Source organism: Boleophthalmus pectinirostris, unplaced genomic scaffold (assembly GCF_026225935.1).
Source record: "Boleophthalmus pectinirostris isolate CB_2022bp ecotype Guang Dong unplaced genomic scaffold, ASM2622593v1 HiC_scaffold_7, whole genome shotgun sequence".
Classification (NCBI taxonomy): domain Eukaryota; kingdom Metazoa; phylum Chordata; class Actinopteri; order Gobiiformes; family Gobiidae; genus Boleophthalmus; species Boleophthalmus pectinirostris.
Window position 1 is genome coordinate 7238283 of NW_026571473.1, and position 144179 is coordinate 7382461.

The 144179-nt window shown below is 37.7% G+C and overlaps 3 protein-coding genes across 4 annotated transcripts; all 3 read left to right on the forward strand.

Annotated features, from left to right (window-relative positions):
* Positions 1–19690: 19690 nt before the first annotated feature.
* Positions 19691–47518, forward strand: rexo1 (REX1, RNA exonuclease 1 homolog). Of its 2 annotated transcripts, none has more exons than XM_055164701.1 (16): positions 19691–19986; positions 22512–24289; positions 25696–25800; positions 27548–27758; positions 33953–34095; positions 36490–36627; positions 37340–37463; positions 39503–39628; positions 40275–40418; positions 40610–40723; positions 41428–41501; positions 41646–41756; positions 42220–42335; positions 42869–43007; positions 43567–43687; positions 44346–47518. In XM_055164701.1, the coding sequence occupies exons 1-16, from the start codon at positions 19803–19805 to the stop codon at positions 44432–44434; spliced, it is 3717 nt and encodes a 1238-aa protein (XP_055020676.1). In that variant the 5' UTR covers positions 19691–19802; the 3' UTR covers positions 44435–47518. The 2 variants fall into 2 exon arrangements, with proteins under 2 accessions (XP_055020676.1, XP_020789014.2); XM_020933355.2 differs by having other exon boundaries at positions 25699–25800.
* Positions 47519–61458: 13940 nt separating this feature from the next.
* zgc:101100 (uncharacterized protein LOC445169 homolog) lies at positions 61459–65108 on the forward strand. Its single transcript, XM_020933374.2, has 4 exons — positions 61459–61627; positions 62831–63006; positions 64641–64751; positions 64902–65108. The coding sequence occupies exons 1-4, from the start codon at positions 61459–61461 to the stop codon at positions 65106–65108; spliced, it is 663 nt and encodes a 220-aa protein (XP_020789033.2).
* A 955-nt stretch (positions 65109–66063) lies between these two features.
* LOC129412041 (casein kinase I-like) lies at positions 66064–110242 on the forward strand. The gene is made up of 4 exons (XM_055164761.1): positions 66064–66200; positions 70541–71225; positions 108583–108652; positions 110226–110242. Exons 2-4 carry the CDS (start codon positions 70998–71000, stop codon positions 110240–110242), a joined length of 315 nt encoding a protein of 104 aa, XP_055020736.1. The 5' UTR covers positions 66064–66200; positions 70541–70997.
* Positions 110243–144179: the final 33937 nt, after the last annotated feature.

Genomic DNA, 144179 nt, shown 5'->3' on the forward strand with positions numbered 1-144179 from the left:
CGTATATTTGTTACTGGACCAGCATTGATATGTAAATGAGCTGTGAATAGACGTGTGAATGATCCACATTTATGCATATAATTAATAACCGCGGTGGCACGTTTTTACGGCTAAAGGCTAATAGCGATAGTTTACTAGCTAGGAGTTATGGGTCGGTCGCGATCGAAGCGGCTCTTAGATCCGGCTCTTTGAAGCGAACAACAGGAGCCTGCTTCTTATAGGGAGCCGTGTTTTCTCTTTTTCTCACTTTTTCTCTTCATGCCGCATGTAGACCCGTAGTTTGACAGCAGCAGCGGCTGAAAACGAAACTTTCAGAAATCTGCGTGTGCATAGGATAAAAAAATTGGCTGCAGTTCAGCATAAAATGAATAAACCAGGACTAAACTTGGGCTTAAGTGAAGGAGAGAGATAGAAACCAAGTCCCGACACTCAGTCCTGGTTCAGTTCTGGTTTAGTCCTGCTTGCAACAAAACAATCTCAAGAGTCGCTTGGGAGCCAAAAGAGCCAGCTGCTTTAGTGAGCCGAGCCGGTTCTCCAAAAAAACAAAAAAAACAAAAAAACTGGAATACCCATCACTAGCAGTGACAGTAACAGTAGCTAGAATGTGATGCATAAATGCCATTAGGCCAATCTACTGTATGTAAATATGATGTAAAGAGTCAAAATAACAATAAATGTTGCCTAAATAAACCCAATTTAGAATCCATTAGAGCCAAACCTACGTTTTTTAATCAATTCAAGATTTACAGTGAATTTTTACATCACTAAATATATCGGTGATTATATCGGCTATCGGCAGCTCCAACTCCCATTATATCGGTTTCATATCGGTCACAACAAAATCCATATCGGTCGGGCTCTAAAAAGTACTTTTCTTTATTCTTTGAGACCTGCTGAAATGCCTGAGACTGGTAATAACTGGCACATTTAATTCCTCAAAAATATCTTAAAAACTGGTATCACCTCTCCACAAATCTAACCTGTAATTTGGCTTGCAAGTCTCCATAGTGTTTCTTAAGTTTATGGCCATACTGTGGAACATTCTAGACACATCTCCATGGAGACAAGTAGGTGACAGACCCTACACCAGATGCGTAGTATTACACCTTTAAGTAGATTTTGTCATATACTTTTATTTGAGTAACTTTTTTCCCCTGTATCAGTGCTTTTACTTAAAGATGCACTATGTAACTTTTTTGTGTAGTGTCAGTCACCTGCTTGTTTCTATGAAAATGTTATTGCTCTGCCTGGAATGTTCCACAGTATGACATTAAACAGCTCTAATTTACATTTATTCAATTACAGGTGGTTTTATAGCTCAATACCTAGAAAAACAAAACATTCTGACAGTGAGCGGGTCGCCTCCCCACAGATCTGACCTGCAACTTAGTCTGGTTTGGTCTCCATGGAGATAGAAAGGTTTAATACCATACTGTGAAACATTCCAGACAAAAGAGCAACAACATCTCCATGAAGAATGTTTGTCACGGGTTTCGCTTTGCAACACCACAGTGAAATCCACGCTTGGAGAAAGCATGGACTCAACCTGATGCAACCTTCTGCAAGAGGCGGGCTACATCCTGGTCCTTCCCTCTCCCCTCTGCACACGGCACGCTCCCATGAGACGCTAAAGGGCTTCTGCTGAATTAGCCAAATACCAGTTTAGCTATTCACCACTCTGCAAGTCACGAGTCAGCAGTCTGGGTTCAGTAATTGTATACCGGCATAGTACAGTGGAAGGTGGAGTCGAAATCCATGTTAGTCTATGGTATGTCACTAAAAATATGATCATCTGAATGTATAGAGAGATGATAGACACAATTTAATATATATAAAAAGGTATAGAGATGATAAAAGAGTGAACATTTTGAGTGAATGTTGTTTAAAATGCCCATATTACGCTATGTTGTTATGATGTTTTCTGATCAAAAACATTCCTGGAGTTGTGTTTTGTTGCAATCTCATGTTTAACTAACACACACATATGACATCACAAGGTGGAACAGAGCTCAAACATGAAACAAAACACAACTCTGGGTCTGTTTTTGAGGCGATAACAACATTGTAATGTGGCTTAAAGCTCACCAGATAACGTTGAGAATGTTTCTAAGCTTTTCGACCTAAGGGCCCATTCTTTCTGTAAGTAACAATCTCAGATATGAAATGCATGATATTCTACTGACTGTGTCGCCCTCAAGGAGACACTCGCAGCCTCACTTTGGACCCTGGCCCTAAGGTTAAAAATCACTGCTTTAGAAGATATGAAAAATGTCAATATTGAGTAGTTTCCTGCAAAAAACTAATTTAAAATGAAAAAAGGGGGTTTAAAGGGACAGTTTAATGCACTTTAATGCACCTTTCCACCCTTTATGCACCATTACACATCTTTCTGCACCTTTACACCTTTCTGCACCTTTATGTGCCTTTTTGCACCATTCTGCACCTTTCTGCACCATTCTGCACCTTTATGCACTATTTTGCACCTTTCTGCATTTTTCAGCACAATTCTGCACCTTTATGTACTTTTATGCATGTTTATGCACCATTCTGCACCTTTATGCACTTTTATGCAGATGGAGATGCAAGAGAAATCTCGAAGAGGACAGTTCACATAATGTATATTCAACCTTATCATTATCATAAGGTTGATAATGATAACCTTATCCTATCGATTAGTGGCTAGAACCAAGAACTTATTACATTACAACAAAAAATGCAGTTGAACAATATTCATTTTATCTGTGTAATATTATTGGCCTATAGAATGTTGTCACATCATCTGAAACTCAGCAATAGACAAAGTATTGTATGTTAATTTACACAGTGAAAAAAGCACTAGTAAAAGCTTGCATAGTGATATCAAATATTCTATTCTACTATTATTTATGTTGAAAATGACAGTCTGTTTCCTTAGTCTCAGTATGGTCAGTATCGTGTCGATTAATCTTGAGAGAAAAGAGGTACAGTATAGTCTTATTTTTATTATTTGAGATGAATGGCTTTAAAGAGACAGTCCTGAAGTTTAGACATTAGACATGACACAAGACCTCATTTCCTAGTGAGCCAGAGTGTTGGAGACGTGTGGAGACACTTTTTAAAATATTCCATCCAGTCCTTGTATTTGCAGAGGTCGCTGGTGCAAGACTAGTGCATGTCAATGGCCATAGTTATCCTGATAGAATAATGTTTGAAATAAAACTAACCTTGCATCGCATGAATCGTCACATGTTGAGAGACTATTTTCTCAGCAGCAGCTGAATTTTACTTTGCCGGTAAGATTGGTGCTAGGTGATATCAGTCACCTAGTCTAGTCTAACAAAGAGAATGTTTGGTGAATGTTTTTCAAGGGAAAAGACGTTATTGTCCTTCTTCCTATGGGATTTGGTGCTTTACACACATCACGACCAAATAGCAGCGACTGGTTAAATAAAAAAAGTACCTGCCTACCGTTGAGAGAATGCTGTGAGGTCAAACGGTTTGAAGTCTGACCTCGAAGTTTGCAGTTTTAGTTTGAAGTTTGAAGTTTTAGTATTATCATTAAACATACTGACTGAGTGTTTAAATGGCAGTGTTTCTCAAACTATGATACGCAGGCTTCTTCAGGTGGTTCTCGGACAGCTCTTCAGTGTCTTTGACTAATTTAGAGTTCATTTTATCCACTTTTTTGTTCTACTTTGGATCATTTCTTGTTTAGAACTAGTGGAAATGATGTAGTCGCTAGTCCAATATTAGACCTGATTTAGTCCTAGATTAGACCTGGAATAGTCCTGTCATAGTCTTGACTTAGATCTGGTGACGCTGCCGGCTGATGAATCAGGCTAGGAAATGAGGTTTTATGTCCAAAATTCTGGACTGTCCGTTTAAATTGTAGTGCTGTCACCAAAGGTTGTATTTTTCACATTACAGAAAAAGAAAAGAAAAAAAGAAATGGAAAAAAAGAAAAACCCAATATATGTAAACTCGATACAACTTCAGTAGAATCACTTAGATTATTTCAGCCCTGAATAACATGACATCACAAGGTGGAACAAAGCATTTTGAGCTTTGGAGATGTAAACAGACTAATAATAAAGAGTTACTCAAACATGTGTGAATGAAACTAAACACAACTACAACATTATAACATGACTTAAAGCTCACTATCAGTCAATTTCGCCTAATACTGGACTTGTAAACTTCAACTAAAACACTAAAAGACATTTTTGTGCACATTTCTGCTGGATTAACATTATATCGTCAGAATATCATTATCAGGATACTCCAAAAAAATACAGACATTTTTATTTTTGTCATTATCATCCAGTCCTAGTTAAAGATATATTAATATAAAATACTTTGTGGATTAATGTTATGAGTGTAAATCTGAAAGTATAGTCAAAAGCCTTTCAAACTAAATACTCAAAATCCCAACAGCAACATTACAGGAAAATACCTAACATTGAACACAATATTTTGTACCACAGTAATCATAAAAAATAAGTTGTTTTGACTCTTGTTTTCCATCCCTTGAGCACATGGTGTATCTGTGGACAGGCTCCTGTACTGGCCTTGGCAGTGCTGGCTGAAGCGTGCAGTGCCCATGTGAAACAGGGGGTCACAGAGTGCGCTGGCATTCTCTCCCAGTCAAAGGGTGGACTCCGTCTCATCACTTTCTACTATTACTACTGAGCAGAAGTCACTGAGTTTAAATGAGTCAACAAGATTATTTCTTTGATAGGAATTTTAATCAGAACTAAACCAAAGCTGTCGTTTGAAATGGGGAACGCTTAGCAAATCTACTTATACATTTATATAATTATGTGTTATTTGGCACCTGTCGCTTGCTCTTTTTTGCTACTTATTTAGAATTTATTATTACCATTTATATTTTTACTCTTTGTTATTATATTATATTGTGATGTGTGAGCTACTGTGTCCAAATAATTTCCCTTGTGCATCAATAAATTTTATCTAAGTCTAAATTTGAAGTCTGCTACTATTTCATTGTTACTACGGCCAGCGGCTAAGTTTAAACCTCTACAAACATGTTCTGAAGTTCATTCATGTACTCACTGTATTAGTTTAGCAGCTCATATTTCCAAAACTATTCATCTGAATCATGGTTTTAAATTTATATTTATATTTAAAATTATCACCATTATGCTGACTATTGTCAAAATGATTGAAAATAATTTCGCAAGTATCAGTACTAAAAGAATGACAAAAACATGGCAAAGTTTGATTATTTTTGAACAGTTTTAGAATGATCTTGCTTTATCAGAACTAATCTAGTCAGACTACATGATAACATAAAAAGTCTGCTAGTATTCTGTGAGTCTATTGTCTAATCAAGAGCATTTTTAATTATTGTGGTATCTCAAGTTATCCAGGCTGGCACCACCTAGTGCTTCCACTCAATTTCATTTCTTTCCAGTGACTTGGTCAGGAATCAGAATACACTAAATGGTTTGCAAGAACCCTGGAAGTTGTAGACCGCGCACCGGCCAATCAGTGAAGAGCTATGAAGCCATGACGTTAAACTCGTCGCACCTGTCTGGGTCCCTTTTGTGGAACAGCACAACAGTAATCAAAGTGGCTGAGATGGATGTAGATGAAGACAGACATTCTGTGTCGGCAACGATTCCCGAGATCTCGGATTTAAAGCCGGAACAAAGAGAATGTTTGGTGAATTTTATCAAGGGGAAAGACGTTATTGCCCTTCTTCCTACGGGATTTGGGAAAAGCTTAATATACTAGTTAGCCCCATTAGCGGTGCATTACATACGTCATGACCAAATAGCAGTGATTGGTTAAATTTTAAAAAGTACCTGCCTACTGTCGAGCTAACAAATCCAAATGCTGCGAGGTCAGACGGTTTCCACAAAGTAAAACCGGCTGATGAAATCAGGGTAAAAAAAATACTGACTGAGCAGTGTTTCTCAAACTATGGTACGCAAACTCCTTCAGGTGGTTCTTGGACAGCTCTTCAGTGGCTTTGACTAATTTAGAGTTCATTTTATCCACTTTTTTGTTCTACTTTGAATCCTTTCTTATCTAGAACTACAGTGGAAACGATGTAGGCCCTAGTCCAATTTTAGACCTGATTTAGTCCTAGATTAGACTTGGAATAGTCCTGTCATAGACTTGATTTAGATCAGGTGATGCTAGAGAAGTCAAAACTTTTCACTGGTGGTAGTTGGTGTGAAATGTTTGAGTCACTGGTCTGTGGGATTTACAGTACCACTACTACTGCTGCTCCCAGATTCTATTACACTGTCTGTGTTCTAAATATACTGTACTGAGAAAGCCAGACATTTCCACTAACACGGCCACGTGCTTGTGACCGGACAGGACAAACATTCATCCCTCTCAGGTGTTTTTCCTTGCAGTTTCTCAATAACAGTGTAACAGGTGATATTTAACTAGGGATGCACGGATGCTTGCTCAGTTCCGATACAGATATCAATACTTTGATTTTAATTATCTAAAGAAACACGATATTAAACAACACAGACGATGGCGCTTCCTTCATTAGAACACAAGAGATCCAACTGGGTGATGCAAATGTAATGTCTCCTTCAAATCACTAATGAACAGCTCAGACATTATGTCAAGTTCTATTGTGGAACTGATACCTGATCCTAGACTGATTCATCAGACGGTTTCACTTCGTGGAAACCGCATTAGGATTCTTTCGCATTAGGATTCTTTCGCTTGACAGTAGGCAGGTACTTTTTTTATTTAACCAATCGCTGCTATTTGGTCATGACGTATGTAATGCACCAAATCCCGTAGGAAGAAGAGCAATAACATCTTTCCCCTTGATAAAATTCACTAAACATTCTTTAAAGGTTGTATGGAGGATTTTTTTTGTTTCAAATTGTCAATGATAGCATTATAGAGATGCAGTAGCCTTGTAATTATGATGACCAAAAAAAAGAGAATAAAAATTCATCAACTCTGGACGTGGTGGGACTAAACATTTGCCAATAGATAACGACACTGCCTCGTTATCTGTTAGCTGACAGGCTGTCAATCAATCTCCCTACGTTTCTAGCGTAACTGACTTGCCTGCGTACGTGGTTTACGTACGCCTGTCACGCAGTCCACAGACGCAAGCCGCACAGACGCTGTTTACTCCACCAATGCAACAGTTCTTAGCAGCTTTTTTTGACCTATATCTTCCTCGCAGTTCGCACAAAGTTTGTTGCAATGGCAGACAAGAATCCAGGAGCAGTTAGCCGCAAAAGAAAGTCCGTTTTTGAGATTGCTGAAAGAAGAAGACAAGGGGAAAAGCAGCGAAGCCAAACTAAGGTGATTCTTGAAGATTCATTCCAGCGATGGCGCGACTGAAGCAGACACAGGGTCTAAAGACTGACGCACTGGTCGCCAAATTACTCCTGGACAGGTCACTTCTGCTTATTATGAAAACGTACTTTATTTCCAAGAGCTAGTCAAACGTTTTTCAGGACACGAAAGCGATATCCTATGTCTGAAAACGTCATTTTCAATGCAAAGAAAGAGTCCGCTTGCTGCTGCGTGTTGTAGCTAGTTCATTCGCACTGAATCTCCGCGCAACCTTCTCTGCACCCCTTTCCTGCTCCTGTCCCCGCTGCCCGATCCGCTCTTCCCCCTGCTCCTCACTTCTCCGGGCACGGAATCTCCGCGCACCGCCCTCTCCCTCTCCTCTCTCCTCTCCCTGCTCCCTGCTCCGCTCTTCTCCCTGCTCCTCACTTCTCGTCCGCGCACGAAATGTCCGCGCACCCGCTCCCCCCGCTCCTCACTTCTCCGTCTTGCCTAACCAACACTGTAGTTAGTTGTTTACAAGTCATGTGCAGCGCACCGGCTGTAAACAAACCTGTTTCTGGCGTAAGGAGGAGGCGGGAGGAGGCGTTTCTACGTAGGGAGCTGTAGGGGAGGGGGGGGTGGTTTCACGCATGCGCAACATTTGAAAAAGGACAAACAGTCGCTGGATTTCTCGTTCCTTGGAAAATCCTCTATACAACCTTTAAATCCTTGATCTCAGGAATCGTTGTCAACACAGAATGTCTGTCTTCATCTACATCCATCTCGACTGCTTTGTTTACTGTTGTGCTGTTCCACAAAAGGGACCCAGACAGGCGCGACGAGTTTGATGTCATGGTTTCACAGCTCTTCGCTGATTGGCCGGTGCGCGGTCTACAACATCCAGGGTTCTTGCAAACCGTTTAGTGTATACTGATTCCTGACCTAGTCACTGGAGAAAAATGAAATTGAGCAGAGGCACTAGGTGGTGCCAGCCTGGCTAAACTGATCCAGCCATTTTTCAGTATCAGTGTGAATACTGGACACATTGCACCTTGCATTGAGATTGAGAACAGAGTCTTGCACAAAATGTGGAAGGACAATAAAATGAACCACAAAACAGCAGAAACATCACTTTATACCCTGTTCAGAAGGTTATACTAGACATCATTTCTCTACGTTTTATTTTTAATCTGCTGTTTTTACTGTCATGTTATTAGTTTTGATTATAGACAATGTACTCCTATTCATTCTACCTGTATATTTGTGTAGGTTGTCCTGACCAAGAGGAGCTCAAGATGTGACTGCTCCTGACAATTTTCACCCAAGCAACACTGAAGACAGGTCAAACGCAGAAGACAAATTTCCCTACAGGGACAAAAAAAAAAGTGTATCTTAACCTTTACTTTTCCTATAGCAGCTTCCTGAACCAACCTGATATCCGCTCTGGAAGATCAGAGTGGGTTCTGGGTGTGGGTCGTAGCTTTATGACGCACTTGGAGGCTGAGATGCAGAATGCGTTTTGGATATTTATTAACAGAAAAACAGTGCAGCAAAGAGGATGGATGGAACCAGCTGGAAGAAATAAAGAATAGTGGCGATCAACAAAAATGACAGCTACCCAGCCCTGAACTTCACCAAACAACTGTAACTGTAAATGCATATCCATCATTTCATAAACCAAATACATTAACAGCAAACTGAACCTAAACCTAAAGTGAGTAAACAAAGATAATGCACACTAAAGGCAGATTAAACTCCATAATCTATAATCTTAAACGCTTTTACATGAGTCTATTTTCAGACTGCTCCACTTCCTGCAGAGTAAACATCACACAGATGTTAGAAGCCTTCAAAACAACACTCCATAGTATTATTATGATTATTACGAAGCAAGATTTTACCCTCGTATTGATCTCTTGGACTGATCACATTTTTTTCTCATTTAAAACAAATTACATGTAAGATTTTGAGTTTAAATTCCATAAATCTGTGTCCCTAGATATGAAGTAAACATGTTCAAACTAAATGTAGCTTTTATTAACAACAATAGTAGTGCTGTTTTTTTCTTAATTACAAAAACAGTGAATATGACGTCACATTTATTTATTATAATTTGGTGTTTTGGTTCTCAAGACTATTATGACAAAGAGAAAAACTTGTCTGTGTACTTTATGAGCAGGTTAAGGCTCTGGAAACACTTGTAGTAAGAGACCCCATAAAACTATAAAAATGGCTTTCAGTGTGGATTTCCTGAACATAAACAGTAAGGACTTTTAATCAGTGCAATTTAACACATAAACAAGTCAAATGTCTTCCTCCAGACTGCAGACTTTGCTCTAAACCAGATGCTGTTACTGATAAAGGAGGCTGTAGATTTATTGTTCCCTCATAACAGTCACCTACTGTGCACAAACACAATATACACCTGTGATAGAGCTGCACCATTCATCACAATCAGACTGAACTTGGACTTAAAATCTGTCTCAGTTATCAAATCACAAAGGTTTATTTAGGTAACATACACCGTAGTTATCTGCGAAATCTTTTTTTATGGTGAAAACTTAATATTTTTCTATCTTCTGTTGTTAATATTGTTAATTTGTAATGCTCGTGGATGTTTAAAACTCACACCGTGACCTGAATCCTCATTTAATTACATTGCCACTCGAACAGTAATTACAAAACTTTGTGCAAAATAAAATAAAACCTTAATAAAACTAAGACATCTTCACTTGTGAATGACCTGACTGCCTTAAAGGTGCATTATAGAAGTTGGACCAAGTCGTTGTTTTGCAAGTCTCTAGTAAGTCTCAAGTCCGAGTTAAGTCCCAAGTCAAATACAAGTAAGTCCAAGTCGAGTCTTGAATCACTGGCCCATGAGTCCAAGTCAAGTCCAAGTCGTCTACTGTGAGCTTCAAGTCATTTCAAGTTTTTAAACCCCAGTAGATTTTTGCACTGTATATGAATTTTAAACTAAATTGTACTTAAAAAATTATAGTATATTTATATATGTGTATTTATAAAGTATGTAAGAGTTGTAGAAATTAATTTAGTTAATTTTTCTTTTTTAAATGTCATGACAAGGACTTAGTGTGAATCATTATGGTCAGAATAGAAAGAATTCAGATTTAAAAGTGTTTCCCAAGTCCGAGTCAAGTCCCAAGTGCCCACAATGCCCACAAACTACAACTTTTAGCAGTCACAAGAAATTGAGCATAAGAAAGCCTTAGATGAACAGCTTAGAGAACATCTAGATACCTATAAAATATAAACATTTATCCATTTATTAGTGCACAAAGTTCGGCATCAAAATGATACATAAAATAAAATGGTAGTTCATCAAATTTGAGTCATTTAGCACAATATGCACAATTCAGAAATCCTTTGGTGAGCTACTTGGAAGGTTAGAGAAATTGTTTCCCAAATAGTGAGTCAAGAGATTCTTTTGGGGTCTCCTTGTCACAGTCTGCATGTAGGTTTGCAATATACAGTTCTGACACATGAGAGAGCGACTGAGACCCAAGTCACTGAGCTTCAAGTCCAAGTCGAGTCCCAAGTCTTAGTCAGTTTTACAAAGTGTAGTCTCAAGTCCTAAAAATAGTGACTCAAGTCTGACCTGAGTCTCAACTCGCAAGTCTCCACCTCTAGTGCATTGTGCAACTTTCTGGAGGAGGGTCCGTCAAACATTTTATTGCTTTGTCTGGAATGTTTCACCGTATGGCATTAAACTTGACTACTACAGGTCAGATCTGTGGAGAGGCAACCCCGCTCAAAGTCAGAATGTCTGTTTGTTTTTCTTGGGATTTTTGGGCTATAAAACCACCTGTAATTGAATAAATGTAAGGTAGTGGTGTTTAATGTCATACTGTGGAACATTCGAGGCAGAGCAATGACATCTCCATAGAAACAAGCAGGTTACATAGTGCAGCTTTAACAGCACTGACCCACAGATCCACATGAGTTCTGCTGAGTGATGCTTGATGCTTGTTACTGCGCGTTACTTCTTATGTGCCTTATGTAAAATGTGCTGGTGCATTCTTGTGCTCTGGATGTTTGGCTTTGGGAGCAGCAGGTTAGATCACTGCAGAGTACAAGGTGTTCCACGTTGAACTAAAAAAGAGAAACAAGGAAGATGAAAAAAAGGAAACATCTTGCATAACTTCCATTTATAAACGTCACGAGGGCGGAGGAAACGTAATGATGCAACGTCTCAGGCTGTCTGTAAAGACTCATGTACGGTGAGACTTACAGCGGCTGTCTCCCTCTAGTGGACCAAGAGGAGAATTACACTGCAGTGGTCTATTCAGAAGAGTCCACGTGAAAAAAAAATGTATACGTAACAACTGTTTTGGAGATATGCAGAATATGAAAATGTAGAATATAGTCTATAGTATAAAATATATAAATGTGGTGTTAAAACTAAATCAAACTTGAGCAGTGTAAAGTAAATTTTAAACAATTTTGTGGAAAATGTTACAGTCCATTTCTATTATATTTATATTTTGAAGGGGCACAATGTAACTTTATGACTTTCCTGCTCATCTCCATGGAGATATTGTTGCTTTTTTTATTGTGTATTTTATGTTAATGAGATAAATGGTTATTCACTTTTTATGGTGTACTTCTGGTTAGAATTGTTAAAAAAAAATAAATAAAAAAAACAAACAAAAACACCCAGATATGACACAAAAACTAGAGTTGGTACATTTTTTATTTATTTATTAATTATTAACTATTAATTATTTAATTGTTATTATTTTATTATTATTATTATTATTATTATTATATTTTTTTCTGTGCATTTTAAGGTTCATACTTCATATAGGGTGGATATAGCAAGATGAGCAAAGTGCATGGGATAGATACAGAATGTTGTCTTGCACTTTACATTATTACATTCAACCAAGAATTAACAAGGTGTCTGGAAAAAAATAGAAGTTAGAAATTAAACTCATACTTTTACATACTCATACTGTCAGTACTATTAAAAAAAAGGAAATTTCTTGCAGTTTTATGATGGATGGTCTCGATCTACAGGAGTCAAAATTGGTGTCAAATATTAAACCTGTTTCTTAGTGTTGAAATCGATTTTAGATTTGAATATTGTGACTCTATTTGTGTTTAACTTTGCGTTTAAAACCACTGACACTGAACTCACCATAGTGGTTCAATGAAAATGTGTTACATCAGACATTACATAAAGACGGACACGTCATGGGACCAAAACCCAGTCATGAGATTCAGTCAGAGATGAGAGCGCTGCGCTGGAGAAAATCTAAATCTGGAAGTTATTTAAAGGAAAACCACTTAAACTCACCACATTGTTTGTTATATAAGATAGTTAACTACAACGCTACTTTTAGGAATTTTCAATGGGATAATACAGCTGTTGGGCAAGTTACTTCAAAACTGTAATGTGTTATTTATGACTTGTTACTGTTATTTCAAAGTAATTCATTACATTACAATATTACTGTATTTATAATGTAAGACATTACATGACTACTGCAGCACTTTTAAGTTACTCTCACCAAAATAACTGTGCCAAGATGCCCAACTTTTGCACCATATATGGACTTAACCAGGACTAAACCAGAACTCAACCAGAACTCAACCAGGACTGAACCAGGACTGAACCAGGACTGAACCAGGACTGAACCAGGACTAAACCAGGACTGGACCAGGACTGGACCAGGAATGAACCGAGGACTGAGCCAAGAGGACTGAATCAGGACTGAACCAGGGCTGAACCAGGAGGACTGAACCAGGACTGAACCAGGAGGACTAAACCAGAGATGAACCAGGACTAAACCACATCTCAACCAGTACTGAACCGAGGACTGAACCAGAACTGAACCGAGGACTGAACCAGAACTGAACCCAGGACTGAACCAGGACTGAACCGAGGACTAAACCAGAGATGAACCAGGAGGATTGAACAGGACTGAACAAGGATTAAACCAAGGACTGAACCAGTACTAAACTGGAACTAAACCAGAACTGAACCAGGACTGAACCAGAGCTGACCCAGGAGGACTGAACCAGGACTGAACTGAGGAATGAACTAGGAATAAACCAGGACTAGGGAGCACCTATCTCATTAGAAATGTTGAAATGTTAAGACATATTTTTTGGATTATTTTGTTCCAATATTGCTGGAATGTTGAAAAGAAAAAGAATTGGGCTTCATTTAATGTCCAAATAGGCGACTTATGGATCCTTTTATTGCTGGTTCAGTGTTTTTCATTGTTTGAAACTTGAGTGATACTAATTGTTCAGTCATTCAGTCAGCAATAAAATATCCTCAATAATGTTCAATAATGGTCAAATCCACCTTTATTTAGTAATTTACGAATAATATCTATTGACTTGGATCGTGAAGGTTTGTGACTTTTAAAATATAGGTCATCAGAAAAAAAGTTTGGGAAACACTGGTTTAGAGAACCATGCTCCAAACTCTTAGGGAGTGAGAATATCAGATTATATTGTGATTTATTACATTTTTGGAGAACAAAACCTCTGAAATAAAAGTAAGTAAGTACACTTATTTATATAGCAAATAAAGAAGCATCAGAATAGTAAGCCTTTGTATCCATTGTAATAAAGAGAAGTCAGCTGCACGTAGGCCTGTCACAATAACAAATGTTCAAGCACAGACACACACATACTGCAATAAGTGATAATACTGAAATGACTTTATGCCACTGACGTAAAGCAGGATAATCCAAGTAAACACATATTTCAATATACAGTATCGTTAGAAGGCCTGAGCTACAATGAATAAATACCAGAATGAACCAAAGATTAGCTACAAAAGTGATTTATACAGCCCTCTACAGCTCAAATCTTTATCATTATTACATAAAAATGTCTAAAATCTCCACACTACTGCAAAGAAATTGTACATGTGATAAACACTGCACCCCAAAATATACTGTTCCAGCTTTCATATATGGAACGATAAGGCTTCCCTCAAACAGAAAACACTCTGTTCCAACTTGTGATGTCATGTGCTAATACAGGAAATGCTCCAGTGCTAACTTGAAAAATACCACTTCGTGACATCACAAGGTGAAACAGAGCATTCTGAGTTTTGGAGATGTAGGCAGACTAATAATAAAAGATTAATGACATGTGTGAATGAAACTGAACACAACTCTGGGTCTGTTTTTGATGGTGTAACAGATAATACTCCCTACAACTGTACAACAACTCACATGCTGCACCAGACTATAGAAGGACAGATAATACTCCCTACAACTGTACAACAACTCACACGCTGCACCAGACTATAGAGGGACAGATAATACTCCCTACAACTGTGCAACAACTCACCCGCTGCACCAGACTATAGAGGGGCAGATAATACTCCCTACAACTGTACAACAACTCACCCGCTGCACCAGACTATAGAGGGACAGATAATACTCCCTACAACTGTGCAACAACTCACCCGCTGCACCAGACCTCAGAGCTCATTCTCCAGCAGGCTCCTACAGCTAAACTCAAACAGTGAGAGATACAGGACAACATTCATACTATAATACTCTCTACAACTAGAATCTCTCTGCAGCCTGTGCATTCGTCTGGAGCCTGTAGGCACTGTGTGGCACGTCACCACATACGCCCCCAGCCTCTCCCATAGGTGCACAGTGACACCTAGTGGCGCATGATGGAACACATAAACAAAGAAGTTTCTCCAGTGTTTGCAGCCTTTTCATTGCGTAGATATTTAAGTCTAGGCCTGATTACCTGACAGTCTACGTGGATGCACCTCCAGGCCCGTTCTGTCCTGGTGTAGTCCTGTTTCAGTCCTGTTTCAGTCCTGTTTCAGTCCTGGTTCAGTCCTGGTTCAGTCCTGGTTCAGTCCTGGTTCAGTCCTGGTTCAGTCCGTATGCGGGGCAAAAGTCCAGCATCACAGTTTAAGTCACAGAAATGGGAAAAGGCCATTATCCGTTTTTTTCCATTATTCATTGAAACACAAAAGGGGGCGGGGCTAGAACAGTGAAAGTGTCTTTAAAGAGTGGATATTTCACTTCTATGGGCTATTACGTGTCAACACGTAACATATTTAGGTCACCACCACCACCAACAACAACGTAATGATAGCTTTTATAAGTTTCTCCCCTCCTTTTCCTCTCCATGCTGAATTACTCTTCCCTGAGAGCACTATCAAAATACAATCAGCGTGCATCCCGCTAATGAAACTACTCCACAACTGGAAAAGCGGTAACAGTGTCGTTCCTCTGCCCCTCTGCCACTTTAAATGGGTGTGTTTTTTCTCTGGAAAGGGGCGGTGCTTATTGGTTAAAAACCCTCGCTCTCTCGCACACCCCGCCCGTCTCTCTGTCCAGACAAGATCCCTTGTCCACCCCAGCCCAACCAAACGCCCAGACCTCTGCCCAAGTCCTTACAACCTTTTTAACCAATACCCTCATGACTGGACAAGTCGATTCCCCGTTTATACAGAAACGGCTTTTGGAGTATTGTAAATAAAGCATTTCAAACTAAACTAAACTGCTGTCTGTATCATGTGTTTTTATATTTAAAGAGGATTGTCATGTGGGAGCGTAGGTGACGTTGGCTTGGGGTGGAGCCTTGTACAGAATGTTACAGCTCATCATAAGGAGGGTTCAAATACGCTCCAGGAGAGATCACTAAATTACATTCTTGGACGGCATCTAAACCTCTTCAGGTGTGTATTTTATAAGGGAACAATAACATGATTGAAAGCCATTTGATTTTCATAATCTTTCACGTGGATGGGTGTGTAGAAGTTTTACATTTATAAGTCAAATTACACAGCACATAACCTGCAGCGATAGTTTGCTGGTGGAAGGTCTAAAAATGTACTGCTTCTGGGAGGAATCAGATCAGACTTAACTAGCATTTGTCTGAAGTTTGGAGGATGTTTGTACACTAGGCTACTTGAGGAGGCTCCTTGAACACATTTTGTAGTGATGGATCTATGTTCATGATGTGCCAGTGCTTTCTTAAGATGTTTTCAGAGCAGAAAATTTTTTATAGTATCTGGGTACACTTTTAGTCCATTTGTCTTTTTAGTTTTGCCTGTGGCTCCTTTTATCCACTCCTCCTTGTGTGCAACCTGAAGCCATTCTCTAGGTCATCCACTTGTTTGACATAGACTTTTTGTTTAGTACAAATTCTTCTGCCCTGATTAAATTGGCTGATTAGCAAACTTTTTTTTTCAGATGAGGAGGATGGTAGGAGTCTGCATGTGGAAAGAACCATTTATCAGTTTCTTTTCGATAGAGATCTGTCATTAATTAGGCCCGAGCCCTGACAGGGTGTAAAGCCTATTCCGTTCACACAGACAAGCACATGGGCAATGATGAGCGCATGGGTGAATGCGAGAGGACGTGGTGCAGCTTCATCCTCTCGGTCGTCCCCGACATGAACAGCAGTATCCCAGGAACTCACGCCCAAGGCCTGGGCCATATTTATCACTGCTAAAATGAATGGAAGTCAATGGGAGGTCAACAGGCAACCCCGACGCGATGGTACAGACGCGCAGGTCATTCACCAATGACCCCACGGTGATGTGGGGAAAGTTGAGAGCTTTCAAAAAACGTATAATATGCTGTTCCCATGTTAACAGATAAATTGTTTTGCTCAAATTTGTTCAAAAACAAAGAGCCCTCTGAGCTCCCACTGACTTCCATTCACTTCAATAAAAAGTGAAAAAGGTTTGTGTATTTGCTAAATGAATTACATATTTTCAAAATAGCAAAGGAGAAATTAAATTTGTCAACTGGACAAACATTTATTTTGACCGAACTTTGGTCGACTTTGACTAAAATAAACGTTTGGCCAGTTGACAAATTGAATTTCTCGTTTGCCATGGATTCTACCTAGACGACTGAGAGGTTTTACACATATTTTCAAAATAGACCCCCCTAGTGGACATAAAGAATTATTTGGCCCACTTAAACTTTTGTTATTTTTAAAAGGAGTCAACCAAGAACCAAATTCCTTCATGGAAAACTCCCAAAGCACATCCCTCCTGACTCATTTTTCATTCTCAAGAATTTGACAGAGGCACTTCATAACTCGCTCTGCTTTCTCCAGCCTTAATGAAAGACTGTAGACCTAAGCTATACTGTATAAGGCTAAACACTACATTATCACTTTATTTTAGTTATAAAGAAAAAGCAGGTTTAAGACCTTACATCTCTACCTTTACAGATAATAAGAGACAATATCAGCTAGGTCAGTGTTTTACTTTTTTTTTCAAAATAACTAAGTGGATCTTGTTGCCAAAACCAAATGATAAAAATTAATGGGTTTTCATGTTTACCAGTGTTTACAGGCCCTAGTCATAATCAAGACAAGGCCACAGAACACAATAAGCACAGGAAGTACAACGAGTTTTGGAGCTTTTGTTCTGATATACAGTATAATGTACTGTGTGTAATGATCGGCCGTCACATGTAACCCTATTAACTTCAACCCTGTCTGGTTTTAGTCATGGGTTAGTCCTGGTTTAGTCATAGTTTAGTCCTGATTTAGACCTAGGTTTAGTCTTGGTTTCGTCCTGGTTTAACGATGAGTCCAAGGTGGAAGTCACCATGTGGCAGTGCTCTCACACAGACCACCCCCCCGCTGAGGCTTGATGTGAGTGAACGCCACAAGCTTGACCCCAGTCCCCTGAACTGTTCCCTGCTGTACTGCACTGGAACCTAATGTCAGTCCTGGTTTAGTCCTGGTTTAGTCCTGGTTTAGTCCGGTGTTAGTCCTGGTTTAGTCCGGTGTTAGTCCGGTGTTAGTCCGGTGTTAGTCCGGTGTTAGTCCGGTGTTAGTCCGGTGTTAGTCCGGTGTTAGTCCGGTGTTAGTCCGGTGTTAGTCCGGTGTTAGTCCGGTGTTAGTCCGGTGTTAGTCCAGGTAGCTCTGTCTTGACCCCAGTCCCTGTGAACTGCTCCCTGCTGTGCTGCACTGGAGCTTAATCTTGATGTGGACTGGTTTAGTCCTGGGGCAGTCTTGGTGTAGTTCTGGGTTATTCCAGGTTTACTCTCTGTCTCTCTCTCTCCCTCTCTGCATTTGAACATTTGAGCCTATAGAGAGAGAGAGAGAGAGAGAGAGAGGGAGAGAGAGATGGAGAGAGAGATCGCAGCACACTTTGCCTCACCAGCCATCCTACCTGTCCACCGCCTCACGTCAACTCGCTGCTCCTCGCCTTTTCACACTGTCTGTCCTCACCGCACACTGGCTCCCTCCTCAGTGCGTGCTGATTAGAAGAGCAAGACTACATAGCAGACCTACAGCACAGAGCAAACTTACAGCACAGAGCAAACTTACAGCACAGAGCAGATCTACAGCACAAAGCAGAGCTACAGCACAAAGCAGAGCTACAGCACAGAGCAGAGCTACAGCACAGAACAGGCCTAACGCAGCATGTGGTTGAAGTTTGCCTAACAAAATGCCAAATAAATCTGTGTTTGTCACGAAGTGCATTTGGTAAATGTGCAGAGGCCGGTAACTACCACCAGTAACCAGTAAGACTAGTAAGAGAATGTAACTCCAGTTAGGAACTTGAAAAAACAGGTTTAAAAATCCTATTCACTTAATTCACTTTTTTTCAGTTTTGTGTAAAGCGCCGGTGGAAGTTCTCTTAAAGAAGGGGTTCTCAAACTGTGGGTGAGGGTCCAAAAAAGATGTGCATAGTGTTTCAGTGCAGTACAGTTTGCTTGGCTTATTTTAGGCCTAAATTAACATTAATCAGATAAAATGGAGATAGATTTATAAAAAACATTGATATATATGTGCCAAAATAACTGTAAAATACAAATAAATGTAGAAAATGACAAAGATGGTCTCAATGAACTATGCTCTTGGTCTTGTTTGGGTTTAAACCCTCAGAAGTCCTGGTCTTGTCTCGGTCTCGGGACAATGTGGTCTCAGTCTGGTCTTGGTGTCGATTACTGTGGTCGCGCCCTTCTCACCTTTTTTACCCCTGAGAAGTGTATCTTACCTGAGATCCATTCGGGTTCATTTCCATCATACATTTGTTCGTTGTTGCATTGATTTTGCAATAGATTTATTTATTTATTTTTTTGTAGATTTGTAGTAGATTGACGACAACTTGCATTTTGTCCGTGTTTCTTTTCCATGTTATAATATAAACCGTGTACCAATTGTGTTTTTATAAATTTAAAAAGGTGCACGTCCACTTAAATGATTGCACTGTATTATATAAGCTAAGGCTAGCACAATGTCGCAAAATGTGAACGCCATAAAAGGTTGATAGAGTTAACTACAGCAATAAAGCACAAATCATTTCCTGTGCTTGATATTTATCTGTAAACTTTCATCTAAGTGTGTGACTGTGAACTACACGCACACGCGGCACGCAACGCCACGCACGTTTTGACCGTTCTCGCGAGGTTTCACTTCCCGAGCGATCCAACATGGCGCCGTAGGGACGTTGTTATTGTTTCGTCGCCCACAAGATTTTGCAGTCAAGACAAAAAACTTCAACTTCAGAACGTCAACGGGAATGAGAGGAACGTTTCTAAAGGATGTTACGGTCCACTGGCTTCTTCCGAGGGATTGACTGCCCGTTTTACACCGACTGCAGTGAGGGGAAAGGCGGCAAGAATGGGTGTAACAGACCGTACTGTCACTTCAGGCACAGCCAACACCGTCTCCTGTCCTACGGAGCCACAGAAAGCAAAAAGAAAGACCTCCCCGCTGCTCAAAAAGGTGCAACTTTACCGCTATCAAACTGATGCAATTTGCATTTAACCCTAAGAGTTTGCACATGCACCGCTAACAAGAATAGGATTTTGAAGTACGCCGGTATAATCGTAGATATAAAAGGTTTTGTATAGAGTGAGCTGACATCCCTATTTACCCGGGACAGTCCCAGTTTTGAGCCTTGTGTCCCCTGTCCCATCAGATTTATCCAAAACCAGTGATCTGTCCCAGTTTTTTACAAGAAATCTCCCAGGTGTCCCTATTTTTGACCAGTTTGATCTAAACCAAGATTAAATTAAGATTAAACCAGGACTACATCAGGTCTAAAACCAGGACTGTCACAATGTTTGACTAATCAGATCCCTGCCAACATTAAAGAGGAGCATAAATTGTCATTTATTTTGCCAGAATACAGAAATTTGACCCTAAAGCAAAAAAAAAAAAAAAAAAAAAAAATGCAGCATCAGAACACCCTCAGATTATGACTGACACAAGAATGCACAATGTTACACACTCTTTTCACTATTTTATTTATACTACCTGTCCTAGTTTAGTGTTCCAGTTTTGAATTTAGAAAATTTGGTCACCCTAGGTTTCGAATTGGTTTCTGCAAATAAACAAACAACACATGAGCCCATATAATGCATGCTTTTAGTTACAGAGTTACACATGTTATACTTCTAGTAATAGTAGTAATTCTCCACGTTAAAGGGTCAATGTCAAGCTATTTTCTGAACTATGTTATGCTGTTTCCTCATCACAAACAGATCTGGAGTTGTGTTTTGTTTCATTCACATGTTTAACACACAAACCCTGCATGCGTTATTAAGTGCTTAACTGTATTTTTAAACTCCACACACCTTAACTAGAATCAGTTGGATGATTTCAGCTCTTTACTGCCAATCACTACTGAACAAAAAGTAAAAGGTAGTTCACTTGAGAACTACCGCTTCATGATATCACAAGGTGGAACAGAGCATTTTGAGCTTTGGAGATGTAGACAGACTAATAATAAAGTGTTTCTCAAACGTGTGAATGAAACAAAACACAACTCCAGATATGTTTTTGAGGAGGTAACAATATTATAACATAGCTTAAAGCTCACAGTAGTCCATTTTGTGCAGTATAAGACCTTTAAAGAAAGTGTGTTTATTAAATGCATACAGCAATTGTGCTTTTGCTATTTTTCAGATAGGCATTTTCATAATATGCTATGCCTTGTAGAAGTTCTCATTGCTCAGGTGTACTGAGTTTGTGTAAACAGATTTTTCTTCCTGCTTTGCCTTTAGTTGGGATTACTGAGGCCTCACTCTCAAACAGGTCTTTCCTTGTTCAGATGTTGTGTAAATACTGAGGCTGCAGGTAAATGGGCTGTATGTTTTTTTCCAAGTGTATCTTTGAATGATAAACCTTTATAACAGCAGTGTCCAAACTATGGCCCTCAAACCCCAGCAAGACTAGTAGGCAGTTAATTGGCAGATGATGTGGAGCCTAATAAAAACAATGACACGTCTTTTGTTTGGCCAGGTAATCAGAGGAAGTACTTTTCTCCATATTTACTTATCTATTAATAATCTACAACTATAATCTCGATAACACCAATTTAGATTGTGATACAAGCAAGGTGGCTCTGTCAGACTTACATAAAACTCATCTGCCTGAATGACTCACTGTACTGATCAGCGGCTGTTGTCCTCCACTACGAATATATGTTTTAACTGAATTGTATTTTCATTTATTTGATTTGAAGAGGGACAATGCACATCAATATATATTTCAGTAAATGTGCCAGTTTTAGATATACAGCTAGTTTGCTGTAGTCTGTGTAAGTATGACAGTCTCCACACAAGCTGCAGAATGTCAGCAATATAATATGTGTGGCTCTTGGTGAAAATAGTTTGGACATCTCTGATTTATGAAAACTCATAGTTTTTAGTTCTATTTTTTTCAGTTATATTTAGGTCTGTCATGATAATAACTGTATCAACTTATTCATTACATGACAGATGGAACAATAATTTTTGGGTTCAATATTTATTGTGTGTACATTTTCTTTGCACTACTGGGATATTGGTGGTTATTTTTTGACTATATGACAAGATTTAAGATGTAAAATATTGAATTAATAACTTCTGTGACTTATTACAGATGCAAAATGAGTACTTCAGTTTCATTCTGCTGTTTATTTATTGCAGCTCATGATTTTTTTTTAACAATATTGCACATTTAGAATAATTTTTGTGGTTTGAATCTGCTCTTTATTGTGTCAGTGGTATAAATTTGTTTTGGTAGTATCATTTATCATCTATATTTTCTTAGACTTAAACAAACTTTATTGATCTACAAGGGAAATTACTAGGACGCAATAGCTCACACGTCACAATATATTATAATAACAAAGACAAAAAATATAATGGTAATAATAAATTAGTAGATAAATAAAATAAGTAGCAAAAATAGCAAGGGCTTGTTATATCTTTATTAAAATTATATTGAGCGCAGACACTAATTATTTGTGTTTCTCTCCACAGATCAGGGCTACGACCCCTTTAACCCGGAGGTGGTGCATCCGTCAGAGCCTCAGAATGAACAGGCAGCTTCAGGCGACATCAGCGGAGCTCTGGCTTTGGTCAACCGGGCGATCGAGGAGGTGCGCTGCCAGATGGAGAAAGAGAAGAGGAAGCTGTCTCGAATCGGAGATGAACCCTACGACCCCAGCGACAACGCCTCACTGGAAAGCACCAAACCAAAGGCCACACACATGACCTATGACCCCGGGAGTTACCAAATGACATCAGGGGAGTATAATCCCAGTCCAGGCTGCAGCAAGTACACACTGGATACAAACACACAAGAAAACAGTGCAAATTCTATGGAGTATGTACCAACTTTAATGAAAAAATCTACAGCTCGGACTCAGAATCTCCAGTCATCTCCTCCCAGTCCAAAGTATTCCAACAGCACATCATCCACAAAATCGAAATACACTCTGGACAATACCAAACCATCTACAGACATGGAGTATGACCCTTTATCGAACTTTTCAGCAAGTATTGCGGGGAAAAGTAAGAAAGAAGAGACTGGTAAAAATGATGGGAACAAATCATCTAGAGTACCAACTGAGGAGTATGTGGTCTGTGTTAAAAAGCCGCCACCACCAGCTTCTGTAGATGTTAAAAAGTACACGATTTCAGACTCGGATGGGGAAAGTTCTGGGACAGAGTATAAACCAACTTCACTAAGTAATCTACAGCTGAAAAAGGACAGCAATAATACAGACGTAGATGTGGTTTGGAGCGAGAAAAAAATAAGGACTGATTGTGTTCAAAATGCACTGACGCAAAGGAATAAACAAGAGGTGATTGACTCAACGAAATTGGATCATGTCAAACACAAGAGTAGCCCAGATAAAAAGAAATCAGACAGTAGCAAAGTGGAGAAAAAAACAGATAAAGACTTGAAAAAATCCAGCACAACATCTAGTAGTAAAAGTAGCAGTAGCACTGATAAAACTAAGGTGTTAAAAACTTCAAATCATGACACTTCTAAGAAAGAAAACAAAAGTTCCTCGAAGAAAGAGGGGGAGAGGAATCGAGATAAGATAAGAACGAGTAAGGATGGAGGGAAGGAGGAGAGACGGAGTGATTTGAAGGTGAAATCAACAGACAAAATAAAAACAGACTCGAGCAATAAGCGTCACAGAGATACTGAAAGTGGTGGGAGTGACAGCAAAAAAGCCAAAATATGTGATAAAGACAAGAGCAGACATCACAAAAATGGTCAGCTTGAAAGTGGTAAGAGTTTCAAAGATTCAGACAGCAAAACTAGCTCTGGCAGTCGAAGCAGTAGTAGTAGTAACAGTAAAGGGACAAGTAGTAAAGATAAAATGGTTAAAAACAGCAGTAGCCCTAGAAGTTTGAAAAAATCTCAACAAAAAGAGAGAAGTTTAAGCTTGAGTCACGCCGATCTGTTTGGCGACGAGAGCCCAGAAGAGGCGGAGCCAATTGAGGTTGATAATGACGATGACGACGAAGAAGAGGAGATGCTGGTGCGAAAATGCGCAGAGGCGGTAAAGAGACGATTAAACAAAAGGAAAGCGTCTGAGTTGACCCCTTCCGGTTCAGAAGACGAGGCGGACAGTGCGGTCAGCAGGAAGGCAGCTAAACAGGACGTGGAGAGTCTGGGCATAGATCTGTCCAGTCTACAGGACGATCTGGACTTCGAATCTGACCCCCTCGAAGAGTGTTTGAGAATATTCAATGAGTCCAATGATGTGAAGAAGGAGGACAAAGGAAGGCAGGCTAAACAGGTAATGTATTTCAGTGTGTTTTATTTTTATTTGGATTCTAAAAATGGATAATATCGGGAAAACAGTTCGAAGCTATGCAAAAATATATCCAGTATATAGTTTAACTAAAATACTACAAAAACAATTAAAAAACAACCAAAAATGTACATGCTGGAAATGAAAATGGCAAAAAAAAAGTAGTGTAGTATACAGTAGTAGTGTACAACATAAGTATTCACTGAGTTTAATGATGTGAAAAAGGACTACAAGGGAAAACAGGTAATGTATGTCAATGTGTTTTATTTGATTTGGATTTTAATAATCAATAATGTCGTGCATGTTGTTTTGAAGATATGCAAAAATGTTTCCACTATATAATCTGGTTTAAAAAGCTGCTAAAAAAGAAAGAAAAAGAAGAAGAAAAAAAAATTATCACATGCAGAAGATGAAAATTGCAAAAACGTGTGTTATAAATGTTGAAATAGGGATAGTGGTATACAACATAAGTATTTAATGAGCCTAGTGACCTGAAGGAGGAGAAAGCAAGGCAAACTAAACAGGTAATATATAGTATTATAGGTATAAGTCGATGTGTTTCATTTGATTTGGGTCATAAAAATTATAATATCAGGAATGCTGTTTTGAAGATGGAAAATTTGAATATTGAGTAGGCCAGTTACGATAACACATTTTTGCTTACAATATACAGGTCATCATAATAATGCATTTTATTTAATGGTGCCTTTCAGGACTCTCAAAGTTACCTTGCTAAAAATCATTAAAATCACAAAGACACAAGGAAAAAAACAATAAAAGACGCAGAGGACACAGGACAAACTATCATGCAGGCTACTCTGAAGAGATGGGTTTTTAATTGGGTTCTGAAAGAAGAGATGGAGTCAATGTCATAGATGCATGATGGGAAGGAGGTCCAGTGTTGGGGGGCACGGCCACTGACGGCTCTGGTCCTCATACAAGACAGGCAGTGAAGAAAAAATAGACAATAATCTATAGTATTGTAATAAATAAAACAAAACAACAAATCTAAATGTGCAATATCTTTAAAAAACCTGACATGCAATAATTAAGTAGGTGAATGAGACACTTCAAGAGTTAATTTGCATCAGTATAGTGACTAATAGAACTTAATTATTCAACTCTCTATACTTCACATCTTATTGTATGCACATAGAACTTTTGGCCCAGAGCTGGGAGAGGTCCTTCTCAAAGTCTGTAAAGTGCATTTTTTATTAGACAACATGTAGTGTGGACCCACCAAGATGGTTTGTAACCAGGGCCCAGAATTTGGAGCTACACCCTGCCTACAGGAACTGAGCTGACAGGGACATTACTATTACTGTACAATTATTCATGTCACTTTTGCTGTATATTTTTGCTGTCATTAAAGTGTTTTTGTCTCACTGTAGCAGGCTTCAAGAGATTCAGACGAGGAGAAGGAAACTGATGGCACTTTAACCACTCTCTTTCCCGGGCAGAAGAAGAGAGTCTCCCATTTTGTTGCCAAAGGAAATGTGAGTGCTTCATTTTAACTATGACTGTAATGAGTTGAGAACACAACCAGATTTTACTCCTGGAAATTCCCATGGCTCAATCACAAGGAAGTAAAAGGCAACTTGTTAGAAATATTCACTGGGCGGGGAAGGGTTTTCAGTAACATGCTATACCAATGACAGTTTTTAATCACACACAAAGAATAAGTTACAGCTGATATCATCAACGTCCTCTGGGAGTGTGCTAACTGTAAGCACTGCTCTGTATGAAGTGCTGTTTCTCCAGTTAGACTTTAATCCGAACTTTGTTTTAACACACCCTGACCTGAAAAAACTGACTTGGTTGGAACTACAGCAGGTGAGCTGAGTTGTGCTGTTAAACAAGTCTCTTACATGTTAGATTATAGTCATAAGTTAGCATTAGGCAACAGTTTCAGTTAGTTGCACTGATGCTTTTTGTTGAAAATAAAACACTAAATGGGCCCATGAACACACAGTTGGATCAAATGGTCATAAAAATGTGTTTTAAAACCTACATGGTAAAATAAACAAACAAAAAAAATAGCATTCTCTTTCCCAAATGACATTATGTTATACAAATAATTAGGGATGTAACTAGGGGTGTGCAAAAATATCGATATATTGTATCGTTTAATGTGATGATACAGTATCGATATCATGGGCTGCTGTATCAATATATCACCAAGAATATATTTTTGGTATATTTTATTAAATTATTTTGTTAAAGTGCTACAGTTTTGTTGCTTGTTTAGTGGAAGGAAACTCATTTTATTTAACACATTTGACAATTTCACAGTTTGGATGATTAAAATGTTTGTGTTTCATATGAACATTGCACAAAAAGCAGAATAACAAAAAAGTTGAAAATGTGTAACATAAACAACAAAAACGTTTAGTGTCACAGCCTTTATTTTTTATTGAACTGTATCAAATCAATTTGAAATATATCATATCGAACCGAAAGTGCACTGCATCGAGGTATGTATCGTATCGACAACTTCATAATGATACCCAACCCTAGATATAACAATATCCAATGCCACGGTATGATATTTATTGCGATATTTTGTGGAGACTAACAAAACTTTGAATATGCTATTTTTTTCTCTTAAAATCCCTGACAATACTTAATCCAAAGACCAAAACATCTTAGAACAGTTATTTCATGTAGTCTGCACTGAAATGGAGCAAAGGATCATGGTCTATGTAGTTCCCTCTCTTATTTTAGCTACTGCTGCACCATAACTCTTAATTTAAGCAAAGAGACTTGTATTTCTATATATTGTGATGGTCCGCCATATTATTGGAAGACTTTTGACGATATGATTTCACAATATTTCGATTACTGTTACATCCCTACAATTATTTTTTATTTAAATATCGAGATGTGTCCATGGGTTTCAGAATGATGAAAAAATAAGATTGTTTCTTTCAAAATTATATAGATAGATCAATGGAAATGTTATTAATTCTGAAGGAAATTTCATAACGCTCAGCTGTTTTCATACATATACTAGAGAAATAATAAACAATAAACTATAAATGAGCAGTTAAAACTGAAAAAAATATATATGAATTATGAAAAATAGTAAAAATGTCTATAATGTAATTAATAAATTGTCCAATTGATAGAGCTTTTTCCTTAATATCAAAATTGAGTTTGAAATGTTATTATTATGACAGCTCTAGTGCAGGATTTGTGCTGCCCTTCCCAAAATAATAAATCTTTAATTGTGTTCATTTCCAGGTGGAGGCGCCCCCCAAGGCCGTGGTGCGTCCCTACAAGCGGCCCACAGCTCAGGAGGTGTGTTACAGGAGGATGCAGTTGGCTCAGCAGCAGGCGGCTCAGCTCTCTGCAGCAGTGAAGGCCTCCGCTCAGAGCCACAGCGCGGGGGGCTCAGGAGAGAAGAAGAGGATCGCTCACCGCCCCAACCCACACATCACACCCAGTAAAACAGGTACACACTTTAATACAGCATCATTGACCTGAAAACTGAAAAAAACATTAATATTGTACAATGGTTCTTAAAGGTGCATTGTGTAACTTTTCTGGTGAAGGGTCCATCGCTTGTTTCTTCAGATATGTCATTGCTCTGCCTGGAATGTTCCACAGTATGACATTAGGCAAGGCAAGGCAAGTCAAGTTTATTTGTATAGCACAATTCGTACACAAAGTAATTCAAAGTGCTTTACAGAATAAGAAATACATTAAAATCATAATAAAAACAAATCAAAACATAAATAATCATGAAGATTAAAATTTTAAAAAAGAGAGACATAAATTGGAGAGAAGAGTGCGGAATGAAAACCTTTCAGTTATATGCACAGTTAAACAGAAATGTTTTGAGTCTGGATTTAAACAGCGTCACAGAAGAGTCTGTCTCACATGTTCAGGAAGACTGTTCCAGGTTTTAGCTGCATGAACCTGAAACGCTGACTCCCCTTGTTTAGTCCTGACTCTGGGCACCAGCAGGAGGCCGGTCCCTGAGCTCCTCAGAGTGCGAGATGGTTCATATGACACTAACATGTCACAGATGTACTTTGGTGCTCGGCCATGAAGAGACTTGTACACAAGCAGAGCTGCTTTAAAGTCTATTCTCTGAGGCACAGGAAGCCAGTGCAGAGACCTGAGCACAGGACTTATGTGCTCGTACTTCCTAGTTCGAGTAAGGACCCGAGCTGCAGCGTTCTGGATGTTCTGCAGTTGTCTCACAGCTCGTTTGGAGAGACCAGTGAGCAGACCATTACAGTATCTAACCTACTGGAGACAAACGCATGGATAAGTTTCTCCAAGTCTGCTTTAGACAGTAAACCTTTGATTTTCGCTATGTTTTTTAGATGGTAAAATGCTGCAGATGTTATTGACTTGATGTGGCTGTTAAAGTTCAAGTCTGAGTCCATTATTACCCCTAGATTTCTTGCCTGATTTGAAGGTTTTAGAGAGAGAGACTGGAGGTGACTGCTGACACTGTCCCTTTGTTTCTGTGGACCAAACACTATGACTTCAGTCTTGTCAGAGTTTAGCTGGAGAAAGTTGTTTTGCATCCACACACTGATCTGTTGGATGCAGTGACAAAGTGAGTCCACTGGTCCATAGTCTCCTGCTGCCAGAGAGACGTAGATCTGAGTGTCGTCTGCATAATTGTGGTAGGACACGTTATTGCTGCTTATTAACTGGCCTAATGGCAGCATGTAGAGATTGAACAACAGGGGGCCCAGGATTGACCCCTGAGGCACCCCACAGGTCAGGGCCATGTGATCTGAGACACAGTTTCTAATTTCAACAAAATACTTCCTGTCTTCTAGATAGGACTTGAACCAGTTTAGTACAGTACCAGAAATGCCCACCCAGTCCTCTAGTCTCTGTAAGAGGATCCCATGATCGACAGTGTCAAAAGCAGCACTCAGATCTAACAGGATCAAGACTGAGACTTTGCCTGCATCAGCTCTAAAACCTGACTGGAAAACATCAAAGGAGTTGTTCATTTGGAGAAAGTTCGTAAGCTTCGTAAGCTTTTTCAAGGACTTTGCCAAAAAACGGCAGATTTGAGATGGGTCCGAAATTGTTCAGTACTGTGGCATCAAGACTGCTCTTCTTTAGGAGAGGCTTAATGACTGCAGTTTTCAACGCGTTTGGGAATGTTCCAGATTGAAGTGACATGTTAACTATGTGAGTGAGTGGTGAAAGTAAACTGTTGAGGACGGACTTTAGAAATCTAGTGGGTAACATGTCCAGGCAGCAAGTAGATGAACTCAGACTGGTAACGATCTCTAAAACAGTTTTGTCAGTTACAGGTGCAAAGTGATTCAGCTCTAAGTGTCTCTGTGGCTGCATGCTTGTTATTTGTGTTGTGGAATTGATGGCATTTTTGATGCCCTGAACTTTGTCATTAAAGAAAACTGCAAACTCATTACATTTAGATGTGGAAATCAGTTCTAGTGGCAGTGGAGCTGGAGGGTTTGTTAATCTGTTCACTGTTGCAAACAGGACACGAGAGTTGTTACTGCAATTACCAATAATGTCCGAAAAATACTTCTCTCTTGTTTTACTCAAAGTGTAGTTGTACATATGCATTGTTCCTCTGTAAATCTCATAATGAACCTGGAGGTTTGACTTGCGCCATTTCCGCTCAGCCTTCCGGCACTCCCTTTTCTGTGCTCTGACTGAGTCATCATTCCTCCACGGAGCTTTTTGCCTATCTTTAACCATTTTAACCTTTATCGGGGCGATGGCATCCAGAACATTCAAAACACTCAAAGTCACAGAGTTCAACACATCATCAACATTAGAACATGAGGCAATTTCAAAATTGATCATTTCCATGAACAGTGCACCTGTGTTATCATTTATGTGTCTTCTTCGAACAACTGTAGGAGCAGCCGGTGGTTTGGGAATAACAGACAGGTCAAAGAAGACACAGAAATGATCAGACAGAGCAACATCAACCACATTGACATTTGAAATATTTACACCCTTTGTAATGAGCAGGTCCAGAGTGTGCCCTCTGATGTGAGTGGGCTCACTGACATGCTGAGTCAGACCAAAAGTTTCAAGGACAACACTAAGCTCTTTGGCACTTTTGTCACACACATTATCCACATGTACATTAAAATCACCTGTAACGACTAAACCATCAAAGTCTGTGCAAACAACTGAAAGCATCTCAGTAAAATCATCAATAAAACTTTGACAGTGCTGAGGAGGTTTGTATATATGACTATGTAGAGTATGGACGGTGATTGTTTTAGCTCCATTTTGAAGGAAACATACTCAAATGATGAAAACACCCCAAATGACAACCTGTGTGTAACCAAATGATCTCTAAAAAATGCACACACTCCTCCACCCTTTTTATTTGCTCGTGTTTCAGATTCAAATTTGAAGTTGGGAGAGGTTGATTCCACTAGCACTGCATGACCTGTGTTTTTGTCAAGCCATGTTTCAGTTAAAAACATAAAGTCAAGATTAAAAGAAGAAATAAAATCATGAATTAGAAATGATTTGTTACATAAAGATCTGACATTGAGCACAGCAAGTTTCTGATTAGTTTCAGTAGGACTGGATGTTATCTTCTTACAGGGAATGTGAACTAAATTTCTCTGATTAGACAGTCTAACTGTCCTTCTTTTAATCCGTCTATGTGTTGTAACTGGAGATATAGCTCCATCGCAGGGCCCCAGCCTGATATTACCTTTATCATGACTGTATGTCCTGGGACAGCAGAGGCCCTGTGCGTCCTAGCTCTTGGTGATAACAGCTCTGGGGAAAGGCGGGGGAGGGCGAGCAGGGGAGAGTTTGGGTGAGTGACCAGGTGAGGGACCAGGTGAGGGCCGAGGAGGTGGCCGAGGAGGTGGAATACGGGGAGGTTTGGGTGAGGGACCTGGTAAGGACCGAGGAGGTGGAGTAGGGGGAGGTTTGGGTGAGGGGAGAGCTGAGAGAGTCTCTGGTGGTGAAACAGGCACAGTTTTGTATGGGGGAGAGTTCAACATAGTTGATGTCAGAACCCTTGACCGTGCTATATTAGGTGTGAGAGGAACCATCTTGATTCCCGATCTGATGAGGCTTTCTAGATGGTTGGGCAGTGCCATGGGTGAAGGTGGGGAGGAGAAGGAGAGTGAAGAGTCCGTTGATGGAGTAGATGTAGCAAAGGGGACTCCAGGCTGGTCTGTGGGCAGCGGAGGTGATGGGTGTGCTGGTGGCGCTGGGGGAGGTGGTGGTGGTGTTGACTCATTCTCTGGGGGAGGTGGTTCTGCTGACTTGTTCTCTGGGGGAGGGGGGGGTGGTTCTGCTGACTTGTTCTCTGGGGGAGGTGGTTCTGCTGACTTGTTCTCTGGGGGAGCGGGAGGTGGTGATGCTGCTGAGTTGTTGTCTGGGGGAGGGGGAAGTGGTTGTGGTTGTGGCAGTGGTGGTGCTGTCAATGGTGCTGACTTTTTGGCTGGTTCTCTGTTTGGTGCAGTAGGGATGCTTCTCCCATTTCTCTTTTCTCTCACTGGATGCACAGGACCCTGTCCAGGCCGGTGCCTCAGAGCGTGGAGGAGGTTTTCCGTCAACACTCTCACTCCACCTCTGCTTAGGTGTGGGCCATTTCCCTCAAACAGGTCCTTCCGTTTCCAAAATAGATCAAAGTTCTCAATGTAGTGCAATCCTCTGGCCGCACACACGTTCAGCAGCCACGTGTTCAGCTGAAACAGTCGGGTAAATTTGTTCCTGTTCCTTAGGTCTATGTTGGGAAGAGGTCCACTGATAAATGTCTTAACCTCCACTTTATTAAGCTCCTCGAATAATTTAGTGAAATCCCTTTTCAAGACTTCACTCTGTTCCATTCTGATGTCCACTGCACCCACGTGCACAATCAGCTGTTTAACCCCTTGGTGTGTTGACAAAACTTTTGGCAGGAGTTTTGTTATCTCAGAAACAGTGTAGGTCGGGTAGCAGCATGTTAGGATTCTTCTGTGACTCACACCACTGATAGACCCGTCTCCTAGCAGCAACGTATCTCTGACCTTGACGTTTGGCACAGATTCCCAGTATGCCTGCACTCTTTTGCCAACTTTATTGTTCTTGTTTGTGATGACAGTACATTATCCGTTTGTACGTTAACATGAGTCTGTGACAGTGGTGAAAATCTGTTTGTTAGCTTTACTGTGGGTGATATAATGATATTAGCATTGTCTTTTATCACTCGCTGCGCTGGCTTAGCATTTTGGTCTGTACCAAGTTTTGGAAAAGACACAGTATCACTCAGGTTTAAGTTGAAAGAATTTTCACCCTCTTCTCTAGAAGTAACTGTAGGTTGCTCACCACTGGAAGTCACTGGTAGCGTCTGATGAAGTCCTTTTTCAGTTTCTAAAGCAAATATCCGTGCTTGTAGCTCATAAATTTCTTGTTGATAGTTCCGACAGCGCTCACAGATAGAATTCCCTTGGTTTCTTCTCCCCGACATGTTGCTGGCTCATCAGATGATTTGTTAAAAAATTTAAAAATGTTTAAAAGTATTAATTTACTTAAAAGGAAATCAAAAATAGACACATTATCCGTTGTTGGAGGAGGTAAACTGATTAAAAAGCAAAAACAGCAGGAGCAAGCAAGGATAGCGTCCACACTCTTCAGAAGCAGGAAGTAAACAGCTCCATCTTACATTTGTTCAATTACAGGTGGTTTTATAGCTCAAAATTACCTAGAAAAACAGACATTCTAATTATGAGCACAGATCTGACCTGTAACTTGGTCTGGTTTGAAGATAGAAAGTAAAGTAATACCAGATGAAGCAATAACATCCCCACGAAGAACAGCATTTGACAGACACTCCACCAGAAAGGTTACACAATGTACAATGTACCACTGAGTGTGGAGTGACTGAATAATGAACTGTAAAGCGCTTTGGGTATCTTGAAAGGCGCTATATAAATGCTATCAATCAATCAATCAATCAATCTTTTAAAAGTCATGTATTACACTATTTTCTGATCTATGTTATAAAGTTGTTTTCTCATCAAAAACATACCTGAGTTGTGGTTTGTTTCATTCACACGTGTAACACACAAACCCTCCACTGTATAAACAAATGAACTAAGGGAGTGTGATATCAGCATAGCATTTGCCTCCAGTCAAATGAAGCTCACTGAGGCTGGCCGTTATAGGTGTGAGTTCAGAGTTGAGTTCAATATTAGGAATAGAAATGTATTTATCGACAAAAGTGCGAAATAAAAACACCAGGATCATGTAGAGCGAATTAATCCGAACATTTTAAGATCAAAATGATGAGGCTCAGTGCAGCAGTTACAGAGAGAGGGGGGACAATTTTTCAATGTAAAGTCAATTGGAGTTGAAGTTGATTGAGCCAGAAGCGTCCCCATATTCACTTCCTATTTGGAATGTGGCAACTAGTGGGTTAGCTATGTTTTTTGTTTTTTTTTGCTTCCTGGTTTAACATGGGCAGCATATGTGATGTATAGAAGGTACAGCACAGCCTGTCTTATGAATTTCCATCATGTATCACTGAACTAACTGCTGTAATTAACCTCCATTAGCTATCAACTATTCTTCCTGGAAACCTATATTGCATGTTTTTAATTAATTAATTTGTTTGTTTTAATGTCCATTTATGTATACAGTCTGTGGTAGCAATCTGTGTATTTCTGTTTTGAAAAGGTGCAGCAAAAGTTAAGCCAGACCCGAGCAGAGTGTTGTCTCAAACACAGCCGTCTGTCCGGACTCAGACCACAGCGGGGATCCTGCCCAAGACCTCCTCCACGGTGCAGCAGAAGAGGGTGGCACACACACCAACTCTCAAGGTTAGAGCAAAAACAGATCAAGGACGTGTTGACACAATGCACACATTAGCAAACGCTGTCAGAAAAAGTTATAAGACTGAGTCTGAAAACTCAAGGAAAAGCACAAAATGGATTTAAACTACACAGACTTGTTTACCACTTGTTTAAAACTCTGATTAAATACTAGTAAAGCCTCAGACAGAACAGAGCCTACAGTTAGCATCACCTAGTTTAATAGTAGTTTAAATGAAACTTAAGTCTGAATCCCATGGTGGAATTTGTTGTTTAACTAAGAGAGTGCAGATTTGCTGACCTGGTTTATAGTTCATATCTCTAATTACTGGGCCTATCCTCATGATATAAAAACTGGCACATAGTTTCTTCTCTTCTTTCTCTCAGTATGAATAAACAAATGTGATGGTGAAATTGGTGCTATTATTATACTCTATTATTCTATTATTATTAAAATAATAACACCAATTTCTGAAGTCACTTGACAGTTGAAAGGAATTTAAGCCATGCAATTAATTTTGCAGGTTTGTGTAACCAATCCCTAATAAATAATGATAGTGTTCAACAGTGACATTCTCTCATAAGGAAGGAGCGGTACAAAATGTTCAGGGAAGGGGGTGGGGCCAGTAACAACAGCCCAAAATCAGTTTATAGACTTAGACTTAAACAAAATTTATTGATCCACAAGGAAAATTATTTGGACACAGTAGCTCACACATCACAATATAATATAATAACAAAGAGTAAAACTATAAATGGTAATAATCAATTCTAAATACGATGCAAAAATAGTTCAAAACTGGTGTCAGAAAAGGCATAATTATATAAATGTAAATGTACAAGTCAAAATAAAATATAAAAACATACTTATACAAATATATCTCAGCTCAGATGATATGATGAATGACAGGACATAGGGTTATCTGTTACATAAGGGTGAGTTGTTGTACAGTTGTAGGGAGTATTATCTGTTGCATATGGTTGAGTTGTTGTACAGTTGTAGGGAGTATTATCTATTACATATGGGTGAGTTGTTGTATGGTTTTAGGGAGTATTATAGTAAGAATGTTGGAGCCTGTTGGAGAATGAGCTCCTCTGTCCCTCTACAGTCTGGTGCAGTGGGTGAGTTGTTGTACAGATGTAGGGAGTATTATCTGTCCCTCTGGTGCAGTAGGCGAGCAGGAGTTTCCATGATGAAGAGCAGTTTGTCCAGTGTCCTCTTGTCTCTCACTGTGACAAATATCTCCAGTTCACAGCTGATTACACTGTATTTTCATAGTAAATACAGGGAAATAGTGGTAGATGATAAAAACGCATTGGAAACGGTGTGTAATATTTTCCTCTGAGGCTTGGTACTGAAGGTCCTGGTGGTTGAGGACCTCTGGTGTACAACATTAGTGGATCATAAGTTTGCATATGTCCTACAAAACCAGTGAATCTCCCATAGTTGTAATATTTTGTCATTCATCTGAGATACGTTGAAAAATGTTATGAACACAACCTATTAACTGTTCTCTGTTTAAAGAAACTGTATGTAGCCTCTGCCTCTTACAGTTTATAAAAGGGAACTTCAACTGAACTGAACATCAACTCACACCTGGGTTGCCAGTGCCTTAAAGGTGCACTAACTTTTTGGATGGGGGTCTGTCACGTGCTTGTTTCTATGAATATGTCATTGCTCTGCCAGGAATTTTCCACAATATGACATTAAACAGATCTACCTTACATTTATTAAATTACAGGTACTTTTATAGCTCAAAAATACCTAGAAAAACATACATTCTAACTGTGAGTGGTGTTGCCTTTCCACAGATCTGACCTGTACCTTGATCTGGTCTGGTCTCCATGATGATAGGAAGGTTTAATACCATACTGTGAAACATTCCAGACAAAGCATTAACATTTCCACAGAGAAAAGCATTTGATGGTGCCTCCACCAGAAAGATTATACAATGCACCTTTAACCTGTAGATAGAGGACAAGTTTTTCTCATTCTTAGTATATGGACAGCGTATACTGCAGCAGCAAAGGCAGTGAGGGTTCAGGTCAGAGAGAGTCCATTTAGGTTCTGGTTTTTAGTACTGAAACTGGCAACCCAAGTGAGAGACTTGTCTGAGGCGCATTCTTCTTCCTGACTGGATAACAATCTTGAGAAACAAAATACCAAATTTTAATATAAACAACTTAGCCATCATATACAATGTTATTTTGTAACTTAGAATTAATCAGCATTACAATTGTTATCAGTAAAGTTATATTTGTTTCGAACATGTTTGCCTCATATCCTTTTGAGCGCCTCAGCTATTTACTGAAATCACAATGCATTTACTGCAGTTTAGGGCAATTGATGTTCAAATAACTAAATAAATAAACCTTTTTTAATTTGCATTTGTTGTTTTCCAGAGCACTTCTATGAAGCGCCCGGTCATTCCCACTGAGTTTGGAGCCAAAGTTCCCACCAACATCCGACAGCGATATCTTAACACCTTCATCGACGAGTGTGTCAAGTTCTGTGCGTCAGAGCATTCTGCTTTTCAGATGGTACAAAATACAAACAGTACTTTTCAGATGGCACAAAACTACTGTCGACGTTTATATAATTTCAAAAGAGAGATTTAACTCAAAGCTAGGGTACCAAACCTTTTTTTTTAATCCTTCTGTGGTGAGAAAATCATGAATAATAGTTAAATATCCTTGCATCTCTCCTTCAGTTATAATAAATAAATGTAGCAAGACTTTGTTTGGGAAGTCTTAAAGAGGCACTATGTATTTTTTCTGATGGAGAGAATGATACGTACTTGTCTCAATGAACATGTTATTGCTTAGCATGTCATGTTCCACCATAGGGCATTAAATTTAACTACCCTGCCTTCAATTACAAGATACATTTGTAGATAGACATATCTAGATTATCATGCATCAGATGCTGCAAAACCATCACAATTTTACATAGTTTTATCATTATATCTTTCATGCACTCTTAAACAAATGTACTGTAGTATTTTTGTTTGGTAAGTCAGTCCTAAAGTTGCACTATATAACTTTTCTGATTGAGGGTAAACATTACACCTTATTGGCAAAAAGGAGAAATTAAATTTGTCTTGATGGCACCGGCTTGTCTCCATGGAGATAAGTTCAGTGCCATACTGTGTTACATAGCAGTCAAAGTAGTAACATCTCCAAGGGAACAAACAGGTGACTAGAAAAGTTACACAGTGCATCTTTAATCTTGTATAAACCTCATGTGTTCCAGGCTCTTGATGAGGAGAAGGTGGTGTACGAGCGCAGCAGCAGTAAAAACATTTATCTGAACGTCGCCGTGAACACTCTGAAAAAACTCAGAAGCAAAAGTACCCCATCACCATCTCCTGTCAGCAGTACGTCAACACTACTACTACTACAGCAACTTTTTCTATGACTAAAACTAATCCCATTACTTTTTCTTTTACTATGACCTTTACAGCAACTGTTACAGCTACTACTACTTTTATTAATACTACCACCACTAATATTACTACTATGATTATTATTAATATAATTTCTACAACAATTGCTACCACTACTACTTCTACTACTACAACTTTTACAGCAACTACTTTTTTGTCCTGACAGAATTGAATTTTCTTTTGCTATGGAACCTACCTGGATGATTGAGGGACTACAGGGGATTACAGGGATTAGACATATTTTAATAATTGTTAATAATTATCTGGATTCAAAGACCTTTCAGCCAGCAGTATTATCAAAATGCCAACATTTTCATTTTAAGAAGAACTTTAAGAAGCTATCAGTCGCCATATTTTTACCTGTACTTGGTTAAAATGTATTTTTAAAACTCTTTGTACAATAGAAATAATCATTTTACTAGTCAACTAATAAAAAAATCAACACACTACGTACTAAACTATTACTATTACTCATATTTTTGCTGCTACAACTACTACTACTGCCACTGTTGGGCAAGTTACTTTCAAACTGTAATGCGTTATTTATTACCTATTACTGTCATTTCAAAGTAATTCGTTACATTACAATATTACTGCATTTAAAATGTAAGGCATTACATTACTATTGCATTACTTTAAGTTACTCTCACCAAAATAACTTTTGCGCTGTATATGGACTGAACCAGGACTGAACCAGGTCTAAACCAGGACTAAACCAGAGCTGAACCAGGACTAAACCAGAAGTGAACTAGGACTAAACTAGAACTGAACTAGGACTAAAACAGGACTCACTGTAGGGAAGGGCTCGAAGGTGACCGCAGGAGAAAGGAGCGGCTCTGCTCCGCACCTCACGGAGGTAAGAGCGGCTGTCACCCTGCTGCTCGGGCTCGCGGCCCTGATTTCAGCAACTATTTGCAGGTACCCGAGCCGGTGCAAGAGTCTGTTACAGCGCGCGTAACTTCTACCTTCCTTCAGCGTGTCCAGAAGTCCAACTTTTTGTGTGATGGTTTGCATCTTCCTCTGCCTTTTGGGTGCGAGCGCAGGAGCCTTTGTCGGTGCAGAACATTTTGTCGACGTTGTGGGTTTCGTCGGGGAGAAAACTTGCAACCGTACAGCACTTCAGAATCACACTGCTAGAGATTGAACATGTATTTAAATTTGGCAGCTGAACACATTCTGTACTGTACTGTACAGGAGACAGGAGTCCCTTGGCCAGTCAGGACGCAGCGGGAGGAACGCAATACACATTCATACAATGTAAAAAAAACAGGGCATGCAAAATTGCACACAAAAAAATAAAAAAATAAAAAATCTGCGAGACAGCGAAAAGTGAACTGCGATAGAGGGAGGGACGAGTGTAAACCAGGTCTAAACCAGGTCTAAACCAGAACTGACCCAGGTCTAAACTAGGTCTAAACCAGGTCTAAACCAAAACTGACCCAGGTCTAAACCAGGTCTAAACAGCGTGGAGTTCTTTGTCAGTCCTTTCGCCCGCGGTTACCTGAAGGTCTATGAGGGCGCATCTCCGGTGTTTCACCACTGCTGATATCGAGGTGATTTTAGCGAATTTGTATGAAGAAAAACCCACCACTTCAATCCAGGTTAAAAAACACTGTAACGCGCGTTACTCACATTTGTACCGAGTAAAATATTACTATTTTTTCCCCTGTAATGCCTTACATTACTGCGTTACAGCAAAAAGTAATGCATTACTGTAATTCGTTACTTTTATAACGCGTTACTCCCAACACTGACTACTGCTACTGCTACTGCTGGTACTACTACTACTACTACTACTACTACTACTACTACTACTACTACTACTACTACTATACTACTACTACTACTACTACTACTACTACTACTACTACTATACTATTATTACTCCCCTCCTGCTACCACTGCTGCTACTGCTACTGACAGCGTATTGTGTATTGTATATATTTTCCTTATAATCTTGTTTTCTCCAGAACCAGCTGCCTTGGTGTCCAACAGAAGGGCCCAGTCCCATGAGGAGGTTCTGGGGGGTCGTCTGGCAGCGACCACCAGCTTCACTGTGAACAGGACGGGCAAACAAAGCCAGGAGAAACCATCGGGTGAGATTTCCTCATTTAGATTATGGGTCACATGGTCCTACTTTAAACTTTGATTGAAGAAAATATTTTTATTCTTATTTTATTTTTATCTTTCTATTTTGTTGCATAGTTAAATCATAATTCAATTTAATTCAATTCAAAAAGTTTATTGTCAAATTTCACATATCATGAACAGATGAAAAATTATGTTCTTCTATCTTCTGAATTAAATCATATAAAAGGAAAAGTCCAAAGTTCTTGTGCTGTACCTCCTCCCGGAGGGCGTGAGGCTGAACAGATTGTGTGCGGAGGGACTTGCATCATTCACAATTGAGGCGGGTGGTGTACATGTCTTGCAGGAAGGGGAGTTGTGCACCTTAATTTTCCTTTCTGGGGATCAATAAAGTATTTATCTAAAGTATTTATCTATCTATGATCTTCCTGGCTGTGTTCACTGTGCACTGCAGGGCTCTCCTGTCGTAACAGATTTCTTATGCAATATTTTCTATATTGATTGCAGTAGTGACAAAAAGAAAAAAATATTACGATAATTAAGATAATTTTGCTGACTGATAATCTTGTGGATTTTTTTCTGTAAAGTAGCAAAAATAAATGCATTTTTTCTACAGGTAACTGGTTTGTCCTTATTAATCTAATTTTTTTCCAGGAGCGACTCTGTACCATAAGCTGAAGACATATTTGATGACAGAGGAGCAGCTGCAGGAGCATGGATATCCAAGAAAAGACCCAGAGGCCTCAGGCAAAGCTCTTCTGTACAACCTCCCAGAGAAGAAGGCTGCCCCTATAGACCGTAAATACCTCTCCACAAATCATCCTTACGTTTCACTAGTTATGTTCACATGCACACCTAAAATCAAATTATTATCTGCTGTAAAAATCAGATCTAATCATTGGGTTATCTGATCATTCTTGTTATCTGATTTTTACTGGCCAGGTTAATGTACCTACTGTTGTGAATTTCAATGTTTTTATTGTTTTCAGCGTTTACAAAGGTCTGCTGTCGGTGTGGAGCGGAGTATAAAGTCAGTGCAAATGGAAGCTGTGTCCGGAAAGAGGAGTGCACTTTTCACTGGGGACGGTTACGAAGACACAAAGGTTCATCATATTTAACATTTATATTTCATTCATACATTTTAATTATAATTTAGCCATATTTTTAAAGGTGCACATTCAAACTTTTCTAGTGGAGGGTCCTCCAACTGTTTAGGGACTCCTTAAACGTTCAGCATATCCTAACCCTAACCTTAACCTGATAGTGAAATAATATATGGGTCAAAAATAAACAATTCCTAAAAATAAATAAAAATGAAAAATAAGCTCCACTGTGGAATGAAATAAACATTTATATGCTCCCCAACTGTTTGACTCCGTAGAGATGTTATTGCTTTTCCTGAAAATGTTCACAATATGTTAGGTAAAGTTATCCATCTCTATGGAGACAAACGAGACTCCAGTAGGGCCAAATTTCAGCTTCACGATATATGAGACTTGACCCTGCCTACAGTTAGAATACATGTTTTAAGCTTTTAGAAATGCCTATAATTGAAAAAAGCAAGATATCAGTTTAATGTCATACTGTGGAACATTCCTGGCAAAGAAACACCTATAATTGGGGAAAAAAAATAAGGTATCAGTCTAATGTCATACTGTGAAACGTTCCTGGCAAAGCAACACGAGACAAGCATGTGGTGGACCCTACACCAGAAAAGTTACATTGTACACCTTTAAAAGCAAAACACCTTGCATCTAAAGTTTTTTACAGTTTGTTAATTAATTGTCATTTTGTGGTTTTGTGTCAGTGTCTGGAGGCTGGGAGACGAGTTACAGCTGCTGCTCCGGGGCTGTTGGGTCACTGGGCTGCCAGGTTTCCAAGGTAACACATTTTTTATTACATTTTCCTGTCTGAAGTTGCAATGCTCAGCTAAATGTGTTTGTTTATCCTATATTTTAATGTGTGATTATCCCTAAAGCTCTAATGATCTGTTTGGATTGTTATTTGAATTGTTATATTTCACAGCAACATGTTCAGGACGGGCGGAAAGAGTCCTTAGATGGATTCGTCAGCACCTTCAGTAAACCTCTGCCTGCAGACGGCAATGCAGGAGTGTACGCCTTGGACTGTGAAATGGTTAGTAAACTTAAAGGTGCATTGTGTAACTTTTCTGGTGGCGGGTCTGTCAAATCCTTTTTCTGTCGAAATGTTCTTGCTTTGTCTGGAATGTTTCACAGTATGGTGTTAAACTTTTCTATCTTTATGGAGACCAAACCAGACCAATTTACAGGTCAGATCTGTGGAGAGGTGACCCCACTCACAGTCAGAATGCCTGTTTTTCTAGGTATTTCTGAGCTATAAAACCATCTGTAATTGAATAAGTGTAGGGTAGAGCAGTTAAATGTCATACTGTGGAACATTCCAGGCAGAGCAATGACATATTCATAGAAATAAGCAAGTGACAGACTCCCAAACAAAAAGTTACACAATGCACCTTTAAACCTGCCGAATAGCTGCTGGTAATTTCATAACAGAGGATTGGACCACAAATATACATTGTCTTTCTTGTCTATACTCTTAATCAAATCTCTCTTTTCAGTGTTACACGAAGCAGGGCCTTGAGCTCACTCGTGTGACGGTGATCGACTCCGAGCTGAAAGTCATCTACGATACATTTGTCAAACCGGCCAGCAAAGTCGTGGACTACAACACAAGGTGATTCCCCTGGTTTTAAATAAAGTCCTCTATGTTTTATGTCTGTCACTTGTGTATTGTTGCAGGAAATATTAATTCCTTTGACTCAATAGCCTGGCATAAAGCTTCATAATCTCATTAAACCCTTTGTGAAACCAATCACAATCACAGTGTTTACTGCAGCTTAATAATAATAATAATAATAATAATGTACTTGATTAATATAAACTTTAGGCTCATAGATGCTTTACGTTTGCATTATTCATTCACTTCACACCTGTGGTTAATGTAGCCACAGCTGCCCTGGGGTAGACTGAACAAAACAAGCAAATGCCTCCTTCACAAATACAAACGAAAAACTATTTATTCAAAGATCAGTTGATAAATACATTTTTGTGACAGGTCTGATGGCAACAGGCTTTGTCCTCTTGGTTATGCTCATTAGAAAATAACTGAAAATAAGTTATCATTAATGGTTTTTGTTTGACATGCATGTTCACTTGTATAATTTTCACTGTAAATGTCTTGATGAAGTTAACAGTTTTTTTTGTCAGGTTTTCTGGTGTGACGGAGGAGGACCTGGAGAGTGTGAGCATCACTCTGCGAGACGTCCAGGCCGTGCTCCTCAGTCTGTTCAGTGCAGAGTCCATCCTCCTCGGACACAGTCTGGAGAGTGACCTTCTCGCTCTCAAGGTACCATCCAATTTGATACCAAGACACTGATTTACGCTAATACTACACTTATAATGTGGAGATGGGTAGACTGAAGGCCATTTTATAGAACAGTTAATCTATCTTATGTTCATTTATGATGGGATACACAATTTTCGAACCTTGAAAAGAGAAAATGGTGTGTATCTGTCCAGCTACTTTCTTGCTCTCATAAGCTCTTTGGGCTAATGGCGATTCAAATAAAATGTAAAAAAAACTTGTACATTGTTAGTGTTCTCAAGCTTGATTTTGCCTCGTAAGTGCTGCTTTTAGAATAAATAATAAAAACATACAATAATGAAAGAAATTATTTATTAGAATAAAGTCAGGCACCCCAGTATCAACCAGAAGTATCATTTTTTCATACTGTGGTATCAAAATTGGTACTGGGTAAACTAGTCCATTGAAGTTTTTTGTTCTATTTCTCATGTAATCATAATGTGTAACCCAGATAGTGTAATGGTCATGACTGTTCGTGTAATAAAAGGCATTATTGTTTGAGTCTCTGTTTGAGTCTGAATGAGCCTCTTTGTGTTTACAGCTCATCCACAGTTTGGTGGTGGACACAGCCTTAGTTTTCCCTCATCGCCTCGGCCTGCCGTACAAAAGAGCCCTGAGGAACCTGATGGCCGACCACCTCAAACGCATCATACAGGACAGTGGTGAGAATAATGCACACAACACACATGCACAATATAAATGTATTTTTAATCAACAACTTGTCCTGAAAATTACAAACTTGTGGAAGTGCTACCTACCTCACCTCATTAAACTTTTGTAATGCTTTTTTTGGTGAATATAGCATTTTCAAGCCAACCAAAAAATAGCCAGTTTATCTAAATAAAATATGTAATTAATTTCATGTTGTTGCAATAATTTCAGCACTTTGTAAAGTTTTTATTTTGGCTCTTTTATAATAATTATTGAATAGTCATTGCTTGCACTGCCGATCTCTCGCCAGCAGAGGTCACTCTTTAAAATAAAGGTGGACTATGTAATGCGTGTATTTTCAAGGATTTTTTTGCAGTAAACATCTGATTATATTAATATAAGATTGATAAATTTAATGCCATTCTGTAAAACATTCCAGGCAAAGCACTTCCCATTACCTATTGTCTTGTCCACCAGACAGATTACAAAGTGCACCTTTAAATGAATAGTCAGAATTCCTGAAATATAGATGTGGTCCGATAAATGCTCTAACCATTTTGCCCTTTTCCCCAACACGTTGCTAGGTGACTCATCAGACATATGACTCAATATTTAATACCCAATGCCATTCATTATTCAAGGTTATTTAAATAATTTCTTGTTTTCCAGTTGGGGGCCACGACTCGAGCGAAGATGCGTCTGCGTGTATGGAGCTGATGATGTGGAAAATCAAAGAGGACGCCAAAGTGAAAAGATGACAATAATCCAACATGGGCGCCGTTTGTTTCTATAGTGACGGCTCAGACCAGAGCCTCGTGGAGCTGTGGTCTTTAACTGAGAGGACAGCCTTGTCAAAGCAATAGGAAACCATTAGCAGTGTTTCATTTGGGTATTTCTGTTCTGAATTATGTTAATTTAATGTGTTTTAGACCTGGGGAGTCCTCTCGAACTTCTATAGAGACGGCTTTGGTAGATTTTAAAGGTGGATTAAGTTATTTCTGGTACAATAGCGTTTTTTTTTGTTTTTTGTTTTAATTAACCACAGCTTTTGGAAATGGACAAGCCTGAGAACTGCCAGTGTTAAATTATGTATAGATTTGTGAAAAAGTTATCAAATTTAAATGTTTTGGAGGAATGTATGAAAATCAATGGAATTATTATTTTTGTTTTAAATGTGTTTAATTTATGTCCAATTTTGATCAAATGAACTGGTAGCTCCATTATAAAATAGAATGGTACATTACAACCTGATGTAACTTTTCTGGTGACGGTGCTTCATTGCTTGGAATGTTCCACAGTATGGTATTAAACTTTTCTAAGAGCGTGACGCCACCGTGCCAAGGTACAGGACAGATCTGTGGAGAGGCGAGTCTGCAAGATTGTAAATTTTTTTGTTAGGATTACCTGTAATTGAAGTTGAAGTAAAAGATTGAAGTTCATAGCCATAACCAAAGCAATAACATCTCCATGGAGACAAGCAGGTGGCAGGAAAATGACACAGTAAACAATTTATTGACAGTTTTCACCTTCATTTTTACAGATATTTTGGATTTTATTTTCATGTATTATTGGAGCTGTTAGTGCTTTGCCTGGAATGCTCAACAGTACGGCATTAAACTTATCTGTCTCCATGGAGATAAGCAGGTGGCACCAATATACCAACTTACTTATCAGATCTATGGAGAGGTGACCCCGCCAACAGTAAGTTTGTCAGTGTATTTGCGTTGTATAATGTATAATTTCTTGTCAATGAATATTCCAGGCAAAGCAATAACATCCACAATGCACCCTCCATCAGAAAAGTGACATAATGTACCTTTAACTATAGAAATGACTTACTCCAGACCCCCATAGGAAAAGCTACACAGTGAGCCTTTAATTCAGTTTAGTACTTCTTATTTTCCTCTTTTTTTGATAGACATTTTGTATTTTTCTTGTATTTATTTTTTAATGTGCCCATGACTATTGAAATGCCTTACTCCACCTTTATAACGGGCATTGTGGGTTGAACAGTTGTACTTGATTTGAGCAGTTTGCACTAAAGAGATGCTCTTGTTGTTTAGGGCCCAACTCTGAGTTACCTCATGTGTGTTCTTACACTGTTACTTATCTGTGTCTCCACCTGTGCTTCAGCGAATTCTGTCATTATGTAAAAGGCACTTGTGGTTGTACTGACGTCTCTTACATTATCAAATATATTGTTTTTTGCCTTTCAAATCCTGAATCTTGAATACTTGATTGACGTTCTAGCTGAAATAGCCTACTTAGTTTGTCTGAATTTTATACCTTTTATGGAGCTCAACAGTGACGGCCCGTTCTGCTTTCAAAAAAAAAGCAAAGACACCACAGGGGCTAATCAGCTACACTAATAACATGGCCAAAAAACAGCACATTTAAAACACAAGACTTTATTAACTTAACGGTTTATATAGTTTTTAAATAAAATGATAGGTCTTGTGGCCTTGTAGTTGCCACATAACTAAAGACCTTTCAAATGTTATTTTTTATTTGTTTTTTCTGAATGTCTATGAGTAAAATTGATGGAATATTTAGTTTTGGAACCAGGGGGTTGGCGGTCCCTGTTTAGCTCCAAAGTTGAATTATATCTTTGTATTTCTAGTCAACAAATCCACCATGTGTTATGCATGAAACTCACTCACCGCACTAAAAAAAAAACTTTATAACTCAATAATAATGATGCTTTTTGATATAAATTAGTCTACTGGGGATAACCTGACCTGTGCTGTTTCATGTTCAACATTCATCAGTCAATAGTTAAATTAAAGTTGTTGTTTTTTACAGCTGTGATGGAAAAAATACTTTGATTTAGAGTAATAACTACTTTATCTCATTTGCATATTGTAAAAACATGCCCTGGAGATTCTGTTCACTGGTATTCTGCTCGCTCAGTTGGGCCAAAAAATAAATTAAATAACATTTCTATATTTTTTTTTATTATTTGTTTTACTTTATTACCTATTGTGTCTAAATTTACACGTGTTTTAATACAATTGTCCATAAAATAATTATTAGTTGGAGTGAGAGATTCTACTTAAAAATTGCGGCTCTGTTGTACACTCAAAAAACGAAAACAAAAATGTAATGTTGACCCTATTTAAATCTGTTATGCAAAATTTTATGTTGATCCATTGCAAATAATTTCATACTATTTAATTAACTTCAAACCAGAACTAGGCCAATTTAAATGAGTTATATGAGTTCTCTTAACATACAATTCTGGCCTCAGAAATGTCAGCAAAAACATTCAAATGATTTACACGTTCATCATAAAACAACTTCCAGCAATATTAATGTATTCTTCTTTAAAATGTCCGCTTTTATTTGAATTCAGCTGTCAATATCTTTTCCATCACAGTTGCAAAAACGTATATCAGAAACTAGTAAGAAATGATGCTGTTCTGTTTTCTATCTGTTCAACTTTTTATAATAAACTGTATTGGCCAAAGATTTGTGTGTAATTACTTAGGTCTGTCAGGATAATTAATATATCCACTTATTCTGTAAATAATAGAATAATCAATTTTTGGGGTCAAAATTTATCATGGGTACTTTTTGTTATTTTTCTATTCTACAATAAGATTTGACTCTATATACTGTAAGTGTTTCATTCTGCCATATTTTTGCAGCCTACCTTCTTGTCCTTCTTGACCTTGGAATGTTCCTAAGTATGGCTTTTAACATGTCTGTTTCAATGGAGACAAGCAGGTAACACCATCAGGCTGAGTTCCAGATCAGATCTGTGAAGATGCAGCCCCACTCCATGTAAGAATGTAACTTTTTCAAGGTTATTGTGATCAATAAAAACATTTACCATTGGTTAACTGCAAGGTCACATAGATACGTTCTTTTATACAGTAGGATAGTTTCATTATAATTAATCATCTATATTTTATTCAGCAGAAAATCACACTTCAAAAAGTATTATCGTGACTGTCCAATCATTGTTGCCTGACATCCAGAATACACACCTCTTACTTACTTACAATACTTTACAAAGATGTGAGTCTGGTCACTGCGGAATCTCCCCCAGTTCAGATGGGCATGACTGACAGAAGGATTAGCCAATCAGGGAGAGGCATGGTCTGTCCTTATCAAAACAAATATATCTGCTTACGAGGAATAAAGAGAGTAAAAAACACCGCAAGTCACTGAAAAACACAGATTTCTGCAGGACCAGTGAGTGAAGCACTAAACTCTGTTCACCAGAGGAGCTCACTCTCCAACAGGCTCCTACAGCTCCACTCAAACACTGAGAGATACAGGACTACATTCATACTATAATACTCCCTACAACCGTACAACTAAGCCTTATGTAACAGATAATACTCCCTACAACTGTACAACAATTCACCCTTATGTAACAGATAATACTCCCTACAACTGTACCTCAACTCACATAATACAGATAACAGATAATACTCCCTACAACTGTACAACAATTCAACCTTATGTAACAGATAATACTCCCTACAACTGTACCTCAACTCACATAATACAGATAACAGATAATACTCCCTACAACTGTACAACAATTCAACCTTATGTAACAGATAATACTCCGTACAACTGGACAACAACTCACCCTTATGTGACAGATAATACTCCCTACAACTGTACAACAACTCAGATAATACAGATAACAGATAATACTCCCTACAACTGTGCAACAACTCACCCTTATGTAACAGATAATACTCCCTACAACTGTACAACACTGTCCTGTCAATCACCATATCATTTTTGCACTTACTTCCAATGACTTCTTGTATATGCTTGAGATTTTATATTTTATTACTTATTTTCTATTTATTTTGAATTATACTTAATGATGTCTTATTTCACAACTGTCTCGTGCTCTTTTTTGCAACTTATTTAGAATTTATTACTACAGTTTATATTGTTTACTCTTTGTTATTATTTTATATTGTGATGTGTGAGCCACTGTGTCCAAATTATTTCCCTTGTAGATTAATAAAGTCTGTCTAAGTTTTAATTTCATCTGAGGTGAGAGAAATGTCATTTTATTCTAAATAATAGGTGACCAATGAGGTTCTTTGTTTCACATGTGCCACTGAAATAAACAAATCTGATTGGATGATTGTGTTTGGTTCTGGCTCAAGACACAATGTGAGATGTGTGGACCAGACTGAAATAAAAATTCAGACATACAAAACTGTGGATTTCACCGGCAAACTGGCTCTTTCTTTCCAACAGTCCATCTTTGCCTAAATAGTTAGTGACAGTGCGTACAGTCGAGGTCCATCTTTCCTCCATGGCAGGTGCTGTTATTATTTCTTAAACAGATGTGTAAAAGAGGCCCATCTTTCCCTTTGAGTCCGATTAAGGTCTTAAGGTATTAAAATGCGCAGTTAGCCGGATCAATAGCTGACACAATGTTGCGCTGACAGGCTAAAGGGGGGTCCCGGCAGCTTATAGGGTCGTCTTCATTATCAAATTCGATCAGTTTGTGCCTGTCCCTGTCCCCCTCCGTCACCTTTGAGAAGAGGGGGTCACCAAGGGGGGAGGGGCAGGCACACGGCCGAGGACCCTCTGGAACTGACCACATGCTGGGCGTGGAGAGTGATCCTTATCTCTCTGTAAAGGAACAATTAACTCATTCACACAAAAGACACATTCTGGGACATTTCTTAGAAGAACATACATAACATGAGTGAATCTGCAGCTACAATAAACCAGGGTGTTTCAACTTAAAGCTCACAGCTGGTGCGACTTACTACAGTGAAATTTAAATGTCCACTATGTCACTTTTCTGAAAGAGGATCTGCCACCAGCTTGTCTCCAGAAGTCTCCAGAAGTCTCCAACCTGTAGCTCGGGAGCCACCAGTAGCTTTCCACTCCGGTCCAAGTAGCGCACCAAGGGATTTCTGAATTATACGTATTGTGTTGAAGTAAAATCTGATAAATTAAATGCCTTTTACTATTGTACATGTATCATTTTGAAGCCCGGTTTTGTGCACTAATACGTTATATTTTATAGGTATCTAACTTAGGGTGATCAGATTTTCAAAATAAAAAACTGGGACACCCTTGGTTTGTGGTGGTTGGTAATAATAAAACTGTGAATCGAGTGCGGAATTAAGGAAAACTTTTCTGCACACAGCCATTCATGAATCATTATATTCACATTGTCTTTTTGTTTTCGCCATTTTGCAGCAGTTTTTCTGTATTTCACTTAAACAAATGACAATTAATGCCTCTCTTTACTGTTGGCAGGGATCAAATTGGTTAAAAATAGAGACACCTGTGACATTTCTTGTATAAAACTGGGACAAATCACTGGTTTTGGATATATCTGCCGGGACAGGGGACACAGGGTTCGATACTGGAGCTGTCCCAAGTAAATAGGGACATCTGGTCACCCTAATATAACTGTACCTCATCTAAGGCTTGCTGTAGCTCTGTTTTATACTAAATTTCTTGCGACTGCCTAAAACTAGTCGCTCTCTGGCATTTTTGTTTTGTAAAGGAAGCTCACTGGAGGAAAAAGGTTGGAGACCCCTGTTCTACACTATACAGATTTAAACTTGTCTATCCCCATGTAAACAAGCAGATGATGCAACCGCCATGCCAAGTTACAGGTCAGATCTGTGGAGAGGTGAAACCATGCACAGTAAGTATGTATGTTTTTAAGGTATTTCTAACAATAAAAAAGAACTGTAATTGAATAAATGCAAAAAAGACGTGTAGAAGTGTAAATCCATACTGACTACCAGAAAATGTAAATTATCCACCTTTCTCTTACTTAAATCCAGATATTTTGTTATTGGCTTATTAGTTATTCTCAATTAAAGTTCAGTGTCCAAGTTGGCCTGTGTTGGTTTGTAACTCTGTGTTTGCGATATTTACATGAACTAAACCCCTGGAAACAGAAGTGAGTTAAACAGTAAATATTTCCTCCCATCTCTGATCCCGGTCTTTGGGCTGATCAGCTCCTGTGATGTGAGCTTCTCTTGGGACCGGCTCTGAGCTCAACACTGGTCAATAATAACACAAGTCTGGATCTGTCTTAATTGGTCCAAAGCTTCAGATTAAAGACGGATCAGAGAAAGAGAGAGACAGAGAGATATAAAGGGAGAGGCAGAGAGAGATAAAGGGAGGGAGAGGACAAGGGGGAGTGTCAGCTGTGTATAGGGTCAAGGGCACTCACACCACTGAGACCGGACAATGACTTTGGAGCAACGTCATATGGGCAACTTGAAAGATATTATTTAGATTCAATTAGGTCCAAAATGATAATGATAAGAAACATTGTTACAGGAGAGCCCACATATGTCACTTCAAATGAATAAGTGTGTTTTAGTGCTATATTATTACTTACTGCCCTTAATGTTTCACAGTATGGCATTACCTTAGATATCTCCATGGAGACAACTGGGATGGCACCATATATTTTCACCTACGCCTGTAATTGAAAAATTGCAATTTAGGAAACTGAATGTCCTGCTGTGGAACATTCAGACAAAGCAATAACATCTCCATGGTAGTAAACAAACACCAGAAAAATTACATAGTACACCTATTAATATAAAATTATGATACTAAATAAACTTCAGTTGAGAACTACTATTTTACTAATCATTATTACAATACAGCACTGTGTAGGTGTATTGGTTCCTGATTAAAGTGAGCAGACATCCCTATTTACCCAAGACAGTTCCAGTTTTGAGTCCCGTGTCCCCTGTCCCTAGCCTGATTCATCAGCCGGTTTCACTTCATGGAAACCGTCTGACCTCGCAGCATTTGGATTCGTTTGCTCGATGGTAGGCAGGTACTTTTTTTAATTTAACCAATCACTGCTATTTGGTAATGTAATGTGCCAAATCCCGTAGGAAGAAGGGCAATAACGTCTTTCTCCTTGATAAAATTCGTCAATCATTCTCTTTGTTCTGGCTTTAAATCCTCGATCTCGGGAATCGTCACCAACACAGAATGTCTGTCTTCGTCTACATCCATCTCGACCGCTTTGTTTACTGTTGTCCTGTTCCACAAAAGGGACACACACAGGAGCTTGAGTTTGACGTCATGGCTTCACAGCTCTTCACTCTTTACTGCCAGTGCATGGTCAACAACTTCGGGAGTTTATGCAAACCCTCTAGTGTATTCTGATTCCTGACCTAGTCACTGGAGAGAAATGAAATTGAGCGGAGGCACTAGGTGACGCCAGCCTGACTACCCTGTCCCAGCTGATTTATACAAAACCAATGATTTCTCCCAGTTTTATACAAGAAATCCCACGTGTTCCTACTTTTGACCAATTTGATCACTGCTAACAGTAAAGAGAGGCATACATTTTCATACAGAAAATATATACAGAAATACAGAAAAGCTGCTTAAAAATGACCAAAAGAAAATGTGACTATACTGACTCACATGTTAGTCATGAATGGACCGAGTGCAGAACAATTCTCCTTAATTACACACTCATTTCACAGTTTTATTATTACTAACCACCACAAATCGAGGATGTTCCAGTGTTTGAGTTTGAAAATGTGGTCACCCTATTTGTGATACTTATTTTTCTAATGCTGAAGGAAAGGTACAGTATAGTGTACATTTAAAATAATGCAACTAAATAAACTTCATTTGAGTACTATTTTACTAATCATTATTTCAACAGCCCTTTGTAGTTGTATTGTCCTGATACATATTTCTCTAATGTTGAAGGAGAGGCTCTGTGTTTTTAGGGTCATTACCACGGAGAATTCCCCTGTGGATGAAGCGCTGCCTTCATTTAGTTCCGATTACAGCAGGTTTGTGTTAGCAGCTGCTGTGAGGGGGACAGCCTCTGGTGTTAAGCGTTTCTTAATAACTTATCAATAGTGGAAATGTGTATTGACACGAGGCTGTCAGGACCACAGCTTTGTAGTTGTCACTTATCTTTAGCCGGAGCGCTCTCGGGACCCCCCCTGGACTCCGCCGGACCCCTCCTGGATCGATGGGACACGGAGCGCAGATTAGGCGGCTTTGAGCTGGAGGTGTTAGCTTAGCGTGGAGCGGAGGGGGCTAATCGATGAGGCCGGCTGAACTTTGACCCCGGCAGAGACACGGAGCGCGCTCAGTGGGTCAGCGGCTCGTCTTTAAGCCCCTCTCTGTCCCAGGACCACGCTGAGAGGCTGACACTGGCTTTGACCCGAGCTGCTGACAAGACACACAACTATCCATGTGCTGCAGAATGAGGAAAAATTTGAACTGTTGCCATAGTGATTAACAACTTAAAGCAAACTTGTATATAATTTGAATGGGAAAAAGTCCTTAAATATAAATACCCCTGAATATTACACTTGGAGTCCTCAGAGCAAATACGACTAAGACTAAGCTGACTTTGAATCGGAGCTAAACCGTCTGGGACCAACCCCAGACCTAAACCTGAACTAGACCAGGACTACACCAAGTCTAGATCACAAACCCTTTTATGAAGACAAACTATTACTATTGTGAACTGTTGATGCACAATTACAAAATGCTGTAACCTTTTGCATCTATAAAAAGAAAAAGTTAGTTACTTATGTTGAAAGGCAAGACAGAACTTCATCAACTTTATTTAATTTCTGTTTTATGTAAACTGACTGTACTTCTTTATACAGCAGGTATATTAACATAAACCAGGTCAAATATCTGCATTCTGAAAGTTAGTTTTGCATTCATTCTATGTCTATATGACTGAAAGGTTTTCATTTTTCATTCCGCACTCTTCTCTCATCTAATGTCTCTCTCTCTTTTTAATTTGATGATGATTATTTATGTTTTGATTTGTTTGCATTGTGATTTTAATGTATTTCTTATTCCGTAAAGCACTTTGAATTACCTTGTGTATGAACTGTGCGCTACAAATAAACTACGAATAAACTACAAATAAACTTTGACCTTGTTTTAGTCCTGATGTCGACTTGGTTCAGTCCTTTTCTGTGGTTTATTTCTTGTCAAGTTCAGGTTTAGTTCAAGGTTTAGCACCACTTTTGATGTTCTCTAAGTGTAAAAGCAAGGGCATGTTTTTACTGGTGAATTCAGAGCATGTGGACGAAATCTGTCTCAAACTCATCACAGAAATCAGGGGTTTCAGCTTCCTGTTTTAAGCAACATTTTGAAGACCTTTTCCCATTCAAACGATATAATATTTTGTCACTTAAATTGTTAATTTCCATGGCAACAGTCACAATTTTTCACCATTCTGAAACCCATGGATCCATCTCCCACCTTAATGCATTGAGGATTTTTTTCTAACATTTGCAGTTTACTGTTGACATAAACACGTGTTAGGATGAAGGGACACCACCAGAACATTTCAAGATATAATACTTTATGGTAAATAGTTAATAACCATGGCAACGGTCCTATAACTTGTCTTAGGAGGGAGGGACACGCCAAGATATTTCAACAGGTCCATTCACCTTCTTTCTGTGTTTGGTGAGAGCAGTTCATGAGCGCTTCCCTCGGCTCTGTGGCTCTGTGGCTCTGTGGCTCTGTGGTCCCGTGTGAGAGGCTGGAGATCTGAGCTGCTGGCCTTTGTCTTGCTCTGACTTAATCCATGCATGTGTAAGTGGATCCTCAGACCAGATCATTCCAGTAAAGAGCTTTAAAGCCCAGCAGGGGGCTTATAGAGTCCAACAAAACCCACTCCAGACCTGAAACAAATAAGAAAAGTATACCAATATAACTAATATAACTAACGGTTTGTTTTGTCATTGTAAAATGTCTAGAAACTCAATCAACAATATAATTATCAAAATATGTTACAGTTACTGCTAGTAGTACTACAATGACCAATACTGCTACCTCGTATTCCAACAAATTTTACAAGTTAATAGTGGATAAAATGCAAAGAAAATCCTACAATACAGGAAACTTCAATTGCATTATCTCTTCAGTCCAAAGTAATGTGCTGCTAAAAACTGCAAAATAAAATAAAAACTTGAAAGTAAAAAGTAAATCCTACCATGTTTTTAGGAAGTACAGTCATATTTAACATACACAGACTGAAAAGGTGTAGGCTGAAGCTTGAGCTCATTATGCCCACCCTTTATTCCTTTGTCACAGCATCATTTTGAAACCAGTTCATATTCATAAATCCAGTACGAGGAAACAAACAAATCAGTAACAGTACAGCAAAGTACTACAGCACAAACTGAGTATCGTAATTCATGTATCTGCCCAGAGTGAAACATTTATACTTCTTTTTAAAATGGAAGAGAGTGCTGCACAATTTTAGCTCTACTGTACAACTGTTCCAAAGCTCCACCTCTTTAACAGATATACTAAATTTCATAATAATTGTTCTGATTTTCTTTTTGATAAACGTGGCCGTACCTCTGAGCTCATATTGGCTATTTCAGATTTTGAACATATTCTTTTTGATTTGATTTTGACACGAGATTGTTGTTTACTTTGAACATGATTTTCAAAGTGTAAAGGTCGATTAAGTCATAAAATTTCAGAGTTTGAAGGTTTATAAATAATGCATTAGTTGGTTAATTATAAGCTGATTGCTCTTATTGCCTTTTTGTTTTTCAAGGTAAAGATTGGATTTGTATTAGTATTATATGTATTGCCCCAAATCTCAATACAGTGGGTTATGTAGGGCATTATCAGCAAGTTGTATATAATAAAAAGACTGTTTTTATTTAGGATATATCTATACTTATATATACTTTGAATTACATTGGATAATTTTATTTATGTGTGATTTCCAGGCACTGTTATGATTCCAGTCCAAAATCACAAAAGGTGTCACCTCTCAGGGCTTCTGAAAATACTTCATTCTGCTAGAAAAAAAACTTTACATCTGGATCTTAAGTGAATATGATGCTTTTTCTACTACCAAGAAAAAAACTATATTCAGGATGTTTAAACCTGTCACAATAACACATATTGAAGTGCAATATATCTAACTAATTATGCCACTGACGCGTTAACTCTGAAGCAGGATTATCTCCATACTCAGCAAAAACTGGAGGGTTAAAATTTCAGGGTAAAATATCTCCAAGTTGTTTTTAATACAAAAAAGTGTTATTTTAACTATTTGAAATTTAAATAAGGGTTTGAATTGGGGTTATTTGCCAGAGTTGATATGGTTGAAGTTAATTCAACTTCCACTAGTGTTCATTCAACTTCCTCTAGTGTTAATTCAACTTCCTCTAGTGTTCATTCAACTTCCTCTAGTGTTAATTCAACTTCCTCTAGTGTTCATTCAACTTCCCTAGTGTTCATTCAAATTCCTCTAGTGTTAATTCAACTTCCTCTAGTGTTAATTCAACTTCCACTAGTGTTAATTCAAATTCCTCTAGTGTTAATTCAACTTCCCCTAGTGTTAATTCAAATTCCTCTAGTGTTAATTCAACTTCCCCTAGTGTTAATTCAAATTCCTCTAGTGTTAATTCAAATTCCTCTAGTGTTAATTCAACTTCCCCTAGTGTTAATTCAAATTCCTCTAGTGTTAATTCAAATTCCTCTAGTGTTAATTCAACTTCCCCTAGTGTTAATTCAAATTCCTCTAGTGTTAATTCAACTTCCTCTAGTGTTAATTCAACTTCCACTAGTGTTCATTCAACTTCCACTAGTGTTCATTCAAATTCCTCTAGTGTTAATTCAACTTCCACTAGTGTTAATTCAACTTCCACTAGTGTTCATTCAACTTCCCCTAGTGTTCATTCAACTTCCACTAGTGTTCATTCAAATTCCTCTAGTGTTAATTCAACTTCCCCTAGTGTTAATTCAAATTCCTCTAGTGTTAATTCAACTTCCACTAGTGTTAATTCAACTTCCTCTAGTGTTCATTCAACTTCCACTAGTGTTCATTCAATTTCCCTTAGTGTTAATTTGGCACCTCCCAACCACCCCTTCAACCTCCCGTGAAAGAAGACCAGTTTGAACCAGTTTTGTACATAATTTAATCTTAAATGAACTAAAATAAAGTGTAAAAATAAAACACCTCTGTGTCTTGTTTAGCTAAATCAGAATAACCCTAAAAAGTGTTATCTGTTTACTCTCAAAATATGAATATAACTCTTGATTTCAGGGTTAAACAGGAACTTTGATCCAGTGTTACTTAATTATAACATTTCCAAAAATGTAAAATTAACTCTAGAACAGACTGGACTCATATAAACCCCGAGAAAATGTAAAAATATATTCTGTGAGAGTCAATTATAAAACTCCACTTGTTGCTGTTTAAACATACTTAAAGTTCCCCACTACGACAACGAACAAGTACCCATGATAAATACTGACCCATAAAATGATTGAACATTAACTGAACAATAAGTGGATATAGTAATTATAGTGACAAGAATAGTGATGTTCAAAAAACTCCTAACTATCTCTGCCACTCTCGCTAAACAGAGGTCCATTACAGCTTTACCCTGGGCGTACTGATGGGCGAGAGGTGCCCGCTTTGCCCTGTCCCGCGGTGAGCTAAACGATCCAGAGCGGGGGGCATAGGGGCGCCTTCGAGCTGGGGAGGGTCACATACAACTGCACTCTTTGTATTCCTATAATCCCCCCAGCCAACACAGCTTTGCCCAGGTCTCATCATGAAAGTGCCATGAAATAAGTACTTTTCTCTCTCCTTGCAGTAAATCTCCTCTAATCCAACAGACCGCGGAGACAAAGGCCTAAGGGAGCAAATCCTGGAGCAGTGGGTAGGCTGAGAGGGTGCCGACCGAGCGCTTTTAAATGACTTATTTCTATGGGAGGCTAATAAAGTTTGACAGGCCGGGGCTGAAAAAGGAGGAGGGTAAAGACAGAGCAAACATTTTCACACAAGCTCAAAGTTTAGAGAAAATGAGCAGTGAGGAAGTACCACAAGTTCAAGGTTAAGTTAGGGACATGTGAGGTACTACTACTACTACAACAATAACAACAACAACTACTACTGCTACTACCACTACTGTTACTACTAGAACTACTACTACTGAAACTACTACTACTACTGCTACTATGACTCTACTGTTAATGCTACTACTACAACTACTATTATTACTACAACAACTACTATTACTACTACTAGTGCTACTATCACTACTGTTACTACTACAACTTCTATTACTACTACTACTACTGAAACTACTATTACTGCTACTACTGAAATTACTATTACTACTGCTATTGAAAGTACTATTACTACTGCTATTATGACTCTACTATTAATGATACTGCTACAATTACTATTATTACTACAAAAACAACAACTACTACTAATGGTGCTACTACCACTACTGTTACTACTACTACAACAACTACTACTACTACTACTGAAACTACTATTACTACTGCTACTATGATTCTACTCTTAATGGTACTGCTACAACTACTATTATTACTACAATGACTGCTACTACTGAAATTACTATTACTATTGCTATGATTCTTCTATTAATGCTACTTCTACAACTACTATTATTACTACAATAACAACTACTACGACTACTACTACTGCTGCTACTACTACCACTACTGTTACGACTACAGCTTCTACTACTACTACTACTGAAACCACTATTACTACTGTTACTATGACTCTACTATTAATGTTACTACTACAACTACTATTATTACTATAACAACTACTACTACTACTGAAACTACTATTACTGTTACTACTACAGCTACTACTACTACTACTACTACTACTACTACTACTACTACTACTACTGCTACTACTGAAACTACTATTACTGTACTACTGCTACTATGATTCTACTATTAATGCTACTGCTACAACTACTATTATTACTACAAAACAACTACTACCACTGGTGCTACCACCACTACTGTTGCTACTAAAACTAATATTACAACTGAAACTACTATTACTACAGGTACTATGATTCTGCTATTGATGGTGTTGCTACTACTACCACTATCATTACAACCACAACAACAACTACTACCATTACTATTACTATGACTATTACTACTATTACTATAAACTACTACTACTATTGCAACTACTACTATTACTACTGCTACCGTTATTCTTTTACCATTAATAATATTGCTACAACTACTGCTGATACTGCTGCTAATGCTGGCACTTCCACGGCTACTATTACTGCTACTACTACTACTACTACTACTACTGCTACTACTACTAACTATAGTAAGTATACTGCTGCTATAACTACTGCTACTACTGTTGGTACTTCTATTGCTGCTACTACTTGCTTACTGGTATCTACAACTACAACCCAAATACTACCCAGAGGTTGAGGTGATGAGACGAGCTGAACATAGACTTATTTTTATGGGATCCTGATAAAGTTTGTTTGTTGGAATCCACCTGTAGCAGTTAACGCAATACTACTACTACTACTACTACTACTACTACTACTACTACTACTACTACTACTACTACTACTACTACTACTACTGCTCTCCTAGCACTAATAATACTACTACTCCTACAATTACTATAGCTACTATTGTTGGTACTACTACTACTACTTACGTGGCTGGAGTTATACTCAATTACAAGTACATGTTTTGAAATCTATTTAAAAAAATCCAATTGCCTGGAGAATGTACTCCTAAATCTGCTTCTGTCTTCTAGAATTACTTTCCACCTCCTCTCCACCATTTCGCTGTCATCGAATTTTCTAATAGTGTATATTCCAGAGCGTTTGCCTTGTGGTGTCTATTATTAATGTCACTATAACATAGAAATGTCCACTAAACACTGTAATCTGAAAATAAAGCCACTTGTCTCCTCTCTGAAAACTCCACATTAAAAACCCATGAATACATAGATTAACTTCATATAATGGCAGTGCATGGGTAAAATATGTCCACTGTTATCAAATACAGGCCCTCAGTGAAGTCCCCTTGGGTTGTATGGGAGACAGGAGCACAATCGCTCAGTGCTATTTGAATCCGTCCTGCCTGGGAGATTAGGCACCACATTGTCCTAATTGTTTTAACAGGGACGAATGAAACGGCGCCTTGTAGGGGGATCTGTGGCATAAATCTCTCAAGTTCAATAGTTTGAAAAAAACTTGAGCTGCTCGCATCCCCCCTCTCTCCCCTCATCCCATAATCCCAGCTAATACCTTTCTTTCTATTGGCTAATGGGACAGGGAGTCTGGGCAAACGCTACTTAAAGAGTTGGGTGAGAATATGCAGCAGAGAATTAGATCCACCACAAAGAGCTCGGGTTGCTGGGATAAGGCTTAAGGACAAGCAGGAAATTACTGGAGGTTACTACTACTGCAACTACAACTACTAGTGCTACTGCCACTACTACTGCGACTACTACTACAGCTACTGTGTCTACTACTGCATCTACTTCAGCTACCAACACTGCAGGTAAACATGTACTTAAACATGTATTGTGTATGCATGGTTATAAAGAGCCCAAAAAAATGACAAACTTAAACAAGAACATTAGTCAATACTATTACATACAGCAACAACTACAAGTACTGCTACTTCTAGTACTACTACTACTATTTCTGGTACTACCAACTCTACAAGTAAACAGGTGCTTAAGCATGTATTGTGTACGGTTACAAAGAGTCAAACACTTTTAATAGAAACATTAGTCAGTACTATTAATACTGATATTGCAATAACTGCTTGTACTGCTACTTCTACTAACACTACTACTGCTGCAACTATTTCTGCTACTACCAAGATTACAGGTAAACAGGTACTTAAGCATGTATTGTGTATGGTTACAAAGAGTCAAAAACTTTTAATAGAAACATTAGTCAGTACTATAAGATACTAATACTAATACTGCATCTATACTGCCACTACTACTACTGCATCTACTTTTATGTAAACAGGTACTTTAAACATGTATTGGTGTCATGTATGGTTGCAAAATGTCAAAACCCTTTTAAAGTAACATTAGTCAACATATTAGATACTAATACTGCAACAACTACAACTAGTCCTGCTACTTTTACTACTACAAATGTCTCTGCTTCTGCTACTACCAAAGTACTGCAGTATGTTTGGTTACAACAAGTCAAAAAACAATTCTGGAAGCTTAAAGAAGCATTAGTCAATGTTATTAGATACTGTACGCTGCTAATGTTGAAACTGTACAACTTTACATGTACTCAAAAATACACAGTTTTAATACCAGGCCTGTGTTTACTAGCTAATGCTTTGTTGGAAATGAAGAGAGGGCATTAAATGGACAACAATTAGCCTTCCTTTAATCTTGTTGTTGCTGAAACTTCTGCTCACCAAGTTAAAGGGGCAGAGTAGAATGGACTCACCAAGGCCATATGTTACTGCAGAATTTAGAGAGGCTTTGGAGTCAAGGCACTGAACTTATAAAAAAGACACCGAGTAACTCCAAAGCAGCATTCATCCTGCATTTTCTTTGTAAAGGATGAACGCATAACTCACTTTACTATCTGATGGACCATGGAAGGAATTGCGATCTTTAAACTTGGTCTTCAAAAGGATGTGGTTCTTTTAAATTAGCACCAACTCAGCCCCTGATCTTTTTTCAGCAAGGGCTTAAAACAGACAGATCTTTAAAATCTCATACAATTATACAGGTCTAACGTGATTATTAAGCTATTATTAACAGCCAATTGATTGTCTGTATGCTGTTGCTGCAAATGTGTCATGACAGTGGTGCAGTAGCTCTACTTGATGCACGTGAGGCCTGGAGGATATATATTAAAAGTGACCTTAGCTGGCTGGTCTATTACCCTTGGCACTTTTTTAGCATCATAAATAATGTAATGCAGCGAACAGACTCACATTAAAACTTTCCCCTCAGGTCACCATGAACGCGCTGGGTTTCTGCAGTGACTCCAGCGCCGCAGCCCTCCCCCTCCACGCGGTCAACGCCATGTTGTTTGACCTTCACCAGCAGGTGGCGCAGCAGCACCATGTTTACCCCGCAGCGCAGAGGCCCGGCGCGCACACGCTGTCTGTGGCGGAGAGGCTGGCTGGTAGGTCACGACTCACACGGAGCAAATTACGCACTGAATGGGACAGAAATAGGTTTATTTTGAGCATATCTTTGTTTGGCCTACAATAACACAGACAGAGCAGACCGTCTTCACCGAAATTCACTAAGGAAGGGACTCTTGGGTCAAAATGTTTGGGTTGTTTTGCCAGTACAAGAAGCAGCCCAAATGTAATTGATATGTCTATTGTTTAGGATGACCAAAAGACTGGGACATCACCGGTTTGTGGTGGTTGTTGGTAAAAATAAAATTGTGAAACGAGGGCATAAATAAGGAAAATTGTTCCCATCAATTTATGACGAACACGTGAGTGAGTGCAGCGACATCTTCTCTGTGTTCTGCTGATTTTAAGCAGCTTTTCTGTAGTTTACCTCAACAAATGTGTTGCCAGGCATCAAATTTGTGCAAAATAGGAACACCTGGGACATTTCTTGAATAAAACTGGGACAAATCAGTGATTTTGTATAAATCTGCAGGGACAGGGGACACAGGGCTCAAAACTGGAACTGTCCCGGGTAAATAGGGACATGTGGACACCTTGCTATTGTTAATCCCTACAGTAGCCACAATATTTCACTTTTTGGGTGGGATCTGCTACTGGAGCCTCCACCAAAAAGGTTACAAAGTGCATCTTTAATTCTAAATTTCCAGAAGGATTAATTGAGATGAGACAGTTATTAGAATGCAGACTATGTTGTGCAGTTGGATTATAGTGCTTAACTGGTTTTCGCAGCCTCTCAAAGCCCTGGAGTCTGTATTCATTTACTCTCTCTGTGGTGGTGCCTTGGGGCAGACTGACAGAAGTGAGGCTGCCAATCCGCGCCACCAGCCCTTCTGACCAGCGACACTACACACCTTTGAGTTGAGCCCTGCTGTAAGCACTGCCACTCCATCATACTTCAGGTTTATTACAGTCAGTGGTGGATGAAGTACTCAGTTTTGTTATTTAAGTAAAAGTACAGGGGGAAAAGACATTTAACACCACCTATTTAATGTCATACTGTGGAACATTCCAGGCAGAGCAATGACATATCCATAGAAACAAACAGGTGACCAAAAAAATTATAAAGTGCACCTTTAAGTAAAGTATAGAGGCCTACATTTTTTACTTTTGTACTTCATGACTTTCCACCACTGATTATAATGTGTTTTATAATCCCAATTTCTCTCTTTGTATTTGCTCAGAGCTGCTCCTGGAGGCGAGGTACGGCAGCCCACAGAAGCAGAGGCGCAGTCGTACCGCCTTCTCTGTATCGCAGCTTCAGGCTCTGGAAACGGCCTTCACTCAGACTCAGTATCCGGACGTGAGCATGAGAGAGAAGCTGGCCCTCTGCACCAACCTGCCTGAGGCCCGCATCCAGGTATATACTACAATATATGCATTTAAAAACATCAACAGTGGGTACATTTATATACTGTGTTTATATTACTATATTTTTATTTTTACTTGTATATACACATTTATATAATTATGCCTTATTTGACATCAGTCTCTTGCCATTTTTGCAACTTATTTAGAATTTGTTATTACCATTTTTATTTTTACTCTTTGTTATTATATTATATTGTGAGGTGTGAGTTACTGTGTCCAGATAATTTCCCTTATGGATCAATAAAGTTTATCTAAGTCTAACATTGACCAGTAAAAATAATCTGATAATAATAACAGCCCAAAGACTATATCTGATTTTTGGTGTATATATATATATATATATATATATATATATATATATATATATATATATATATATATATATATATATATAAAACCTAAGAGTGTTTTCAGCTTGAGAGAAAAACTACCTGTTTTTGATATGTGTGTGTGTGTGTGTGTGTGTGTGTGTATATATATATATATATATATATATATATATATATATATATATATATATATATATATATATATATATATATATATATATATATATATATATAGCTTTTAGGTTAGGTTAGGTTGCTTTATGCGTACCTGAAGGTAAATTTGTTTTGCAGATTTGACAGGCAGGTCCCACATTGCACATTTCTTTCATCCACATTATGTACAATAAATGTGTATAAAAAAACACAATTACAAAATAAAGTGTTACAGTGCTCCAGTGCAGAATGGTTTGTTCCATAAACAATTAGTTAAATTCATCTTGTGATGTCTGTTCCAACTTGTGATGTCGTGTGGTAATACATGTAGTACATGTATACTCTACAGAACTAAAGGTAATAGGCAGCTTTTAACTTGAAAACTACCACTACATGACATCACAAGGTGGAATGGTGGTCAAATGTGTGAATAAAACAAAACACAACTCCAGGTCTGTGTTTGATGAGGTCACATTCAACATTCTAACATGTCTTAAAACTCACCAGGCTCAGTTTTGTGTATTATAGGACTTTTAATTTTTGTCTTTGTCATGCTTGTTTTCCCTTTTCCTTATCAAAACTTGTACGGGTGTGAGCAACCAGAAAGAAATCAGGTTACATGTTTACATTTCAGTAATCTGATATCCTTGGAAATCAGATAATGATCAACTTGCATACATATATAAATATAGCACTGTCTTTAACTTAGAAGCACATTTCTTGTTTCTGTTTAGTCACAATGTCACAGAGAGCAGGATTCAGTTAACCTCAATAATGTATAATGTATTTTAAATAGAATTGGCCAAAAAGATAACTTAAACACATATGACTGATAAGCCTATACAAACTGAACTATTGTTATTTGCTATACTTACACAGATAACTCTGAGACTCATGTGCACTGTTTGTAAAGGGCTTTATAGACTTAACATTATAGATTATTTTTCATCCTAAAAATTCTAAAAGTTTTTCTATTTTTGCTGCACATTGTGGTTCCCTAATCATACTATTTTTGTCCTATTACAAATCATTCCTATTACTACTTTTTTTTTCTAGTTAACTTATAATTTACTAATACTTTGATGCATAATATTTTCACATGTCAGCAGCTTTTTATCTAATTTTAAACTTATATTTTTAGGTTTGGTTCAAAAACAGAAGAGCCAAGTTCCGTAAGGGCCAGAAGTCCTCTCCTCTCTCCAATGATCTCAGTTTGGATGAAGCACCTTCCCAACCCAGCAAAATGGCTCCTGTAGAAGAACAAGAAACTACCACTACTTCTCCCTCAAATATGCACAGACCCCTTTCTCCTCCTCGCTCCTCAAATATAAACAATATACACAAAGTTCTGCCTTCTTTGGACTCTGAAAATCATTATCTTGGACTGCATTTCTCTCCACAGTTTGCTGGTTTCAGACACTCACCTCCCCAGCAGTTGTCTGTTGGAGGAATGCTGAGAGCAGAGCTGCCCCTGCCCCCGATGTTGTGGCCCTTTGTGCATCCCCAGAGGTCCGCCTTGGGGCCTTCACTGTCATCCATCACTAAAAACTGTAGCTTTTCCATTCACACTCCCTCAGCTAACAAGGCCTACCCTCACCTGGGGCTGTAACCTCAAACATCTGTCAAATAAGGGCTGTGCTGTGGCTTCAATAATGGACTCCAATTATGAGCGCAGAGGAACTAACTTCTAGGCTAATTATGCATCAAAGTACATGAATGTGTCAAATACATTGTAAAGTTTTTGCTTAGAAACACTGTGAGACACTTTGTTATTGATTGATTGTTTTTTCTATTGTAAAAATCTTGTTTGTACTGATTCTTATTATTGCCAGCTTTGTTTTGCCAGTTCCTGTAGGCTGAATTTTGAAATAAATATTAAAGGTTATAGGGCAATAGTTCATGACTGATCATTTTGTGATGACTCACTTTTATGAAATGACTATTTTCAGCATATAATTCATTGAAACAGTGGTTGTTCTGATGATTCATTTCACATTTCACTACTAGTGAGCTTCAGTACATTTTGTCAAAGCCTCTATGACGCCTGTTTTGATTTGCCTCTAAATGTTGTATTATGTTGTAATGTTGTATATGGTATAGGCACATCAATACACATACATACTGCATAACATAAAATAAAGCACAGAAATTAACTTATTAGAATTTTACAACCGTGCTTTCCGCAACATGTAGGCACATGTCTTTCATCAGTTTGTTTGTTATTGATTCTGGGGAAAAATATGTGGTATAAAAAATTAAAACAAACATAATATAAAATTACATTTCAATTATTATTATAATTCGTCTGTATAATATTGTTATTCATTTAGGGCCTATTTTAAGAATTTATGTTGCCTAATTTGTCATGCTTAAGTAGCCATGCAGTTTCTTATCAAGTGCTCAATGGCTTTTATAATTAAGTTAATCCAACGGTTCTTTATTATCTGGAATTATAAAAACATTATAATAAAGCCTTTTCAGCGGTACGTTTAGTGATATTCTCTAAATACTAGTTACGTGAGTTGTGCTGCGTAAAGTGCGTAGTGACGCTCAGTGACGCTGTACCTGGCCACCATCGGCAGCGGAGCGGCTTAAAGAGACAACAGCAAAATCAGAGCTACTGGAGGATTACAGAGATGAAAAATATTCACGCGATCAAGGATTTATGACACGACCATCTTCGGATGACCTACAGTTAAAGGTAATACGCCTTTTATTTGTGACAGAAGACTTTTGGAACCGTATTCATGCTCACTCATTGGCTTCGTTTGTTTCTATCGTTTCGTGTGCTAGCTTCTGCCGCTAAAATGATACTACCCGATCTGCGTCAGGAATGAAATAACGCTACTGGACTAACATATCTACCAGAAATTCCCAGGAACTTGGTTGATGTTATTCTGCCCACATAAAAGAGACGCTTTTACAGATGGCTGCTAAAACCACCCTTGTTTCGCTATAATGTTACTGAAAATCTATTAAAATGTCAATCATCTATTAGTGTTGGTTGGCTTATCGTTTGCCTTTGGGTGTTAACATTAAAAGTAGATGTTCATACTTCTATTTAAACCAAATGGCAGTACATGAAACGGTGATATAATGTTGTTTGTCCAGGTACGATTGCCGTATCAAGATAGCAGAACGAGTCGCGCATGCGTAGATTACTTGTGGCACAGATCGGGTAGTGTCGGTGGCTAAACTGAAGCTAAGCGCTAAAGGAGCCCAGGCTGTGCAGTGGGTTGTTTAGGATTAAGGAGTTGCCCGGCAGTGGCCACCTTATTGAGGATAATGGCTAACGATATAGCTGCAATCTGAGGTCTAAGCGGCGCATTCAGGTGAAATAATAACTTTTTATATACGATACTATCAATCCTTTTGATGACATATGTTACAACTCCGGAGATGTGTGTTATTTAGCAGTTATTAAGCATTTGGGTTCATGTAGCTTGGACGCTGTCGATCAATGAATATTTTATGCTCCGTCCCGTTTTGCCTCGGTCAGTTTGCATCGGTTTGATAAAGGCTAAGCTGTCTAAAAGCTGTAATTGAGATGTTATCTAATAGTGTATCTTATTTTTGTAAACCTTTTTGTTGATTTCGTCAGGCCTCGGAGATTCGGTGTTTTTGATAAGTGAATGCTAGCTGAGTGAGTTAGCTCCGTTTACTGACACTGCTTTTCGGTTTGCTAAATCGCGTTAAACAGAATGAATGCCAATGGTAGAATCAAATATAACGCGTGTAATGCCATGTTATAACAATGAGAAAGACGTTCATAAAATGTTAAAGAGATCTGGCCTTGTCTGTGAGACCAGCTCGTGTCAATCCTCCGCTTTTATGCAGACACGTATCACCACCATTTGCTCAGGCAGAATGGAAATGTTTTGCTGTTTACATAAAATACACATATCCAGACGAGGCATTTAACAGGCATATTTACTTAAAACCTTGTACTTGATATCTGAAATGATAAACTCTATTACTGAGTAGCTTTTACTGTGTTCAATCATAAGCTCGCATTGAGTCAGCGCCACTTATCAATTATTTTGTACTGCCATCCACCAAAAGGAAATAACAAGTCGACTAGGTGCATGTAAGAGTATGATGTCTGTTTATTAGATAAAGAAAATCATAAATCAGAGTTTTGTTATTTTACACTTAAGTTATAGTGGGTTACATTTCAGCATTCTTGGACTGATTTTATAAACCAGCTTGTTTGATTGATGAATGAACCATTGAGTTTATCTTGAAATAATCGTAGTGAAATTCAGTTTAGAGCACTTAGAGGCTATTTAGCGTGTGTGTTGTGTATCACTAACAGCTGATCTTAACAGAAACTACTTCCTGTAACATGACAGCGCTGATATTTGTCAGTGTGCAGTTACCTGAGACAGCCGGGTCTGTTTTGGAGAACATCTGCCAACTAATTACAACACACAAACTATACTGAACAATGTGTATGTAAACTACCGGTAATTTCTGTCTGTTGACCTTTGACAAACGCGCGCTACATATATTTATTATTAGACTAACATGGCTGGTGTATATAATGGAAATCTCTCATAAGTGGTTCTCAAACCTTTCACACCAAGTACCACCAGATCTAAACCAAGTCTTAAACAGGACTATAATAGGTCTAAAATGGGGAAAAAACATGTCTAAAAAACGACTACACCATTGTTATACTAGTGACTAAGGACTAACTTAAAAAGAGGACAAGATATATGCCTATTACCGGTAGATGCTTGCGTAGAGATAAACAGTTTTGGAAAATATATTGCAGTCTCTCTTACACCATTGTGATTTATGTTTGACATTTGGGTTCTGTTCAAAATTCACATGTTAAATACACCCTAGAGCTTTAATATTTGATAAAAGACTGAAATCTGAACGCCAAAACTAATACAAGAATCCCATGCATTTCCTAACATGTTTATAGACTTCTAAAATGCAGAGTTAACATTTTTTTGCATAATAAGATAGAAATGACAGGGGAAATTATGTTGCAACTATTCAAATTGTGATTTATTTTTATCTTTCAGTCCTAAACTCACGCATCAAAGTGTGAGAACCACTGTAGAATCCATATAATGATTAAAGTAGTGCTTTCAAGCTGACAGCAAAAGTTTACATCTTTGCATAACCAAGTCGATAAGAAAATATTGGTTAATCATTTTTCCATTTATGGACTATGTCAACAAACGCATATGGGAAGTTACTAGTGAAGGAAATGACGTAGACGAGTTTTGAAATGCTATTGACGCGACATGTTACAACTCAACTGGCTGTTCACTTGATGCTCCAAAGTCCTCCTATAATAGTACTCCAATGGGGTGGTACGATATGATGGGATGAGGCATTACAGTGGGCATTGATCCGTGTAAGTGTCTTTCCATAGAGACTGTCCATCACTGAGACTGGACTGTACTCCTATCTGCTCCAGACCACCAGAGAGACCAGAGAGACGGGTTACACTGGCTCATGTGGGGGAAAGAAAGCACAGATTATTGGCAGTGTAAAACAGGGCTGCACAATAATGCCTAGAATTAGATGCAATGTTGGCTAACACAGTAATCATTATTGCAAGACTTATATTGCTCCAAGTTCTCCATCTTACACTGAGGTTATTATTTTGACTTATCACTCATCAGCCTTAATGTAAAATTGTATGACTTTTTATTGACAAACTTCAAAATGTTTCAGAGATTAGGGCTGGGTGTCATTAAAAAGTTGCCGATATGATTCATTCCTCGATACATAAGCCATGATATGATACATATCTCAACACAGTGCACTTTTAACTCGATACGATATATTTCAAATCAATTCGATACAGTTCAGGAAAAAATAATGGTTAATCATGGCTGTGATACTAAAAGTCTTTGTTAAACCACTTCTTGTGCAAAGTGAATATGAAACATACTCATCAAAACAGTGAAATGTCAAATGTGTTACATAAACGAGTTTGCTTCCACTAAACAAGCAACAAAACTGTAGCTCTGTAACAAAAGAATTTAGTAAAATATACCAAAAATTACTCTTGGCAAAATACTCTTGACAGCCGCCCACGATTTCGATATTGCATCATCACATTAAACAATATGATATATCGATATTCCGATATTTTTGCACACCCCAATTAGAGATAGACCGATATATTGGTTGGCCGATATATCGTGCTGATATTTGGCCTTTTATCATCCTTAAATCTCTAGTACAGGCTGTGTTATTGTTGCTGTTTTTTTCCTTCCTGAAAAATACTTAATAATAAATAAATAATAAAAATGCATTTAAATTTATTTTAAACACTTACATACAAACGATATATTGGTTGGCCGATATATCGTGCTGATATTTGGCCTTTTATCATCCTTAAATCTCTAGTACAGGCTGTGTTGTTGTTGCTGTTTTTTTCCTTCCTGAAAAATACTTAATAATAAATAAATAATAAAAATGCATTTAAATTTATTTTAAACACTTACATACAAAGAGACAACTGCACAAAACCTGACTACACAGCTCTCTTACAGGTTTGCGGTTAAAAAGGGCTGCCTGTGAGTTTGTAGTAAATTTAAATACATAATTACACAATTTGAGGAAAATAATTAAAATTGGCCTTATATATTGGCAGATCTTATCGGCCCTCAGTTGCTGTGGATTCTAAACAATGAGAATCGGCATCAGCCATGAAAAAAAATCTTTACTCCCTAGTGACGGTGAAAGGAAGTGCTGTTAAAATTCATGGCATCGTGAATGGTAATACGCTGCAGTAAGAGCTGATTATTTGTTAGCCTCCAAATAAAAGTATATGGCTGTATTTCCACTGTTTTGTAGGTAATTGGGCTAATTTGATTTTTAAACCTCAACTAAATCCATTCATAAACATCTTTTATCAGATTTCAGTTTTGACATAATATTTGAATATTGTCAGCAGGATTATCAATTTTATCAATATCGCTTACCTTTCAATCTGATCATTTCAATTTTAATTTTACCTGTTTTTTCTATATAACCTAATACACTTTTCTTTTTTTCTGCACTTCACAGATCCAGAAACCCACACCAGCCTTCTACCTTTACCCTGCTGCAGTCGTCCAGGATCACCTCATCACTGGAGGTCCTAAACATGGCGCCCGTTCCGTCCCTCACTGAAGGCTGACCAGAGGGACACCGCACTCCGGGAGATGTTTCCGAGTGGCCTTGTGGACGCAGTAGCTGGCTCGCGGAGTGCACTTCAACAGCTAATAATACATCTGTGCTAACATCCCTGCACTGGCTACCCACCTCCCTGCTCCCAACATGGAAATCTAGCACCTAGGATTTGGAAATTTGTAATAGTCTTCAAGGAAATTAGTGGGAAGACACTTAACTCGTACAGGTGTCTTTTAATTGAAAATACTTTGACTTTCTCTAGCCCCTTTTACTACTTTTCTGGTGTAATTGGAGTTTTTATTGTTTGCATGGCTGGAAAATAATCGTGGAGAGGCCAGGGTATCACAAGCTTATGGATTTTGATAAAAAAGGGGGCAAAGGAGATACCGAGGAAAGCAAAAAGATGTCAAAGACGGCAGGCAGCAGGACTGGACATGGGGGGCGCAGTTCAGGGACCAACTCCGGAGTGCTCATGGTCGGACCAAACTTCCGCGTTGGAAAGAAAATCGGATGTGGGAATTTTGGGGAGCTCCGCCTCGGGAAAAATCTGTACACTAACGAATATGTGGCCATCAAGCTGGTGAGTGTCCCGTCTGCACACACAAATGACAATCTCTCAAGTTATATTAAAACACATAAATAGGAGAAAAGGATTGAGCTTGGTGAACCTTATAGGGTCTATATTTCACTATTTTTTGATCTATGTTTTGATGTTTCCTCACCACAAACAGACCTGGAGCTGTGTTTTGTTTCAATCACACATGTTTAACACACAAACCCTGCATAATTAGGTTGAATTCTTCCCTCAAAGACTACGACTACCTGACATCATAAGTTGGAACAGAGGAGATGTAGGCAAACTAATAATATAGGATTATTCAAACATGTGTGAATGAAACAAAACACAACTCCAGTAGTAACACTCTAACATGGCTTAAAGCTCACAAGAGTCAATTTCCCGTTATATAGGACCCTTAAAGCTGTACTATGCTAGCCAGGCCAGCGCCACCAAGTGCCTCCGCTCAGTTTCATTTCTCTCAAGCGACTAGGTCAGGAATTGGAATACAGTAGAATACACTAGACTAGGTTTGCAAGAACCCAGGAAGTTGTAGACCGCACACTAGCCAATCAGCTGTGAGCTGTGAAGCCATGACGTCAAACTCGTCGCACCTGTCTGGCCCTTTTGTGCTAGAGCACAACAATAAACAAAGCGGTCGAGATGGATGTGGACGATACAGACTTTGCATTTTTTATTGCACCTTTAATTTGCAAGTTCACCTCACAGAAACAACAATGATTGTTGACAGACATGTTCACTCTCTGCTTTGTTTGCTTTTGTGCCTGCAAGCATTCCAGTGCTTTACATACATCATGACCAAATAACAGCAACTGGTTAAATAAAAAAGTACTCGCCTATCGTTTCACTTCGTGGAAACCGGCTGATGAATCAGGCTATTACTATGCAACATTTCCAGTGGAATTTCTGTGATCTGCTGGTCTCCATAGAGATGTTATTGCCTTGTCCACAATGTCCCACAGTAGGGCGTTAAAGATATCTATCTACATGGACACAACCCACATTATAGGTCAGACACATTTGAAGAAATCTGAAGGTTTTCAATTTCAACCACTGATATAACAAATGTTTTTTTCTCTATTAATGATGTTTATTACTTACATTAAAAATTACTACGGTAGTTTATTTCACATTTCCCTCACTTTTACTCTACAGTGTTGTAAAAGTATCAGTTATGGAAAATGAGACAACATGTTATCACCTCTCCATTTGAAAAAAGAACCATAAGGAGCCTGTAAACTTAGACTTAGACTAACTTTATTGATCCACAAGAGAAGTTTTTTTTGAACACAGCTCACATATCACAATGTATTATAACAACAAAGATTTAAAAAAATATAAATGGTAATACTAAATTCTAAATAAGAAGCCAAAAATATAGCAAAGGACAGGTGACAAAAAAGGAATAATCATATAATTGTGTATGTACAAGGCAAAATAAAATAGAAAAATAAGTAGTAATAAAAAATGTACTTATAATATACCTTACCAGTGCTGAACCATAATACAGAAACATTAGAGACATGGTGGCCAGAGCTCGAAGTTAAAACATGTTGCCTTTTAAATATTTTCCAATTTGAAGTAGTTATTTCGGGGTGTCCTCTTGTGGTTTGTTTTGGTTTGGCCAAATCTCGATATGAAAATATGCCACGTCCCGCACTGATTTTGCTGGCTACAGATGTGAGGTAAATGGGATTAATTCTGTGCAATGACTTCCACTTCTGATATGAATCTGCAGACTTTGGCTCGGTGTAAACCAGTAAACCAGAAGAGCTTCTATTTAAAGTGACAGGTTGGACTACATATTTTTCGAAAACATAGTTCACATGATTTTTAATTGCGATTTGACTAAAACTCTTGCCTAGTCTTTCCTAGTTTATCATTTGACTTCTTGGTTGGACACAGCAGATATGACATACTAAAAAGGGCCAAAACTTGTCTAAATTATACAACAGTTATAATTTGAGAAATAAAAATAAATGACAACACCTTTATTTTGTTAAATCAACTTGTAAACTGTCAGAGAAATGTCTTCCTTGTGCGGAAATTGGACTTAGATTTTGGATGGCATTGATTATATTTGATGACACTGGTAGAGGGATTCCGTTTTTAGAACTAACTGCTCCCTCCTAGTTTTTGTTTTCTACTTTTTTCACAAATTGACACTTAACTGACGTAAAAGTGACTGACGTAATCGCACCAGTAAGCAGTAATTAGAAAAATGTATTAATCTGTCAAAAGCAATTTAAAATCTAAATATGTCTCCACTTTCTGATCTGATTACCATTTCAAACAGTATTTTGTTAAAATAATGTTTAAAGTATCAGAAAAAATTGTTTCTTATTCGTAAATGATGAAAAAATAGAAAATGACTACTTGCAATTTTCAGCATTTGTTAAAATTTTCTTTGTAAACTGCTTCTTGATGTAAAACTTTTAATTTATATATATTACTAGGGATGTAACGATATCCAGATTTCTCGGTACGATATTTTCACAATATGCATCTCACAGTACGATATTTATTGCGATCTTTTGTGAAGGCTAACAAAACTGTGAATATGCTGCTTTTTCTTTTTAAATACCTTCACAAGACTTTGGTTCTGTCATCATCCAAAGAACTGTTATTAGCAGTTATTTCTTCATTTAGTCTTCACTTAAACAGAGCAAAGCATTATGGTCTATGTAGTCGCCTCTGTGTTTTTTTGCTGCACCAAAACTATGAAGTTAAGCAAAGAGATTTGTAATTCGATATATTGTGAAGGTCCACGATATTATTGTGAGACTTTTGATGATACAATATCACGATATTTTGGTTATTGTTACATCCCTATATATTACAAAATGTATTATCCCATCAACTTAAGTAGAAATTACCAAATCGTCAAAGTCTGTCAAACGCACGTATCATAAAAAGCGTGTGATAGGGTACACATTTTACAAACACTGGTATAATCCATAGTGTCTCCTTTTTAGAGTCTAGAGATAAGCTGTTAATAAGTGAACCAAACTTATCTGTATCAAAGAAGGAAGGAAGACCAGCTGATAACACAAGAAACCCTATACTCACTTGAGCATTCGCATGAAGAAAAAAACATGGCAGAGGTTAACAGCACTGTACCTGATATTTACTGTCTTTAAAAATGTCAAAAACAGAACTAGTTCATTTTAAACAGTTTGCAGTGGTTATAAGTTATAAGTTTATAAGCACTTTTCACAACTTTCAGAGTCAATTTTTGCTGTTAATGGTAAAGCTAGCTTCCTAACATGCACTTCCTGATTCTCAGACAATAAAAGACTAGAATTAGATGCAAACAGTACACACCAGACTTATTTTGATGTCAAGAGTTGCTTATACAATATATTTGTACTGGGGAAATCCTTTAGTGTTGATTCTAAATACTAAAATTTCAAACTTCCATACCAAGGAATAGGCTCAATACTCAATACCGATTTTGATACCACAATGATAATAAAAATCACTAGTTTTATAGACAATAGAATCTGATTTCCAACATAAAATCATAGTACTCTATTTTTCTGGACTTTAAGTCACTCTGGAGTATGAGTCACACCAGCCAAAAAATACATAATGAAGAAGAAAAAAAACATAAGTCGCACTTTTTGGAGGAAATTTATTTTTATAAAATCAGAGACCAGAAACTGACATTTCATGTTGAAAGTCAAGTTCTAGTAATAACAATAGAACAGAGAACAACTGTTAATGTCACATATGAACAGTTCTTCAGATAACTATAACATAAACAACAAAACAGAACAAGTTTATCAAACTCTCCATCTCACTCCAAATCCATCGAATTCTTCGTCCTCTGTGTCACTTCTGAGCAACTCTGCGACCTCAAGAGGTAAACCATGAATCTATTAAAATAATTAAATAATATGGAGGTAAATGGAGCGCCGCTTCCTCTTCTGTGTCGCCGTTGTCAGACTCAGCATCAGTTCCAGTTAGAATCATTCAGGCCTTTCTGAATCCCGACAGGATGGTTTCGGTCATCCCTGAAGTGACTTAAATTTAAAATTTTTAGTGGTGCAGAAGTAATGGTGTGATCGACTGACATGATACAGACAGGACAGAGGCTCTTTCTGCAGGAGACATGCACAGTAGAGTGAAGTGACAGTGGTACAGGAGTAATAGGAGTAGCAGATACTGACACATAAGCCTAGAGCGCCCTCCTGCGGCTGTCAGTGTGAACATTTTAATATATAAGTTGAAGGACCACCCAAACCATGAAAAAAAGTCTAACTTATAGTCTGAAAAATACGGTACTTTCTTTTCTATTCCCATGTGGTCTTACATGTGTGTAATCCCTCAGTGTTCCAGGTAGGTTCCATAATGGTCCATGGGCATATATTAGTCTAGCTCTTATACTTGCTATCTTTAACTATCTTTAACTTTGTCTGTGGAAAAAAATTTAATTATACACAAGTTTATCGAAACATTGTGAGTGCGTTTTGGTTCCTTCAAGGGACACATTTTCGAAACCCATCTCTTTGATTTGAAGTTTAGTACCTCGTGTCTTCTGAACCAAAAACATAACTTCATTATCTCACTGCAAAGTTGAGACACTTCACCCATTTTATTACCTCATAAAACTGCGCTAGCTTTTATGCTTTTTATGAAATAGGCTCATTTTTAAAACTTCGCAGACAGTTTATGTGCTTAACGCCCTTATACTGTAACGACATTAAATCACTGTGAAGCGCTTCTCTCTATTGTGCGAACACCAGGTCCGACCGCCATCAATGATTTACTCTTTATATTCTGTGTCAGCATGAAAAAGGCAGCTGCTGTGGCCAAACAACAATCCTAAAAGTCACGGCCTCTGCGTCCTCTAACTCTTAACAGCCCATATCATCAACATTTCCTGGAGGTGTGACGCTAACTAGAGGCACTGCTTTGTTTGAGACTTTAAAGAAAGACTTGGATCTGTCTTTGCTGGAACTGGAAGACTCCCACGCAATGGTAACTTCAGAACATTCCACCATAGTTGTACATGTAGAACACCCCCAGCACGATGTCACTGCAAAGTATCAATAACTCTATAACAACTGATGATGGAACGATTCTGTATAAATGTGTCGGAGCGGAATTATACTACAATCTGACAAATGATATCGACTGAAATAAATTACGATCTGATCCTGTGATAATTCGATATCTTGGTGAAATTGTCGCAGTCCAGTGCATTTCAGTTTAATCCAGCTGTCTCCACTCTAAAAACTCTAAAAATTGCCTTGAGTGATGATACATTACATATCATGTTATGCATGTCACGATTCAATATGTCACGATATATCACGATATATCTCGACACTAAAACGATCCCATCCAATCCAACTTTATTTGTATATAGCACATTTTACCAACACCTCCAAAATGCTGCACAGAGTAGGCACATTATAAGTTAACACATTAAATAAAATAACACATAAAATAAAAAAAATAAGCGAGTCAATTAAAAACATTTTAAAAAATCTAAAATTAGCAAATACAAAAATAGCAAATAAAATCAATAAAAGACATGTTAAAGTCGGTGAGTAAAAGTGTGTTTTTAAACAAGACTTAAAAGAATTGACTGAAGGGGCACTGGAGGATGAGGGATGATATATTGTGATTTATCAATAATTATTACTTCTGGTAATATAGTCAACTACACCTTCACGAGAACAAAATTGCATGAAATATAACTCATTACATTTTTAAAATCATGAGAACAGTGAATTGAACGAAGGAATTTTTGTGAAAAATATTATATTCCAAAATCATTTCAGATGTATTTTGAATGGATTTGAGAATTATGCAATAAAGTAACACAATATCACTGAATCGATTATTTTTCTTACACCCCTAATACTGCCCAATAGGCCTGTCATGATATTATAACATATGAAAGCCAGAACACTATATTTAAGAGCTCATTATATATGTATATATGTACAATTTCTTTGCAAAATTTAAGAGTTTTTTTTTTTTTTTTTTTTTTTTTGCCATTTTCTTTTCTGACATAAGATTTGTGGTGTAGAAGGTTGAATAAATACATTCTGTGGCTAATTATTGGTTCATTGAGCTCAGGCCTTTTAATAAAACTGTATTTAAAATAGGTTTACTGGAATTCTCCTGGTTTGTGTCAGTGACTAAAAGAGTTTCAGTATTATTATTTGTAGCAATATTTCTATGTAAAAATATCTAATGCTTCAATGTGTTTTCGTGACAGGGCTACCATCCAAAACTACTGCTGGAAAAATCTTGTCATTTACTATCAGTAATAAATGAATAAACAAGCATTTAGACATTAGACTCTAGTCCCAGGAAATGGCTCATAGCTCAATTTCCTTTACTGTGTCAATTCTACATATATTATGGGTCTGTTTTCTGCATAATAATAAAGTTGTTTGGTTAACAAGGAGACAGACTGACCCACAATGTTTTTACGATTTACCAGAGCTATGAACACCCCTCCAAGTAGCTCTGTCACATTTTCAAGAGCCATATATTGCTGATTAAAATATAGCCAATAAACGATAATAACTGAAACCAAACCATGAAGTAAAATTATTCCCCCAAGAACTATTCTAAGTCTGCAATATTGTTAAAAAACTCAAATTGCTATACAACACTTATAAATTATTATATAATTAGTGTGTCTATATTACAACCTTCTACAGCTCAAATCTCATTATAGTACAGAAAAGTAACCAAAGTTTTCCACTCGTACAAGGAAAATGTATCCATGATAAATATTGACCCCCCCAACAATATCTTGTTCCATCTGTTATGTATTGAGCGATGGGTTGATATATAGTCATTATCATGACCTCTGACTTTATTGGCAGTGGAGTTGTGGCAATAGCAATGAGCTGAAATTATTGCAAGAGGAAGATAACTCTTTGAGAACTCATAATCTTCTCAAATGTATTTTTCAGCCGTCTTTATCAGTGTCACAGTTTGAGTAAACATAGGCGTCCCCTCCGGCTCTGCCCTGTGTGTGATTATCCCTCCTTACATCAGGATATGGCAGGGAGGTGGTTATCTCCGAGAGGGCATCCAGTTCTGTTAACCACACAGAGCAGAGCGTAGACTGTATAAAGAAATGGACATAGCTAACCCTGCTAGCCCTATTTCCAAATAGGAAGTGAGCATGGGCGCTCTTCTGGCTCCATCGACTCATTTCGATCTTAAAATGTTTGTATTAATCTGCTCCACATGATCCTGTTTAATTCCTATTTCTAATATGGAGCTCCAAATTCACTCCTATAATTGCTACCCTTGGTGAGTTTCATTTGACTGGAACTGAACAGTATGGGTGGCGTCACACTCCCGTAGTCCACTTCTTTATATAGTCTATAGAACAGAGATAAGCACGCTGCTATCAGTGTAATAAAGTGTGATATCTTTACTATCCCTCCCTATCAATTTTTTTTCTTTCATTTTTTTCTTGATTTTAAAACTTTTTTTTTTGACAGTACTTGCCATCGTGTGCATTGTGTCTCCATGCTAACATTCCAACAATCCGCCACACATACACGTAGAACACCCCCAGCATGACTAGGGCTGTGCAAAAATATTGAAATATCGATATCATATAATTTAATGTGATGATACAGTATTAGGGGTGTAACGATATCCAAGTCTCACGATACGATATCGTCACGGCATGAACCTCACGGTACGATATTTATTGCGATATCCTAGGAAAGCTAAGGATAGATAAGATAAGGTGGGAAGGCTCAAAATTAGGGGTGTAACAATATCCAGATCTCTCTGTACGATATTTTCACGATATACATCTCACGGTACGATATATATTGCGATATTTTGTGGAGGCAAACAAAACTGTGAATATGCCACTTTTTCCTGTTAAAATGCCTTGACAAGACTTAATCCAAAAAACTAAGACTTAAAAGTGCTTAGAAATGTTATTTCTTCATGTAGCCAACAATGAAATGGAGCAAAGGATCATGGTCTATGTAGTTCTCTCTGTCTTTTTTAGCTATTGCTGCATCGTAACTCTCAATTTAAGCAAAGAGACTTGTGATTTGATCATTTGTGATGGTCCTCGATATTATTGTGAGAACTTTAACAATACATTATCACGCACAGTATCGATATCCTGGGCTGCTGTATCGTTATATTACCAAGAGTATTTTTTTTTTGGTTTATTTTACTAAATGATTTTGTTACAACGCTACAGTTTTGTTGATTGTTTGGAGGAGGGAAACTCGCTTATCAACACATTTGACATTTTCACTGTTTTGAGGATTAAAATGTCTGTGTTTCATATTCAGTTTGTGCAGGAAGAGGTTTAACTAAGACTTTTAGCATCATAGCCATTATTTTTTATTGAACTGTATTGAATCGATTTGACATGTATCATATTGAACTGAAAGTGCACTGTATCCTGGCCTATGTATTGAGGTATGTATCATATCGGCAACTTTGTAATGATACCCAGCCCTAAGCGTGACGTCACCACAAAGCATCCGTATTTTCACCTGAATAATCCCGAATACGCAGTAACTGAATCCTCTTGACGTCCCACTGGCCTCTGTGAACACTCCCCTCTGGTATTTTTACCCCTGTCGCTGTCTAAATGCTAAATGTGGATATGGCAGCATGGAGCTCCGTCCCCTGCTCGCTCTCATGGCTCCTCTGGTCCCAGCACAGAGAAAATGAAACCTCCAGGAAGAAGAACATTAAAGGTGTTAACAAGCTCCAAATCCTGTTAATGACACGGACGCCTTTGACTTCCTCCCATCTGACATTTGTGAGAACTGTCTGCAATAAAATATAAGCAATATGTCATGAGGTGTACACTGAATCAAAAGAGAAGGAGAAACAATTTGTACAGAAGTTAAAGGGATCCTAAAATACTAACTAAATACAGTGTTTCACAAAGGCTGTTACTGAAAATATGGTGGCTATCTGTAGGCGTGTCAGGATAACAAATTTTGAAACATGATCTATTGCTACAAGGATATTTTGCCATAAATGAGTCTTATTAAAAAGCTTGAACTGCAACATGAACGGCAGAATTAACGGACAATTAGCCACAGAAGTTGTTTATTCTACTCTCTCCAGCTCAAGTCTTACATTATTACTTCAGAATGGCAAAAAAAGTACTCAAGGTAAATACTAAGCCCCAAAATATACTGTTCTATTTGCAGAAATGTTGAAATATCGATATATATTATTTTATTTAATGTGGTGAAACAGTATAGATATTGTGGGCTGCTGTATTGATATAGCACGAGTATTTTTACCTCCGCCAAGGAGGTTATGTTTTTGCCGGCGTTTGTCTGTTTGTTTGTTTGTCTGTTAGCAACATAACTCAAAAAGTTATGGACCGATTTTGATGAAATTTTCAGGATTTGTTGGAAAGGAAGAACTGATTTCATTTTGGGGGTGATCCGGAAGAAATCCTGGCTTCTGGATCACTTTGAAATTTTAGTTAACATTGTGGTAAATGGGGCCAAAAATTTTGTTTCTCAATATCTTGGTTAATTATTGACCAAACCCCATGAAATTTGACTCAGGGATGGACAATGGGATCCTCTTTCATATTCCAAAGGCTGATCCGGATCTGATCCAGAAGACTGATTTTATCGCAATTTATATAAAAAATGGGGGTAGTCCTTGGCGGAGGTCTGCGCTCTCTGAGTGCTTTTCTAGTTTAGGTATATTTTACAAATTATTTAGTATAGCTCTATAGTTTTGTTTTTTGTTTAGACTAACAAAACTTCTTTATGCAATACAGTTGACATATTCACTGTTTTGATGAGTAAAATATGTACAGAAGTGGTTTAACAAAGACTTTTAGTGTCAAAGCCATGATTTAACCGTTATTTTATTAAACTGTATCGAATCAATTTGAAATATATTGTATCACATTGAAAGTGCACTGTATCAAGATCACTACTGGTCAAAAGTTTTACTGTTTACTGTTGACCAAAACGTATTCTAAACTTTTGAGTCATGAAAGTGTCCAACTTTGGCAGATATAACAGCTGAACACACTCGTGGCTCATTCTTTTTACAATAGGAATCAAATATTCTTCAGAAAGTTCTTCCCAAGTCTGTTGCAGAAGTTTCCATAAATGTGTGGCACTTGTAGGTTGCTTCATTCTTCTGTACAGTTCATCCCAAACCAGCTCGATGGGTTTAAGTCTGGAGACTGTGCTGGACACAAGTTTACCAAGTTTGTTCTTTTTTCCTGAAGTAGTTTTGGCAGAGCTTGGACTTGTTTTGTATCTTTTTTTTTTTTTTTTAAACCTCTGTCTGTTCAGTTCTTTCCTTTGTACTATTTCAAGCTCTTTCGTGTCGGCAACTTCTTAATGATATGATATATTGAACCATAAGTCAGTATAGCTTCTTCTATATGACAGTACTACAAACATATTGTGTAATTTTGTATCACTAGTTTTTGTTCAGCTGCATTTTAGACTATAGGGGGAAAAATGTAAATGATGGGAGACCACCATAGTCTCCTCCATTAATGGGAAACACTGAATTGTATGTTATGTTTACGTGTTTATGTATTATTGTCTTAAAGGTACACCGTCTAACTTTTCGGTTCCTTGTTTCTATGGATATGGCACTGCTCTGTTTAGAATGTTCCACAGTATAACATTAAACTGATCTGCCTTACATTTTTTCAAATCCAGGTGGTTTTATAGCTCAAAAATCTCTAGAAAAACAAGCATTCTGACTGTGAGCGGGGTCGCCTCTCCACAGATCTGACCTGTAACTTGGTCTGGTTTGGTCTCCATGAAGATAGAAAGGCAAAAGACAAAGCAATAACATGTCTATGGAGAAAATCATTTGACGGACCCTCCACTATAAAATTTACTCAATGAATCTTTTAATATTATTTACTATTAGCTAAATTATATTATTTACAATTTGATTTCATTGAGTGTTCCTTTGGAGTAATTTGTGGTCTTGCATACAAGCTGGGACAGTTTACCTTATTGTCCATGGTTGGCTCTGAAATTGTATTGTAATTCAGGATGTGTTGAACAAAAAGGACATTAAAGTCGTGCTTTGCTGTTACCGCGAACACTTTATAAAAACAAGCTTCAAAAAACAGAACTCCCTGTAATGCAGTGAATAGTGTTGTGAAATGCAGTTTGATATTTGTCCACTCTTGCCATTATTGCTTTGAACAGAAAACAAAGTTAGATTACTTCAGTTTAATTTCAATTTATTTCCGTAAAGGCCAAAACCCCAACAGCAGGCGCCTCACAGGGCTGAGCACGACTGTTGATTTAACCAAGAGTGATTTAGAAACTCAAACAGTGAGACAAAGAACACTGACATGGCCAAAAGTGACGCCTTTGCCTTGTGTTGTTTTAGAATTTAGCTCAGATATATTAAAGGTGCACTGTGTGACTCTTCTGGTGGAGGCTCCGTCAAAAGCTTTTCTGCATGGACATGTTATTGCTTTGTATGGAATGTTTCACAGTATGGCATTAAACCTTTCTATCTTCATGGAGACCAAACCAGACCAAGTTACAGGTCAGATCTGTGGAGAGGCAACCCCACTCACAGTCAGAATGTCTGTTTTTGTAGGTATTTTTGAGCTATAAATTATAATGCATCTGTAATTGAATAAATGTAAGATAGAGCTGTTTAATGTCATACTGTGGAACATTCCAGACATATCCATAGAACCAATAAGATGACAGACCCTCCACCAGAAAAGCTACACAATGCACCTTTAACTCTTTAATGGGTGGTATAGAATTACCCATGGACACTTAAGACGCTCGTACACTGTGTGATTTTTGAACCATTTTGAGCCGATTTTTCACTCGTGCGTTTTTGGGATCGGGCCAAGTTTTGGCTTCATTGTGTGTCGTTCTTCGTGTAGTAAAAATGGGGTAACGAGAACTGATTAATACCTCACGACCAGCTCCCGATTGGCAATCATAGGTCGCAAGAATATCAAACCTGCTTGAAATCCAGTCACCTCTTGTGAGTGTTTCGCTCTGCTGAAGTAGTTCCATGAGTTGTGAACTTTTAAACCCTGCGATCTGGTCGTACACTTTGAGCTGGGGCTGAGTGAAACGATCGACAATATCACGCAGTGTACGCCCGGCATTAGTCAAACTTCCTCTGACCTGCAGTTGTCTCTCCACATGAGTCTGTCCGTCCTGGAGCAACCTGGGATGGGGTGGGGTTGCCTCTTCCTCTTGTGTTCTGCTATGGCCCTTTTCTCTTCCTCTCTTCTTCACATTGAACGAAATAGCAGGCCCACCGAACAGCACCACCTGCTAAAACACGTTTGACCTCTGACCCTTGACCTCATTGTTGTTTTGTTATAAATTTTCCCTTTTGGCAGGAAACTGGAATTGACCCGGGGTAGGTATTAGTCACTTGTTTGGTTAGTTTTTGTTTATTACAGTTTGGGTTTGGAATGCGGATAACTGAATCACATCCGAATCAGGATACCAGCGACATTATACACGTTATTATTTTGCTGATAGCATTAATTCCTTTATTTAGTTTTGATCACTTGTTTCAAAATCCCAAATAATTTCCACAATTTCCACCAAAGACTACAGCTTGCTTTCCTATACTGTTTTGTAATTAAAATATACCAATGATATTTTAACTTTAGGGCTACGCAAATGAATCAGATTTTAATTAAGATAGAGACTCTGTCAATAGTTGCGTTTCAGGTTTACCAGAAGACCGTTTAGTTCCCAACACTGAGCATGTGTTAAAACTGTGGATTCAGCAGCAGTGTCTTCACAACCTGCCAACGCTTGCCATGGCGGACGTGACTCTAACCATGTCTTCGATGTCACTCACAGGCAGCTGGTTGGAACTGTTGATCTGCCAAACACAATGGAACGCTATAATGACATCATTTTTAATTAAGTTAGACAAATTATTATACACAAATTCATATACAAGGAAAAAAGAAAGAATACAGTGACATCTAGATGAAGAAAACCAGGCCATTTTCTCAGTTTTCCCAGATTTTGGTCAGTTACTATCGCCAACAGAGCCCAAAGGAAGTTGTCGTCCGCATGTTTCCAAACATCTTCTGGTTTTGTGACGTAAGCGTGAATAAATCCCATGATAAGCTTCTAATCATTGCAATATAATTTTAAAAGCCATTTGAATTTGTTTTAAATAAATCAATCCATATAATTAATTTAAAAAAATGCGCGATGTGTAATATCATGTAATCATGTCTAGTTAATTTTAAAACATCTTCATTTATCAGTGCAAATCCTATTACACAAAATAAAACTGTAATTATCATCACAGTTTTTCAGAAATATTTCTTAAAGTCCTCATTTGCCCCATACCCACAAACATTCAGGTCAAAGCATATCTCAGGCCAGGACTCCCCAATAAAAACGTGATTTACAATTTCAGCTGAAGATTCCTCGTTAAACCCTCCGTAAACTGCTTGACCCCTCCTCATATAAAAGTGCAGTGTGGTGGAGTTAAATATTAGCCCGTGCCTGCTCAGTACAAGTGACAGGCTGCTATCTCTCCACTGAACACAAGTGCACTCTTTGTCCTCTGGTGTCATGTAATTATTAGCAAACGTGTTCAGAAGGGCAGCACATTTACGCTACTCTAGATACTACAATTTCAAACTCTGATTCTGCGGAATAGACGTGATGCTCAATACCAATTTTGATACCATAATAAAACACTTTTTCATGTGATTTTCAACATTAAATCATGGCAGTTTCTTTTATATTACAATCTGGTTTTATATCTGTGTAATCCCTCAGTTGTGCTGCTAGATTTCATAGCGGTCCATGGACTAGTCACGATTATTCTAAAGCTCTTCAGGAAAGGCTCATTTCTGTTTCAGTACTTTGACAATGACCTGATTTGGACTTTCGTGAAGTTGTGGTCTTACCCTGTTCATCTATTGTTGTCTAGGGCTGCAAACTAATGCTTAATGCGTAGTTTAGTCCATTATTACTTTTTCAATTAGTCTCATTTGTTCTATTTTAGATTATTTATTTTGTATACAGATAGTGGTGGAAATATCCTGACTGAAGGCTTCTACTTACATCATTTAGTAATTTTAATAACTGGCGATATTCAAATTTTTTTGGTCCTTGTTGCTTTGTTATGAAATGTCTTTTATGTGTTTTTAAGAGTCTATACATTAGGGCTGGGTATCATTAAGAAGTTGACGATACGATACATACCTCGATACACAGGCCACGATACGATACATATCTCGATACAGTGCACTTTCAATTTGATATGATATATTTCAAATCAATTCGATACGGTTCAATAAAAAATAAAGTCTAAATCATGGTTGTGTAAAGTCTTTGTTAAACCACTTCTTGTGCAAAGTTCATATGAAACACAAACATTTTAATCATCAAAACAGTGAAAATGTCAAATGTGTCGCATAAATGAGTTTTCCCTCCTCTAAACAAGCAACAAAACCGTAACAAAATAATTTAGTAAAACACACGTAAAAATACTCTTGCTGATATATCGATACAGTAGCCCACGATATCAATACTGTGTCATCACATTAAATGATACGATATATCGATATTCTGATATTTTTGCACACCCCTACTATACATTGTCTCTATTATTGTCCTAATAGTAACATTGCAAACTCTTAATTCAGTATGAAGAAAAAGTCTTTACACTTGATACAGATTTTGATTCAACAGTGCAATTTCTTAGCACAAAATAGCTGTATAATTGTTTAATATTTTCTTTCTGGTCTAATACTACTGATGTCAATCAAGAGGACCATTGTAAAAGTAAACCAGACGGAAGCAGCTTTTTATTTATTTACTGAATTTAATTTTCTGTATTGATACTTCAAATGAGCATGTGTTTTCCATAGTTGTAGTATTGATTAGTAAAAGGGTATCACTTTTGTCTGACAGGCCTCAGTGTTATAGAAGCTCAAGCCCAGGACAACAGAAGGGGTCAAAGTGTGATCTGAAAGGTGGTCTTTGTCTGGTGGTCTCGTTGACACAGAGGTCCTGTGTGTGTGTGTGTGTGTGTGTGTGTGTGTGTGTGTGTGTGTGTGTGTGTGTGTGTGTGTGTGTATCTGAGGGGGTGGGGGGCAGGAGATGACAAACGCCTGTGTCCTGCAGACTGGAGGGTGTCAGGGCACTACTGTAACTGCTGCGTGGGCTCCCATTGGACGGCACTAAGCCTTAATATGCATTACAATTTCTTTTCCCATCTCAATTTCAGATTCAGTTTTAGTTTTCATTGCAAAAACAAAAATGTCTTTCACTATTGATTTCGTGATTTTGCATTTAATCAGCGCTAATTAACACACAAAAATAGTCAAATCTCTACCTTTTTAAGTCTGAACTCTGCCCCAGCTTTGGCTATGGGCTTTTTAATTGAGAGCTACACATAAAATCAATGCTCTTGCAGTAAAAGTATGTGGTTTGGAGCAGAGTTAAGACTTTGGGGAGAAGAAATCTAACTTTTTAAGTAAAGTAAATTCCTATTTCTAATATTGAACGCAGCTCCACATTCGCCCATATAACTGCTGGCCTGTGTGAGCTTCATTTGACTAGATCCATTAGTCCACTTCTGTATACACACTATTATGGCAAGTCTGTATTCTTTCTGACTGATCAATATGTGAAAAATAGGCATACTGTTCAGCTCTGTGCAGCTAAAACAATTATTTATAGTGGAATTAACATTGCTCACGGCACATTTTAACTTGTTAAGAAACTCTTTTGCTTTTCAGCGAGTTATTTTAAAAGGCACAAAGTTATATGGAGAGAGAGTATCCATTTTATTAGCTTCTGTCAATACAGAGGCCCACTGTCCTTTGTAGTCACATACAGAGCTCTAATGGCTTTGTCAATTCACATCTCCAGTCGTGTCTCGATATTGCATTTTTCACAGTTATCAGTGGGGCTTGTTTATTTTGTATTATCTATGTTTGCTAGGTTTGGTCATACTCAAAACTATGACACTTGCTGTATTTATGATCTTATTAAGTATGAAAAATCAAAAATTCTTGAATAGCTTTAGAATGATCTTGAGTTGAGAACAAGTATAAGAGCACATAGACTAGTATACACCCATGGACCACTATGGAACCTACCTGGACCACTGAGGGATTACACACATATTACTTCATGTGGTGATATAAAAGAAAATACTATTATTTAAAATAGAAAATCATACTCTATTGTCTTAAGAGAGGGTGTGTTGTTATTACTGTGGTATCAGAATCTGTATCAGTATCGAGTCCTTCCTTAGTATCGAAATCAAGTTGAAAGTTTTAGTATCATGACAATATTAATTCAACCTATCATAAGGTTATGTTCTATTTCTTAACTTTTACAAAAACATTATTTTAAAGATTGAAGGCCTGTTTACAAGAGAACGCTTGCGGGTTAAAACAACAAAATATTTTATCGGAAGTGCCTTTCGTTTAGACGGTGACGGCAGTTTTGGGGCTTAAAAATCTGAAACCACTCTCCAGAATGGAAAATTTGAATATGCTCCACCGTAGTGTTTCCGTCTACACTGCCCAAGATGCAAAACTCTGGTCAGATCTGCTCACATCGCGTACACGTTTACGTCACATACATCACCACGTAGCATCACCACCTAGCCGCCTGGCATGCATACCCAATTGAATTCCACATACTTTTGCGTCACCATATTCATGCAGATTTCCTCCTGAAAACGCTTGTCTAAACAAAGAATAAAAAGTGAAGACATGACGCCACTTTTGCATCTTCCGTTCAGACCGTCATCATATAAACGTAGCCTGAATGTTTGGATAGTTGTTGCAAAGGGCTCAGCAAAATGGCTAAAAATAAATGACTAAAACTTGTTTTTCATACAGTATATCAAGCCAGATTTCTTCTCTTTTTTAACAGCAAATGAATATCCTAATTTTCACGTTTCATGACCATGTTATTTTCGAGTTAGTGTCTCTTTAAGACCCTGTGTGGAACATGTCATGAACACTGGAGGATGCGTGACCAGTGATCGTGATTCAGTCGACACAGAAGACAAGTGCCTCCCCCTCCACTCAAGCACCACACACAGCAGCGGTTCTGTCTGTACGGCAATGTTTGTCCAAGACCATGAACACGTACATTATAGAACAACAGAAATATAATGGCTTATATTCATGTCTTTTTGCTACAGTCGAGTGAACCTTTTAAACTTGTGACTTGTGCATTCTACGCCGTATGGGGAAAATGGCTGTGGGTGCAGTAAATTTAAATTATGGAGTTTGGACCTAAAAATATAGGCAGATCGTATTCCCCATTGGTTTCTTTGGACTCTGAACAATCTGCATGGGCCATGAAAAAGCCTATCTCTAATCTGAGCTGCTGGGTTAGCACTTTTCATACAGAATAAGACCGGGTATTTTGTTGTTTGTGGAGGAAATCATGGCACTTAAAAGATAGAGTCCATTCAAATTGAGTTTAGAATTTGTCCTCTGCAGTTGACCCATTCTTCAATGTTGCTCTGGGTAGGGCTGGGTATCATTAAGAAGTCGCCGATACGATACATACCTCGATACATAGGCCACGATACGATACATATCTCAATACATAGGCCATGATACATATCTCGATACAGTTAATTTCCAATTCAATACAGTATATTTGAAATCTGTTCTATGCGGTTCAGTAAAAAAGAAAGGCTAAATCATGGCTGACTCTAAAAGTCTTTGTTAAACCACTTTTTGAGCAAAGTTAATATGAAACGTACCCATTTTAACCTTCAAAACTGTGAAAATGTCAAATGTGCCGCATAAACGAGTTTCTTTCCTCTGAACAAGCAACAAAACTGTAGCTCTGTAACAAAATAATTTAGTAAAATATACCAAAATTACTCTTGGTGATATACCAATTAAGGATGGGCATTCGATTAAATTTTCTTAATCAATCATCGGGAGAAATAACGATTGATTTTCGATTAATCAGTAACGTTTTTATATTAAAATTACTATCATTATTATTACTATTACTAATCTGCATAAATAAACTCAACTGTTACGACATATAAACCGTAACCACTCCAGAGCCACACATTATAATGTGTTTAATGCAGCTTTGCGCAAGTCTCACAGAAACGAAACTTAAAACCGCATGGCTAATTTGCATAAACTAAGCAAAGAAAAAAACAGCTCTTTTGCTCTGATGTGGTTCAGCTTCTGTTGGACTAAAGGACAGGACTCAGTGGAATATGAGTGTTCTTTCTGTGACAGAGGGATGTTGATGATGATGATGGTGAGTCTGTTCTGTGTGTGTGTCACGTTGGAGATGGTTCATGTTTTCAGAGATCATATGTGTGCATAGTTACTTACATATATATATATATATATATATATATATATATATATATATATATATATATATATATATATATATATATATATATATATATATATATATATATATATATACATATATATATACATATATATACATACACATACACGTATACATGCACCATGACAAAACCAGTATACTGGTACCACTGAGTGGTACAGTGATCTCCAAGGAGGTGCCAGAGCCAAAATGTGGGACTGTGAGGCCGCAACTCCAGTGTTTGCACTGTCAGACGCAGCCTCGTTGCTACACACAGCAACCTACATTTGGTCTGTTGATGAAAAGCGAATGTAATCGACAAAATTCTTAATGATCAATTATCAATTAGTCGACTAATCATGCCCATCCCTAATACCGATACAGCAGCCCACGATATCGATATTGTATCATCACATTAAACTATACGATATGTCGATATTTCAATATTTTTCACACCCCTACCTCTGCAACCCATGTCTGTGATTTTGTTGTTAGTCTTAGTCAGGACTACCTTAGTTGAAGAATCTTGCCTATTGTGCATTGATGGAGGGAAACTGTAGTGAGAGAACATACAAATTCCACACAGAAAGGCCTGGCCGACCTGGGGATCGAACCCAGGAGCTTCTCGCTGTGAACTGTGAATGCTAGCCACTCAGGCACCAAAGTTGTCATACTTAAACCCAGCGTTGTAGTGGTTTGACAGTGGTTTGAGCCTCACATGTAGCAGCAGTCCTCAGAGGGAGCAGTGTCCAGGCTCCTCTCACTCTGTGTCTGATCTCAGTGGAGCATGAGGAGCAGATCCTGTTGCACTCAACCGCTTTCACACTTCACTGTCCTCCTCTGGATTATTCATAGATCTGTGACAGGTCAGGAATATCTAACATTTTGTATTCTTTTATCACAGTTGTATCTAAAGCAAACATTTTCACTTTCCTCTCCATAAATAATGACATACATTTGATTGATAGTTCACATTAGAGTTGATGTCACAACCTTAGACAAACAAACCTCGACATGGCATTCCACATTTAAAGGTGCATTGTGTAACTTTTCTATGGAGGGTCCGTCAAATGCTTTCCTCCATGGCTTTGTCTAGAATAGGGCTGGGTATCATTCAGAAGTTGACAATATGATATTTACCTTAATACAGTGAGCTTTTGATTCAATATGATTCAGTACGATATATTTCAAATTGATTTGATTTGGTTCAATAAAAAATAAAGGCTAAGCCATGGCTGTGATACTGAAAGACTACTTCCTGTGTAAAGTGAATATGAAACACAAACATTGTAATCATCAAAACAGTGAAAATGTCAAATGTTTTGCATAAATGTCTTTCCTTCCTCTAAACAAGCAACAAAACTGTAGCGCTGTAACAAAATAATTTAGTAAAATACACCAAAAAATACTCTTGGTCATATATTGATACAGCAGCCCAGGATATCGATATCTGTATCATCACATTAAACAATACGATATATCAATATTTCAATATTTTTGCACACCTTTGTCTGGAATGTTTCACAGTATGGTATTAAACCTTTCTGTCTTCACAGACACCAAACCAGACCCGAGTTCCAGGTAAGGTCTGTGGAGAGGCAACCCCGCTCACTGTTTCTCTAGGTTTTTTTGAGCTTTAAAACCACCTGTAATTGAATAAATGCAATGTAGAGCTGTTTAATATCATACTGTGGAACATTCCAGACCGGTCAATGACATATCCATAGGAACAAGCAGGTGAAGGACCCCCAACCAAAAAGTTACACAGTGCATTTTAATGTTACCAAATGTTAGAATTGGAAATAAGGAGGTTGTTTTAATGGAGGAAGACATAATTTGTTTACAGTTTTTTTGATTTTCACACCTATACCTTTGGAAAGATAGTTGTTTTGGTTTGGAATCCCTTTGAGAGGTTGCATAACTTTGTCACACTCGGTATTTTTTGCCACCTTTTTGGTCAATACGGCTTATGTCCCTGAGCTCCTCCACCAGCGAGTGCATTATTTCTACTGTCTGCACTGTAAAACAAATGGTGAAGCTGAGCACAATACAGCACATTGTAACAGCCACGCCTCGTTCCTCTGTTCAACAACAAAGAGAACCTGCCTCTTGGGTTTTGCGTGATTGGAACTTCCCATGACTGTGCACAAGTCATGGAAGAGCTTATGCTAGTGTTATGTAGCACCTGGCAAGTGGCAAGTTCAAAATTTTCCAAGAATAAAAAATACATTACAAAAATATAGAATTTTTATTTTTATTTTTTCCTATTTCAGGTGATATGAAAAAAGACAACTGAGATATAACAAGCGTTGTGTGCCTTTGTTGCATATACAATACAATGCATCAAAGGCACAGAATAAAAGGATAAACAAAGTCTGGTCTTACAGTATTATTTGAATCTAATACTAAAAGTACTTCCATCCATCTTAAAAATACAATAAACAATATCAAAGCATTCATCCAATATTGGTATTTGTGGATTGAGCCAAGTTCACTAATGCTAGACATTGTTTGCCTTTAAGCATTTGTCTTTCTTCCCTTGACAGTTGTGGATAAATTGTTCATGGATGAATGTTTATCCTTTGTGGACCTTGCTGGTTGAAGATTTGGTGATTGGACAGATTTAAGAAGCTGGTGGAGAATGCGCGAGACATTTTCACAGACATTTTGCCATAGAAGAACATTAATTGGAAGTTCTACAAACCTACAGGCTGTTGAGAAAAAGGTCTATTTCCCAGTTATAGCTTTTTCCTAGCAGCTGTGGAACATTTATCAATATTGTTTTGGTTTGTTTAATAGTATGTCATGGTCCTACAATGACATTTTCATTACCAACATTTTCATACCACACTGATCATAACACTCCCTTTTTAGACAATAGCAGTGCTTACATCTGATTGACTGCAGCCACTGCTAATGCTCACTTAGCCGTAGAGGAATTTGTAGATTTTGCCCAATATTTTCAGCTGATTTGTCTTAGACCCATTACTAGAGGTGTAACAATATCCAAGTCTCACGATACAATATCATCACATTATAAACCTCAAGGTGCGATATTTATTGCGATATTATGGAAAAGCTGACGATATGGTGGGGAGGTTCATGATTAGGGATATAACGATATCCAAATCTCTCAGTATGATATTTTCACGATATACATCTCACGGTACGATATTTATTGCGATATTTTGTGGAGGCGAACAAAACTGTGAATATGCTACTTTTTTCTCTTAAAATGCCTTGACAAGACTTAATCCAAAGAACTAAGATTTAAAAGTGTTTAGAACTGTTATTTCTTCTTGTAGTCTACACTGAAATGGAGCAAAGGATCATGGTCTATGTAGTTCCCTCTGTCTTTTTTTAGCTATTGCTGCACCATTACTCTTAATTTAAGAAAGAGACTTAATAATTTGTGATGGTCCACGATATTATTGTGAGAACTTTGACGATACGATATCAGGATATTTTGGTTATTGTTACATCCCTAGACATTACACTTAACAACCCTATAATGTAATTTTTAACTCAGACATATGTTTTATTGTATTGGTTGGCGGTTTGAATCCCACTCTTGACATTAAATATTACTGGACCCACATGTTGGAGTTTTGATTCCAGCTTCCACAATTAAATGCTGTTGTTGTGTCCTTGGGCAAGACACTTAACCCAACTCGCCCAAAGTGTATGAGTGTGTGTATGAATGGGCGAATGATGGTGGTATGAGTGCCTTGAATAGAGCTGAATATCATTAATACAATACAATGCATACCTCGATACATAGGCCACGATACGATACATATCTGGATACAGTGATCTTTCAATTCGATACGATATATTTTAAATCGATTCAACACGGTTCAATACAAAATAAAGGTTAAATCATGGCTGTGATACTAAAAGTCTTTGTGAAACCACTTCTTGGGCAAAGTTCACATGAAACACAAACATTTTAATCATCAAAACAGTGAAAATGTCAAATGTGTCGCATGAACGAGTTTCCTTCTACTAAGCAAGCAACAAAACTGTATCCCTGTAACAGAATAATTTAGTGAAACATACCAAAAAATACTCTTGGCGATAAATCAATACGGCAGCCCACGATATTGATATTATACTGTATTATCTCATTAAACGATATAATATATATTAATATTTGATATTTTTGCACACCCCTATCCTTGAAGATAGAAAAGCACAGTATAAAAATTTGAGGATTTACCATTATGTGGAGTTGGAATTACAAAGACCATTCTGCAAATATAATAATCGAAAGGTTATATATATTTTTAATGAATACTTCAAATTAGTATCTAGTTTTGATACTAGTTTTAGTATTGATTTGATTTTAGTATCTGTGTATGTGTGCAAATTTTGAACCACTCTATATATATATATATATATTGCAAATATGATGATAAACGATAGTATTGAAACTACTTTATGCCGCTAACACAGTAAATAAATAAAGCAGAATAATTCCAGTAAACCTTTTATTTAAATACAGTATCATTAAAACGAATGAGCTAAAGCAAATAATTAGTTGAAATAACCAATAATTACTCCTGAATGTTATTTTTTCATCCATCTACAGCTCAAATCTTACTGTATTACATCATAATATATTGTCACAGGCTTCATATATTGAACAATAAGTCAATATAATAATTTTTATGACAGGCCTACTGTGTTTTGATAGTTTTTATAACCTGACTGCCTACGCAACTTCTCAACATAGACCATTGTTGTACGTGGATGTGACGAATTATGATTAATTTGATGTGGCACCAATTGTAAAATTATAAAATCCACTAACAATTCTTGTGATCCAGTTTTGCTTTGTCATTTCTTCCATTCAAATGAATTAACACTCTGAATCATCACAGTTGAGAGGGCATGCGTCACGTTCTTTAATTACCTCTCCTCTCGTTTACAAAAAAAAAAAAAACTTAAAATATTCCCCTTTGAGCTGACGGTACGGTTTTAAGCACTGAGTCGTCAATTATAGCAGTTTGAGAGGCCGCTGAAGGCTCCGTTGCATTTGTTAAATCTGAGCTGTAACAGGATAGGGCTTGGACATAGGCCAGCTGTTCCGCTTACCAGCTCTGACTGCTCCTCCTCCACTGTCCCCAGCACACACTTAACCTGCCATTATAAAGGAGCCACACTGTAAACGTCTCTTTGTTTGGTATTACTGGTGTATTCAGGAGTTTGAGTTGCCTGTTTATTGGTGACATTTTTAGGACTGCTTTGTTTTAAATTGTTAAAAGCCGTAGCAATAGTTAAATTTAGCATCTTGGATTTTCCAGTAATTCCCAGTTTGTAATAATTTTTAATAGTAGTCAGTGTTACTCTGCACAGATAAAGATAAATACACTCAAATAGAGTCAAATTTGATGTGTTAAATGTGTGTGCGTGTCTAACAATTGAAAATTTACTATTTAATATTGACAGAAATGATGTGTTGATATTTTTGGGTTTATGTTTAATGAGAAAATTCAGAAAGGTGGTGTAAAGGTCTTGGTTTAGTGCAATATCATGCAAAAGGTCAACTAACCTTTTAGTTTTGACAACCTGACTGTCTACTCAACTTCTCTGCATTATTATTGTTATTAGACTGTAGTTTTCTGCTGAGAAGGCATAAGAATATTATTGTACGTGGATGTGATGAATTATGATTCATTTGCTGTAGCACCCACAAAATGCCAGCTGACCTTTTAGTGAAATGGACTACCTGTTAAATGTATGGAGAAATATTACTGTATACACCTCTTTGACACCGTACTTTGTTTTTCTTCACATGCTAACACAGTAAAATACAAGCGCTATTTTCCTGGCAACAGTAAAGCTACAATATGTAACTTTCTGGATGTGGCACGTCACCTGCATGATCACATGGAAATAGGAAGATAAAATCCAAATTTAGTTCAGAACATTCTCCATGGACATAAGTTTAATGCCATAATGTGGAAGATTATAGTCACAGAAACAATATTTCTATGGAAACAAGCAGGCAAAGCAAGAGTCAGGTTTGTGGAGATGCAAGCCTGTCACAGTAAGGACACTTTTTCTGTTTTTCAGTGCAGTAAAGGCAACCAAAATGGGGGAAATAAAACTAAGAAGTTACATACTGTGGTTTAAAGTATTTAAATTGGCTATGCACACTGCAAAAACTAAAAGTTAAAATGACATGAATTAAGAAAATGTTATCTTGATTTGAGTAAATTTCACATGACAAGTAAAACTATCTATCAATGTAACAAGATTTATTGTACTTAAAATAGGAAACTGCATCTTGTTATACAAAATAACTACAACAGTTGCACTTAAAATACATAAAAACTTCTTAATTTGCTTGAATCGAGAAAAAAAAACACTTACTCCATTGGTAGATATTTTTTTTTGTCAAGTCAAATCTACTGAAATCAAGTTAAATGTTCTTAAATTGAGTCATTTGAGTTTACCTAGATATTACTTCTTGCAGTGCATAGTTAAATCCGTCTAGATGTCCCATGTCATTTTCAAGTGTCTGCAGCCTCTGGTCTCACTACCTGATTTGCTTCGCTCAGCAGAACGCGTGGGTCCAGTGGTACAGACAGGACACTGTTGGATCCTGGGGCATGACTCACACTGCCACATGTATATTGTGAAATGTTTTACTCCGAGTCAGGCAAAGGTCACAGTCTATTTCAGGCCTGATGCATAAGCTTAGTCTGTGTCCGGACGTCCCACACACATCGTGTAGTAAACTTAGCTTATCAGTGGATTAAGTGTCATCCATGAACTAAATTTAATCATTGAAATCCTTTGTTGCTTTTTTTTTTTTTTTTTTTTTTTTTTACAAAGAACACAAAACAACACCCACACAAATCTGGTTAAATGAAACAAAAGTAATGTTTTAGTGCAACATAAACACACCGCTAGGCCCCCTTCCATTGATATATTTTGGATTTTTTTTTTTTTCTCCCATTTTTAAATAAAGATGTTTAGTCCCTATATTTAAACTAATATTATTTTCACCATCATCATTGCCTTTCATCATCTTTTACTAGTAAAAGTTGTTCCTAATTTTTGCAAAAACTGAACATTTTCATTAGCTTACGGAGCTGCGCCTGAGTGTTACTAGCTTAAAAAATATAAACAACAGTACTAGCTCATGAGCGTGTGCAAAAATATAGAAATATCAATATATCTTATAGTTTAATGTGATGATACAGTATCCATATCGTGGGCTGCTGTATCAACATATTGTCAAGAGTATTTTTTGGTATTTGGTTGTTTAGTGGAAGGAAACTGTTAAACCACTTCTTGTGTTGCATAAACGAAAGACTTTTAGCATCACAGCCATTGTTTAGCTTTTATTTTTTATTGAACCATATTGAATCGATTTGAAATATATCATATCAAATCGAAAGTGCACTGTATCAAGATATGTATCGTATCTGCAACTTCTTAATGATACCCAGCCCTTGCTCATTTTGAACAGTTTCTAGCAATCCCTCACTTTCTGAACATCTTTTATTTAGTACAAGTTTTTAAGCACTTTTCACAACTTTCACAATCTCTTTAATGCTGCTAATGACAACTAGCATGCTAACAGTACACCAGCCTGGTTTGTGGATGATTAAACACTTTGTAATTAGATTCAGACAACATACAGCTGTTAATTTTGACCAAAAGAGCCGCTTTTACAATACATCTGTACTGGGCTAAAACACTTTTTACATGGGGAAAAATGGTATTGGGTTCAGTTCTTTTAACTATTTTGTCCTTCTTGATACATTCTATGGTTTCAACTCAGTGTGTGATGTCAGCGTAGCATTCGTCTCCAGTCAAATGAAGCTCACCGATGCTTGCAGTTAAAGGGGTGAATTTAGAGCCAAGCTTCATATTAGGAATAGGAATTTAATTACAGACAAAATCGCGAAAAATAAAAACACCAGGATCATGTAAAGCGTGTTAATATGAACATTTTTAGACCAAAATGACGAGGCTCACGAGGCAGTTACAAAAAGAACAGCGATAATTTTTCAATGTAAAGTATCTATTGGCAAGTTCACAAGAGGGTTGATCTTGTTTTGGCTGCACAAGAGATTTAGTATTTCTAATTCAGAGCAAGATGGGAAATTCCAGAGACACATCACCAGTATTTGACTCTTATGGAGTAAAACGAAATCTCGCTTCTAAATCGAGCCGTTCGTTCATTAATATAAAGTCATCATCTGTCACAGGGACGGGTGATTATTTCATAAGCACTGCTCTTGAACAAAGTGGGCCATTCCTAAATATAGTGTCGGGAATAAGACTTTGCTGCAGCTTGGTCATCTTGTACTTCCTAAATTATTACCACCAGACCATTATGTAATGCGATCGGCCTGGGCTTAAAAAGGAACAGTTTGCGCCACTTTGCTTAGTCATAACTGATAACAGCGCGTCTAAACTTTTGGATTTTCACAACATGTTTTATAATACACGACTAAAGGTGCTTTGTGTAACTTTTCTGGTGGAGGGGCCGTCGAATTTTCTTCAGAAATGTTACTGCTTTGTCTGGAATGTGTCACAGTATGACGTTAAACCATTCTATCTTCATTTAGACTAAACTAGACCAAGTTACCGGTGAGATCTGTGGAGAGGCGACCCCTCTCACAGTCAGAATCCCTGTTTTTTGAGGTATTTTTGAGCTATAAAACCACCTGTAATTGAATAAATGTAAAGTAGAGCTGTTTAATTTCACACTGTGGGACAAAACAATAACATCTCCACGGAGCCAATGCACCTTTAACATAGAAGGGTTGTTAAAAACGCTGTCCTGATTCTATTTGATACCTAAGCTAGTATTGAAACTTGATACTCATTTGAAGAGCTATTGATACTGAAAAAATGACATGAATAGAAATAGAGTGAATAGAAAGTTTGACCTTTGCCGAATAGTTATGCAATGGTCTTGATCATTATCCGAGCTTGTATAAAGTAACACGATATTATATAAATGGCTTTTTGTTTTGTTTTTTGAGAACTCTGTAATGTTGATTAAAATGCAAGTGAATTGAAAAATGTAAAAATTAGGGCTGGATATCATTAAGAAATTGCCGATACGATACATACCTCGATACATAGGCCACGATACGATACATATCTCGATGCAGTGCACTTTCAATTCAATATGATATATTCAAAACGATCGATAAAAAATAATGGCTAAGTCATGGCTGTGATACTAAAAGTCTTTGTTAAATCATTTCTTGTGAATCTGAAACAATCATTTTAATCCTCAAAACTGTGAAAATGTCAAATGTGTCACATAAATGAGTTTCCTTCCGCTAAACAAACAAAAAATTGTAGTGCTGTGGCAAAATAATTTAGTAAAATATACCAAAAAATACTCTTGGTGATATATCAATACAGCAGCCCACTTTATCGATACTGTATCATTAAACAATACAATATATTGATATATTTTGATATTTTTGCACAGCCTTAGTAAAATGTCTTTCAGTATACATTTTAAGAACTTTAACTACTAGACATTGTAGACTGACTCTCTACGGGAAAAACAACCATGCACACCATTAGCCTTGTCACGATAACACATTTTGAAGTGTGATATATTGCTGTCGTAAATATGATAAAAGATAATACTGAAGCCATAAAGTAGAATTATCCATAAAAAGTTCTTTTAAAGGGTAAGTATTACGCATATGTTTTTGATGAGGAAACACACGCAAACTTTTGTTTTATTCTCACATGTTTATCACTCAAATCCTGTGTATTTAGACTGAGTTCTTCTCTCAAACACTCTGTTCCACCTCGTGAAGCCATGTGGTAATACAGGAAGTGCTCCACTGTGGTTTTAAACTCCATACAACTTCACCAGAATCATTTGGATAATTTCAGCCCTGGAGTTGCCAATCTCTACCAAACAAAAGGTGGCTAAAAGGTAGCTTTTAACTTGAAAACTACCACATTGTGACATATTGACCCCCAAAAAGTATTGTTCCATCTAGTATGTATTGAACAATAAGTCAGGCAGGCCTACACCCTTGACCATTGGATATTATGAAATCTTGGTTGCAATTAGAATTTGATTAATTACACAGCCTGAAGTAACAGCCTTAGACTTCGACTCAGATAAACTTTATTGATCCACAAGGAAAATTACTTGGCTCCCTCATTACAATATAATATAATAACAAAGGGCAAAAAACATATAAATGATAACAATAAATTCAGAATAAGTAAGTGTCATATAAGCCTTCACCTTCATATCAAATCAATTTCAGTAACTTGCCAACACAACATCATATACAGTTCTATGTATTACTGCTGTGTGGAGTCAGATTGGAGTCCGCATGACATCATATGCACAGTTGGTTAATCCCGGTAGAGGACTTTTGATGGCATGCACTCAACACACTGAGACCTTATGGCTGGAGCGTGGTAAAACAGACCCAGGCTTAATCCTCGGTGACATAATCATATTTTTGTTGCATCTTTCACACACAGATCCTTCAAATGGTACACAGCTCTGAAATGGCTCTCCCAGGCCACTGCTCTGACAGGATTTTGGCCCCTGCAGAACAGTTAATGACAAAAAAATCTCCGCTCAGACAGGCGTGATATAAGTTAGTTATGAAAGTGATAATGATATTAAAGCAGATCTGTTATGCAAAATCAGAGCTTTTAACCATGTTAATTTGTTTTCTCTTCACATTTACCCTCTCGAAGTTGTATTTGGAGTATTTTGCGTATGTTTGAGCAAACTTTAATCTCTTGTTTTTAAGACGCCATACACGTAGGACTTGGCAGGGTTGTGTAGTCATTTTGGTACAAATGGAAAAAAAAAATCTGCTACTCGCTAGTGTGATCTACAGCTATTTACTGGAGGTGCCGACTCTTTGTTGTGATAACTCTTTTGGCGATGTCAGCTCCCCCTGGGCACCACACTTTTCAGATGTGGAAGACTATTGCGATTTAAAATGTGCAAATTATAACACAATGATTCACGGGTGTCATAGATTATATCTATATAGCAGTCTCACGCATATGTCGTCTTTTAAAGGTTCACTATGTACCTTTTCTCTATAGGAATGTTATTGCTTTGTCTGAAAGGTTCCACAGTATGTCATTAAACCAAATTCTATATTCATTTGAATGTATTCCACTACAGGTGTTTTATTACCTGAAAACATCTGCATGTTTTCTCTACTTTCGAGATATGCAATGTTAAACTTTTTCTTATTAAAATAAATGTTTATTAATTGTTTTGCTTAAACACTGAATCCAGAACAAGTGTAATACAAAATAATAACTCAATTTTAAATAAATAATGTCTCTATAGTCTATCTGTAGCCGGTGAGCCAGTTCGAATACATGTTTAATATGATCTCGCGGGCCATATTTGGTCCCTGGGCCTGAGTTTGACATGTCTGACTTAGAACATGTCTTCTTACTGTGAGTGGGGTCACCTTGCTATGGTCTGACTTGAAACTTGGAATTTGCTTGTCTCCAAGGAGATAGATAAGTTTAATGCCATACTGTGGAACATGCCAGGCAAAACAATAGCATCTCTATGAAGACAAACAGGTGTCTGATCCTCCATCCAAGAAGTTACGTAACATTCTGAATCTGAACTTAAGTATTTTATCGCGATATATTTCAAACTCAATTCCAGTACTAGGGCTGAGTATCATTGAGAAGTTGCCGATACGATACATACCTCGATACATAGGCTATGATACGATACATATCTAGATAAAGTGCACTTTCGTTTCAATACGATATGTTTCAAATCGATGTGATACAATTCAAAAAAATCAATATAAAAATAAAAAATTCATGACTGTGATAATAAAATTCTTTGTTAAACCACTTCTTGTGCAAAGTGAATATGAAACACAACAAAACAGTGAAAATGTCAAATGTGTTGCATAAACAAGTTTTCTTCCTCTTCCAATATAATTGAGTAAAATAAACCAAAAAATACTCTTGGCGATATATCGATACAGCAGCCCCCAATATCAATACTGTATCATCACATTAAACGATAGATATTTTTGCACACCTTTATCCAGTACTAAGAAAAAGGCACATTTGGTACAATTTTGTCCTTTTTATGTGTTTTTGATACTTGGTTTTGGCTCTAGTTTTTAGTACTCATCAGTGTACATCAGTACTTTTTTACCCAACAAAGTAACACCTGCTCTTGGACTGCATTTCAAATAAAAAGTGTATTAAAAGACATTCCATCAATAAATACATTTAAATGTCAGAGTATTATACTTTTAAATGTCAGTATTTTACATTTTGGCTCCTGTTTCACCAGAGTCATCATGCTTCAGGTTTCTTAACATTTAGAAGTCATTCTTTTTTTAGTCCGTTATCCACTAATTATGTGACGTCACTTCTCTAACCAGCAGCTAAAGAATGAATCCTTTAATTTGTTGCTAGCTTTTGGTTTGGCTTTGCTTGATGTGGTGTCCCCCCCTGAGTGTCTTGCAGTTTCCTGTTACCATGGTTACAAGTAATATTATTTAGTTGTACTAGCCTAGAAGGAAAAGATCAGCATGCTGTTTTATTTTCTATTTTGGTCACAAGATCTAAGCTACAAATGTTGGTTTTATAAATACAACTTTTATCTAACCCATTAATTCTTGAAACTTGAATGTTCAGTTTAACGCCCAGAATGTAGTTGTAGTAATGAATGAATTCTTGAATATTCCTGGATTTCACTTTCTTCTTGGCAAAATTATGATATTTAGTTAGGGCTGTTGCCATAGTAATCAATTAATAATAATAAATAATAATTTAACTACGAAGTTTTCATCATTCTGAAACCCATGGATACCTGCAGACCAAAATATACTTGTTTTGTTTGTCAAGATGATTTAATTTCTTCTGTTTAAATTACACAGGCCATGTTTTGTGTTGATATTTTGCAGCGGATGTCATCACCATTCCCTGGGGTTGTGATGCTAACTGTAGGCTCTGCTCCCTCTGAGGCTTTATCAGGCTTAAATCTGACCTTGATTTTAATACAATCTGACCAGAAAGAACTCATTTAGAACAACAGACAAGCTGATTTTTACTCTTCCCTCTCTCAAATAATGTCAGTTAAACTTTTTTGGCTGTGTGTGTGTGCATTGTGCTGCCATGGTAACTGATAAATTAATTCTCCCATACACATTAGGATTGTACAAAAATATCAAAATATCGATATAACATATTGTTTAATGTGCTGACACAGTATCAGTTTTGTGCGCTGCTTTATCGATATATTATATTTTTGGTATATTTTACTAAATGATTTTGTTACAGCGCTATAGTTTGTTGCTCGTTTAGTGGAAGGAAATTCATTAATGGGACACATTTGACATTTTTACTGTTTTGATGAGTAAAATGAGAGTGTTACATATTCATTTTGCACAAGAAGTGGTTTAACGAAGACTTTTAGTATCACAGCCATGATTTAGCCTTTATTTTGTACAGGACCGTATTGAAATGATTTGAAAATATCCTATCGAATCAAAAGTGCATTGTATCAAGATATGTATTGTATTGTGGCCCATGTATCGGGGTATGTATCGTATCGGCAACTTCTTAATGATAACCAGCCCTAGCACCGATATTGAAAATTTAGCTGGAAATCGTCATCTTTTTTATTGAATCGTGTCAAATCAAAAGCGCACTGTATCGAGAAATGCATCGTGTATCATGGTCCATGCATCAAGGTATGCATCGTATCGGCAACTTCTTCATGATACCCAGCGTTAATACACATACATGTAAGAACACCCCCAGCGTCATGTCACTGCAAAGTATCAATACTAGTGCAGATAATAATGATTTGAATACTACATTGGTTGACGATCAGTTGCATTTAATACCATACATTGTTTCGCCTTGTTCTGTGGTGTGTTTAAGATGTGTGGTACAGGAGTGGACTTTTCACCAGTGGCAGGTGCAGACAGGATGTTATGACTTTATTGATCGTCTGCTCCGGACTCTGCCTCCAGCTCACACTGGAAACTCTGTCTCTGTTTTTTTTTTTTTTTTTTTTCAGAGTGCACCAGTGTTAATGCTGGCTGTTCCCCTGAGCCTGTGGAGAGACATGAGTGCAGATATGTACACGGCTGTAGTCGGTACAGGCGTAGTAACAGCCGAGGGGGAGTGGAGAGGTGAAAGGAGAGAAGAAAGGAGAGAGGAGGAGAGGAGGGGAGGAGGGGAGACTAGAAGGGAAAGCTTAAGATATAAACACTTAAATTTATCAGAAAATGACATAAAAGTAGTCAAATAATTATCTTGCTGCATGGACAGATCATTTTACTCGACAAGTTATCTTAAAATAAACGACCTCCAGACTAGAATGAAGCAGTCTCAGAACTAGTAAGTAGATAATAAATCTGAAAACAAGATGAGAAACCTGATATAACTTGTAAAATCTTGGCCAGATCAGAGAAATTTGCAGAGAGGAAAGGAGAAGAGAAGGTGAGGAAGAAAGAGGAGAGCAGCAGGTCAGACAGGAGAGGGCCCTTCTGTGGTTGTGGTCTGTGTCTGGGGCAGCTGACCACTCGGAACACTTTAATCCTGTAGCTCATGTTTAATATAAAGTTGTAGTATAGGGCTGAACGATTTGAGGAAAATATCTTATCTGACCAGTATTGCGACAAAATGTATGTTTTAATAATAGGATTCTGTTCTAAGTTCACATTTTCAGTACATCTAGAAGAACTGACAGAGACTGAAATATGAACTGACAAACTAACACAAGAATCCCATTTCAGAACATTTTTGTACAGTTCTAAACTACAGGGTTAGGGGCTTTTATGCAGAATAAGACTGGAGGTTTTGTTGTTTTGTGGAGAAAATGATGATACTTCATAAATTGCTAATCGTGTTCATTCAACTTGCAATTTCAATTTGATTACAATTAAAGACTTAGCGTGTGTTGTTGTTGTAACCTGTGCTGTCTTTCATCATTGTTGTCTTCTAAGTTAGTCCCAGGAATTCTGCAGCTCCTATGGGGTCTGTCCATAGAGATCCCACATGGAGACCTGCTGGTGCTGGTTTTGCAGGGCAGGTGAAGAGGTGTTGTGTTGTATGAGATGTCTCGCCACACCCTGGACAGGCGTCAGTGATGTTAGGGAGGATACAGTTGGCTCTTGAACTCATACTTCACTCGGATTGACACTGTTATTGTCCCAAGGGCAGCATTTTGTTTAGTCTGGAGGTGCCCCCAGTTAGTGTGGGACAAGTTTGGAGTCCAGACTGGTGCTGCGTAATTGAGTACTGGCCTACCGATGGCTTTGTAGGTTGCGAGGAGCACCTCCCTTCATCATCCCCATGTGGTACAAGCAAGCTTTTTTAGGATTCTGTTTCGCTCACAGCTCATTTAGTCGCAGTGTTATTACAGTATTTTGAAAATAAAAATGAGAAGATTGGTCAAAAGTCACACTTAAAACTTTGACTTTCTGAGGTGTGGGTATGTCTTTATTGGCTCTAGTCACCGGTAGTCTGCTCATAAATTCTGCTTTCCAGGTCAAAAAGAGAGTAGCAAAGGATTTTTCCTCGGATGGACTTGTGTGTGTGATGAACTTGAGCCGTACTTAAAGCTGTACTATGTAACATTTCAACTGGAGCATCCACTTTGTGTGAAATGTTTGACTGTATGCTGCTTTAAGTTTGCCTTGCAACCAGAGGCTAACTAGTTCAAAGCTTGACCAGTTAATGCTTATTTTTTGTGTGTTCTTGAGCAAGACAGACTTATACCCCACTTTAAGCAGGAAGGGCATCTGGACTTTTTACCAATATAACTGGGTCACATATTTTGATTGGTAGCCTCAAATCATAACCTTTCTTTTGCTTGTATACAAAAAATATAACAAAATGTCTGATTACAGGCCTGTAGAAATACTGTATGCCATAGTAAATAAATATACGGTATCGTTTTACATAGGCCTGCTCCTACCAAGCATACAATTGTAACTCTCAACTAATGCTTATTGCAGACCACACGTCACATTTGGTCCCCTGCCATAAACTCTCACATAAACAAACATACAGTACATTACAGTACACATTTCCCTGTAGCGGTTTTGCTAGTGCGACGTTAGCAGCTAAGTGCGAAGGAGCTGAGAAAAGCCCAGTGTTTGGTGCAGAGTGGTTACATCAGACACACAGCTCCGGCCTGGTCACTTCCACAGCCCATCTGCCCGAGTGGAGATGACTCTTAAGTACGCAAAGCTGCCATAAGCCTCTGTTTCCCATTCTAAGCTCTTTTAAAGGGTCCAGCGCCCGGGTGCCATCTGGTTTGACTGTTTTTATTATTTATTTTACATGTACTTTTCCTGTTCCTCCTCTGTTTGCCCCATCGGGACTCAGTGGAGATGGTCCAATATGGATTTTTTGATCCGGTACAGATATTCGATATCTTGTTGCCGATACGATACATACCTCTGTACATAGGCCACGGTACAATACATATCTCGATACAAGTGCATTTTTGATTCGATACCATATATTTCAAATCTATTCAATATTGTTCAGTAAAAATAAAGGCTAACCTGTGGCTTTGATACTAAACATGTTTTGTTTAACCACTTCTTTTGCAAACTTCATATGAAACACAAAGATTTTAATCATTGAAACAGTGAATATGTCAAATGTGTTGCGTAAACGAGTTTCCTTCCTCTAAACAAGCAACAAAACTGTAGGGATGTAACAAAATATATTGATATATCGAGTCGACACAGTAGCCCACAAAATTGATACTGTATCATCACATTAACGATTCAATATATTGATATTTCAGTGTTTTTCCACACCCCTAATTATTAAGCTTTTATAATCAATAGCAAGTACCACAATTAATTATGTTTAAGCCACAGCATAACTTTTTAGCCAATTTTTATTTATTTATTGTTTTCTTTACACACTGGGGCACACACTGGGACACACACATAGAGACTCGCACACAGAGACTCCAGGTAGGATCCATAGCAATGGAAAAATCAACGATTTCACCAGAACTGAAGAAGCAGCATGGATGAGCTGTGAAACATCCTTCCATCAAAAACTTGCACAGACAGAATTGAATTTCTCCTTGGCTGTGTACCTTTTATTATAGTAAAGTTCACAAATGAGCTTCCTTTTTTTTTAATCTTGGTTATAAATGAATTTCTTGCATGAGAGACTGGGGCCGTGCAGGGAAAAATATCAGTACAAATATCTGCAAACTTTTCCTCTAAAATCATCGATAAGCCATAGTGCCCCGTCTAGTCTCTTTACATCTCTGTCTTGTAGTGGGCTTGAGTGACTCCGCCTCCTGGACTGGTCACAAGCCATCGGCCCCCTCTCTGCTGGCTCTTGTTAAACTGTTTCTCTCTTTCATCACAGGATTCTTCCCACATCGCACACTCACATCTTTGGAGCTTTGTAGTCACTGTCGCAATAATTTGGGTGCAGTTTGTTATTGAAAAACACGTTGCATATGACATAACAAAACCATAAAGTGGAAGTTTCTGCTGAAGCCTAGGTTGTAGTTTTAGAAGTCCCAGTTGCTTTGTTTTTAGAGTGAGTTATATGTGTCTAATTTCTTATTATACATGACATAACAAAACACGAAAAATTATGTTGAAGATGTGAAAGTTTCTGTTCATATCATTGGTATTATATTAGCAATTGTATTTTTTTTTGTTACACTTTTACCATTTATATGTTAGTAAAAGATGAAATATAATGATTTTAGCATCTGTTAGAGCATCCGGCTTAAAACTTCTGCCAACTCGGAACTAAAAGAATAGTGCAAAGCCATGGAAGATATACTCTGGGTCATGACACCATTGGCTTAGTAATATCTGTTTTATACAATTATGAAAAAAACAGCAGCTTTTCTCTTACAGTTGAGTTCTGGCATAGTTTACTCGTGAACTAAAAAAGCGACTGGCCGTTTGAAAACATTTGTGTCCTGGTGCAGATAGTGAGATTAGCCTTAAGTAGCTGTTTGTTTAGCCCTCCTCAAGTTTGTTTTCAAGTGGAGTGGCTTAATCAGATTACACATGTGAGGTTTGCAAAGCTGGGCCACAGATACAATGAATAACTGTACAAGTGGAGTTAACCTTATCCCCCATCCACAAGCCTTTTTTGTTCGGGGTTCGTCATCTGCTCATTTCTATGGATGTCATTGCTCTGCCTCGAATGTTCCACAGTACGACATTAAACAGCTCTACTTTATATTTATTCACATACACATGGATTTACAGCTCAAAAATACCTAACAAAACCGGTATTCTGACTGTGCAGGGTCGCCTCTCCACAGATCTGACCTGTAACTCTTGTGTGATTCGGTCTCCATGAAGATAGAAAGTAGGGATGGGACGAGACACAATTTCCGCAAGACGAGATACGAGAACCACGAGGGCCATGAGAATGCGACAAGACGAGATTTTAACATAATTCCTAATATATAAATTTCATGGTTCAATTTCCAATTTTTAACTTTTGTCTGCTATGATACAAAACTGTTATAAAGAAGGAAGAAAATGTATAGCTCAGGCTCATAACTCACTCTCTCAAAGTTCACTAAAATGTTTCATAAATCTTAGTAGTCCCCTTTTTTAGATTTCTTTATCTAGTTGTACATAATATTGACTTAAATAGCTTAGATGTTTGCTTCTCAAAGTGTGGGTTAAATTATAGTAAAAGTTAGTTAAGATTCAACTATACACTTCTCAAATAAATAGAAATGATTGGCCTGATTAGAAATGTTTTGCAAATGGAATTATTACAGATATCTATGTCATTTGGCAGTGGGAGGCCCGGCCTGGTTGCATGGTTATTTTGAGGTTCCTGGCCTGGAAAGTTTGGGAACCTTTGGCTTATAGATGATAAAGTTAATATTTAGTTTTCTCGTAGCAGTAGTATTAGTAGTATTAGTAGTCATTAACTAAACATGGATCTTGCATCAAATGACTGTAATAGAAGTATATTTTTCTAATGTTAATCTTGTTTTTCTCTTTCAGGAACCTATAAAGTCGAGGGCACCGCAGCTCCATTTGGAATATAGATTTTACAAACAGCTGGGAAACTCGGGTAAGACACTACTTATCGCTAGGCCCTATATTTACTCTTACAGTTTATTGTAGGGATTATCTGAATGGAATATTTGAGTCAACACCATCAATCTTCTTCCTCTTTTCCGGGGCGGAGTCATGATTTGACCTGCTGCTTTGGCTGTTAACCAATATTTGCATTGACTTTTAGCCTTTAAAATCGATTGCAAGACTCACTATATTTTTAAGTTGAAGTAGAAGTTGAAGAAGCTGAAGTGGAAGTTGAGGTTGAAGTTCACAAATTAACTTTTCAAAACAAAAATGTATTTATCTGGAATATAAAATAATTTGTTAGCTTTTTATTGTAAATATATACAGCCATGTTTTTAGGGTAATTGCTCTTCTTTTTCTGTTTTTACTCTTTAAAATGACAAATCTGATGCACTGAGGAGAATCTGAAAATGTGAGAACACAAATATTACAATCGTCCTTCACTACATCGCGGTTCACCTTTCGCGGTCTCACTGTTTTGTTGATTTTTTTGGGGGGCAATTTTGCATGCTTTTTTTTTTACAGTGTATGAAAGCGCATTGTGTCCCTCCCCTTGCGTCCTGATTACGGGCAAGTATGCGGGCGGGTAGTAATTACACACGGGCGGGTCAGGAATAAACCAGGTCTAAACCAGATCTAAACCAGGTCTAATCTTGGACTTAAGAGAGAGAACCCCGACCAGGGTGTCCGCAAAGTGCAATCAGGCGACGTGAGGTGCGGAGCTGATCTGGTCCTTTCTCCTGCGGTCACCTCCGAGCCGGTCCCGACAGTGAGTTCTGGTTTAGTCCTGGTTTATTCCTGTTTTAGTCCTAGTTCAGTCCTGGTTTATTCCTGTTTTAATCCTAGTTTAGTCCTGGTTTATTCTTGTTTTAGTCCTAGTTCAGTCCTGGTTTAGTCCTCCTCTTCAGTCCTGGAATCAGTCTTAGGTTAGTCCTGGGGTAGTCCTGGTTTAGTCTTGGTTCAGTCTGTGGCATAGGCAGCTCAAAAGTTTGATATAATCTCAGGTTAACGGGCGGGTACTGTACTGCGCGGGTGCGAGTCTCCAAAAACTGACCTGTGCATGACTCTGCGCTGTAGGGCTCCATTACGAAATAAATGAATTGGTTCGTTACATAGAGAAGGAGGAAAATAACACAAGGATGACAGCAACAATAAGTTTTAAGAAGGGTGCAATAAAGGGTTAACTGTCCTGTCTGAGAAAAGAGTTTAACGTGTGTTGTGAGGGGTTTTACAGCCTTAAAACAGATATAATAATTGTAAAATATAAAGATGACTATTTCGCGGGTTATTTTTAGAACGTAACCCCAGAGATAAACGAGGGACCATTGTAATGCCAAATATGATCACTTTTTTGTTACTGACTTATAGCTATTTTAATTTGAATATATTTTGTCATTTCTAGTGTTTAGTGTTTTCAGTTATTCTTTTAAGCCCGTTCACACAAAAACAGTCTGACCCAGAAATTTACCTGCATTTTGCCAGAACAGTATCACGTTTGAACAAAGCCAGAGCTGATTTCCCTGTATATTTTGATTGAATATTCTGGCATATGTATTTGACAGGGTTTCGAGTCTCTTAGTCAAACTCCCGTGTTGTGTGTTGAGTTCTTATTTAGCTCCACGTGCGTCCCCTTGGCTCCCTTTGCACAGAAATGTCCCTGTGCTGTGATAAGGCGGTGGGCCAATAGGGCAGTCCTCCACTATTTTTAGCCGCCTCTCCACATGCACAAGGCCATTATGGAGACTGCTGTAAACTCCTCCCTTTAACCACAGCACTACTCTATGGCTGTCAGTGAACACAGCCAAGAATCCCGGCCTGACCCTCTGCTCATTGTCTGCTCACAGCTCAGGCGCCTCAGGTCAGGATTTAGAGGAATTACACTGGGAACACCTCTGCTTTTGTCGAGGGTCTGTGAAGCAGCTCATTTTTCCTCCTGCTGAAATCACTATCTTGTTTTTGGAGCTTGTTGTTCAGTGTTCAGGCTCTGGAGAATTTATTTGGTGCCATTAGAAAATCCTGTTGTTTCTTGTAATAATAAATAACCAAGTGAACTTTCAATTCAAGGTTTCTTTAGTAAAAAAAATAAGAAAAGAAAAGAAAATTGCTCTCCTTAAGGGATGTACCAATACAACTTTTTCAGTTCAGATACCTACTTTTATTACCACTACTATACTATATCTTTAAGTATCTGCCAATTGCTGGGTTTCAGATGACATCACAACAATCATTAATACAGATGGGGGGCAGACAAAATAAAAATGGTTAAAAAGGCCTGAGTATCATTAAGAAGTTGCCGATACGGTACATACCTGGATACATAGGACAGTATACGATACATTTTTCGATACAGTGCACTTTTGATTCAATACGATTCGACACGATATATTTCAGATCAATTCGATACGGTTCAGTGAAAAACAAAGGCTCAATCATGGCAAGTCCACTAAGTTTGTGCATAGTTAATATGGAAAAACACCCATTTTACTCTTCAAAATGGTGAAAATGTCAACACAACTGTACCTCTTACACAAAATTATTCAGTAAAATATCCATAAAAATACTCTTGACGATATATCAATACAGCAGCCCACAATATCGATACTGTATCATCAAATTAAACGATACGATATATCAATATTTCAGTATTTTTGTACACCCTTACTTAATATGCAAAATTATGTTCCAGTGAGTTCTAGAGTTTAGTCACTAATTCAAAATAACAAGTTCAACATTTGTGAGTTTACCTTTTAGATATTTTATAACAACGTACAAGTACAAGTACAGTGTAATCAAAAGGAAAAAATGGCCCTTGCCCCCCATCTGCCAGTATGACATCACAACATTTTAGAATCTGAAAACTACCAATACCCGATATCAACCAATACTAGAGCAGAAACTAACAATAATATTTATAGGTAATTTCCCAAAATAAAATAAAACAGAACTGATCCAAAAGTGTTATGTAGCTTTTTTGTATCTCTCAAATAACTACAGAACAACTTTGTATAAATATTTATGAGAATTTCAGAGTTGAATACAACCAGTAAATAGTCTTATTACTTCAATTTATGGGAACAACCAGGATATCGACGGAATCATTATTTGGAAGACGATTTCCGGTTTCCAGCTAATTTTTCAATATCGGTGTTAGGGCTGGGTATCATTTAGAAGTTGCCGATATGATGCATACCTCAATACAGTGCACTTTTGATTCAGTGCAGTGTATTGCAAATCGATTAGATATGGTTCAATAAAAAATAAAGGCTAAGTCATGGCTGTGATACTAAAAGTCTTTATTAAACCACTTCTTGTGCAAAGTGAATATGAAACACAAACATTTTAATCCTCAAAACAGTGAAAATGTCAAATGTGTCGCATAAACAAGTTTCCTTCCTCTGAACAAGCAACAAAACTGTAGCACTGTAACAAAATAATTTAGTAAAATATATAAAAAAATACTCTTGGTGATATATTGATACAGCAGCCCGCAATATTTTTGCACACCCCTAATCGGCGCTGATATCCGATACCAATATTTGATCTATGTGTCCCTACCTACTCTTCTTTTACTTCAGTCTATGGGTTTCAGAATGATGACAAATTAAGACCGTTGCCATGTATTGTGGTATGTGTCTTATCGGCAACTTCTTAAAGGTTGTATAGAGGATTTTTTAAGGAAAGAGAAATCCAGCGACAGTCCTTTTTCAAATGTTGTGCATGCGTGACACCACCTCCCTCCTCCACAGCTCCCTCAGTAGAAACACCTTCTCCCGCCTCCTTACTCTAGAAATCACGCATTCAGAATTACTGTTGAAGTGACCTGTCTAGAAATAATTCAGCGACCGACGTGTCAGATTTTAGACCCTTCGTCTGCTTCAGTCGCACCATCGCTGGAAGGAATCTCCAAGAATCACCTCAGTTTCGCTTCACTCCTTTTCCCCTTCTCTTCTTCTTTCAGCGACCTTACAAACCAACTTTCCTTTGTGGCGAACTGGTCGTGGATTCTCATCCGCCATCGCAACAAACTTTGTGCGAATTGCGAGGAAGCTACAGTTTGAAAAAGCCTCTAAGAATCGCTGCATAAACCACGTAATCCCTGCACGCCGCGAGTCAGTTACACTAGAAACGTAGGGAGTTTGATTGACAGCCTAACAGCAATAAAAAATGAGGTAGCCTTGTTTTCTATTGGCTGGTGTTTATCTGGCCTCACTACGTCCACAGTTGATAGATTTTTGTTCTTTTTTTTTTTTTTTTTTTTGGTCATCATAATTACAAGGCTGCTGAATCTCTGTAATGGTATTTTAAACTTTCATTGACAATTTGAAACAAAATTTTTTTTTATATTTAGCCCTATCGTTATTGTATCAAACCATGAAGGACCCTGTGATTCCAAGCCTTACATTTCATACACAACATGAATAGTCCCTGTAACACTTTACCCACCCTCACTGTCATTCAAGAGAGTTTGTGTGTCTCTGTGTATCTGTCCACCTCCTCCTCTCTACCACAGACTGTAATCAGGCAGAGGATAATAGGCTGTAGTGTTGGAGACATTAAACAGGCTCTTGTGTTATGTAGGTCAGCAGGTGGTTTAATCCTTGTTGCATAATTTTTATATCACAAAATGAGTCAGCAGAACGAAGGCCCAATCTCTCACCTCACCTACACCGCCAGGACAAGCTCGAGATGGACTAAATGTATTTTGAAACTCACGGGACACTGCAGATAATTATACATTTGAAAAGTATTATTTTGAGCTTAATTAGTAGTGATGGGACTGCGATTCCCCAATTTGAGACTCTTACCAAATTTGCGTCAGTCGTGCTGCTCCATTAGCCAGACTTTCCATTATTTTACTCATTAAAAACAGTGAAAAACTTTATCTTAATAATGTCATTTTCAAAAGTGCAGTTGTGTAACTTTTCTGGTGGAGGGTCCATGTTCATGTTTGGTCTTGGATGTTTGACAGTATGGCATCAAACTTTTCTGTCTTCTTGTAGACCAAACCAGACCAAGTTACAAGTCAGATCTGTGGAGAGGCGGCCCCGCTCATAGTCAGAATGCCTGTATTGTATGTCTTTTTGAGCTATAAAGCCACCTGTAATTGAATAAATATAAAGTAGAGCTGTTTAATGCCATACTGAGGAACATTCCAGGCAGAGCAATGATATGGAAATCAGATGGAAAGAAGAGTGATGTTGGTTTTAATTTTCATTTAAGTGCTCTTAAAAAGGTCTTTAAAAGTCTTAAATTTGGGGTAGTCAAACCTGGGAATACCCTGTGATACTGAAAAATTGTGTGCCGTAAAATGACATAAACAAGGCCCGACGTTTGGTCTCGCTACATTCACATTTAATTTTATTATGATATAGAATGCTGATTTTCTGACTCGATACATCACAGTGTGGGACGCGGCCTACGAAAAGCTGGTGAGAGCGTCCCCCCTCTCTTGGGCACAGCAGTTACCCATGTGCCGGCCAAGACCCCCAACAAAAAAGTTACACAGTGCACCTTTAAGTATTAATTTGCCATTGATATAAGTTGAATCAGCAACTTTATACTGCCTAAATGTGGCTGTTATATTATCTGTACTTTGGGGCTGTTTAAGTTATAATTCTACTTCCTTCTCACTTCTTATCTCTATTATTATTATTAAACTTTTTACCCTCTGCAAAGCTCACTCAGGTTTAGGTGACTTTTCGATGTTAAATGTTCTTGGATACCTATTATGCCATATTATGTGACTAAGCACCCCTACTGTCAATTCTCATTGCTGTCTGGTTCGAGACAGGCTGCCCGGTGCCCTGCCAGGACAAATGCCCTTCAGAATAAAACCAACTCTGGGCCAAAACTCTAAATCCATTGACCTCTATGACTGGCTGCCTTCCACTGCACATAACACCGATGTTATGATGACAAGAAACCAAACTGGCATTGGAAAAAAAAGGTTGCCCCCTGCTAAATTAGCGTACCGTATTGGCTTTTAGTAAAAATAATGATCTTTTTCAATCGCAGGCTTTTCAAACGCATCCGCAAAGTCATATTTTTCCGCTTTTGTGAAGAGGAAAAGAAATCAATAAGAACATTCTGCAACCATCTGACATTTGAAGCAGACAAAGGCATAATTATGTGAGGTAGATAAGAAAAAATAATAAATATAAAAAGGACGAGAATATCTATTGCCAAAAGATACAAGCTCCTGACTATTGTGCAACTGTTCACTGACTTTGGTAATGAACTACAATGATCCCTTCAGCTATTTCCAGAGAGCTTTTTTCAAACGGAATAAACAATTTGGGCTTCACATGAGACAGTTTATGTTTATGACAATACAATGAATAAAAAAACAGACCTCTCATTTACTGTGGCTTTCTTTGAAATGTGGTGCCACGTGGACATTGACGGATGACTCAAATGCAGACGAAACTTTGAACAAAAACAAAAGTCTACAGTGAAATGTAAAGGTGCACTGTCACTTTTCTGGTGAGGATCTGCTTGTCTTCATGGCAGTAAAAGAAACATTAAACCGTGAGCATTTATAGTGCCTATGACAGGTTAGACTATTCATTTCCTTCTCAAGATTATGTATTAAATATTTTTGCAAAAACGTTCACTTGTTTTCCCAGTTTTTGGTTTACAATTTTACATCGTGGTTGGAAATCGTTCACTAGGTTCACTAATCGTTCACTAATCGTTTACCAAAGCTACGTTCAGACTGCAGCCTGAAGTGACCCAAATCCGATTTTTTGGCCCCTATGTGACCTGTATCTGATCTTTTAATGACTGAATGACATAATCTATATTTAATCTGAACGACATAGATCCGATATTTTCAAATGCGACCCAGGCCACTTGGATATGTGGTCCTGAAACCGATACATATCTGATCTTTTGACATGCGACTTCAGTCAGAACGGCCAAAGCGCGTTCATCCGACCTACACATTATCAACAAGCCACAAACATCACTATTCTGCGCTGAAGTAGGCGAAAATTGTTAATGAACTCCATGTCACTGAAGCGAAGCACATCACCACTCACCACTCTTGGCTACGTCTCCGCATCCACACGTTCCTTTCAACGGACATTGCTGCCACTGCCCCACAAAACGCCACAGCCAAAACCTTGTCCTTCTCCTTCTCGATCTCCTCCTTTAAACAAGTAAGTCGTTCATGTTCTGGCTCTGGTACGAGAAAAACTTTAAAATCTCCAGGTGCTCAATGCTTGCGTCCATGTTTGGACAACTTCTGTAAACACAGAGCACGCTCTCTGCGGTTGACGTCGTCATGTCCTCCAGTGCACATGCGGGAAACTTTGGGCCATTTAATGTTCACACTGGAGATCACATACAAGTCACATTTAATTGGAAATGTGAATGACCTCACAAAAATCGGATTTCACAAAAAAATCTGAATTGAGCATTAAGCCCTTCAGTCTGAACGTAGCCTTAAGAAAACACCTTAATGTTGTTGAAATTATGTTTAAAGTATCCGAAAAATGTGTTCATGTCTAAATTGTCCAGAACTTTTGGGCAGAATTCTCCCAAGAATAATGTCATCAATATGTTGAACTCTCTACCTCCTCTAATTTTTGAAATTTTCTTCACAAACTGCTTCTTCATTCAGTAATTTAGGTCAAAATTACACTTTAATGTGAGCTGGAAAGCCCCAAAATGACCTGATTCTGGCACCTGCTTATCCCCATTGAGAATATTATTGGCATAGAAAAGGATGTGAAAGTAGTAGTCATTTGGACAGTGGTTTAAAAAAAAAAATAATTCAATTTCAGAAAACAATGTCCAGATTTATTTTTTGTTTTTGTTTTCTTTATTTAACCCTTTCTGTCTTGGACCACTGCTGGATGAATGAGAAATAAAACAGACTCATTCCTGGCAATGTAATCAGATCTTCATGGAGACTCTCAACCACAAAAGTTATAGCGCACCTTTAAATAACAACAACTAGAGAATAAAATTAAAATAGGAAAACATGTCCACCACAAATGGGAATTCTTGTACAGCATAATTGGATTACAGTCAAGAGAGAGCCAGTAAAAATAGTGTAAAATATATTAACAAAAACCAACCAAAAAAAAAAAAAAAAACACACTTTATTGCATCTCAACTTGGAAACTTTCCATTACGGCATGAAATTTTCGTTGCTTACACCCCACTTCAAATCAATTCCAGTTTCCAAGATTCTTATTAAGATGTCTTTACCTTTCTAAAATCGTTCTCGAGGCATGAGGGTTTTCACTTCCCCAAACTTGGCAACTTCACTGAAAAACTGTTCTGCCATTTTCTGTATTCATTTTCAGTTTTACCGTGTCTAATCCATTACATTGACTAACCTAAAGGGCTTTCTAATTACTTTTTTCACACAAGAATGTCAAGTATCTGGGCTAAGTGGAAGCATTTTGAGAACGTATCGATTTCCGTAACTGTTTTTGTAAATGTTTTCAAATTGCCACGGTAACTCTTCAAAAGATCTAAAATGCAAAGTAGCATCGCCGACATCTTCATCACCTAAAATGACGTCGCTTTTTATGGTATTTTTCTTGTATAAGCTCCCCTGACGTAATTTCTGTAATATTTGTGCACAAGGTCAAGCAAACAATATTTCCCCCAGACACTGATAAAGTTGTAGTAGCTCTCCAGCAGAGTAAAGCCACCAGCCCATAGCTCAAAGTGATACATTAAAGTGCTGAGAAAAATGATGAGTGTAGCCCCCAAAAGCTTATAAAACCTTGCATTAAAAAAGAAAGGAAAAAAAAAAGTTAGAATTTGGATGTCAACTTTGCTGCAAATTTAATCTATGAATTTACTCATCCATTACAGTAAGTGGTGTTTAGGTTCTTCTGTTAATAAAGATAACAGGGTTAAATGTATTGCTCAAGGACATGACAACAGACTTCATAATTCAAAGCTGGAATCAAGCCATCAATCTTTGGGTTTGAGGGCGAACGCTTTACCACTGAGCCATTGTTAACTGTCATTTACAAACACATTATCATCTTAGTTTCTTCAACCAGAACAACAATCACACCGACACGTCATGGCGGCAAGGTGGATGAAGTGCTTTGCTCAAGGACAACAACAAAATGCATTCATCAGAGCTGGAATCGGACCATACATTTTGGGTTTGTGGGCGGACGCTTCAACACTGAGCCACTATTACCTCTCAGTTACAAATACATCACCCGCTTAGTTTCTTCAATCAGAACAACAGTTGTACGAACATGTCGTGGAGGAAAGGTTGATGAAGTGCTTTGCTCAAAGATACGGCAACAGAACGCATTCATCAGGACTGGAATCAAACCATCAATCTTTAGTGTCTGAAGGCGGACGCTTCACAACACTGAGCCACTGTTACCTCTCATTTCCTAACACATCATCAGCTTTGTTTCTTCAACCAGAACAACAATCGTACCAACACGTCATGGAGGCAAGGTGGATGAAGTGCTTTGCTCAAAGACATGGCAACAAATGCATTAATCGGGACTGGAATCAAACCATCAATCTTTTGGGTTTGAGGGCGGACACTTCAACACTGAGCAACAGTTACCTCTCATTTCCAAACACCTCATCAGCTTTGTTTCTTCAACCAGAACAACAATTGTACCAACACGTCATGAAGACAAGGTGGATGAAGTGCTTTGCTCAAAGACACGCCAACAGAAGGCATTCATCAGAGCTAGAATCGAACCATACATTTTCGTGTTTGAGAGCGGACGCTTCAACACTGAGCCACTGTTACCTCTCATTTCCTAACACCTCATCAGCTTTGTTTCTTCAACCAGAACAACAATCGTACGAACAAGTTATGGAGGCAAGGTAGATAAAGTGCTTTGCTCAAGGACAACACAGAATGCATTCATTAGGACTAGAATCAAACCATCAATCTTTTGGGTTTGAGGGCTGATGCTTCACCACTGTGCCACTGTTACTTCTCTCATTTCCTAACACATCATCAGCTTTGTTTCTTCAACCAGAACAACAGTCGTATCAACACATCATGGAGGCAAGGTGGATGAAGTGCTTTGCTCAAAGACACAGCAACAGTGTGCATTCATCAGAGCTGGAATCAAACCATCAATCTTTTGTGTCTGAGGGCGAAAGCTTTACCACTGAGCTACTGTTACCTCTAATTTACACAAACATCAGCCGCTTAGTTTCAACAATCGCACCAACATGTCATAGAGGCAAGATGGATGAAGTGCTTTGCTCGGTGACACAACAACAGTACAATATAAAGATGTCAGAGGCCTTAAACCGTCAAGATATGACATGCATGCCAACATTTCTTTTTACTCTGGGCCCAAAAACAATTAATACTTGCAGTGACATACTCTGGTCAAAAAAGACAACACAAAAAAAACCCAAAAACTTTTAAATAGCACATTTTCAGGAGTCTCTGATCAATACGAGCGTTCATGACCCTGTTTAGGTGTTTGAATTTAAGCAAAAAAAATAGTGACTAAGGCTATATTCAGACTGCAAATTGAAGTGACCCAAATCCGATTTTTTTCACACCTATGCGACCTGTATCTGATCTTTTAATGACAGTCTGAACGACACCGACCTGATTTTTTTTCAAATGCGACCCACGCCACTTGGATATGTGCTCCATTCATTCCACCTACATGTCACAAATGTACACAGACGTTCTTCTCGTCATTTGAAAATTGTGTATGAACTCCGTGTGAGTGAAGCAGCGAAGCATGTCGCAATCCCACCGCTCTTGGTTGTGACTCCGCTCCCACACGATCCTTTTTACGGACGTTGCTGCCACTGCCCCACAAAACGCCATGGCCATAAAACCTTGTCTTTCTCCTTCTCAATCTCCTCCTTAAAACAAAAAAGCTGTACATGTTCTGGCTCCGGTACGACAGCAACTTTAAAATGGCCAGGTGCTCAATGCTTGCGTCCATGTTTAGTCCTCCAATGCTCATGCGGGACACTTTTGAGGCTTTTAAAAGTTCACACTGAAGATCGCATACAAGTCGCATTTAACTGGAAATGTGAACGACCTTCGCAAAAAAATCCGATTTCACACAAAAAAATCCGAATTGAGCATTAAGCCTTTCAGTCTGAACGTATCTTAACTGAAAACCTGTGTCTGTAGTGTTATTTTAGAGTTGTTAACAGCACTAATCATCTTACTTGTTGTAGTTTCAGCTAAGCCAGTTCTTTATGGTCAATCTGTGTTAAAATAAAGCGCAGATTAAAGTCTAATAAAGCATCAGATCGAGCATCATTTAGCTTCACACCCCCAGGGAATGCCGACCGCGTCAGCCGCAAAATATTAATCTCTTTTACCAAACGCTGTTAGATTATGTATCGCTCTCAGTTACTGTAATCCAACTTAGTCTAACCATTTTATCTTATACTTTCTTCCCTTCTGGTATCCTTCATTCCTTTCGCCACATTTCAAATCTCGCTTCATCAAACCCCCGCCAGATTGATTTGACCCGACACGTGTGACAGTGATATTCATGGCGATCAGACCATTCATTTATGCCCCGTGTAGAGCAAGGAATTATGGGGAGAAATGCACGGGGGAGGTAAATTTGTCTGACTAGAACATGTCCTTGGATCGGCCCTTCTGTTAGTGGACACCGTGTATTGTAGGAGGGGTTTGTGTATGTGTGTGCGTGGCTGTATTATTGCGCGTACCCATGGATGCGTGCCAATTTGTCATACTCTCAATATGTCTGTATGCTGATGAGGCCCCGCGAGACCGGAATATCAGTTCGGCCTTATGAATATGTAAACAGTGATTTGAGCACTGGTCGTTTGGGAGTGGGAAGGATTTGTCCTTGTCAATCTTTGTGTAGCGTTTTTTAGTTTTAGATTTAAAAGGTGGAATAGATAATGGTTCGGAGGGTTCATCCATAAAACGGAGGTAATCATGAAAGTGAAAAGTTTGGTAACAGATAAGTTGCAAGAAAATTTAAAACGGTCTTTAATTCTCTTTGAGTATTAAAGGTGGATTGTGTCACTTTTTAGATGGAGCGTCCATCAAATGCTTTTCTCCATGAAGACGTTATTGCTTTGTCTAGAATGTTTCACAGTATGGTATTAAACCTTTCTATCTTCATGGAAAACAATCCAGACCAGGTTAAAGGTCAGATCTGTGGAGAGGCAACCCCGCTCACAGTCAGAACGTCTGTTTTAAAAACCACCTGTAACTGAATATATTTAAGGTAGAGCTGTTTTATGTCATACTGTGGAACATTCCAGGCAGAGCAATGACATAACCATTAGGGACGTAATGATATCCAAATCTCTCGGTATGTCACGACATGCATCTCATGGTACGATATTTATTGTGATATTTCGGGGAGGCTAATATAATTGTAGATAAGACATGTTTCTACTTTTAAAATACCTTTTTGGTGGGAATTATTTTCATCATAATCTCAAGAATTCAAGTAAAAAAACATATTTCTTCATGTTGTCTGCACTGAAATGAATCATGGGATATGTAGTTTCTGATGTTCATAAGCTTTTGCTACTATAAAACAATGCATTTAAGCAAAGGAACTTGTAATTCGATATATTGTGACAGCCCATGATATTATTGTGAGATTTTTGACGATACGATATCAGAGTATTTTGATTATTGTTACATCGATAATAACCAGAAAAGTTAGACAATGCACCTTTAAAATACATACTATGCAACTTCCAAGGTCCACAACCTGCTGTCTCACTGAATGTACTGGAATGTTTCACAGCATGGCATTAAATATGTGTGAACTGTAGCCTGCTTGGTTCCATGCAGATAAGACATGGAGATACGCAGCTGATGAACCTTCCAACAAAAAGTTACACCTACGTTACTCTGCACCTGTAAAGCAGACCTATTATTATGTAAAATGTACTTTTCAGAGCTTTTAATTATGTTATAATTGTTTCCCCTTCTCATTCACTCTCTCAAAGTTGTATTTGGAGTGATTTGTGCTTGTTTGAACAATCTTTAATCACTTATTTTCAAGACGCCAACCCCCATTTTCACCGCCAGCAACATAAGCCCACTGCTCTGCACTTACTTTGTTCTCAAATCTTATATTCTTTGGCAATATATGTAGGATTTGTTAGTGTCACAAAGACATTTTGGTACAAATGAAAAATCAGATGCTTGCTAGTGTGATGTGCCGTTATCCAACAGGGGTGCTGACTTTGTTGTGATAACATTTACAGCAACGTCAGCTCCCACTGGGCACTTCAGTTTGGTAACATGGAAGTCAGAGAACTTTTTTTTTTTTCCCCCCCAAGTCGTTTTTGATGAATATTGTGATTAAAAATGTAACATAATAACCCATGAATGTTGCAGATTATAACTATATAAATTATGGCGACAGTTGTCAATCGGTTGGATCAGACGCCCATCAAGGCCTGTACTAATGTTCGAATCCATGACCTTGATTATCTTGTTGGAGGAAGATGGATTTTGTGGTTTTAACAATCAATACTGCATTTCAGGCAGTGTGTACAAAACATCAATGTAAAAGATATGACTTGCACTTTTAATCTAACGACTGTGATAAACTGACTCCCACCATGTCAGCCTGTCACAGTAATTACTATAACTTCTATGACTCATTACAGATACAAACTAAGATCTAAAGTGGTTCATTCTATTTATTTATTGCAGCTCATGATGTTTTTAACCATACTTTATAATTTATAAGAGCTTTTTAGTGGATAATCTTGCTTTGGAGGTTATATAAATCAGTTTTAGTACTATCTTTAATATTCTTTTCTATTTTCTTCAACAATATACATAGTACTTCAAAGTTTGTTCTTGGCAGGTCTACTACTATTTTACAATTGATACAGTTGGTACTCAAAAATACTCAAGTAAAAGAAAGTATCACATTAATACTTTTACTTATGTAGATTTATTAAAGTACCTGTTTAACAAGTACTTCTAAAAGTCTTCTAAAACTTCAAATGTAGTAATTTTGATAAAGATTTGTGTAGATTTTTCAACAACAACAATTAAATCTGTTTTTATTAATCTATTTTTAACACTGAACTTAACAGAATACTTTTACTTTTCAGATCAAAAATGTAGTGGAGTATAGAAAGTACAGATACCTGCTCTCAAATAAGTAAAAGTAAAAAGTATCACTGTAAAATGTACATAAGTAAAGCGCAAACTCCTCAAATTCAAACTTAAGGACAGTATTTTACGACTTTTACTTTGTCACTGCGGTTGATTGACATATACCTGTACAAGCAAGGTCAGCCACCACTGCTCTGTTTACACCCTTTGCATATTTTTGATTTGAATCCCAGTTTCCATTTTTAGACACCACTGTTCTTCCCTGTAAAAAAAAAAACACAGAGGTGTGACAAAGGTGGGAATTCAAAGTTCTGCTCCGAGAGACGGTGTCGAGGTGCCCCAACAGAACTTAAATCTGAAGTAAAATGTCAACTGCTTTTCCGAGGTGGAGAGAGAAAGCGAACAAGGGGAATTTGCATAGCTTGCTTGACAGGCTCACACCTCTCTCAGCAGAAACAGATCAGCAGAGTGGAGCAAATGGGGAGATTCAAGCCACCTCAGTCCGCCTCCGTCGCTCCCAATCTGGGTCACAAAAACACGCCACGCTAACTACGCTAGAGTGACAATATTTTATTAGTTACGGCATCCTTTCCAGCACATTGTGTTTGGGGAATTAAAACCTGAATGGTGTTTTAGTTAGAATGCTGAAGCTATTGAAGTTTAAAGAGCCCTATAATACACAAAATTGACTTGTGTGAGCTTCAAAGGTGCATCGTGTAACTTTTCTAGTGGAGGTCCATCCAACGTTTTTCTTCATGGAGATGTTATTGCATTGTCTGGAATATTTCATAGTATGATTATTATTACCACAGTGCTATTATTATGCCAGGCTGTTGAAAATATCTGTGTTAATCGAATAATGTTTGTCAGCAGTAGCAAAATTTTACTTTGCCGATAAGATGGGTGCTAGGTGATATCAGTCCACCGCTGCCAAACTTTCTATCAGGAAGTCCAACTTGCTGCTGCTACTCAGACATAAATCCTTCAAATGCAAGGTTGGTTTTACTTCCAGAATTATTCTATCGACACAGACACTTACATCGACAGTCTGGTGTAATAACAGATTTGCTTCGGGTGCTTTGTGGATTGACTAAGACTGTTTTTAGTGACAGGCTAACTATGGCCATTGACATGCACTAGCCTCGCACCAGCGACCTCTGGAAATACAAGGACTGGATGCAATATATATATATATATATATATATATATATATATATATATATATATATATATATATATATATATATATTAAAAGTGTCTCCACATGTCCCCAACACTTTGGCTCACTAGGGAATGAGGTCCTATGTCCAAAATTCCAGACTGTCCCTTTAATGTCATACTGTGGAATGATGTATCCATAGAAACAAGCAAGTGAGAGACCCCCAACCAAAAAGTTACACAGTGCATTTTTAAATCATGTTAGAACGTTTTTATCTCCTCAAAACCATAGCCACAGTTATGTTTTGCTGTTAGTCTCTCTAGATCTTCAAAGCTCAAAATGCTCTGTTCCATGTTGTGATGTCATGTAGTGGTAGTTTTCAAGTTAACAGCTACCTTTTAAATCATCCAAATGATTCTAGAGAAGGTCTATGGAGTTTAAAAACACAGTAGTGCACTTCCTGTATTACCACATGACATCACAAGGAGGAACAGGAGCAGGGTTTAAACATGAGTGAATGAAACAAAACACAATATAACACAGATTTTTAAAAAAACAAAAAAAAAAAACAGCGCAATATGGACCATTTGATGATTAAGAGTTCAATTAAAGAAACAGGAAGCACAGTCAATAAATTAATTGCAATAAATAAATTAAGCTTACAAATTACTCATCGACAATTTCGAAAATATTTCATTAGTTACAGCATCCTTTCCACTACATTGTATTTGGGAAATTGAAAGCTGAATGAGATAATTACAGTGTTGAAAACTACTTTAATGTTTTTTGTATTTTAGGTGATTTAAGAGGTCGTTCGAATAAACAGAAAGAGCAGTACAAAAAATAATTAAAAATAAAAACTAAAAAATCTGGCTTATAAATGACTCATAAACCGCACTTTCAGCAACCAGTTCAATTTGGTTCGGAAATAATGAAGTGTCTGTTTTTTTTTTTTAATTTATTCTCAATCTTAAAATGTGCACTATGCAACGTTTTCAGTTAAACATATCTATTTTGCATTTATTCAAATACAAATGTTTTAATGCACAAAGAAATATCTGGGGTTTAATGTCATACTGTGGAACGTCACTGACAAACACTGATGATGATACAGTATTGAATATCGGCGCTGATACAGAAAATTCTCTGGAATGGGCAGGGCAGTAGACAGAAGGGGGGACAAAGGGGTCTTTTATCCCTGGCCCGAGGGTTTTAGGGGCCCAGAATTGGACCATTTTAGTTTTATATTAGAGGGCTGCCCATTTAAGGATTCTTGGCTCGGGCCCTCAAATTTCTGTTGACAGGCCTTGGAACGGGTATTTGTGCCTCGAAATCGATTACGCAGATACCATGGTTAGATTTAATAAGACTATTTACTCACTGATTTTATCCTAGAATGTTTAAACTTTTATTTGTACGGAGATGTTCAGTAGTTATTTGAAGGATAATTAACCGTTACATAACAAAATTGGATCTCTGTGTAATAAGTTAACTGTGTTTTAGGGAAATCAGTGCAATTTTCTGTCCCTCCACTGGTATCTGTTAATATTAGGTAGACAGATTCTTAAAGTAAAAGTGTCGGTATTGAGACTGGAAATTTGGGATGCATTGATCCAGCTTTTTCAGAGACACACAGGTGACAGACCCGCCGATAGAAAAGTTTCATTGTGGTAAAATGTCTAGTAGCCATGTCCAAATGAATTACAATTTCTGTATCAGTAAAAAGTCTGGATAAATAGCAGATGTTTCCTTAGTCTCAGAAGGGCATCTGACATGGTAAATGGTCACGTTTTTATACAGCGATTTTCCAACTTCAAGGCACTCAAAGCGCTTTACAACAAGGAACCACTCACTCATTCACAGACACATTCATGCACTAGTGTAAGGAAGTGGGTTAAGTGTCTTAGCCAAGGACACAATGACATGACAATATTCATCTGTGGGATCTGGAATTGCAGCAGAAGAGTCTGTGGATCTGACCATCCTGCTAATGGTGATAATGTCGAGAGCAGGATTCAAAAACCACCAACTTTCGGATCACTGTGCAGCTGAGCTATTATTGCCCCATATTTGAATCAGTTGTACCAATTCAGATAAAAGTCTTGATAAATAGCGGCTATTTCCTAAGGCTAGAAAGGTCATCTGATACAAAGCATCAGCCAAATCTTCACATGAATCACTACATGTTTGGTGTTTTCATGTTTTATGTCTTTCCCCAAGCTGCGCCAGACCAAATTACTAACATTTCCTCTTTGTCATACTCGCACATTAAAGTAGACTCCTATCAGCTGAATCTGTTTGATGAGTAAAATCTTCAAATTTAAAACTATGACACAAGTTTTTTGGAGGGGATCTGTCTCACACACGCACCACAACGCCTTGGTATTTCCTGTGAACACTGCGCTCCCATTCACTCTAGAGGCCCTTTGATAGTCGGTCCCTACAGACTACATGACCTCATTGGAGAGTTCCCCCTCCCCAAATCGATGCACATCAAAACCAAGACTATGATCCTTAGATAATAGTGTACAGACCCCCAAACCCCGAGACACATCCTCCCTTTGTATCACGCGCATGTGTCGGAGGGGCTGGTTATCTGCAGAACGGCCCTGTGAAATGAAAAGCTCCATCAAAGACATTCGAAAAGCGTTGGTAACTCGGATGAAGTGGCGCCATTTGAGCGGATCTTACAGTTGAAATAAACAAGATTGGATTTTGGGGCGTTGTTTTCCGCTGGATGTTTGCCAATCACAGCCTGCAAACTTTGTACCTCTACTAATAACGTTTCAGCTGTATTTGTACGAGGGGTGCACATCAGATATCGGCTCCAAATGATCCGATTCTGACGATATTGTGGTTTGACCTATAAACTGATGTAATAAGACTCTTTACTGGTCGTTCTAATGTTTGAACTTTTAATCCTAAATTGTTTTGTTGTGACTTGAGAGCTACATAACACATTTTGTCATCTAATATTTTAGGTTTTTGGAACATAAAGACTATTTTTGGTTCCTGCACTGGTATTAGTTGATATTGGGTATCAGCAAGTATTCAAATCCATAGTATCAGAATTAGTATCGGAACTGAAAAAGCTGGATTGGTGCATGTCTACTTTATACTACCGCAATAGTCATCAGTAAGTATTCTAATAATACTATCAATGCTTCTAGAGGTACGTTTCAGCTTCGTGTTTATAGCTGCTTTTATATTTTATTATGTTTTTAAATTGCGCTGTGTTACATCAAATTAAAACCTGTGGATTGTAAATTCTACTATAACTAGGGTGAGTAAGTTCCACGCTTACTAGCTTCTCCATTCAAACAAATAAGGCAGAACTGATGAAGCCACTTTGATTAGTAGCGTAAACATTAATTCTTAGACCCTTTTTGCCCAGTAGACAGAATTCCACTTTTCATTAACATTTGGGAATGTTATACAGCTCGTGTGACCTATGAAATATTTTATTGCTTTCCCATTATTGCCTTGTAACTGCTCCTAAATCTACTGTAAGTTCATATGAATTCGCTCTCTCTCCTCTTCTTCAAATACAGCAAACTATTACTGCACCACAACCACCACAGCAGCAGAAATACCAGCCACCTCAACCTCTCCATCTTCAGAGACTCCCTAAATTCTCAGCATTTTGTCAGGAGGCGAGCATAACTACAAACATAAATTGTCAGGGGAAAAAAAAAAAGTGCCAACAGGATGCATCGAAAAGTAAAATAAAACTGGTTATGTTTTTGGGTCAGTGTTAGGTCTACATTCGCTTTGTTTTGTTAAAGGTGGATTGTGTAACTTTTCTGGTGGAGGGTCCATCAAATGCTTTTCTCCCTGGAGATGTTATTGCTTTGTCTGGAAAGTTTGACAGTATGGTTTTAAATCTTTCTCTTTTCAGGGAGACCAAACCATGCAAAAGTTACAGGTCATATCTGTGGAGACGTGACCCTGCTCACAGTCAGAACGCCTGTTTTTCTAGGTATTTTTGAGCTATAAAACCAAATATCATACTGTGGAGGATTCCAAGCCAAATAATGACACATCCATACAAACAAGCAGGTGACTGACCTCCAACCAGAAAGTTACGGAGTGTGCTTTTAAATGTTTTTTTCAGTTTAGCAGCTCACGTGAATAGGAAAACACTGTTTAAAAGTGAGTTGTCATGATTGCAGTAGAACTTTAGGTCCCAAATGCCAAGCTTTTAAGGAGTTCCTCATCTTCTCCCCATAGTGACCATTTTCAGAAGATAGCATTTTGATATCTTGCCAAAAAGTTTATTCATTCAAAACATCATTACTTGCACCTTCCTTTGTCTCTATAGGTCTCTAAGTTACTCCTGGTTGGAATTGTATTGTCATTTCCATACACAAGTGACCTTATCAGTAATTAGCATCACTTTGCATTTGTGTCAGCTTTATTATTCACTTTGCTACAACATGTTAATAGAGACAGGAGAGTCCCGAGCGGCCACGTACCAAGAGCCCTGCGCCAGTTGTTCTACAAGGTCAACTCTGCAGCTGCGTGTATGCAGACAGCCTGACATAAGTTATTCAAGAATTAGATTATAGTCAAAACACAGGCTCATTATCATCAGCCATGAACGACGCCAAAGTTTGTGGCTTAATATGGGCCTGAATCGTGCTCCAACGTGTTTTCGGCTGACAGTGGCTAGGACATGTTTTGATGTGAATAAAAAAAAACAAGGTGAAAGTAACAGGGATTTAAGCGCTTGCCCAAAAATGAGAAGGTTTCTGATTCAGACCTTGCTGTTGTGTCATGAAGCAAAACACCTCAACTATCTTGTCTATTATCTAAAGTGCTGAGTGAAACCAGAAAGAGACATAACTGACTTGAAACGGACTAAAGCAAAATGTAAATAATGTTTTTTTTTGGTGGTTTGAATTCTATTCTCGACATAAACATCCACTGGCCCACAGGCTGTCGTTGTGTCCTCGGGCAGGACACTTAACCCACTTCTCCCCCAGTGTATGAATGTGTGTGGGTGAATGGTTGAGTGGTTCCTTGATGTAAAATGTTTTGAGTGCCTTGAAAGTGGAAAAGCACTTTATAAAAATGTGACTATTTACCATTTAAATGAATAAAATAAATGCATGATAGTGATAACATTAAAAGGACTGAATAAAACCTATAAAAAGGCAAAAGTTCCCCATTTAAAAACAATGAAACTCAAGACAAATCAGGTCAACTTGAAGCGATTTATCCACTTTCTGTCCACACTGTCACTTTTGCTGAAATGTTAAGCCTTTGTGGTAAGTTGTAAAGTGCTATTTCCTGCTGATACCACTGTGCTTTTGGTTTTAAACTGCAGCCAACGGGGGGTTATCCATCACTTTCAGCACATGCAAAGTGAAAGCATTTAATTCTGGTTAGGATCCTTGACTGGAACCAGACTTGAGCCAGTCCATATGCACTCGTAAAGTACCGCACTGTAAACTTTTCCCTTTTTGAGATAGCTGAAGAGGCAATGCTCACCAGATGGGAGCGACACAACCAGGCCCACAATGAATACTCTGTACTGCTGTGAATCTATAGGGCCTACTGTACAAATGTCAGTACTGTACAAAAGTTAAAAATGATAAATGGTATGTCAGATTTTATTATGCTAGACACTAGAGACTGCACATGAGGCGCTATTGTGAATGGAAATGAATAAAAGTTTTTATTGCTGGTGTTAGAAATTAAGAATTATACTCAAATTTTGACAATACAATGTGATATTGTGACAACTTGCAGATCATGGTTGGTTGAATGAAAACATCTGCAGTTCAAGGACGACTAAGTTTGGGTTTAGACCTGGTTTAGACCTGATTTAGACCTGGTTTAGACCTGATTTAGACCTGATTTAGACCTGATTTAGACCTGATTTAGACCTGATTTAGACCTGGTTTAGACCTGGTTTAGACCTGGTTTAGACCTGGTTTAGACCTGGTTTGGATCTGATTTAGTTCAAGGCTTCCCAAATTGTTCAAGCTGGGACCCTGCAGGATGAAATAAGCAGCAGTAATAATTATGTCAAACTGTATTGAATCAGGTGGTTTCTTTGAATAATTTATTGTCTTATTTTACTTTAATTCTAGGGATGTAAAAATAACCGAAATACTGTGATATTGTATTGTCAAAAGTCTCACAATAGCGTGGGCTGTCATAATATATCGAATTACAAGTTCCTTTGCGTAAATGCATGGTTTTATAGTAGTAACAGCTTAAAAACATGGGGAACCACATATCCCATGATTCATTTCAGAGCAGACAACTTGAAGAGATATGTTTTTTACTTGAATTCTTAGGATTATGATGGCAATAATTCACACCAAAATCTTGTCAAGGTATTTTAAAAGCAAAAAAGTGTCCTATCTGCAATTATAATAGCCTCTTCAAAATATCGCAATAAATATTGAACCATGAGATTTGGAGATCATTACATCCCTTCTAATTTCACAAAAATATTACACAAAAATGCCAAGACTCATCACTCAAAAGTTACTGTGAGCTGTAAGCCATTTAAACATGTTGTTAATTTGTGAGAAACATACCTGGAGTTGTGTTTTGTTTCATTCACACATGTTTACGCAATCCTTTATTATTAGTCTGTCTACATTTCCAAGGCTCAAAATGCACTGTTCCACCTTGTGATGTCATGAAGTGGTAGTTCTCAAGTTAACAGCTACCACCTTTTGTTCAGTAGACATCGGAAATTCCAGGTCTGAAATGATGCAACTGATTCTAGTGAAGGTGTATGGAGCGGAGCACTTCCTGTGTTAGTATATGACATCACAAGGTGGAAGAGAGTGTTTTCTGTTTGAGGGAAAAAGCTCAGCCTAAATACACGTGTGAAAGAAACAAAACACAACTCCAGGTATGTTTTTGATGAGGAAACAACATTATAACAGATCAGAAATAGCGCACCTTGAAAACTTTAGTTCACTTTGAAAAGCTTTTGCGTGTTGTTTCAGCATTTCGTCCATTTTGTGTGATAAAGACGCAAAAATGCAACTCTGTGGAATCCTGGCTATGCAAACAAAAATGACCTAAACAGTCACTGACATGAAAATGAGGCCTTTAACTTCTCTTGCTGTTAACTTCCAAACCTGCAATTGTAAGAAATGAAAGACCGCACTGAACCGAGCCGCCCAGAGATCAGAACAGCATTAGGATGTGAGTACTTATTATGTGTTTACACTGACTCCTCTATTCATCACCAAAGCTGTGTCAAGTGCCTGCTACATAACTATCCCATTCATTCGGTTTGGTGCGGGTTTGTGTCTTTCCAAAATATGAGGGCACAAAGCAATAAGTGGTCTGTTTTTCAAGCTCTTATGAAGACAAAGATCTGTTTTTGCAAATCGTTTGGACCATTTTGCACAGCTACTGCCAAGCCACCAATTTGCTTATTGCTATAATAAAAGGAAATGGGGTCAAAGCTGAATTTTAATCTTCATTGTAAGATTTTGGGAATAGCAACCCACTAGTACATTTTAGATTTAAAAGTTGAACTATGTAACCTTGTGTTTTTTGGGGTCTCTCACCCGCTTGTTTCTATGGATATGTCATTGCTCTGCCTGGAATGTTCCACAGTATGACATTAAACAGCTTTACTTTACATTTATTCAATTACAGATGTTTTTTATAGCTCAAAAAAACATAGAAAAACAGGCATTCTAATTATGAGTGAAGATCTGACCTGTAACTTGGTCTGGTTTGGTCTCCATTAAACTAGAAAGACTTAATACCGTACTGTGAAACATTTCAGACAAAAGGAATAAGAACTCCATGGAGAAAAACATTTGAGGTGACCCAAGAAAAATTACACAATGAACCTTTAACAAAGCATGGCACTTTGATTTCTGAAAAACTGAAAATTTCTAACCAAACAAACTAATGTCGTTTTGAATCTGTGTTTTGATTGACACTGCATCTCCTGATAGTACACAACAAATCATTTCTGGGCAGTTTTCTGATGGACTCGTTCACTTTTCATTCACTATTTTAATAAAACATTTTAATAAAAGATTTACCAGGACCCCGCATTCACAGATGTTTGTGAAGTTTGGAAAAGAAAGGCCAAATGAATGAAAAAGGTGCTTCAGAAAACTGTCGACAAAAGGCTTTATTAAGTTTTATTCAATTTGCAGACACCTAGAAAGATTACAACGTTTTGACACAAGTGCAAATGTTTCAGTGAGATGTGAAAATGTTCCATATGCTTTCATAAATACACAGGTTTTTGTTATTTCATTTCATTTATTATTATTATTATTTTTCTTGAATTTAAAATGTTTGGTTTAGTTCCAGGTTTATGCTTTATTGATAGTTTGCAGTAACATCATGCTGGGGGGGGGTTCTAATGCATTACTACTGACGGAATGTTCAGCAGTTTCCATAGTGACACAATTAACAAATTAGACAAAAATGCAGACAAAAAACTAAGAAAATGCATGTTTCAAATAGTCCTACAATATACTATGTACAGTAATTTTTAATTGAATTGAGTGCAAAGAGAGGTAGGCTGTTCATGGAGAAATAATAAAAAAGAAAAGAAATAATACATATTGCCTTCTTTTCATTCAAAAATAAAAGTTTAACTCAAGCTCATCTTTGTTTAAATCTGTTAACCGTACAATTACCAGAACCATGAGCTCTATAAAAAGGTTCCTTATTTTAATAAACCCATGCTCCTCACCAGCAGTAAGGAGCTACGAGGTTTCCCACAATCCACTGCGCAGATCAAACCCAACGTTTCCAAATACTACAATTCTACATTGTAGCAGATTATTGATAAAAATCTTCTGCATAAATAAACTTTACATTACTAAATTTAACAACATATAAATCATTACTATAGAGCCACATCAGCCTTTTTGAGATTAAAGTGTGTTTAATGCAGCTTTGCACATATTTGTTTACATTTTACAAAAACAAAACTTAAAACCACATGACAGCACTGAAAAAAAAAAAAAAACAGCTTTCACTTTGTGCACTGATGCAGCTTCTGTCAGACTAAAGGACACGACTCAGTGGAATATAAGTGTTATCTCTATGGTGGTTTTTTGGAGACAAGTGTATCCTCTGCACTGTTCGTGGGCACCAAGACAAAACGCGAGGGGAGGGGTCATAAGCAAAGGCAAACAAGCAAAGCGGCAAAATCAGCATTAAATCTAAGCCTTATATTGATATATACGATATGCCAGAATCCATTTTGAGATTAAGAAGTATCTCGATATGTTTTAAGTATCGAGATATCACCCACCCATACGTGTAATGTTCCACAATTTGACACAGTAACAACACCAGGCCAAGAAATAACATCACCATGGAGACCAACAGGTGGCAGACCCTCCACCACCCTCAATATTCCTTCAGACTGCTTAAAATGTGATTAGTTTAGATGTACAAATAATTCAAATCATCAGTAACACTTTGATAACTACACCTTATTTAGCCTTAATAAAGCATGAACAAAGACTTAATTAATAATAAACAGAGACTTAATTAATAATGATTCATGCTTAGTAAATGCTTAATAAATACTTTAGAAAAGCTCTCAAAAAGACTAATCGCTGCCTGAATTATCATTGCATTGCATTGTTAATAAGTCATTCTCTCATGGCTTACTAATCATTAATAAACGCTCAAATTTGTATTTAAATATGCATTTACAAATACACACACAAATGGTTAGTTCATGAGTAATTAAGTATGAAATAATTATGAGTAACTATTTACAGTACAGGCAAATTAAGTGCAAGATAAGTGCTAATTAAGGCGTAATTAAGTAGTTAATTGATAATGATTTACACTTAGTAAGTCTTTGTTCATGTTTACTTAAGCCCTTGTTCATGCTTTATTAAGGCTAAATAAGGTGTAGTTATTATAAAGTGCTACCAAATCATGTGTAAATGATCAAAGCATTATTCTCACAGTTGCATAAGGATCCACTCAAACAAATGCTCTCTTCTAGACAAAGTTTGTAAAGTTAGACTGACCACATCCTGCACCTGCTTTACCTCACAGCCCAGTCCAAGTCCCCTCCGCTTTCCCCGGCCATACTGACATGACGAATGGCTGCAATTGCGAGCGGTTTACATGAGGAGGAAGTCTGCTGTTTGCCAATAGAGCATCTTTAAGTGCTCCGTTTTCGACATTTCAGATGCAATGGGAACGGAAAACTTTTCAGGGGGGATGTTGTTACCAAACATAAAACTTTGCTTGTAAAACTGGTCTACAAATACGCTTGTAGTCTGTTTACTCTGAAAAGCATTTTAATCCCGCTATCAAATAACGGAGCCAGGAAACAGGTGATGGTATAAGATGCTTGGCTGCTTTTGCACGCAGAGTACTTTGAAATTGGACAAGGGTTTATTTATAACAAGATGGTGAAGAAAGATTTCCGATCCATCAACAAGTAAATATGTTTTTTCTCATGGGTGCGTATTGTTCCCATCGGATGCAAATGTTAAAAGTTATACAATAGCCACAACATCTCATTATTTATCAAGCGCTCAAGGGAAGCAGTTTAAACATACATCAAATGGAAGATTTATTTGCACATTCAAGAAAACCAGGTAAGGTCGAGTGGTGAGGGGCTGACCGACCATGCGCCAGACATCATTAAAATCTTCAAACAAAATCCGGTGGCAGAAAATAAATGTCTTAAGTGATTTTTCTTTCTTTCTTTTTTTTTTTTTTACTTGAATGGTGAACGCTTTGAAAGATTTGAAGAGGACGACAATCTAAGCGCAAGGAAATGAGGCAAAATGGAAATGCACCATGGTGAAATGAACCAAAGTTTGCCCCGAAGCCGTCAGTTTGTGGTTATATAAAGAAGCGGGCTCATTCTGTTGACAGGGGAAGCACATTTGAGAATAATTTTGCACGAAACAACAGGCGTGTTTTGACTGAAGCAAGACTTACTCATTGAGGTCTGCAGTAATGAAAGTATTGATTGAAGTTTTGCATTTTCAAGAACCTATATTATAGTGAAAAGTAACAGAAGTACACTGAAATTATAGATAAACAATGATTCAGATTTTGCTAGACATTGTTAATATATTGACAGTTTGCAGTGACATCATGCCTGGGGTGTTATACTTGTATCTCTTATGGTGGAATGTTTAGGAGTTACCATGGTGACACAAGGCACACATGAGCAAATACAGAGTGTCTGAAAACTCAAGAAAAAATACAATATTAATGGTCATAGTCCTGCTTAGGTGTTTGATTTGGCTATTTTATGTGAAAGGGTCCTGTTGTAGTTCCAGCTAGATCACTTTTTTATGGACAGAGTGTGTAAATAAATTTCAGATTAAAGTCTAATAAATCCTCAGACAGAGCACAATCAACAGACTTTTTTTTTTTTTTTTTAATTAAGACAAATATGAACTACATTAAATATATTATTAGGATTGTGATGAGACTGTTGCAACTACTGTTATAAGATCAAAATACCACAAGATATCGCCAATCTGTTAAATGGACTGGTCACTTTTATTTTGTCTTTTTGCCGCCAATTTCCATTCAGTTTAACTCTTAACTATTTTATGTTTTTGCTTAAAGGGACAGTCCAGAATTTTGGACATAGGACCTCATTTCCTAGTTAGCCAGAGTGTTGGAGACGTGTGGAGACACTTTTTAAAATCTTCTATCCAGTCCTTGTATTTCCAGAGGTCGCTGGTGCTAGGCTAGTGCATGTCAATGGCCATAGTTAGCCTGCCACTATAAACAGTCTTACCCACTCCACAAAACACCTGAGGCAAAACAATTATAATGCCAGACTGTCGAATGAATGTGAATGTCTGTGTCGATAGAATGATTTTGGAAGTAAAACCAACCTTGCATTTGAAGGATTTATGTCTGTGCAGCAGCAGAGAGTTGTACTTCCTGACAGAAAGCTTGGCAGCAGCGGACTGATATCACCTAGCACCTATCTTACCGGCAAAGTAAAATTCTGCTGCTGCTGAGAAAATAGTCCCTCATCATGTAACTATTCATGCGGTGGAAGGTTAGTTTTATTTCAAAACATTATTCTATCTACACAGCCATTTATATCGACCGCCTGGCGTAATAATAGATTTGCTTCGGGTGTTTTGTGGAGTGGGTAATACTGTTTTTAGCGACAGGATAACTATGGCCATTGACATGCACTAACCGAGCACCAGTGATTTCTGCAAATACAAGGATTGGATGGAATATTAAAAAAAGTGTCTCCACACGTTTCCAACACTCTAGCTAACTAGGAAAATGAGGTCCTATGTCCAAAATTCTGAACTGTTCCTTTAAAATAATGGAAGAATATATATCTAAATTTGTCTGTAACTCATCTTGATAATCTTGGTAATGATATTTTGTCTAGTAGAATTTTTGTCTCATCCCAATCTTGATTATTACGACTAACTTACCACACACATCACCTGTCTGTTTTCTATTGCACTTCACCTTAGAGCTCCCCCGCTGATGCACCGGCGAGGTCAAAGGTCACCGGCTCATGTGTCTCACCTTGACAGCCTCGCTCTCCTATTTCCGCAACGAGATACCTGGGCCCCGTCCCTGTGGTCATCCCCAAAAACGGCCCCCCTCCCATTACCAATCATCACCCCAACCCTCCGGACCCCCATCACCTGTCAGGAGACGCCAAGGAGCTCCTTGACATTTCTCCCTGGCCCTTTGCCGATAATTAACTGGAAACCGTCTAGTGTGGGTGCGGAGAAGAAAACGCCCCTTTAAATATTGATGAGGAAAGCGATTGGCTGTGTGCTGCATGGTTAGGCCCTGGACTCGTGGCGTTCGGATGTCATTCGTTTGTACATAAATAGTATTGATGGCGTGTAAGTAGACGGCGTTAGGTCACCAACTTGTCTAGAGTCACGGTTGAGGTTGGGGTATTGATTTCCTCCATAGAGTTTTTGTAATGGGTTTTATGAGTCACCTGTGTCATTATATGGATATTTTTGGAGTAAAGAATTTAATATGCAGCTGGTATTGATACTTTCCACTCACATCACTCTGGGGGTGTTTTACGTGTATCTCAGTGGTGGAGTGTTATCATGCTGACACAATGCACACATTAGCAAACAAATAAACACAAAATTGTATAGTCCACAAACTAAATAAACAATGCATTTTCAGGAGCCTGCACAGCAAAAACTAGAGGGTTAAATTTTCAGGGTAAAATATTTCAGAGTTGTTTTTAACACAAAAAAGTGTTATTTTAACTAATTAAACGTTACATAAGGGTTTGAGATGGGGTTGAGTTGATATTGTTGAAGTTAATTTAACTTTCACTAGTGTTAATTCAACTTCCTTTAGTGTTAATTTGGCGCTTCCCACCCACCACTTCAAACTCCCAGGAGAGAAGACCAGTTTGAACCAGTTTTGTACATAATTTCATCTTAAATTAACTAAAATAAAGTGTAAAAATAAAACATCTCTGTGTGATGTTTAGCTAAATCAGGATAGCCATAAAAAGTGCTATCTGTTTACTCTCAAAACATTAACATAACTCTTGATTTCAGGGTTTAACAACAACAACTTTGGTCCAGTGTTACGTCATTAACATTTCCAAAAATGTTAATTTATCTATAGAACAGATTGGACTCATAAAAAGTTAAAATTGATTCTATGAGTCAATTTTTACACTCTTGGCACACTTTTTGCTGTGTCTGATCAATGCGAAGCGTTCATGGTCCTGTTTGGCATTTGATTTTCAACAAAAAGGGGAGACTGAAAAAAATACTAGTTTGTGAGGGTAATTTTATTTTGGAGAGACTTGTTGAACAGCACAAATAATCAGCTCTTCCTGGTCAGATTGTGTTAAAATAAAGCTCAAATTAAAGCCTAACAAGCCTCAGACAGAGCAGTGCTTACAGTTAGCATCACATCTCGAGGTAATGTTGATGCCACCAACTGCAAAGTATCAAAATAAAGCTACATTAGTTTATTATGTACATTACTTAAAACACCCATTTTTGTTGTCGCTCTGAAGCTGAACCATAACTCACAACTCTCTGGATTAGACACTGACAGTCATTTCCACGTTTCTCACATATCGATTTACCTGATTTATTTTTTATTAATTTATTTCTTCTTACATTCCTATTCGCTACAGTCTACATCAGCTCAGTAATCCTATATCCTCAATATCTTTTGCACATTAGAGCGTCTGCATAATAAAACAAATTAGCAAAGTACCCAAGCTAAGCATCCTCTTCCCATTATAATGCAATATTCATCAAGGCTAATGTAGCGAGCTAAAGCTAATTTGCGGCTAATGGCGGATTGAAACGCATTTGTCATATCCATTTACATATCAAACTTTTTAATGTCACAAATAGTTGAAGTTGCAGTATTTTAAAACAAAAAGTAAAACCATAAAATCAAAATGACTCCTTAGAAATCGCGCAACCTGGTTACTTTACTACTCCGCGTAATTGCTTTGCTAACACGTTTTCGTTTGTGTTATTGTTTGCGAGTCATTCAAGTCAAAACTGTATAATTGGATTTGTGCGTCGCTACCGTCCAACACATGGGACAAGCCGCTTTATTTGTATTTTTTTTCGCCGCATCTACTCGCACAGAGAAAGCAGGTGTGCGCCATTAGCTTGCATTAGCGGATAAAAGGCGCTAGCTAATATTTGGCGAGCCGATTAGCCGCGTCCCTCGGGAATACAGTTGCGGCAAAAAAACAAAAACATATGGCTACTTAAGTGCTACCAAAATGTCAGTATAATGGGGGGAGCGGGCTGTACCTCTCCGTATGCTGTGTTCCACTTGGTGAAACTGTGAAGATAAAATGCTCTTCCAGCTGGTTGCTTTGGTGGGGACTATATTGGCCAGTCCCAGGAGGCTGCAGCTGTTCATTAGAGATTTGTTTTGCAATTCATTTCCTTGTCGGTTTGCGTTAGCCTCCGTACCTTCACCCCTGTTGGCTTTATGTCTATTAATAAAACGGCTCTGTCTTAGTTACAGACTTGTTCAATGTAAAATCCTGGTTCAGGTAGTACATCCAAAAAACGATTTCTTTAGCAATGATAGAATTTTTTCTTTTTTTTTAAATTGTTTTTGATTCACATCTAAATACTGTAAATCATGCAGTTTTTCTATTACTTATCACCATTATTTTACATTTTCTAAAACAACAAAGTACTAGAAATGGGCTCATTAACTACATGCCCTACAAACGCAGTATCATCATGTCTGGTCAAAAATTTGTTCGTGTCATTTAGGGGGTACATGACACATCCTTTATCATGTGAATAAATATATTGTGAAAAATATTGAACTCTAAATTGGGAAGTCGTGCAAAGGCAAAAGGCAGTAAAAGTGTCAGTAACTGCCTTTTGCCTTTGCATGACTTCTTATTTTTGGCACATGATACAAACGCTGTAACTGCCAAATAAGGATCAAAGGTTAATTTTTAGCTTTTTTTTATACAAATATTTCTTCATTATAGCAACTAGCTGTCAAATTTTGGGTGCCCTACCTATTATACTTTTGTCTGGACAAAACAGAAACTTGGAAGTCCTTTTTATCAGTTTCACACTCTGTTGAGTTAAGTTATTTTGCCTTTGTCGGGCTGAAAACTGCAGAATTCATGGGAACTTCAGGGTTATATGTGACAATAGACATTTTCTGATACAAAACACACATACACATACTCAAACAAACAACAAAACAAACAAAACAACACAGGTTAACTCAACTTGCATGAATCAATTGAGGGAATGACTTCATGACATAGTTAAAAGCAGTACAAGATGATTTTGCACAATATGTCCAGTTCACAATGTATGGTTTAAGTTAGTGTTTCCCAAACTTTTTTCTGGGGACCAAAATTTTAAAAGTCACAAACCTTTGCGACCCAAGTCAATAGACCATTACTGAACATTAATGAGGATATTTTATTGTTGACTGAGTGATCGTGTCACTCCGAACAACAATTTAAACAATGAAAAACAGTAATTGACCAGCAATAAAAGATATCCATAAGTCACTTATTTGGACATTAAATGTAGCCCTGTATATTGCAGACCTACATGCAGATCGTGACAAGACGACCCAAAAAAAAAATCTCTTGCGACCCACCTGAGGGTCACAACCCTGTCTTTGGGAAACACTAGTTTAAGGTGAAAACAGGACGCAATACAACCAAAACTCACAAAAAATAGGTTAAATGATGCAGCAGTAGGTAGAAATGCCAAAGTGCCGCTATAAAAGGAAACAAGGAGCCAAGACCAAAATCTGAAAATTGAAAAAAGGACCAAACAAGGACAAGGGGTGATCAGTTAACCAGACTTAAACTGGACTTAAAGGGCCTATATTGCATTATATTCTGAACTCCATACCCCTTCACTTGAATCATTTAGATAATTTCAAACCTGGAACCTCCAATGTCTTCTGAACTAAATGTAAAATGTAACTGGTAACTTGAAAACTACCACTACATGACATACCAAGGGGCTGGAAAGACTAAGGATTACTCAAACATGTGTAAATGAAACAAAACACGACTCCAGATATGTAAGTAACAACGTTCTCAAGTGGCTTAAAGCTCACAAGAGTTAATTTTGCGTAATCTAGGTCCATTAACCAAGATAAGGATGAATACTGAGCTAAATGAAGGCCCAGCTCCAGATTATGTTATCACAGAAGAAAGCCAATACTCCCAATACAGAAGCAAATGGAACACAGTAAAACCCAGTCGAGTCCAGATAACTGCAAAAAAATATTACACCTCTTAAAAGTAGTAAGTCTGGATACTGGTACACTTTCTGACAGTTTTATAAGTAGCCACTGGAGTAGAACGGGTTTTATGAGAAATAGATATGCAAAAGTTATGTGGTAGTAACATTCTTTGGAGTATGCCTAATCGCACTGATACAGAAGTGTTTACTAGACCTGAAAATCTTTTAAGTGGTTGGTGTGGAAAGATAAGCTGAAGCAAGTTGAAGTTAGATAATAATCCTGTCAACACATGCACAAGAATAAGGGACAAAGCGAGAAGTTCAATATAAGCTGTCACCAGATGTCGGCTTTAATTGCTTTTTATGATTGATTTATTTATTTGTTTGAGATCTGTTTTTTATCGCTTTGTGTAACGATAAACATGCATATGAAGTTCATGTAAACCGCTACGGTGTTTTGCAAGAATTATGATATCATTGTATAAAAATATTTGAAATCAAGTTTTGGAATTGTGTAGGAAACATGTTCCGTGTTCCATACTTAAGACCTATTGGCACACAATTAGTTTTTCCTGGGATCCTCTGGTAAACTAATAATTCTGAACGACATCTGTGTTTCTGTTAAAATTTCCCCGAATTTCACCTCCTGTAATTTTGCAAACTCAGAGCTAGGTAATTCTAATCTACTGGCCTGTTTTTTGTCTGTGCATTAAAGCTAATAGTGATTTAAAATATCTCTACATCCCATTTTAGATCCAAATACAAACGAAATCAAATCAACAACTTTTATACTCCACAGACCAGGGTGGTGACTTGCAAGTCGTGACCTGGACTCAAATCAGACTTGAGTCACTATTTGTAGAACTTGAGACTTGACTTGATAAATAGGACTAAGACTTGGGACTCGACTTGGACTTGAAGGTCAATGACTTGGGACTTGACTCGGACTTGAGGCCTGTGACTTGAGAAAACTTGAGAAGAACTTTTAAATCTGAATTCTTTCTATTCTGATGGTAATGATTCACACTAAGATCTTGTCAAGACATTTAAAAAGGAAAAATTAACTAAATCAATTTCTACCACTCTTACATATTCATATACAAATATATAATCAGTTTTAAAGTACAATTTTTTCTTAAAAGTCATATAAATTGCAAAATTCTAAGCTGTATTTGGTATTTTGGTTTAAAGACTTGAAATGACTTGAAGCTCAAAGCAGATGACTTGGACTTGACTTGGACTTATGGGCCAGTGACTCGAGATTCGACTTGGACTTGCCTGTATTTGACTTGGGACTTGACTTGTACTTGAGGTCAAAGACTTGAGACTTACTTGAGACTTGCAAAACAAAGACTTGGTCCTACCTCTGCCACAGACTCTAATCCAGTTATTGACTCTATTACAGTTAAAAGCAGGGATGTAACGATATCCAAATCTCATGGTACGATATTATCACAATATGTATCTCGCAATCTGATATTTATTGTGCCATTTTGAAGAGGCTAATATAATTGTAGATGGGACACTTTTTTGGTGTGAATTATGTCCATTATAATCCCAAGAATTCAAGTAAAAAACATGTATCTTCAGTTGTTTGCACTGAAATGAATCCTGGGATAAGTAGTTTTTGATGTTAATAACCTGTCGCCACTATAAAACCATGCATTTAATTAAGCAAAGGAACTTGTAATTCGATATATTGTGACAGTCCAGGATATTATTGTGAGACTTTTGACGATACGATATCATAATATTTCCGTTATTGTTACATCCCTAGTAAAAAAAAAAAAAAAAAACATAAATCAAACTGTGGTAAAAACATGACCTAAACGTACATAGGTTTGGGCGCTTTTTATGTTTGTAAAGTTTGGATGGACTGTCGTATAGTGGATTAAAAGAGTCGGTAAAGATAACAACAACTAGTATGCTATTGCACAGTTCCTGATTTCCTGATATTAATACAACCCTCTTTAATTAGATGCGGACAGTACACAGCTACGACCTCAAGAGCTGAGGCAAGACACATTTTACTCAAAAACATGGAAAAAAATTAATTGGTTCCCAAACCTTGAACTAATCCCACACAAAATAAGTGTATTTGGTTTCATTTCAGATTTGATTTGATTTATTTTTTGCTTTCTTTTACAAAAATACCTGGACATCCACAGTGACCTGCTTGCGGCCAGAACCATGAAATAATCACAAAGACACGGGCACGAACCTGCCTCATAACACTGCTCAACCTGCCCATCCATTGCCCGTGTTTATTCTGCATTCCCTGGTATTACATCCAGTCTGTTGCGTGACCATGTGCGATATGGAAACTGTGTGTGCGTTAGCTTTATTTGCGCGGGCTAAATCGTAAGCCCCTCTTCGCTACCATGTCCTGTTTGCGCCCCGAGCCGAACCCAAGATAAATAATTTGTACGGAGAGAGGGGGGGGATGCAGTTTTCTTTGTGATGGTTATTGGTGCCAGAGGAGCAGGTAGAGCACTGTCACGGTAATCTAAATACGACCGGAAAGGAGAGAGTTTGAAGGGGTAGAGGAGAGGAGCAGCAGAAGAGAGGAGGAGAGGGGGTATTGTCCACGGGGTAAACAGTTGTGGTGATTTAAAGGGAGTGATGGCGAATGGGTGGGTGGGTTGCTGGAACAATTCTTCCTCGGAGAAATGCAAGGCGTCTCTGCATTTGGCCGTGCTCATTATCCCCTGTGTGCAGTGTCCCAGTCGTGGCTATACAAGGCGAAAATAATATGGAGCACAATGGGGTGTTGTGGGGTCATTATTGTGCGATTTATAGTGTTGATGCTGAATAACTAAGCAAAATTATGTGTTTACCATCTAGACTCGTGTGCTGTTTGAACACGTTTAATAGTCTTAATAAAGCATGAACACCGACTTAATTCACAAAGAACAAACTGTTTATGGAGAATGATTCAGGTTCAGAAACTACATTAAACTGCAATTTCTAAACCCTTAAAGCTGCACTAAGTAACTTCTAAAATGCAGGGCTGGCTATTTGCTTGTCTCCATGGAGATCATACTTCTGTGCATGGAATGTTCCACAGTATGGCATTAAACATATGTGCCTTTCATTTATTCAATTACAGGTGTTTTATAGCTGAAATACTTTGAAAAACATGAATTGCTTCTCCATAGATCTGACCTATAACTTGTAATAACCAAGTTTGTTTCCATACTGTAAAACAGACATGTCAAACTCAGGCCCAGGGTCCAAATTTGGCCCACTATATAATTATATTTGGCCAGTGAAATCAAATCAAATTTGTATTAGCTATAGAGACATTATTATTTTTTTCTTTTAAAAAGTTATTATTTTATATTATGCTTGTGATTCAGTGTTTAAGCAAAACTATTATTAAACATTTATTTTAATAAGAAAAACATTACACAGAACAGAAAACATGCAGCCGTTGTGGAAATGTTTCAATAAATATTTAGTTTGGCCCACGACTTAGTCCCAGTTTTTCATTTTGACCCTCTGTGAATTTGAGTTTGTGACCCCTGCTGTACAACATTCAAGGCGACGCATTTGCATCTCCACGGAGACAAGCAGGTGGTGGACTCTT

Coding starts and splice junctions, on each gene's coding strand:
- rexo1 (XM_055164701.1), top strand. CDS start 19,803: ATGTTACGGTCCACTGGCTTCTTCCGAGGGATTGACTGCCCGTTTTAC. Junction 36,628..37,339: donor AGCATTCTGCTTTTCAGATG/GTACAAAATACA, acceptor CATGTGTTCCAG/GCTCTTGATGAGGAGAAGGT. Junction 37,464..39,502: donor ATCACCATCTCCTGTCAGCA/GTACGTCAACAC, acceptor TGTTTTCTCCAG/AACCAGCTGCCTTGGTGTCC.
- zgc:101100 (XM_020933374.2), top strand. CDS start 61,459: ATGAACGCGCTGGGTTTCTGCAGTGACTCCAGCGCCGCAGCCCTCCCC. Junction 61,628..62,830: donor TGTGGCGGAGAGGCTGGCTG/GTAGGTCACGAC, acceptor GTATTTGCTCAG/AGCTGCTCCTGGAGGCGAGG. Junction 64,752..64,901: donor AACCCAGCAAAATGGCTCCT/GTAGAAGAACAA, acceptor TTCTCTCCACAG/TTTGCTGGTTTCAGACACTC.
- LOC129412041 (XM_055164761.1), top strand. CDS start 70,998: ATGGATTTTGATAAAAAAGGGGGCAAAGGAGATACCGAGGAAAGCAAA. Junction 71,226..108,582: donor AATATGTGGCCATCAAGCTG/GTGAGTGTCCCG, acceptor TTTCTCTTTCAG/GAACCTATAAAGTCGAGGGC.